We start from the raw sequence: 132,246 nt of genomic DNA on the forward strand, positions 1-132,246 counted from the left end.
GCAACACTTATTAATCGCACTTACAGGTTGTGAATTGGAGAGGCAAACGGGTCCAAACAAACTGGGCACTGACCCATCTTTCAAAGACAACCGTTTTACGAATCCCATGTTGAACTCACATAGATTGGAGATGCAGTCATCAGTGAAATGATGGGAACACAGCAAAAGTTTGGGATTATTATGCTGTGATATTGTAGTAAAGATGAATTTTAACCACTGATTCTTAACAGCCTCATCCTTTGGAATGGAAAATAAACCAAATGTTCTCTTACAGCGCAGACCACAGCATCTTCTCGACAGTTTGAGAACATTTTTATAGCGTTTGAGGGGGGTTCAAGTTTTCACGAGATGTTGACGCAGGATGTAGGTGGGCATTATGCTAATATGTTAACTTGTGACATGTAAACTTTGCGGAAATGGGATTCACATTACAAACGACTTGTTTCAGCAGTTCAGAGTCGACTCTTTCTTTTGAGAGACATTAACTTTATTTATGATGCACTTTCAGAGTTATAACTTTGTAGACTGTTTATATTCACCTACAGCTTCATTACACACTTCATGAAAAGTAATTTTCAAAAATCCATAATAGGGCCCTTTAAAAAATAATTATAATGGCAAATAGCATATTATTGTAACCCTAATAATGCCAATGATGCAGTTTCTCTGACTACAGAGGAAGAGACTAGAGGGGAAGAGAAGAAAATTGTGTGTTTCAACGTATTATAAAGGGTTAATGCTGATTAATCACAAGATTAAAATTGACTTACTTCTCTACTAAAACACAGCAACTACTAAAAACCTCCTGCACCAATATAACCTTCAAGCACTTAAGAAATAGTGCTGCATTTCCTTGTTTCTACCAAAGGCATTTAGGTGCCTGTTTACAAGGGGCCACTAGGGCCAGTCTGCAGGGCCTTGTTGGCCACTGTTAGCTTGTAGGCTGCCTGCACTAATGGCTGTCTATGTGAAGAATTACACCATGCCATGACATGGGAACTCCTTGAACATATGTCGGGAACCAGCCACATTAGCATTCTGGGAACGCATGAATGAGTGTGTTTGTTCTAGTCTGGGTGGTTTGCTGAAAGTCCCCATTAACAGCAGGTCTAGAAGGACTGCAGTGTGTCAGATCAGACTGAAAATGAACAGAGAGAGAGTGGGAGAACAGAAAGAAAACAAAGCAAGTAAGCAAGATAATTAGAAAAGGAGAAGCTGATGAAGGTGTAAAGTTAAATAATCACTTAAAATAGAGTCAAACTTACAAAGTAAAAAAAAAAAAATACAAAAACAAAACAAAAAAACAAACAAAAAACATTATACTTGCAAGGGAAGAAAAAGTTGTTATCTTGAAGTTATTTTACATGGAGTGGGTTCCCCAATAATGGGAGCTGCCATATTGAGATCACATGACCAATTGTGCTAAGAAATTGTCTGATAACTAATTCTTGTTTTTATAAAAATATGTTCAGATTGAATACAAAAATGTTTACAGGAATGTGTGTAATATGAGATGGAGAAAAACAAAGATGAAAAGGAACGAAACAGAAGACAAATAAACAGCTTCTACCAAAGAAGCTGTTTATTGAAGTTATATCTGTTAGTAAACAAACAGGAGATATTAGTACACACTTCAAAACCTCTAAGATGAAGAAAAGCATGGGAAATATATACAAAAACACATTGAATGGATGTCTAATTTCAGAAGTAAGTATTGAATATGTTTAGAAATAATAATATGGACCAAACATGAGATGTTTTGAGGGAACAGTGAAGAAATCCTCCTTATTAGCATGAGAATGAAGCTTAAAAGGTTCATTCACCCAAAAATGAAAATTAGCCCATAAATTACTCACCCCCAAGTAATCCTAGGTGTATATGACTTTCTTCTTTCAGACGAATCCAGTCGGAGTTAAATTAAAAATAGTCTTTGATCTTTCAAGCTGTTTAATGCCACTCAGTCCAAAAGAAGTGTAATAAAAAGTGCCCATCCATAATAAAAAGTAATTTTCATTTTTGGGTTAACTAACCCTTTAAACATTTGTTCACCTATAACTGGAATCTTCCTTTCATTTGATCACAGAAACTTGCCTTTGAATAGCACAGTTTAGTCGCAATTCTGCTCAGACAATAGAAGAAAATGTGTTGCACACTCCAACTCAAAAAGTATGTCTTTACGTTTGTCTCAAAATACAGTATAATCTGAACACACGTGTGTTTCGGCATGTATCTGCATGCGTTGTAAATGCAAAAGGTGTGTGTCTGCGTGCGTGATTGAGACACTTTGGGAGAAAATGAGAGTGGTGAGTAATCAGAAATCCCTGAGGCTTCACACAGTGTTATCATTTTTGCCACATGTAACAGCTTGTCGAGGAAAACACCCAGCCCAGCAACTCTATTCCCAAACAGCATCTACACTTCACCTACTTAATCTTTCAAGAGGCAAGGTCTGTGCAGAAACAAACCCACACTTAGTGTAATGTTGCTCTCATAAGTGCAGCAGTATGCTTTTATTCAAAAACAAATATACAGTGTTTATTAGGAAGGTTAAATTGAATGGAATAATTATAGAATTAAATGGAATGGAATTATTACAATACTAAATATTAAATTGTAAAATTATAAGAGTTTTTATTGGCTATATTAAGTTTTTGTTTTTGAAGGTGATATAAAGGTGTGGATATAAGATGTGTAATCTTTTAATGACTAGCTAAACTATAAAAAGGCCTAGTGTTGTGGCAGGTCCAGTCTTTCATCTAAATCTACCTTCAGGATACATTTATTTTAATCACTGAGAAAAGCTTTAGACAGGAAGGTTTTTAATTTTTTTTTTTTTTTTTTTTTTTTGTATAGAAAAAGATTTGCTGATCATTTAAAGTTGATTGAGTTTTATCTTCTAATACTAAATTAAGCATGTTATATTAATGAATTTTATGCATAAAAAAAAATAAAAAAATAAAAAATCAGCTTGGATGAGTTAAGTATGAAGTGAAATAGGCTACATTACCATTCAGAAGGGTTTGGGTTTCTTATGTTTTTGAAAGAAAGGCTTTTTATGCTGCATTTATTTGAAAATACAGTAAAATCAGTAATATTGTGAAATATTATTACCATTTAAAATAACCATTTTCTATTTGAATACATTTTAAAATGTAATTTGTGATGGCAAAACTGAATTTGAAAAAATAGTTTTGGTGCTTAGTATTTTTGTGGAAACTTAACATTTTAAGATTATTTGAGGCAAAAAAAATGTTTTGTGACATTATAATGCATCCTTGCTGAATAAAAGTATTCATTTCTATCTTAAAAAAAAATCTTGCCATATCTATGTTTGTTCTATTTTAATGTGACTTATTTATTTGCTTGTTTGTTTGTTTATTTGCATTGTGCCAAAGAACAGCACTTAACCATGGTAAAATCACTGTAAACATATAATCTCCTGCTTCATTTTAAATAGGAATATATATATATATATATATATATATATATATATATATATATATATATATATATATATATATATATATATATATATATATATATATATATATATGTGTGTGTGGAATTTTAAGCAATAGAAAATTAAAAAGTTTATTCACATATTTTTGTTGAATTATTTTTTAACAGTCAGGTGTCAATTTGCTCTTACTTTTTTCATTGCATAATGTGGTGTGTTATGTGACAGGAAAGTGAATACAGGTGTTAAGGGGCTGTGAGTGAAACACACTTCAGAAGGTGCTAGTAAGATTCAGTTGAGGAGTGGGACCCCAAGAGAGGGGCCTCATTAGCATTTGAATCTTATTCAGCTTGATAGAAAAAGAACAGATCTGGGGAACAGACCTGAAATTCTAAAAAGATTTACGAAAGGAAAAAAAAAAGTTAGTCAGAAATCTAAGCAACAGTTGGCTCCTTTCACACACTAAAACATCAATGCGATGTGAAGCTTTCTTGATCTAATATACTGTAAACCATGTCACGCCTAACATAACCTGCAGTGACCTGTAAAAATATGTCTTAGTAGCAGCCATGTCATTTACTTTCCTATTCTGTGATGACTGACATCTTTTGTTGCTCCCTTTGGGCAATATGTGAGATGACTAGCATGTGAATCCACAGTCTTTTATTTGAACCAGTGTGTGTCTATCAAATTATCATCTCTGTACCCTCAGTGGATTCGACTGAGTCATGAATCACTCCAAAAGAGCAAAAGAGGAGGATGTCTTTGGGACAAATGGAAAGTGGTATTATTTTGAGACTGTCATGTGTGGCCTCAGAGGGAAGTGTGAGTGAGAAAGGTTATTTTATATCGGGATACACAGTGAGAGCTTCTGTTAAGCTGTGTTAGAAAGACTGAATTGGACTGAAGTACACTAGAGGTGCCAGCAAACTATGTCCATACACACTTAGGAGGAATGTGAGTCATTGTGCCTGTCAATAGGGAGGACGTTTTCCAAGTGGGCTGCAAAGAGTGTACAGGACATTGGGAGTAGGTGTCTTTTGTATGTTTTCGTATTTTTATTTGTGTGTGTGTTTGGAGACAGAGCAGTCCAGATCTCGCTCAATGGGTGGCATCGTTATAGAATATTGTTTCCTCTCCTCAGAAGTGAAATGGAAAGCTGTTGAAACCATGTGAGATGGTAATTACATAAGCAATGGCTAGCAGGAGAAGTCACAACCCCATTTCCATCTACTCACTTTGATGACAGAAAACGTCTCAGGTTACGTATGTAACCATGGTTCCTCGAGGGAACGAGACGCTGCATGGGAGAATGCTTTGGGGAACGCCTTCAGCAAGACCGGCTCTGAATCATGTGTGTAATCAGACCAATGAAAGGGCAAGACGTCATAGGCGGGTGACGTCAGAGACCAGGAAGCTTAAAAGCATGTGCGGTGAAACCGGCATTTAGCCTGTAGGAATGAAGCAAGCGCCAGCAGGGATGCCAGAAGTATGGCCCCGAGACGCAGCATCTCGTTCCTTCGAGGAACCATGGTTACATACATAACCTGAGACGTTCCTCTTCAGGAACTCGAGCTGCGTCTGAGAACGCTTTGGGGAACGAGAATGCCCACGCCACCAGACTTTCAAATCTCTGCCTAGTGTGGAAGAGCACAGCTAAAGCAAGAGAAGGAGACAGGAGCCTGACAGCAATCGGGGACAACCTGTCCAATGGCCAAACTTCAGAGGAGTGAGTCCTGACCCCCAAGAGAGGGAAGATCAGAGGACTCGAGGCTTAGGATAGCAACCTGGTCACCGCTTAGCATAAGCTTCTTCTGGCTGGAGGCCTCAGCCTCAGCGCACCATGGAGGAAACATGCAACCAGAGGGTGTCTGCCCACTGAATGGCCACCGAGAGGGGTGCGGTAGGCCACAATGGCCGCCACGTAGACCTTCAGGGTGGAGTGGGTCAACCCTGCGGAGAGAAGGGCCTGCAGGAACTCCAGCACTGTACCAACCGGACAGTTAACTTGGCCGAGCTGGCAGTCTCCGCACCAAGAAGTAATATGCACTTGAGTATTGCTTTTCTCCCCTTCAATTTTTGTACAGCTCATCCTCAAATACTTATTTTGGTCACTTGTAGTCACTATGTGCTTTCAGATCTCTACTATCACTACTAACACTCGGAGAGCACGCTATGTACCTCGAAGGAAGGCCTGCCCGACAAATCTAAGACCTGTCCCTCTGACCTCTACTACTACTACGCTCTCTATTCCAGTTGGTCTCTGGAACTGCCAGTCTGCTGTTAACAAAGCAGACTTCATTTCTTCTATTGCTACTCATTCCGGTCCTCAACCTCATGGCACTGACTGAGACTTGGATCAAACCTGAAGACACTGCCACTCCAGCAGCCCTCTCCACTAATTTCACTTGTTCCCACACCCCTCGTATGACTGGGAGGGGTGGAGGTACTTCTCTCCTTATATCGAAAGATTGGAAATTTGATCTTCAACCACCACCTACAGGTAACGGTTCATTTGAATCACATGCTGTTACTGTAACCCAACCTGTTAATATCCACTTTGTGGTCATTTATTGTCCCCCAGGTCAATTGGGAAACTTCTTGGAGGAGTTGGACATGCTGCTATCAAACTATCCTGAAGATGGTACTCCTCTGGTACTGCTTGGTGACTTCAACATTAGATTAGATTAGATTCAACTTTATTGTCACTGCACATGTAAGGTACAAGGCAACGAAATGCAGTTAGCATCTAACCAGAAGTGCAATAAGCAGTAAGTACAGAATATACAAGGTCTACAATATGTACAATAACTATACAGATAAGTATTATGAACAAAAAATTTACAGATTTTAAATACTATCAGCATGATATACAGATAGGTGTACTATGAACATATTATACAGATGAAATATGTGAAGTGTATGTACACTATAGGCAGAACTATGAACATATGAACAATTTACACTATTGCAATGGAAAGTAAAGTGCATAGAAAATATTTCAGTGTGCAAATGGGTTATTCAGTGTTCCTGGATGAACAGACAGTAGTGCAAGTAATAGCAGGTTTGCTGTTTTTGCTTGTTGTAAATAAATAAATAAATAAATCAGTCAGATGTAGTGATGAAGTGGGGGAGGAGTCTGTGTGTATGGTGTGGGGGGTGTCAGAGGGCAGAGTTCAGCAAAGAGACAGCTGTAGGGAAAAAGCTGTTCCTGGATCTGCTGGTCCTTGTCCGGAGGCTCCTGAAGCGCCTCCCGGAAGGCAGGAGGTTAAACAGTCTATGGTCAGGGTGAGAGGAGTCCTTAAGAATGCTGCGAGCTCGACGTACACAACGTTTCCTCTGGATGTCCTCAATAGCAGGAAGTGGTGTCCCTGTGATGCGTTGGGCAGTTTTCACCACCCTCTGCAGTGCTTTGCGGTCAGCCACCGTGCAGTTTCCATACCAGACTGTGATGCAGCTGGTCAGGATGCTCTCGATCGCACACCGGTAAAAGTTCACCACTATGGCTGAAGACAGCTGGTTCTTCTTCAGTGTTCTGAGGAAGAAGAGGCGTTGGTGAGCCTTCTTGACCAGGCTGGAGGTGTTTTGTGGTCCAGGACAGGTCCTCCGTGATGGTGGTTCCCAGGAACTTGAAGCTGGAGACACGTTCAACAACCAACCCGTTAATGTGGATGGGGTCATGCGTGCTTCCTTTCTTCTTCCTGAAGTCCACAATGAGCTCCTTTGTTTTACTGGTGTTAAGAAGCAGGTTATTGTCAGCGCACCATGTGGCCAGGTGCTGAACCTCCTCCCTGTAGGCAGTCTCATCGTTGTCACTGATGAGGCCAATCACCGTGGTGTCATCTGCAAACTTAATGATGGAGTTTGATCCATGCACAGGCTTGCAGTCGTGGGTGTAGAGGGAGTAGAGGAATGGGCTCAGCACACAGCCCTGTGGTACGCCGGTGTTAAGTGTGATGGTGGTGGAGTGGGTGTGGCCTGACCGAACATGCTGAGGCCTGTTGGTCAGAAAGTCCATGATCCAGTTGCAGAGGGAGGTGTTAATGTCCAGGTCTCCAAGTTTTGTGGTCAGCTTGGAGGGAATGACGGTGTTAAAAGCACAACTAAAATCAACAAACAACATCCTTACATAAGAGTTAAAATTGTCCAGGTGTGTGAGTGCAGAGTGCAGCACTGTGCATACTGCATCCTCTGTGCTCCTGTTTCTGCGGTAGGCAAATTGATAAGATTCAAGAGTTGGTGGGAGGCAGTCTTTGAGGTGTGCTAGGACCAATCGCTCAAAGCACTTCATAATAATGGGTGTGAGTGCTACGGGGCGGTAGTCATTTAAGCACATCGGGGAGGAGTGTTTCGGTACTGGCACAATGGATGTGGACTTAAAACATGTTGGCACAGTTGCTTGGGTGAGGGACAGGTTGAAAATGTCTGTGAAGACCCCTGCAAGCTGCTCTGCACATGCTCTAAGCACACGTCCAGGAATGCCGTCCGGGCCGGCAGCCTTGTGTGCGTTGATCCGGCTTAATGCAGTGTGGACATCTGTGGAGGTGAGTTTGAGAGGTTGGTGATCTGCTGAATGTGTGGTTTATCATCCACCTAGATAAACCCCAGGCTGCTGACTTCAACACTCTGCTCGCCTCATTTGATCTCAAGCGAGTCTCTACTACAGCGACTCACAAATCGGGCAACCAACTGGACCTCATCTACACATGCTGCTGCTCAGTGGACAACACTTTAGTTACTCCACTGCACACCTCAGACCACTTTCTCATTACTGCTAACCTAGCACTTACTCCTGAAGCGGCACACGCTCCAACGCAGGTCACCTTTCGACGGAACCTACGCTCACTCTCTCCATCTTGCCTATCCTCTGTGGTTTCATCCTCACTTCCTTCACTCTCGCAGTTTTCAGCTCTGGACACGAACAGTGCTACGGACACTTTTTGCTCCACTCTAACCTCTTGCTTGGACAACTTTTGCCCACTGTCATCTAGACCGGCACGCACCACCCCATCTGCCCCCTGGCTGTCCGATGTTCTCCGTGAACATCGCTCTAAACTCAGGGCTGCAGAGAGGAAATGGCATAAATTAAGAAACTCTACCGACCTCAGTGTGTATCAGTCTCTCCTCTCTTCCTTCTCTGCAAACGTCTTCACTGCTAAAACATCATACTACCACGACAAAATTAACAACTGTTGTGACGCTCGGACACTCTTCACAACCTTCTCTTCTCTTCTTAATCTGCCTCCACCTCCTCCTCCATCGACTCTTACAGCTGACGACTTTGCAGTTTTCTTCACAAATAAGACAAAAACCATCAGTGACCAATTCTCCACACCGCAGACTGAGGATAACTTCACAACGACTAATGCACACTCTCTCTCTTCCTTCTCTCCACTCTCAGAGACAGATGTTTCCAAACTTATCCTGTCCAGTCATCCTACTACTTGCCCACTTGATCCGATCCCCACTCACCTCCTTCAAGCGATTTCTTCTTCAGTCATACCTTCACTTATTCACATGATCAACTCCTCTCTTCACTCTGGAACATTTCCCTCAGCATTTAAGCAGGCTCAGGTAAGCCCACTGCTGAAGAAACCATCTCTAAATCCAGCACTTCTAGAAAACTACAGACCGGTATCCCTTCTTCCATTCATTGCAAAGACACTCGAACGAGCTGTGTTCAACCAGCTCTCTATGTTTCTTGTACAGAACAACCTCCTGGACAGCAACCAATCTGGCTTCAAAAGCGGCCACTCAACTGAGACTGCCCTGCTCTCAGTTACTGAAGCCCTGCGACTGGCAAGAGCAGCTTCAAAATCCTCAGTACTCATTTTGCTGGACCTGTCTGCTGCTTTTGACACCGTTAATCACCAGATTCTCCTGTCCACCCTCAGAAAGATGGGCATCTCTGGAACCGCACTCCAGTGGCTTATTTCCTACCTTTCTGATAGATCCTTCATGGTGTCTTGGAGGGGCGAAATTTCTAAGTCACAACAACTTGCTACTGGGGTTCCTCAAGGCTCAGTACTTGGACCACTTCTCTTCTCCATCTACATGACGTCATTAGGATCTGTCATTCAGAAGCATGGCTTTTCCTATCACTGCTACGCTGATGACACTCAACTCTACTTCTCATTCCAATCAGATGACCCGATGGTAGTTGCTCGCATTTCAGCCTGTCTGAGTGACATTTCTAGCTGGATGAATGACCATCACCTTCAGCTCAACCTTACTAAGACTGAACTGCTGGTGGTTCCAGCTAACCCATCGTTTCATCACAACTTCTTTATTCAGCTGGGTTCGTCAACCATAACTCCTTCCAGGACAGCCAGAAACCTAGGAGTTGTGATCGATCATCAGTTGAGCTTCACAGACCATATTGCTACAATGACCCGGTCCTGCAGATTTGCCTTATACAACATTAGGATTAGATTAGACCCTTCCTGTCAGAGCAAGCCACCCAACTTCTTGTCCAAGCTCTTGTTCTCTCCAAACTGGACTACTGTAATGCTCTCCTGGCGGGCCTTCCTGCATGTACTATCAAGCCTCTACAACTGATCCAGAATGCAGCAGCGAGGGTTGTCTTCAATGAGCCAAAAACAGCTCATGTTACTCCTCTCCTCATCAGGTTACACTGGCTACCAGTAGCCGCTTGCATCAAATTCAAGGTACTGATGCTTGCCTACAAGACGACCACTGGCACGGCGCCCACATACCTAAACTCATTAGTTCAATCTTATGCGCCCTCCAGAAGTTTGCGCTCTGCAAGTGAACGATGCCTTGTGGTGCCATCCCAACGAGGTTCAAAATCACTCTCACTGACTTTTTCCTGGACTGCGCCCAGCTGGTGGAATGACCTCCCGATCTCAATTCGAACAGCTGAGTCTTTACTCATTTTCAAAAAACATCTAAAGACTCATCTTTTTCGCCTGCACTTAACCAACTAATACTAGTACTTACCTTTTTCTTGTCTATCATATTAAAAAAAAAAAAAAAAAAAAACCCTGGCTACATGTTCTGTACTAGACTAACTGAGACTTGTCATAGCACTTGAATACCGTTGTTGTTCTCTCGTTGATCTGATTGTTTCTACTGTTCTCATTTGTAAGTCGCTTTGGATAAAAGCATCTGCTAAATGATTAAATGTAAATGTAATGTAAATGTAATAAGTGAAAACCTTCCACTTCAAGGCATACAATTTCCTCATTGAGGGAGCTCTGGATTGGAGAACAGTCTCAACAACCTCGGTTGAGAGACAGGAAGCTAAGAGTTGTGCCTCCACAGAGACAACACCTCCAGCCTCTAAGCTCCATGCGGGGGCACACCCTCCGCCTGCGAGAGGAGATCTCTCCTAACGGGAACCTCCCATGGAGTGCAGTCAAAAAGAGAAATCAGGCCCAAGAACCATACCCGGCCCGGCCAGAACTGGGCTACTAACAGCAGCCGGACTCCGCCCCGGCGCACTCTCTCCAGAACCCCCGGGAGCAGAGCAATCGGGGGAAAAATGTACAGATGAAGCCTCGCCCACGTCTGTACCATGGCGTCCAGCCCCAGTGGAGCTGGATGAGTCAGAGGAAGCCAGAGGGGACAGTGCAATGTCTCTCAAGTTGCAAACAGATCCACCCGAGTCTTGCCAACCTCTCCAACTCTGCTTCATCACCTCAGTGTGAAGCCGCCATTCCCCGGGCCTCGGCCCCTGCCTCGACAGGATGTCTGTTCCCATATTAGATGCCCAGGAATGTGGACTGCTCTCAGCGAGAGGAGTTCGTCCTGGGACCACACAAGGATCTGGTACACTAGTTTGTACAAACGGCATGAGCGCAGACCTCCTGGGTGGTTGATGTAAGAGACCACCGCTGTGTTGTCGGTGCGCACCAACACATGGTGACCTCTTAGGTCCGGGAGAATATATTATAGTGCTCGAAGCACGACCAGCATCTCCAGGCAGTTTATATGCCATTTCAGATGGCGACCACTCCACAGACCGCGGGCAGGGTGGCCACTCATGACCACACCCCAGCCAGTGAGGGACACGTCGGTCGCTAGCATCACGCGGTGACAAGGAGCTCCCAGCACCGGGCCCTGAGACTAGAACCAAGGCTTTCTCCACATGTCCAAGGCACGTAGGAACCGCCATGTGACCTTTAGCATGTGAAGCGGGTTTCCCCTCGGGGAGAACCCCTTGGTCTTGAGCCACCACTGTAGGGATCTCATGTACAGCAGGCCAATAGTATTCACGTAGGAGCAGCTGTAGTCAGACCCATCAGACAACACACAAACTGCGTGTGTCCCTACCCCTTTTTTTTTTTTTGCGGGCTGCTCTCACCCAAGACTTCTCTTGATTGAAGCTTTGACAAATGGAGCTTATCAGTGGACAAACAACACTAAATAAGACTCAGATAGCGACTGACACACACACAAAGCGCTTGCTGAAGACAGAAGGCTAAATGCCGGTTTCACCACACATGCGTTTAAGCTTCCTGGTCTCTGACGTCACCCGCCTATGACGTCTTGCCCTTTTATTGGTCTGATTACAAACATGATTCAGAGCCGGTCTCGCTGAAGGCATTCCCCAAAGCGTTCTCTGACGCAGCTCGAGTTCCTGAAGAGGAATCAGTATAACACTGACTCCAAGGAGATTCAGTGCAAAAAATGCTGTTGGTATATTGTAAATGAAATGCCATTAGTTGTTGTAGGAATATATATGTAATGTTTCCATGTATATTGTTGTACCTTTGGATAGACGTTGAACACTATGATTAGGACATGATTGTTGATTAGTCATTGACTATTATAGGTTTTTTTTCTTACATACTGTATTTAAACAGTATTTTTGAGCGTCCTGTCAAGTTAAAATCATATATATTTGTCAATCCCATTGACAGGCCAATATTTGGCCACTTTGCAATTACTGACATTGACAAATAAACAATTAACAGAACTGTTTATCTCCCGACTTCCTGCCAAATTCAACTGACAATGGATAGTAAACAATGGATAGTTTCACAACGCTTTAACAGTGAAATATCCAGTGAATGACGTTAAAAGCACATTCAGTTTTAATCCAAAACAGATGAATATGAATCTTGCTTTTGCATCTTTATTATGTTGCAAGATTATTGTATATAATGCTGCAGTTTGGGAATTAAATGTCCTTTAAATGCCACTAAAAGGTTATTTAAGTTGAAAATGACATACTCTATACATAAAAGGTTATTTAAGGTGAAAAGGACATGTGACCTAAACTAAAACCTAACCAGAGGTGTTAACAAAAGCAAACATGAGATAAAAACATTTACTGAAGCAATCATGTCATTTTAGCTCTTTTTATTATGACTCATGTTTCACAGGACTCATGCCCGTGCACATCAAACTGCAAGTGCACTGCTGTACCAGGTGAGCTACTGAGCAAGTTAATCACTTTAGAAAAGCCATACAAATTTGTTAAGTGAAGCAAACAACAAAATGTAGCAATCTAAAAATCATGCACTATGGTAAAAGTGTTGCAATACTTACACAAACATTACTATCAATGCTTTTTTTAGTCTTTATTAATCGATAATTGGAGCAAATGGAAATGCAAAAATTATATTTGTTGTAATTTCCATTCACCTCTAGAGGTTTAGCCAACTATGATGACTTCTGCTTTTGAGGACCACAGACTGTCTTCTGTGGGGGCAGTCGTGGCTTGGTTAGAGAGTCAGACTTGTAACCCGAAAGTTGCGGGTTCGAGTCTCAGGTCCGGCAGGGATTGTAGGTGGGGAAAGTGAATGTACAGTGCTCTCTTCCACCCTCAGTACCATGACTGAGGTAATACCCTTGAGCAAGGCACCAAACCCCCAACTGCTCCCCGGGTGCCACAGCAATATGGCTGCCCACAGCGCCGGGTGTGTGTTCACAGTGTGTATGTTTGTGCACTTGGTGGGTTGAATGCAGAGCCCAAATTCTGAGTATGGGTCACCATACTTGGCCACATGTCGCTTCACTTCACTTCAGAAATGTAAAAAGGGTCCATGAGTCATTGTTGAGCATCAGATGACTGCTACTCAAGACTCCTGCTTTCTGTTACATTCCATTGTCTGCGTCTATAAGTTTTTGAATGCAAGAACAAATCTTATGTGTAGAAATATGGAGATTCCTGTAAATATTAAATAAATAGAAATAAAACTATACACCAATTTTGAAATAGTTTCACACAACCCGGCAAATAATTTGGCAGCATCTAATATGTCAACACTTTTACGTATGTACAATTTTGTGAATGTTTCTGTGATGAGTGGGGCTTGGCAGAGAGTCGTGGGAACAGAGCAAGGCTGGTGGAGTAAGTGATAATGCGTGAAACCTGCACCACTTACCAATCTCGAGTCCCACAGAGGAGCTCTGGAAGGATAAAAGGAGGAGTCACGACAGTGAAGGACAAGAGAGTACCAGGCCTGGATTTTATGTTGTTTTGTTTCTGTTTGTGTGCGGCAGTCGTCCGTGAGGTTTTGTGTTTATTTTATTATTCAAATTATGTATAAATGTTCACGCTGTCAGAGAGCCCTCGCTGCTGAGGGGGATCGCAGTGTTGAGGAGGGCAGCAGGAATAAGCAGAGACCGCCGGTGGGTGCCCGAGGCAGTGGTGCTGGAACGATGGAAGACGAGGTCGGACAGAGGCTCGCTGCCATGCTCCTTGGTCGAGGATGGGTGGCTGCCATCCGAGAAGGTACGGAGGAGCCATCGCCATCCGCCAGAAAGCAGAGGAGCATCGGGCCTTCCACCAAAGATGTCCAGTACCATCACATGGTACTGTGAGTGAGAGCCTCTCAGCTGGTGGAGGACCAAGCGGCACTGTGTCCGGCACTGTTTTCCTCTCTCCCCTCTCTCGTCTCTCTTTCTCCTCATCCTTCCGTCTCCTTTTCTCTCACCTCGTCTGTCCTTACCCCCAGGTATGGCACGGTTGCCGTGATCGGCTCCCCTGGGTGATAGCCTCAATAAACTCGAAAGGGCGTTTACCGAAAGACTCTAGAACCATGGCCAGGTCCCAGTGAGGGACACATGAGCATACTGGAGGCATCAGCCTCAGCACACCACAGAGGAAATGTGTAACCAGGGGGTGTCTGCCCACAGACTGACCACCAAGAGGTAAGCAGCTATGGCCACCATGTACACCTTCAGGGTGGAGTGGGTCAACCCAGCAGAGAACAGGGCCTGCAAGAACTCCTGTACTGAACCAAATGGGCAGTTAACTGGCTCGAGCTGGAGGTCGCCACACCATGAAGTGAAAAGTTTCCACTTCAGGGCATACAGTTTCCTTATAGAGGGAACTCTGGACTGGAGGATGGTCTCAACAACCTCAGTTGAGAGACCAGAAGCTATGAGTTGTACTCCCTCAGGGGCCACACCCACAGTTTCCACAACTCCAGGTGGGGGTGAAAGATGGAGCCCCCTGCCTGAGAGCGGAGGTCCCTCCTGACAGGACTCTCCATGGAGAGCAGTCGAGAAGGGACACCAGGTCCGAGAACCATACTCAGGCTGGCCAGAACAGGACCACTAACAGAAGATGGACCCCATCCCTGTGCACCCTCTCCAGAACTCCCGGGAGCAGACCGATCAGGGGAAAAGTGTACAGATGAAGCCTCAGCCACGTCTGCACCATCGCATCCAGTCCGAGGGGAGCTGGATGAGTCAGAGAGAACCTGAGAGGGGACATTGTGAGGTCTCCTGAGTCGCAAACAGATCCCTGCAGCTGCCCTGGAGTTGCAGAGGAGCCAGAGCAGCATCCACACACTTGGTGAAAGTGTGGGATGAGAAACTGTTTGACAAATTAGATCAAGATGGTGCCGATGATGGCGGCCTCCGTGGCGTGCTCTGCAGTTGTTCTCGTGTTTTTGTTAGTTTGTCCTGTCTTTATTTATATCCCTGCAATCAGTTTCACCAGAGACAAATTGCTAGACAATCGGCACTAGAGACCACCCAATATTTCACTGGTTTTCAACTATACTGATGTTTTGCTGGACATAGTAGCTGGCAGAGCAGTGGTGCTCATCAAGTGCTTCAGGATACGCAGACGGGGGAAGCGAGCCAGCACCCGCGGATTTTGAACGCCGTTGCTTAACATCCATCTGGAGAACATCTGCTCTCTAGCGCTCCCACGAAAGGTGGTGTACAGATGTAACTAGGGATGCACCGGTTGACCGGCCATAAATCGGAACCGGCCGGTTTTTGCTTAAAATACGCGATCGGCAATCGGCCGGTTTTTGGTCTTTTTTTCGTCCGATTTTTCCGGAAGTGCGCCCGCATGCATAGACTACATTGTAATCATTCGCTATCATGTCGTTTGTGTGTAAGTATTTCGAAATCTGTGCGCAGGACACGGGCAGCCGTTCAGCACTGGAAGTGCAGAGCTACATGTCTGAGGCACAGATAGCAGGAAGCGCAAAAGAAGCACAAAATAAGAGCCCCTTTCTCCTGCACTCACTGAAGTTGCACGAGCGTACTGTACCTGCACAAGCGTAGACAGTGAAGAGATGTTCAGCTCAACTTCTCGCGTGTTGGATGAGAAACGAAACAGACTAAACCGTGACAAAGCTGAAATGCCATGAATTTTTTTTTTTTTTTGTAAAGTAGAACTTGCATACACGTTTGAAAAGCCAGAAGTATACGTCAGTTCTGTATCTGATGATTATTTTTATTTTACCTTAAAATTACATCGACTTAATTTGATTTAAAAATCACCTGCTGTAGCACACTGAAAAAAAGTGTTTCATTCATCCAATTAAAAAAATTTAGGGTAATGATTCAAATCTATATTTTTTAACTTGAGACAATAGTTATTTATTTTTCATTGGCTCAAGTAAAAAAATATAGATGTGAATCATTACAATTTTTTTTTAATTAGATGAATGAAACACTTTCACAGCAACACATCCAGCACCATCACACTGAACACTGGGGCCCCCCAAGGATTCTTCACTCTGCTGACCCACGACTGCACACCGTCACACAACTCCAACCTCTTCATTAAGTTTGCGGATGACACGACTGTGGTGGGTCTCATTAGCAACAGAGATGAGACAAACTACAGGAGTGAGGTGAGCCGCCTGGCCGGGTGGTGCAGTGACAACAATCTCTCTCTGAACGTGGAGAAGACGAAGGAGATTGTTGTTGACTTCAGGAAAGCGCACACTCAGCATGTTCCGCTGACCATCAAAGGTGCGACTGTGGAGAGAGTGAGCAGCACCAAGTTCCTGGGTGTGTACATCACAGAGGACCTCTCCTGGACTGACAACACTGCAGCACTGGCCAAGAAATCACAGCAGCGTCTCTACTTCCTCCGCAAACTGAGGACAGCCAGAGCCCCACCCCCCATCATGTACACCTTCTACAGAGGCACCATCGAGAGCATTCTGACTAGCTGCATCACTGTGTGGTATGGAGCCTGCAACACGTCCTGCCGGAAGACTCTGCAACGCATAGTGAGAGCAGCTGAGAAGATCATTGGTGCCTCTCTCCCCTCCCTCCAGGACATTTATGGAACCCGTCTCACTCGCAAAGCCCTCTGCATTGCAGGTGATCCCACTCACCCGCCACACACAGCTTCTTCAGTCTGCTGCCATCAGGGAGGAGACTGCGGAGTCTCCAGGCCAGGACCAGCAGACTGAAGGACAGCTTCATCCATCAGGCTGTCAGGAAGCTGAACTCGCTCCCGAACTTGCCGCCCCCCCCCGTCCCTCTTCTGCCCCAGGCACCACTGAACATTGGTCTGCTCACTACCTCATTCACCATGGAACTGACGTCATTCTACCACCTCATCAGCCAGTTTAAATAAAATAACTGCTCTTGAGCCCTTTGTCACTTTAATCAGACTGAATAAGCTATTTTTTATGCACTAAAAATATTTTTATCTGCACTGTTTGTTCACTGGTTTGCACTCTATCTGCCATGTGCCTTGCGCTGCTTTTATTTAACCTTATTTTTATTTTATTTTTTTCTATTATGTCTTTTTTTACATTCCCTTATTGTATAGTTTTATCTTATATTTGATCTAGATTTATAGGCTCTACTGTTAGTGTTATCTGTATGCACCGGGGGTCTGAGAGTAACGCAATTTCGATTCTCTGTATGTATGTACTGTACATGTGGAAGAATTGACAATAAAGCAGACTTGACTTGACTTGCATCTTTGTTTTATTCGCAAAAGCAAAATAATTTATTTATACAGCAAATTTTTATTTAGTCTCACTGGTAAAGACCTTTTTTTTATTTGAAACCAAATTTAAAAACTAAAACAAATACTGAATGCTGATTAAGAAACATCTTCTTGAATGTGTGTTGATTGTGTTGTTTGGATTAAAGAACTATGCAGTTGTTGCCTTTAATTTCACATGGTTACAGTTAATCTTTTCATTTAAGGCCAGTTCTTTGTAGTTTCAACCCAATTCAAAAACAAAAGCTAAATGCTGATGTCTGTACCACCTATGTTTGTATTGAATGTAGGCTACTTACTGTGCAATTACTGACGTTAATTTCAGATGGTTACGGTTATTGCTTTCAATAGCCAAAAGCCAGTTTGGCCTATTAAATACCAAATAAACATCTTGTTTATGCATACTTTCCTTCTTTCTTGTTTGTTGCTTAAAGAAAATTAAAAAAAAAACGGAAATCGGTATCGGAATCGGCCAGTTTGCTTGTAAAAAATCGGTATCGGAATCGGCCATGAAAATCATGATCGGTGCATCCCTAGATGTAACAGTGTTAAAGAAGATGTGCTGTCCTGATCTAGAAGCACTTTTAAAAGTGAAAGTGACGTGACATACAGCCAAGTACGGTGACCCATACTCAGAATTCGGAATTAGGAGTCAAACTCTCTAACCACTAGGCCACGATTTCCCCACTTCCCCACAACTTTTCATTAACTGTAAGCTTTTCTATTTGCTGTGGGAGTTTCACTCGTTCATTCTCGTGAGTGTTTACATTCCTCCACAAGCGCACATGAGCCTGTTTTAATCATTCTTGGTGACTTTAATAAAGCAAATCTCTCCCATGAACTGCCAAAATACAGACAGCACATCACATGTCTCACCAGACAGTAATATATTTGGTCACTGTTACACTGCAATAAAAGATGCATATCACTCTCTTCCACGGGCAACTTTGGGGCTCTATGATCACTGTTTGGTTCACCTTATACCGAACTACAGGAAATCAGCTATACATGTTTTACGTACTTTAAAAAGATGGACTAATGATGCAAAGAAGAATTTAAAAGCTTGTTTCGACCTCACTGATTGGAGTGTTTTTGAAGCTGCTGCCACTGATCTGGATGAGCTCACAGAGATTGTAACTTCTTATATTAGTTTCTGTGAGGGTATGTGCATTCCTACCAGGACTCATCTAACTTACAACAATGACAAACCATGGTTCACTGTAAAACTCAGCTGTCAGGCCAAAGGAGATGCTTACAGGAAGGGGGACAATGTCTTGAATAAACAGGCCAAATAGAGATCACCAACTACAAGACACCATCCCCCAGCACTGTGGAGAATCAACAACTGGCAGACAATCTGAATGAGTTTTAATGCAGGTTTGAGAAAAAACACCCCACACCCGCCCTGAACACCTCTCCACACAACCATTTACACCTCCTGCAACCCCCCTATCCCCCACACCTGCACCTCAAATCAGTGAAGATGAGGTGTGCCAGGTCTTCCGGAAGCAGAAAATGAAAAAAGCACCAGGCCCAGATTGTGTTACACCAGGTCTGAAATCCTGTGCTGACCAGCTGGCCCCCATTTTCACACAGATCTTCAACAGATCAGTGGAACTGTGCAAAGTCCCTTGATGGCTACAAGCTCCACCATCATCCCCATCCCAAAGAAATCCAAAATTACAGGACTAAAGGCCTGTGGCTCTAACGTCTGTGGTCATGAAGTCATTTGAAAAACTGATGCTGGCCCACCTGAAGGACATTACTGGACCCTTGCTGGATCCTCTTCAGTTTGCCTACACAGCAGCAGTGACTGCAGTTGAGTCATTCAGGTTCCTGAGCACCACAATCTGTCAGGACCTAAAGTGGGACTCACATTGACTCCATTGTGAAAAAGGCCCAGCAGATTTTGTACTTCCTTAGCCAGCTGAGGTAGTTCAACTTGTCACAGGAGTTGCTGAAACAATTCTACTCCACTATCACTGAATCCATCCTCTGCACTTCTATAACTGTCTGGTTCAGCTCAGCTACCAAATCTGACCTCAGAAGACTACAGAAATAGTCCGGACTGCTGTGTGAATCACTGGTACAACCCTACCTTCTCTCCAAGAACTGTTCTCATCCAGAGTGAGCAAAAGGGCTAGCAAAATCACTCTGGACCCCTCACATCCAGCAAACTCCCTCTTTGAACTGTTGCCATCTGGTCGATGCTACAGAACTCTGAGCAACAGAATGGCCAGACACAGGAACAGGTTCTTCCCTCAGGCAATCCATCTCATGAACACTTGACAATAACTGTGGAACACACAACACTATTTATACACTCATACACTTATTTATCTAACACACATACACACATACATAACACACATACAGTCTACATTTCAAGTTTGCACATAATATACCTGTACATACAAAACTGTCTATTGTAATATACCTGCACATACAATTGTCAATTTGTATATTGTTATTCCTTATTTACTTGTTTTTTTTGCTTTGTTTTTTTATTCTTTTATTGTCTGTGTTTTTGTTCTGTTGCTGTCATTCTGTTGCACTGTGGAAGCTTCTGTCATGAAAACAAATTCCTAGTATGTGTAAACATACCTGCCAATAAAGCTCATTCTGATTCTGATTCTGATCATGCGAAGCGGATTTCCCCTTGGGGAAACCCCTTAGTCTTGAATCACCACTGAAGGGGTCTCATGTACAGCAGGCCAAAAGGTGTAACATTGGACGCAGCTGCCATCAGGCCCAACAGTCTCTGAAACTGTTTGACAGTGACTGACTGGCCTTCTCTCACTCTCGTGACTGCTGTGAGGATTGACTCAATCCGAGCAGAAGACAAACATGATTACATCGTGGTCGAATTCCACACCACGCTCACATAAGTGGTTCTCTGTCCTCTGTCCTCGATATTGATAAGCTTTGCCCCCGAAAGCAAACCTCAGGAACTTCCTGTGTTGGGGAAGGATGGATACATGGAAGTATGGCTGCCAGATCTATCGTCACAAACCAGTCCTCGGACCTGATCTGAGACACAACCTGTTTGAAAGTGAGCATCTTGAACTTCAGTCACATAACTGAGCGGTTCAGCTGGTGCAGATCTAAAATAGGACACAACCCCCATCCTTCTTTGGCATTATGAAGTACCGGCTGTAGAACCCAGACTTTCCGAAGCGAGGAGGCACCACCTTAATGGCCTCCTTCCTCAAGAGAGTGCCTACTTCCTGTTCCATTACCAGATCCTGCTTGGGGCCCACCAGAGTGGGAAGTACCCCATTGAATCGAGGCGGAGGAGAACCAAACTGGATTCTGTAACCTCTTTCTACAGTTTGCTGGACCCATTGAGACACATTTGGCATTTGCCATGCTGCCAGATAATCTACTTAGGGAATCAGCCTCTCGAGACAGCCAGACTGGTGCTCTGAAATGGAGGGTCAGCAGTTACATTTCCGGGCGGAAGCTGAGAAATGGAAAGGAACCAGAGGTGGAAGGGTTGACAGACCGATCTCCTGAGGGCACTGAGGAGAGACGGGTACCATGTGATGAGGTGTACACCACTCTTCCCCAGAGGGGTGTGCCCTCAGAAGCCCTGGGACAAAAATATCAGGGCTTCTTGGTCGAGGTCTTCTTTGCCAGAAGAATGGTCCTCAGATATGCCCTTGGCTTGGAAGACCCCGACTTAGAGTGCTGTGGGATTTTCATTCCTGCTGTGGGGGGCTTGAGAGGCAATGCTCTGTTTTTGCAGTTCCCAGTATGAGGAGCCAGTACATAGGTGGGGCTTCTCTCAGCCCCAAGAAAGTAGAGACCGGCGAGGAAGGAACTGCTTGAACACCTCCGCCTGCTTACGAGCCTCCTGAAACCTGTCAACGACTGAGTTGACAGCATCGCCAAACATGCCAGATGGTGCAAGCGGGGTGTCCAAGAGAAAGACCCTGTCCTTCTCTTCGATCTTAGACAGGGTCAACCAAAAGTGCCTCTCCACGGCCACCAAGGCTGCCATAGAACACGCTATTGCTTTGGTGGTCTCTTTAGTGGCACAGAGAGACAAATCAGCAGTTCACCGGAGTTCAGAAATGCTGTCAGCATTTAACTCCCCCCCACCCCCCCCATCTAACTCCTTTAGGAGTTTGGCTTGGTACGCTTCCAACACCGCCATGGTGTGCAAGCAAGCACCAGCCTGACCCCGCTGCTGTGTTGCAGCAGCTTGGAGGGCAATGCCGGGGCCTTCAGGGACGATGCCTTGCCGGAAGACAGATAACTCGTGAGCATCTGCTCAACCCGGGGCATCGCCCTGTAACAGTGCTCATTTAGTCCCACCACATTAGAATAATAACTAGAAAGTGGGACTGATGATACAGGCCAAGAATAATCTAGCACACAACCTTGACACCACAGTGTGGAGATCAGGGAAGAACGGATGGCCCAGGCGTGGAAGTAGCAGCCTACTGCACAAAAAGTTCAACCAGTTCGCTTTTTGGCAGTTTGGCCTGTCGCTCGATAGGCCACTCAATGTTTAGCTTGGCCACAGCATGACTGACTACCTCCATAAGCTCCTCATACTGCTGAGACTGGGGTGGCATATCCACAGCCTCCTTGTTGCCCACCACATCAACCTCCTTGGAGAAAGATATGCGGAGTGTCGAGCCCTCTCCCCAGGGGGAAGAAACAGTACAGGCTTCCGATCTCAGAGAGAGAGCACTGGATCTGGTGGGTGAGGATGAAGAAAGGGACTCGCCCATCTCCATTCCCTCCACCAAATCCATTTGTGATCCCCACAATCACAGCTGCCATTCTACCTCAGCAGAATCAGGACCCGAGCCACGAGGAACATGAGTGAGGGCGCCCTCCTCGAAGAGCGCACACCAGTAGAGGAGCGTCCCTCGAGAGCTGACTTAGCATGCTCTGCTTCTAAACAAACAACACATAAACTGTGTGTATCCCCACCCATAATGTAATGCGTGCAGGGAGGAACACACAGCCTATAGCAGGGGTTTCAACCTGATGGCGCCAGCACCTGTCAAGGGGGCGCTTGCATTCGCTGCTTCATTTAATATCATTATATAATATCATTTAATGGATATTTGTGTTTATGTTAATGTTAATAAAGTAATTCGGTGTAAATACAGTAATACCGGTGGTTGTTAGGTGTTGGGGGGGCGCAAGTGAAATTAGACAAACATATAGTGCTGCTTGCTCTCGCCCTCATATTTTGTCTTTTGCTGAGCTTTCGGAATGAAAAGACAGACAACAATAAATAGGACACACACACAAAGAGCGCTTACTGAATGACAGAAGCTGCCACCGTATCCACCAGACATGCTTTTATAATTCCTGGTCTCTACGTCAACCCGCCTGTGATGTCTCACCCATCCATTGGACTGATTACACATGTGATTCAGAGCGTGGTCATGCTGAAGGCGTTCCCAAAGCATTTCGACACAGCTCGAGTTCCTGAAGGGGAACTACTTTATGTTGGTCAGGCTTCCTGTTTATTTGCAGTTTATTTTGGACTTGCTGAAAAATGGGGATATCTCTAGGGACAAGACACCAAAAATCTAGACTATCACCAGAAAACGGGAATGTCTGGTCACCCTAGTATATGTATAGCCTTATCTAGAGACCAAGGGCTTCTATCATGATGGTAGCTAAGCAAACCTAGATTACAGGATTAATTTCGAGTTGACACATCCAAACCAATCCATTCAGACTTTGTTGGTACATTGACACTGGTCATGAACTAAAGTTGTTTCTACGTCAACTCAGGCTTTGATCTTGAGTTCATGAATAAGTGTGGAGCACATGCACTTGAAAGTGTGACATCGGTAATGACCAGCCAATCACATGCCTTGAAACATCTACGATTTACAAGAATTTAAACACATTAACACAGCAAGAAGAAAAGACTTGTCAGTGAAAGAGGACAAATCATTGTTGTCTTTAATTCAATTCAATTCAATTCAAGTTTATTTGTATAGCACTTTTTACGATACAAATCATTGCAAAGCAACTTTACAGAAAATTAAGTTTCTACAATATTTAGTAGTAGCTTATCAGTGGTGACTGTCAGTTTATGTGTATACGGCAGAAATGTTCAGATAAATAAAAGACGTAAACAAACAGACGATTAACACTATTAACAGCAATTATGCAATCAAACTTAGAGCAAAATGTGGTAGTTCTGTATGTTGTCTCTGGGTTAGCATCATCTGAGGTCCTCTGAGGGGTTGGCATCATCTCTTCTCAGGTGTTCTGGATCCAGACTGGAGCTTGTGTAAATCCTAGTTACCACGGGATGTAAATCCCGTGGCAAAACAGAGAAACAAATAGAGACATAATTAGCGTAGCTGCTGTTCCAGCCAAGTAAAATTAATTAGTTTAACCCAAGTTAAAGAATAATAATGCGCATTTGATCAGATATAACTGCAGTCCAAAATTATAAGATGCATTATTTGAATGCTTGGCCAAAAAGGTGTGTTTTTAATCTAGATTTAAACAGAGGAAGTGTGTCTGAACCCCGAACATTATCAGGAAGGCTATTCCAGAGTTTGGGAGCCAAATGCGAAAAAGCTCTACCTCCTTTAGTGGACTTTGCTATCCTAGGTACTATCAAAAGTCCAGCGTTTTGTGACCTTAAGGAGCGTGATGGACTGTAGCGTGGTAGAAGACTAGTTAGGTACGCAGGAGCTAAGCCATTAAGGGCCTTATAAGTAAGTAATAATATTTTGTAACTGATACGGAAATTAATAGGTAGCCAGTGCAGAGACTGTAAAATTGGGGTAATATGATCATATTTTCTTGACCTGGTAAGGACTCTAGCCGCTGCATTTTGGACTACCTGTAGCTTGTTTATTGAGGATGCAGGACAACCACCACCTAGAAGTGCATTACAATAGTCCAGTCTAGACGTCATGAATGCATGAACTAGCTTTTCTGCATCAGAAACAGGTAACATGTTTCGTAGCTTGGGAATGTTTCTAAGATGGAAGAATGCTGTTTTTGTAACATGGGAAATATGATTTTCAAAAGACAAGTTACTGTCTAATATAACACCCAGATTTTTGACCTGTAGAGGAAGTAACAGTACATTTGTCTAATTGCAAATTGTAATCGACGAGATTCTGTGTAATGTTTTCTGGTCCAATAAGTAATATCTCTGTCTTATCTGAATTTAATAGGAGAAAATTATTGGTCATCCAATCTTTTACATTTTAACACACTCTGTTAGCTTAGATAATTTTGAAGTTTCACCTGGTCTTGTTGAGATATATAGTTGAGTATCATTAGCATAACAGTGGAAACTAATCCCGTATTTTCTAATGATATTACCAAGGGGCAACATGTATATTGAAAATAGCAGAGGACATAGGACAGATCCTTGTGGCACTCCATATTTTACTGGTGATAAATGAGATGACTCCCCATTTAGATAAACAAAGTGGTAGCGATCGGACAGATAGGATCTAAACCATCTTAAAGCCTGCCCTTGGATACCTGTATAGTTTTGTAATCTATCTATGAGTATGTCGTGATCTATGGTGTCGAACGCAGCACTAAGGTCAAGTAAAACTAGCAATGAGATGCAGCCTTGGTCTGATGCAAGAAGCAAGTCATTTGTAATTTTAACAAGTGCAGTTTCTGTGCTATGATGGGGCCTGAAACCCGACTGAAATTCTTCATAGAGATCATTTTTTTGCAGGTAGGAGCACAATTGAGCAGACACAACTTTTTCTAAAATTTTAGACATAAAGGGAAGATTTGATATGGGTCTGTAATTTGCCAGTTCACTAGGATCTAGTTGTGGTTTCTTAATAAGAGGCTTAATAACCGCCAGCTTGAATGGTTTTGGTTGTTTTCTATGAGTTTGTGGATATACTCGGCCCTGGCAGTTTTTAGAGCCTGTCTATAGCTGGACATACTGTTTTTCCACGCAATTCTAAAAACTTCAAAGTTAGTTTTTCTCCATTTGCGCTCAAGACTACGAGTTTCTTTCTTGAGAGCGTGGGTATTACTGTTGTACCATGGCACAGTACGTTTTTCTCTAACCTTTTTCAATTTGATGGGGGCAACAGCTTCTAATGTATTAGAGAAGATATTGCCCATATGGCCAGTCATTTCGTCTAGTTCATGCGTATTTATGGGTATACAGAGCAGTTGAGATAAATCAGGCAGGTTATTTGCGAATCTGTCTTTGGTGGCTGGAACAATAGTTCTGCCCGGACGATAATGCGAAGCTATATAGTTATTGTCATCAATACGCAAAATGCACGATACAAGGAAATGGTCAGTAACATCATTACTTTGAGGTACGATATCTATGTCAGTAAGATCGATTCCATGCGATATAATTAAATCTAACGTATGATTAAAACAATGAGTGGGCCCGGTGACATTTTGCTTGACTCCAAAACAGTTTAATAAGTTAGTAAACGCAAATCCTAATGCATCATTTGTATTATCAATATGAATGTTAAAATCTCCGAAAATTAGCACTTTATCAGCGGTAACCAACAGGTCTGAGAGGAAATCTCCAAATTCTTTTAGGAATTCTGTATATGGCCCTGGTGGTCTATTCACAGTAGCCAGAGCAAGAGATACAATAGATTTCTTTTGCATATCTGACAGTGTAACATTAAGCATAAGTATTTCAAATTATTTAAACCTGTATCCTAAAATGCAGGGTGCACACAAACTAGACTGAGAGTTACCTGGCTAACCAGCTAAACTGGATTAATGGTATAGACCCAGAAGACTTAGTGGTGGGCTTTTTAATCAACCACCAAACAACCATTTACATCCTAGAAACCACTCTGAACCCCCTAATAATTTCATAATAGTGTGATAAAAACACCCACAACATCTTAGTAATGGCAAAGGCCTGTCAACCCAAAACATAATGGTGACAAAGCAAAAAACTGTCACAGAAAGTTCAGTACAAGATTTTTCCTGGTTTTGTTGCTACAGCTATATGAGTACAGAAGTGAACTGAAATTAAGCGGAATTACGAAGTCTGACATAGTCAGGCTAGGTTGTCAATGCTTTAGACAAAAAAAAACTGACTAAAAAAAAAGAGAGAAAAATACATATTTATCAACTTATTTAAAAACTGATAGGTCCATAATGAACAGCCTGTGCACTTGGACACTGGCTACATGTTAAATGGGCATTAAGTGGGCACTCAGCCCTAGTGCCTCATGGGATTAACTCTGTGTTTACTGAGAACAGCACAGTCTCCACTGCCCACTGGCTTTTAAAAAATCACTCCAAATCCATTCTTGTCACTGAAGGAATCACACAAAGAAGTTTATCCCAAAGACGGTGCAAGAATCCAAACACAGACATTACCTAGGAGAAAATCTGCTGGTGGCGGCAGACATAGAGAGATGTGTGGAGTTTAGATAGATGTTGATAAATTGGATTACAGGTTTATATGGTATTTATGTGCATCAGGCTCCAGTATAGAGCAGCTGAAAGGCTTTAGGACATAATGATAGAGATTTATCATGACTGAACCCAATGTAACTCTTTAAGGATTGTCAGGATTTTGATGGTGAGTAGCATTTTCACATTTTGGACATCCCAAGCTCATTTTCTTTGAGAACTGTTTCATGTATGCTATGTAAGTGAGTTTATTGCTGTCGTGTCTTTAGGGGATTATTCCCTCAAAGTGATTGTTGACACACAATGGAAATTCAGTCATCATTTTTTTTTTTTGCACATGCATTGTTCTAAACATCTCTTATTTTTATTTGTATTTTTTTTTATCTTTTGTGGTTCTTATATAACTTGAAATTAAACTTGGTTTAAAATTAATGTTACATAATGTTACATATATATTTAGGGGTGTTTCCTCAAAAAAATGCATGAGAAAAAAAAATTAAATACAAAAATAAAACACAACTATTACAAAATATGAGATGAGAAAATAAATTTTATAAAATACAAAATTTTCTACAGAAACATTGTTCAACAATAACACCAGCAGGTTAAGTTAAATCGAGAGTCTGCCTCTCTCTTGCCTCCCCTGAGCCCATTGAGTTTTAACAGACCCCCTAAAGCATGCGGTGAGTTTGGTGGGGGTAACTGAGAATGAATTGTACAAGGTCACATTCAGTGATGGTGAGGGGGGGGGGGTCACGATCAGGCCCCTGTTACTCAGTTCCACTATTGCCCCTGTCTAGCGCACATGGATATAAGCTTGGTGCTTTCAAATGGTGTTCAGCTTTCATTAAGGCTTTCCGGTTCTCACCTCCAAAGCGCACTCATAATGATACATAACAATTCTGTGTTTTTCTGTCAATATGGGGTGCTGTGTGTACATTAATGAGGAAAAAAATTAACTTCAATGATTTTAGCAAATGGCTGCAATATAACAAAGAGTGAAAAATTTAAGGGGGTCTGAATACTTTCTGTACCACTGTGTGTATGTGTTTATTTTTAGTAATCCAGGCATTTACAGCAAAATAATTTAATGTAGGACTAAGCAGGTGTTTTGCAGTTATGTAATTTCAAGTGCACTGGCATGTTTCTTTTTGATAAAGTAAACAAATAAACAAATGAGGTTTCTTGAAACATGACTTTACATGCCATCAGTTAACTCTAAATTAAACTCATGCCCATGTGTGATGGATGATTGAGCAGTTACATGCACTTTGAGATCAAGAATTGTGTAACAAATGAGCGATCCATTGCATTATTCATTCTCATATCTGTTAATTAAAAGCGCCCAACCTGATTTCAGTCTGCGTTAAGCTCCAGCAGGCTCCTGTCACAAAAGATGAATAGCATGACACCAACACGCGAGCCCACAAACTTTTTCACTCATTCCGTGACTGAGTGCATCACCCTCCCCTAGTCAAACGCCGTGCGTGTGGCCCCATCTACATGCACCGGCAGGAGCGCAAGGCCACTAAATAATGACCGTCGACCACTATAAAAACAGATGTTTGTCAGCTGTTTTAAAACTTTAACTACTGTACACTTTACACATTTTATATGTAAAGAGAGAGACAGAGACAGAGAGAGAGAGAAGATGATCATAAATACTTGCTGCCAACTTTTGGAGAGAGAATGTCCAAAGCTGGATGGATGGGTGGGTTTTTGATTGGGGATATGTGTCACTCCTGAAACTTTGCTGTGTGTACAGGGTATGTGGTATACTAACTAAAAAGCTGTCACTACACTCACTTCAATTTATCGCAATCTTACAATGTTCCGTTATAATCAAAGCTCTTATTTAGGCTACATCATGGCAACACTTTGTTACAATAATGAGAGGATTTGCGAGTGTGCAGAAAAAAAATCCAGCTTTTTGAGGTGAGTGAATTCTGACTAACTTCAACGTAATGGCCAGTCACAGGTGTTCAAGAAATTCTGGAAAGTTCTGTCATTCAATTCAGTTCAAGTTTATTTGTATAGCGCTTTTTACGATACAAATCATTGCAAAGCAACTTTACAGAAAATTACGTTTCATCATTTACTCACCCTTAAAAGTTTCTTTCTTCTGTTAAACACAAAAGAAAACATTCTAAAGAATGTGGGTAACTAAACAGTTGATGGTAGCCATTGACTTTCATAGTAGCCTATTTATTTATTTATTGCCCCATACTACAGAAGTCAGGTTAACCATCAACTGTTTGGTTCCCAACATTCTTCAAAATAGCTTATTTTATGTATACGTTGACTTGAATTTTTAGTTTTTAATTTTTAATGTTTATTTTTTTTTTGGGGGGGGGGGGGGTTAACTATTCTATTATGTATTACCTTGTTCAAAGTAAAATCAGTTTTAACTGTACATTATGTGATAATTTTACTTCCAAAACCCATAATTTCTATAGAACCTGACCATAAAACTACATTTTTGTTCATCTAAACCTACCATACTGTATGTTAACAGTTAAAAACAGTTAACATTTAATCACATTTTGCATTTTTTTTTTCTATTAACATTTATATCTTTACATTCTTTATATTGTTTCCTATTTTTACAGCACTTTGAGTCAACTTAACATGCTTTATAAATAATCTCAGCTAGGTTTGACTCGATATCCTCCAACACTGGCAATCTAAGAAGTGGATGCTAAACTGAAGTGAGTTCCACTCATTTCCGCCGGCTTCCAAACTCCTTATTACTGTAGCTGCAGCCAGTAAAGTCCCTCTGAGTGCTCACTTAAAGCTGTTTAAACCAAGTCTATTTAATCTGCAGGGTCCATGGGACACCAGCGAGTGCATGGCTGCAAAGTGCTTATCTCACTGGCTCAGAATTCAGAGGCCTTGATTTGTTTGTATGCCTATGTTAGGGATGTTATGCTCACTCTTACAGGCAGGTGCTGTTCACCGTTCACATTTTCAGACATTTTCCTCCACCTGAAAGAAGGTTATGGTCGAGAGCCCCCTAAGAGATGTGTAATTTACTTTGCTTACCCAGGCTGAACACAAAATAGCAGAGGTCAACACTATGAGTATTAGAGGGTTTCTGAGTGTCCGTCTGTATTATCTTCTCTAAATTACCTTTGTAAGTGAATATGATGTCCTTAGTGTGCCAGGAACCACTAATCAGGGTTAAAATGAACTCTACTATTCGTAACATGCTGTAATTGGTTTTTAATCTCAGTGCAGGAGGGCAGTTAATGTCCAGCCAGGCACGTAATTGGTCCTACTGCTTTCTCTTAGTTATTACATGCAGTGGCTGGACAGTCTTTTTGAATCCTATCACAAAATGTTATCATTATTCATAATGTGCAATTGCATACTTTAAAATATAATCTGCTTCAGTATAACCTTATTTATGTGCAAAGTGTTTTCTCAAATTTGGTGAGTACTGACTGAAGGCTGAAAGACATAGATCAGAAAAAAAAAAAGTTTTTACATGCTATGGTTCTGGTAAATAAATCTATAGCTGCTGATGTATTGTGCATGTTAAATTTATGTTTGTTTGTTTTTAAATACAAAGCATATGATAATGTTTATTTTTGTACCGTGATACAGTGCCGATATTTAAGTAAATTATTTGTTGGTCTCATATTTATTTCATTATATTAACATTAACCCTTTAATGAGAACATCAACATGAACATTCAAAAACCAATATATGGAACCCTTAAAATGGACAAAGTGATGGTAAAAAAAATGAAATGGGAGCAAAATGCATACGTTTTGTTAGAGAAAGCAAATGTTTTGTGAAGAGAAGAGAAGAGAAGAGAAGAGAAGAGAAGAGAAGAGAAGAGAAGAGAAGAGAAGAGAAGAGAAGAGAAGAGAAGAGAAGAGACATGATTGGGTTTGACAATTCACTCTTTTCCAAACATTTTTAGGGAGGAAATGTTCCATTCTTCCACCACCCACCAAAAAATCTACCCCTGTAATTATGGATAATGCAAATGTGTTTTTCTCCTCTGGGGTTTAGAGTCCCACTTTGTGGATTATGGTGTTTGGAAAGACAGTTTTGCATTAGAAGGATCAGAGTGCACACGAGGGATGTCCTAAAACCTCATTCCCTGCCTGGGCCACCATTGTCCTAAAAGATGCCTTTTTTGTTGTCATGGTGATGTTGACTCTGTGGAATGCACAAAGTCACTTAATGAGCTGTGCTGTTCTGCTCATTCCATTGTAAATAATGTCTGATGTGTGTATTTTAGGATGGCTGTCTGACAAATATATAGTAGTAATTAAGATACATCAATCACATCATTTGAAAGAAAAAAAAAAGGTCTCTTCTACATTTAACAAAACCTTTAATCTGTAGATATTTCTGCATGTGGAGTATCTTTCAGATGTTACACTGAGACTGGCAAGGGCTGTTTTGCATTTCTTTGAACTTTGACCTTCAGCACTATGATGCTTTTTAGTAAAGCACAAAGACCAAAAATATGCAGTAAAGTTTTAATAATAAACTGAATGAAAAAAAAAAAAAATATCAGTTTCATTTTATTTATTTAAATGAAAGATTTTGTAGGTTATTTTATAAACCAACCACAGGGCTGGAAAGGCTAGGGTTCCTTTTGAAAGTAAATTTCTGTATTATTAATATTTATTGTAATTGTAATTTATAAATATAGAACATTTATCACATGTTTTATAAATGTGCCCAAAAGTGTGACAACTTGCCTCAATCTGATATTTATAACCCAGCAAACACATTTTGATACTTAAAAAACTATGGCTTAAAAATATCATATATTTGTTTTATGAGTGACCAAATGTGTTTTCTTTTGTAAAATTTCTTTTGTACAAACCCAAAATGACAGCTCTCTACTGTTTAGAATTCACTGTAATTCAATATATGTTACATGATCCATGTTTACAATTTTACAAGTTGTCCAGTTGTATAGATTTTAATAAAATGTAAAGACTAACTCTTTAATTTTCTAATTAAGAATATATTTCAATATGGTGTTATTATAGAAATGTAGCAAATAGTTTTTAACAAACATGACAGATATACAGATATACTTGTAGTATTTGTAGTAAGATTAATTTCATAAGGGGTGCAAATTGGCCTGTAGGTACTTACAGTTTTGGTAGTGGTTGCGTCTGACTGAGACAAGAATTAATGTAATTTGAATGCAGTCATAATATATTTTGATCCAATACAATGAAAATAATGTGCAGTTTAGCCCACACAGACTGCTGTTGTTCTCACTGTGTAAAGAAAAAGTGACCAAAACGTTGAGAAATTGGTCTTAGAGATTGTAAAAAGTGTAAATGAATGCCTTGCCTCCAGTAATATAGTACTGCCCTCTAGTGTAAGTGTAATAAGCTAACCACACAAGCGGCATGGGAGCACTTGAGCATGTACAGCACATCTCAGACACAGCACTTAGATTCAGTATCAACAATCACACACGCCTCCAACATACTAGAAATGCTCAAGGCTTTAGTAAGAGCAGGCTGCTGTTAGAGATAACACAGTCAGGAGACTCACGATGCCTGCAGAGTCTCTGATGGCACTTGGCAAGTCTCACTCACTCATGTAGAGAACGACAGAAAGCTGAATGTGGGTTTAGACAAGGCTGTTGAAGCTTTTGAAACCTCTGGCACTGTGATGAGACAAAGCATTGGAAAACATTATAAACAAGGTTATATTAAAAGTGTACTCAAGTCATTTTCCTCATTAAAAAGTTAATTAACATAATAAATAGTAGGTCTTTCTGAAAAATATTTTCTGAAATAATGTGCACTCACATGAGTTTAAGAGTCTTAAAAGAAATTACATGAATAGATTATGTAGACAATAGATTAATCATGTTTGGCTGCATCGGTTGTTGCAAACTTTTGCGTGATGCTGCATACAACCTATTAATAGAAGCATAAGATGAAAGTCATAGCCTGAAAATATGACAAAATAAATATAAAAAAAAATTAAACTGTCAAGATTATATATAAATATTAACCCTCTGGAGTCGATTAACGCGTATACGCGTTTTGGGGTATTTTCTCCTGATAACCCCGAAAAGAACTTAAATTACACTTTCAGTTTTGATCGTACAGAGAAGAGCAATACATCAATCGAATCTGTAAACGGGTCTACTTTTTTTTGTATACAGACATAATAACAACAAAACTTTGTGCACTTATAAAATAAAGATAACAAACAAGGAGTGCTGTCTGCAGCCTTTGTCTGCGCTGATCTTCAGATACAAATGCGTCATTAAAATGAACTGTAACTCAGTGAATACTCAACGAAGAGACATGAGAGATATATCTATAGAAAGCCTGACATGTCTACTTTTAAACTAAATGAGTGCTGCTGAAAACAAATATTCTGTGATAAAGTAATCCATATGAAAACAACCCGATGTCCGTTTTTCACGTCTTTCCTTCATTATCTTCTAATGCGACCACGCCCCCGCGCTGAACGCGCTTTTGAGATTCAAATGTTTCACTGAAGCGCGCGGCTTTTTGAATACGCCCACACAACAGAAGACAACGCAGCGAGATTGTTCTTCAAGTATTTTTTATTTTACTGTTTTGCTTCGCGATGAGAGGAATAAGACATAATTCACCCCAAAAAGATGTGATGTGGTTGAGGATTTGAGATTTGGATTTCCTCAGAAAAAAAGAATGAAGCACTTTATTCAGCAGAGATCATAAACATGAGTAAGTCTCTTTTTATTTATTTATATACTTGTACTAGTTTTCACATAACGTGTAAACATTTTACTAGTTAGACTTTTTCCAAAGACTTTTTCCAAACTATAATTCCTGACTAAATGTATAATCAAGTGAAATATATGAAGTTTCAATAACAATATACACTACTATACCATTCAAAAGCTTGATGTACATAATATAAATGTAACAATAAATGTAACTGTAACAAATTTAACAATCATTGCTGTTCTTTCAATTTATCCCCCCTAAAAAAACCTAAAAAAAAAAATTCTCAGCTCTTTTCAACATTAATAATAATAATAATAATAATAATAATAATAATAATGATAATAATAACAATAAATGTTTTTTTAGTAGAAAATAAGATTGTTAAAAGGATTTCTGAAGGATTGTGTGACTGGAGTAATGATGCAAAAAATTCAGTATGAAAGTCAGCTTTGATTGTTCCTAATAAACTGTTTAAACTGCACTCACAAGTGAATATTAAATTATGTTGTGGGATAATTAAATATATTCTAAATAAACTACAAACATAAAATTATATACAGTTATTTTGTCCTCACATTCCTTTCTTGTAACTCATCCCTCTCAGTGACACAGCTGACTGAATGGCTCATTATGCAGGCCTTTGTCTTCTCAGGTGTGAATTCATGATAGTTGACGCCTACTCGCATATGACTTTTACCAACAAAAAGTGTCTTAGAAAATTTAAATCAATATATTGTTTTCTGTAAGTGAGTAAACAAGATGATTTTCACATCATTTAGAAAAAAAAAATTCTAGGCTACAAGCTCCCAGTTCTCCAAATTCCTGGGAACCAATTTTCTATATGTGTTTTATTGCCTTATTCAAGTGATTTAACATTTTTAGTTTTTCACTAACCACGCATAACATTTTTTTTTCTCAAAAACACAATCATGTACATACATGCTGCTCACATATTATTATAGCCCAGTTGTTCTGATTACAGTGAGATTAGACTTTAGCCATTTAGATATTTATAAGAAACTGAAAAAAAGCACAAATGTCAGGGACAATTCCAGCACCCTCCGTGTGCTCGTTGACCCTTAGACTCCAGAGGGTTAAATAAAAATACACTTTTATGTGTATTTCAAATGAAAATAAAGGTCAATGGTTTTTCACAGCGAGCGAAAATAAATATGGAAAATTATATTTTTGCAAATACTGGACCTTTTTTACTGAAAAAACAAACAAACAAACTAATAACTTATGAACTGAATTCAAGAAGCATAATATAATACTCTGACACTGCATTTCATGACCCTTGTAAGCAATCAAAGTAACCAAGATAGCTTTACTCAGAGCTGTCTTTAATTGTCATTTACCTCCATCTCTGACGCTCATGGATCTGTTTCTGTGATTTCTAAGCTGTCAATAACACAGAACTGGACACACAGGCAACATAAGCGGAGATACTGCACACTAGAGGGCACTCATTTGCTTTGAGTTGGTCTTTGACAGGCTCTTCCCTATAGATAAAAGATCAAATATACTGAAGCAAATCCAGAACTTAACATATATAAGAGAAAAGGTGACTAAGGTGAAGGTTTAATGAAGGAATACTGCATGACTCTTTATGAAACACTTGTCAAAGACAAAGAAAAAAAATCTATTTGTTGTCTTCTGAATCCATACTTGTATTTCTAGAGCATGCAAGTTTTCTAAGGAAAAAAGAGTTCTTGTTCTGTTAACCATCTCAGTTTTTTAAATAGTGCAGTACTGTACTTAATGACAATTAAAACTCATGTTTATATAAAATGTTCAAGCATGCATACAAATAAATAAATAAATAAATATTAGCCTATTCACCACTGAGCAGAACACAAGGCTGGTTTCACAGAAGGGGAATTAATGAGTTAATAATTAATGTACAATTAAAAAACAGCAAATGAACATTCAAGCTGGCCAGCATGCAGACCTCACCTAGCTCCTTCTGAAAGGCGCTGATGCATTTAAGATTGGCTACAGAGCATTCTTATTAGCGGCATGCTGATGAAACAAAAGCACTCCCGGAGAGTGATCTCTACTCTGCCTTTCCGCTATTGTGTTTTTGCTGAACAGGACCACCAACGCTGCTTTTTTTAAGAAGTGCTTAATTAATTTGTTCGATTGTTCTAATTTTAACCATTCGGAGGCCCGGAAATCATCAGTAATGATTGGCTGCACTCAACACTCCACATCCCCTCCGATCTTTACCTGATAATATAATATAATATTCTTAACCCTCTGAAACAGAAAAGAGTATGAAGAGAATGATTGTTTTACTGATGAAAATTGATTCTGTTAGTGCCACAAATTTCACTGGCACTAGTTCCATCATTGTGTATGTGCCATGAATTATTTGTAACCTTCAGATTTGTGGAAATAAAATGTTTGATCCAGGCCATCTGTTGCTTGATAGACTTACTATTCAGTATTTGTTTCATTTATTGCACTTAAGGGAAGAAACCATGGTAACAAGTGTTTAGGTGGCAATTATGATTATCTCTTCTGTACTGCATTATATACTATTCATTTCAGATCTTTCCTGTTTGCAAGCATACAATATATTAAAGGAATATTTCAACCAAAAATTTAAATTTGCTGAAAATTTACTCACCCATCCAAGATTTGGACGAGTTTGTTTCTTCATCATAATAGATTTGGAGAAATGTAATGTAAGAAACAAAGCAGGTTTATATTCAGTCACTATATTTTATTTTCATCTCTACATGTCTTTCATAAACTGATTTACATGAGGATATGAGAATTGGTGGTACGTGTTTCCAGACAAGAGTATTCCAGTGACTTAACATCCAGCACGAGAAAGCAAACAACTGCACTGAGGAGGCCATTCATGATCTTATGTGACCGTTCATTGCTGCTGTCAAAAAGCTTTTAGTGTCAGCCCTTTGGTCAATATGGTGAATGAAGCCACTCTGTACTGAACATGTGTAGGCTACAGGTGTGTTGCAGGATGATTGACAGCTCTCTGGCTGCCTTGTAACCTCAATTTGATGATCAGTGACTCCAGCATGTAGGAAATAGATCTTGTTTACCCCTTTTGATATTAGAGCCTTTTCAGAGGAAACCTCTTTCATGTAAGAGTGTTGGATGAGACTTTGATAAATATAGCTTGAACAAAAGAACTAAAGATATTTGCTACATAAAGTATAATATAGATAATTACCTAATTATGGGTTTGTACAAGGAAATTGTCAAAATTCTCTTAAACCTGTACCAAAAACAGTGGAATTTTATGTTTGACTTCCTGTGATTAAATCCTGTGTTTGTTTCTTTCCTTTCCTTTATCACATTCTAACCGAAAACAAACAGAACTAAAGATCATATCATCCTCTGCTTATATGAGTACATTTCATTTGACTCAAACATACATAAATTAAAACAAACAGAAAAAAACAAGACCAGAGAAATTCAAGAGCATAAAGGACAGCATACAACAACCGAATAAAATATATTTTTAAATCCTCATAAGAAAATGATGTGCAAAAGGTGCATAGTGATGCTACAGTAGGGTGTTCTGGGTGTTCTGGGTGAGTGTTTTCAAAGTGCAGACACATTAGCAAAATTGTGTTTTATTGTCTAATCTCAATAGTGTAGCGTTGTATGAAGATGAAGAAGTCAATTTCAAACCAAGCAGCTTTCTGTTGGTCAACATAACAAATTTTCTTGATGCAGAATCTGCACTGGCAGATCTTTTGCCCTTAAGTGAAATTCCCAATCACATGGACTGCCACAAATATATATTTTTTGCATTCTCATTTGCTCAAATAGCAAAAGAAAAACTCCACAATAGTGTTTTATGACTTTCAAAAAATAAAAATTATAAAAAATAGAGAGATTGATAATAGCAGTCAAAAGAGAGAATGATGTCAAATTTACGTCACTCCCATAGACACTGTATAAGAAACACCCTCTCGTTAGCGTTAACTAGTTTTTTGTAATTTGATGCAAAGGTAATATAATACAAAGTATGGTGTTATAAATGAATAAAATATAAAAAAAAACTTTGGAGGATTAAGATGAAACACAGTTGAAACGCATCTTGTGAAAAGGGTCCATTCAAGTGATTTCATCTGCAAACTTTTGCTAAGTAATGGCAAATGTGACCCAACCTCAAGTGGTTTTTAGTGTGCTGCTATGTGGTTACTAGGTTGTTACGAGTGTTTTTTTGTTGTTGTTTTGTTTTGTTTAGTGGATTTCCTTTTTGTTGCTATGGTGTTCAAAGCGCATTGCTTATGCGTTTGCTAGGGTGTTGCTTAATAGCAGTTGTGGTAGTTCCCATGGCATTGCTATGCAGATATGTAGGTGTTCTGATTTTTTTTTTTTTTTTTTTTTTTTTAGTGTGTTGATATATGGTTGCTACTGTGTTCTGAGTGTTTGTAATGTAATGCTATGCAGTTACTAAGGTGTTCTGAGTGGTTTTTTAGTGTTTTTATTAGGGTTCTGTGTGGTTTTAGTGCATTGCTATGTGGTTGCTAGGGTGTTCTGACGCATTTTAGTGCATTACTATGTGTTTGCTATTGGGTGTTTGGGTGATTCCCATTGCATTGCTATAGGGTCGCTATAGTGTTCTAAGTAGTTTTTAGTGAGTTGCTGTGCAGTTGCAAGTATGTTCTAATTATATTTTTATTTTATTTCTGTGGTTTAGCAGTTTCTATGGTGTTTTCTAAATCCAATGAGCCCACTATACAGCCCACTGACTATACAGATTATAAGATATTGTAGAGAAAATGTGTCTAAAAACATTCCAGTTAAAAGTATATATGATTAGATTTATTATATATATATATATATATATATATATATATATATATAAAATATTTATATGAAATGTATTTCCAGGATGTTTCACACAAAACAGGAGGAACTTACATTGTGACAACAGAGTTATTGTTTTTGGAAAGCTTTCCAGAGGAGTCCACTCACCATATACTGTACAAAAATGATAAATCTATATTAGCAAAACAGTTGCGATACAGTCTGTTCTTTTTTTACAAGCCTCGAGGTCCTCAAATCTTGCACCTGTATCACAACCTTGCTGCTCTCCCTGAGCCCTGGGGTCATTTATTATGGAGATTATTCTCATAATTAAGCTCGACTAGAATTGAATCTTGTGTGTATCGGGTTACTCAAAGTTGCATCACACTAAAATTGCGGGCGATAGACTTTTGCACCAGACAATATACAGTTTCCAGCTGTGAGTGCTTTTATGAAACAAAAACTCCAAAGCTAGATTCAGCTCCAGTGAATGCAGTCTGCGAGGCCTGTTATTGTTGCAGCACATTAGCATATTGATCCTGTGGTCTCCACACTTTGTGCTCCACCGCCTCATTGTTTCGCTGTTTAGAAATGCAACCATAAACATCCTGCCTCAGCACCGAAGCAGAGAAAAGAGCAGTCTGGTGAAAATAAGTGCTGAAATATTTATTCGGGATGCATATTCAGCTTTTTTCACCACAATTTGACTATGATCCATCTCCATGAGCAGGCAGATTAATAACTGAGCCCTAGTTAAATAACTGACAAATGAAATGGCCATGTGAACAAGGAAAGAAATTATGGAGGATCAGGTGAGAAAAGAGAAAGAGAAAAGCTGGTTTGAAAACATGAAGAGCAAAATGACTGTGAACATTGGTTGCATCCAAACCAAACCAGCATTTATGCTACAAAAATCTTTTTTTTTTTTTTTTTAATGTGACACGGAAGCACATGAAACAATGAATCAGCTAAATGATTTCTGTTGGTCTTATAACCCATATTGATTTATTTGCTATTCAGCCAGTGACTCAAATGAGAAGATCATGTTGAATGTTGAAATTTAATAAGTTGTGCTGGATAATATTTTTTATTTATCATTAAAATCTTTGTGTGTTATATATATATATATATATATATATATATGTGTGTGTGTGTGTGTGTGTGTGTGTGTGTGTGTGTGTGTGTGTGTGTGTGTGTGTGTGTGTGTGTGTGTAAATAAAATTTTATATAATTTTGCTATTATTATTTTACCAAAATAAGAAGGATCATACAAAATGATGCATGATATTTTTCATTTAGCACTGATTACATTAAAAAAGGTTTACATGCTGTATATTCCACAAGACAAGATCATTGCTGATGACCCTGTTCAAAAGTTTACATATATTCAGCTCCTGCAAATTCCTTGGTTTTACTTTGTAAAAAACCTGCAGCAAATAATGGTAGAAAACAGTTCTGGTCTCTGTCTTTTGTCACAAAACCATGACACCAGGTCTGACTTAAACAGTGTTTGGTGAAAAGATTTCAATTAAGAGCGGTTTGATTAAATCTCAATTTACTGAAGTCAGGAAGCTTTGCCTGACTCCCACTCATGTTGTGCTGTGAATCTCAAGGCCAGATTGGCATTTGGAAGTGTTTAGACCCGCCACCTGCTCCCGTCTCATTTTCCTCCCCACAATGGGAACGCAGACACAGACAGAACCACAGTCTATCTGGGATAAGTTATCGCTGTCATGTGCCCCCGAGGACCACGTGGTCCGATTGTCATCCCGCATCCCACCAACTCCACGGACCAGCCGAATAAGGATTTATGTCTAGGATGCTTTCCTCTCATTAAAGTCCACCATGGACTCTCTTGGAGAAGGTAAATTCAACCTGCTCAGGCGTAATAGACCGCTCCACCATTGCACGGCAGTGCGCTGTGAGAGGCAGAGAGGGCCATTAGTCTTATGCGGCCCGACTAGAAGCAGTCAGGATAATGAACTAAGGAGAGGGTTAGGGCACCCAGAGGAAATAAGGCTCACACTGCAGAGGTAAATTCACCATAAGTGACAAATACTATGAAGAGCATGGGCCTTAAACTTACAAGGAGGTATATATAATTTTTTTAGTGCTTATTGAGTGGATATATATTTTCACATATTTATTTATTTGTTAGCTTACTCCTTCATTTTCGAGAATTTCAGATGCTTTACCAGTGAAAAAGCCTCGTCTTGAGAGCATATTTTCATTTAAGGGTGTAGCCTCAAGGCAAGGCAAAGCAAAATGCTGTTACGGGAGTTTTAAATTGCAACACGTCTACAGTGTGTAAAGTGTCTTGCTCAGTTTGTTTATGAATGTGCATTATATCAGCACTTAAAGCCAAAAGTTGTACCTATGAGTTTTTTATGCATTTAATGTTATTAAATTGCTGTCATTTTTAAAAGGGTAGGATGTGATATGGGGGCGCTCATCCAGCTTCATCAGATTGAATGCATATTACGGCCAAAGAAAATGAGCTAAATCTTTTACTGTGAAAATAAAGAACGGTGATAAAGCAAGACACTGGAATTTAGGAATATATTCACACTGTACTAAATATGATGCATGATGCATTTCCATTAGACAAAACCGTCTGTGGAAGGAATATGACTACAGTCAATCAGCAATTCAAAACACAAATGACCATTTTCAGAATACACATCCGCCTTTGGCATGTACAAATAGATAGCTGTGAGTTCCACAAGTAATTGTCCTCTTATGGTCATCATCTCAGAGAAGAATAACAGAAATGAGATGTATGGTCAATGTTGCGCGGTGTTGGCCTTACGTGCATTTCCTTTAGTGATGCTGAGTAAGCTTTGCCTGGAGCGCGGAGGTTTCTCTCTATGCCTTCCAAACTGGATGAAGACCAAGTCCCTGTCTGCATTTGTTTTTGTCACCCTGTTCTCTACGCCAGATGGTTTGACAGTCTTGCCAGGAGCTGTTATTGCCTTCATAGATATGCTTCTCTTGACAGCACGTAAGTAAACTTAAGCTAAAGGCAAGAGAGGGTAATTACACATAGACTAAGCTGAGCTTCATTCCAGTTATTGTGGCACTTGGCACACACTGCTGCAAACTGGATTTGATTGGATTGAACTACAGAATGTTGCAGTTGTTGCTGCATTTTGTAGCAATGTCAATGGTTATGGTTGTGTTTGCAAAAAAAAAATCATTCATCTTTAAAGAATATTATAATAATCCCACTCCACTGTTACTGAAGTATCTTTTTGGTAACTTTGTAATCCGACTGAGTATTAGCAACTTTTACTTTCTACCTGACTACATTTTTGTATTGGTATTCTTTACTTATTCCTATTACATGACACCATAACTTTTTCTGCAGCAGTTTATTTCTGCTACAAAAGAAGTGATATTGTGAGTACATTAGCAGCTAGTTGCTGAATCAAGTATTTTATATATGAGATGAACATAATGAGGCCTAAATCAGAACATCAAGTGCAAGTATGCTTTGACTGTTTTACTTCATATTATTTTATTTATAAGTTATACTGAAGAGAGTTTTTTGTTATCACTTTATGGTACTGTATCTCTATGTTTACTTAAGTTAAAGCACCAACGACTTCTGCCAGACCTGAGACTTGAACCCACAACCTTTGGGTTACAAGTTTGACTCTCTAACCATTATGCCATGACTTAACCAACGATTACAGTGTGATATTTCTTGTAACAGTTAAATAAAATGAAAGTTTATACTGCGGTACTTATTTAGCCTGAAACACAATCGACAGTTGCTTTTTGCTCTGCCCAAGGAAACTGTTACAAATGAAATCAATGCAGACACAGAAGTAGTGTTTGGTTACTGATTCAACTGAGTGAATGATTCAGTGATTCACAGTTACTTGCAGTCACTTGATGCCGCCTACTGGACTAGAGAAATTATGTAACTTAGGCCTGGGACAGTGGCTAGACAATTTTCAAATCTTAAAAATCAAACATTTTTGATATTTACGATTTGAGTTTGTGGACGCTCCGCTTCGATAAGGGGGCCCTTAAATAATTGTAATGATGCCACACAATAGAGAACTTTTTGGTTTGCGACAAGCCTTGAATCGGGCCACACCCCCAATTATGCCATTCATAAATCCTCTCCCGTGGCCTCATGGGATAATAAAGTGTCTATGCACACTTTATCTTTGCACACACCGGGGGTAGTAGGTCATCTGGGTACTTTTTGCCTACTCTTTTATGACTGTGACTTCGGGCATACTTATTTTGTTACATATTGTTTTTCACCTACCATATAGTGAAATATGCTATTTTGGATGCAGCTAGAATCTCGTGGTTTTGACATGAAATTACATCAGTGAAAACATACAGCCAATAAGATAGTAAGATACAGGGCAAGGGAAAAGGGAAAATATCACTTAGTATCACTTCTTGAACATGTGTTTTGTAAATAAGACAAATTTATCAGTGTTGAAATCAAATATTGAGTGAAATATTGTGTAATGTGTGACCTTCAGTCGCTGATCTGTCATGGAATGTACAAACCACAGCAACTTCATGATACCCAAAATAGACGTGTAGTGTGAAAGGAACAGTGATCAGATGACATTAATGTAAATGTAAGCACAAAACTCAAATTGACTAAAATATGTGACAAAAATGACCTCTCAGTCACACAGATATATGCTCAAAATATTTCTGACACAATAACAAACTCAAACCTTTGTCAGTTGGTACGCACGTATCGGGGGCGTAATGGCTTCCCAGTTTAAACACACAAATAGCAGTCATGCCTCCCAGCTTCCTCATTAGCATAGTTAATCCTGCGTCTTGAAGAGGCTTGAGTAAAATATTCCTCACAGGCAGCTTCCCACAACAAGCACCACTGATACAGTACATGAATAAATTACGGAGATAATTAAAGGAAATGTCAACGCGGGACTGGATTGAGCGTTATTAATGATGGCTGGGCTGTGTTAAAGTATCCTGGGCTGAAGTAAGCATGATTAATGTGTGTTTAATGGCAGTGGGGAAGAACACGGCTTCGGCTTTAATATAGAAAGCTTATTTTACTGGGGTTTGTCTCTGGAATTGACCTGCTCTCAACACCCAGCGGAGCGCCGTTCGACCTTTCCAAAGATCATCTAATCTTCCGGTCTTGTTCAGAGATTTATTTCCAACAACAATTATAATGGCATGATATGGATGGATATGTCTGGGAAGTGCTAATAAAACAAACGTGGGTGTGTTTTACGCTCCAGTGCAGCCCTGTGGGGTCTGTGCTGATAGACAGTGATGTTTTTATTGAAGTTCTTGACTGACGCACAAACAAAAAGCAGAGATTCGCTCTCCTCCTTGAATTGTTTGCGCGCGTGCTGAGATGTAGGGGGTTGTTTTCTGCAGAGACCTGAATAACGTCTGCTAGTAAAGCTTGTTAACCCTTCTAGAATAGTGTAATGGTGAGGAGCTCAAACCAGTTGAAAAGTTCAATCGCAGAGACCTAATGACACGCTTGGCGCCAGGTCCAACTGCACTTGAGGAATGGCGGCCCCCATAGAGTCATGTCATTTGTTCCTGAATGGGATTGACAAGTCTTGCTTCAAGGTCAATTTGAGCACACTCGGATATGTAATCTTCCTCAAGGCATTGAGCACAACTGCAAGCCTGTCATGTTTCACATAACAAGTTCAGCGTGCTCTGTGCTGTAGGTGTCAGAGAAATGTCAGTCAGTTTTTTTTTTATGTTAAATGAAAGTTTCTTGACAAGATCAGCATATTCAGCGCAAGGCCCACGCTACAAACATTTTGGGAGGAATCCTAAAAATGGGATTCATGTGGAATCTAAACCGACTAATTATGCAACCAAAATAATAATAATAGTAAAATTATAAGATTATGCTTTTCCAGTATAAATATTTAAACATCCTTAATACAAAATACATTTACTTGAAAAGGAAAATGACATGCAATATTAGTCTTTTTTTTTTGTTTTTTTAAGAAATAATTATTTGCCAAAGGGTAAGAAAAAGTAAACATAATTCAAAGGGAAAACATGTTTATTTTTCTTTCCCCATTTGCAAAGCATAAATATCATTAAATATTATTTGATTTCACTGAAAACAAGACGTAATATTTTATTTTCATTTAAAATTAATTTTTAAAGGATACTTGGATATTTATGCTGGAAAACAAGACAAATATTGATTTAGAAAATGTGTGTGTGTGTGTGTGTGTGTGTGTGTGTGTGTGTGTGTGTGTGTGTGTACCTATTTAAACAAATTTTTGGGACAAATTTGTACCCAAAAGTGAGCAAAACCTTACACAATCGGCAAAAACCTCAATTTGGGGATGTCCTCATTTATAAAACTGGTATAAAAATAGTTTCTGTGAGGGGTAGGGGTGGGTTTAGGTTAAAAAGTGTATAACTATAAAAACAATATAAGTCTATGTAATGTCCCCATTTAGATTGCTAAGCATGAAGTTTCTTCTGCTCACTAAGGCTGCATTTATTTGATCAAAACTTGAGTAAAAACAGAAATATTATTACAATTTTAAATAACTGTTTTTTTGTTTAAATATTTATTAAAGTGTAATTTATTCCTCAGATGCAAAGCTGATATTTTTGTGAAAACCTTGATACACTACTATTCAAAAGTTAGGGTAAGTCATTTTATATTTATTTAATTATTTATTCATTCATTCATTCAGTTCTATTATTATTTAAATCACGTTCATTTTGGCAACAACTTCTGAAGGCAGTAAATGCATTTTTTTTATTCATTCATTCATTCGTGCAGAAGTAAAATAATAAAATAAAATAAAATAAAATAAAATAAAATAAAATAAAATAAAATAAAATAAAATAAAATCGTTAAAACGTAAAATTCCTCACGATTCTCGTCTGTAGTCATAAGGCCAGTTGTGCGCTTCAGTCAGAAGGTGGCGCTGTTGTTCATAAAGTCTCTCGCTCCAGTCTTTCGGTATCATTCTGCTGATTTGGTGGACCCAGCACTGGTTGGACACGCTGAATGTAAATCTGGCCGCAAACAACGTCTCTCTCTTTTTCTGTATGACTGTGAATCCAGCGAGGTGAGCTTGGCACAGAAGAGGGACTGTCTAGGTTTGCGCGCAGTTTGCAGACAGATTTGCGAGAGAGCCGTGCTGGAATATTTTCAGGGGTGAAGAACCGAAGGAGAAAGGGCGAAACCCTCCTACAGCCTGCGCTTTCTTCTGACTCTCTCTCTCTCTCTCTCTCTCTCTCTCTCTCTCTCTCTCTCTCTCTCTCTCTCTGTGTGTGTGTGTGTGTGTGTCTCTATCTCTGGACGCAAAGACTTGTGCAAAATGGTTTTTCCGAAATCTCAGTGACTGCGATGTCAGCACCTCTCATCTACTGCTTGTGGAGCACAGACTGAAGAAATACACGTACTGAGAAAAGAAGAAGAAGAAAAAAGAAAAACCTTAGTCGGGTAAAGTATAAAATTTATTATGAGAATTGAGTGTTCTGTTATTATAGTTATTCTGCCTGCTCATTGTTTCACCTTGCATGGCTTTCAGGTTCACCCGTATAATTTCGTGTAATTTATTGCTGCATTAGAATTCACAATGAATCAGTGCTGATTGAAGCAGCAGATGCTTTAATCTGCACGTCAAATATTAGCTCACCCATCAGCTCGTGTTGGTTTACTGTTAAACAGCGTGTGCTGAATGATGCTGATTGACAGGTTTGGGTCTGACAGACATAGATATAAGGAGCTCTGCAGCAGTGAAGTTCAGGTAGAGCTTCAGCTGCGCATCTCCTGCAGAAATGCACAGGTGCTCTGCTGGTGTGTCAGGAAAGCCCCTGGGGAGAGCCTGGCATTCAGAGCAAAAGTGCCTAATTCTTTACATTACAATGTCCTAGTTACACCAATCGAATTTTATATATGCCATAATAATGTTATTACATTATATATAAGAATATATAGGCCTATACACCTTATAAAGTGGTAATATGAATGCCTTAAAGAGCTATTTCTGCCTGATTTAACCTATAAAATTAGTTTTGCTGGTATAAATGTATTTAGGTTGATTCAGTGGTGTTTGACTTAAATAAAACCAGTTCATTTAGATATTACCATTTTCTTTTCACTGTATATGTATTAAGTAGCTGCTTGTAAATATACTTTTGTAAATTGTGTGTGTGTGTGTGTGTGTGTGTGTGTGTGTGTGTGTGTGTGTGTGTGTGTGTGTGTGTGTGTGTGTGTTTAAACATGCATTCATCCCTGCTATGTAATATAGGCGGATATACCTCAATTTATAACTAAAGGTATTTTGTTCATCAGTAAAACCACTTTAATATCTCCCAAGAAAGTAGGTAAACATGGTAGCTTCTTGTAAAGAAAGAAAGAAAGAAACTAGAAAGTTCTCAAGAATGCATTTTTACCAAAATATGTTTCTGAATCATGTACTGTTCGCAGTTGTCTCGTGTAGTGTAAAGTGTATTTACAAGCAGCACCGTAGTATGGTAGCTATATCCATAAAGTACATGTTGGCTTCTTCTTATAATCATGTAACATGAATACTGTAATGTAAAGAATAGCATAAATGTGTCCAAAATGCCTGTTTGTGTTTCCTGAAAGTGTGGTGATATTGTATCAGTGAGGTATTTTATGTTTTTTATACTTCTCATATGATGTAACATTTCACCATGCTCAGTGGTTGAACCAATATGATGCTGTCTTCGAGAGCAACCACTTCCTCTAGAAATGATACTTGTAATATGGCTTTGCATTTTTAATGTGAACTTTTGGTTTTTAATTTCACTTGAATTATTCATCTGAAGTGTGCATGCAATATGAGAATCACACGGAGTCAAGAGAAGTCAAGAAATGTCCCTCACTTTTCACACCACTTAGAAGTGCCAAGTGTCTTTTCATCTCGCAGCCACCGATTTAATATGAATCCGCAATCAAATTTAGCCATGGACTCTATTGCTCATGCACGTGAAACATGCATTCTGCATTGCATGTGAGGAGAGTCTGAAATTTAATGCAGCGTTTTGCTCATTTCATTCCACATGTGTGGTATAAAAAAAATAAAAAATCTGTGGACCTTTAGTAATACTGAAGCTGTGAAATGAAGTCATTCATCGCCACAGACAACTTGTGTAAAATTCACACCATGGAGAATCTTCAAATGACCTGCTTTATATATATGCGCTTCCCTCAATTTATTCACACCAAGAACTAAATTGCATTTCTAATAATCTCTTGCCGAGTCTATATGGCACAAAAACAAGTAATTCTGGCTATCTGTTAGCATAAGTGCCCTTTGTGGGCTGACATTTTAAAAAAACAGTGTTGTTCTTAAAACTCATTGTGCACAGGGAGCAGCCATGATGAGACTTATTAGTCGTCTAGTCATGTAGGAGTGGGAAGAATTCTGTGTCCTGAGACCTCTTTCCGAAGCTGCCATTCGTTATCCTAATGAGTGTCTCCGACTTTGGGCTTAAGGGAGCAAATAAATTAAGGACAAACGCGAGCCTACTCTAATTACAACAGATCAGCACTTAACAACACAATGTGATAGAAAAATACTGAAAGACACCTTTTTTTTCTTCTTTTTTAAATGGAAGGTTTTTAAAATAAAAACTCATGATTTTATCATTTACAAAATATGGGTTGTTATAAGTACCTTCATATTCAGCGAAAAGTATTTTGTTTGTCAGTCAAAAACACTTTAATAGCCAATTTAATTTCCAGAAATGAGGTTTAAATGGACTTGTAACTTCGTAAAGTTTTGTGAAAGAAACTAAATAAGGTCAGTATTTAGGAAAGAAAGAGAGGAAGTTAAAAATATAGCTAATATATATATATATATATATATATATATATATATATATATATATATACCTAACCCTGTTAAGTCTAATATGAAAGGTTTTTTTTAATTGTATTTTCACCTTTGTTATGACAGGACAGATCAGATCAGTTATAAATATGATGCATCAGTCTTTTATATAGTTTTATACAGTATATTGAGAATAGGACTCAAGGAGGAAAAACACCGCAGTTTTATTGAGGGGCCCAAACTGAGTATAAAGATGCATATATACTATTTGATACAGCTGCTAATACTTATATGGGCAAAAGTTAGACGAAATTGTGGTGGTCAAAACTTATAATGAAATGCAAAACAATGATGAATGAACAAATAAACTTTCCTTAAATGCCTGATGCATCTTATTTGATACTCACTTTTTAAAGGGGTCTTATGATGCTTTTTTAAAGATCATTATTTTGTGTAGTTGGTGTAACAGAATATGTTGACATGCTTTAATGTTCAAAAAACACATTATTTTTCAAAAACTGTACATTATTGTAGATCCTCTATATGCCCCGCCTCTTTCAAACGGGTCGTTTTCTGCACAGTCCCTCCTTCTGACAAGCGCAGTCTGCTCTGATTGGCCAACTGACCCAGTGCATTGTGATTGGCCGAACAATGCAGGCACTAGTCGGAAATGTAACGCCCCTTTCCATAATCGCGAGCTTCATCTTTTAAAATAAATGTAAAGACAGTTAATAATGTCCTTAGTCTTAACCATCAGTTCAAGCCAGAAAGGGGAACAGAGTCGTGTGACAGACACAGTGATGAAGCTCATATGTGTTTGCAGTACACAAGCCACGGACGGTTAAGACACCTGACTCCACTGTGTGACCCTGTCTATCTCTCTCTCACACACACACACACACGCATGCACACACATATGCACACACACACACACACACACACGATGCGCAAAACTCCGCATCTGAACAGTCAGTAGCAAAAACTTAAACTAATAACAAAACATACTTACAGTAGCTGATTCAGAAGCGCCAGATTGTCGTAGTGTAGCAAAGTCAGAATTACCTTCTCTCTAGGTTCACGAAACGGTCGTCCATAAAATGCGTTGCTGTTCTGTTGTAAGTAATCTTAAAGATTCCTAAATGCATCTACTTTCGGAAGGCCAAATAAAGTGCTTTTGCTTTCGCCTAGATACACACAGCATCTCCCTGACATGACTGCTTCAACACTAACTGCTGTTACTGAAACCACGCCTTCTTTCTTTGCGTGAACATTTGGGTGGCATTACGCAAATATTTCCACATAGTGATGTAAATATGTGGTGGTGTGTTTGAATGAGCCTTAACTTTGATAAAAAAATATCTCTTTGGTTTTGAGACTTTAGTCTTTGCAACTTCAGGAATCTTATCTATGCACCATCAGCTTGTAACACTCCAAAGAGAAAGGAGAACTTGAAATTGCATCATATGACCCCTTTTAACATATTTTTTCTAAAAATGATGTATAGTTAATCAAGTAAACCTATTGCTTCAGTTCAGTAAATGTTCATCTTGAAATATTACTAACAATATAAAAGTTATTCTTGTGGTTACTTGAATCATTGAAGATTTCATAGCAAAACCATAACCTGATGGGGAACGTTTTTCGAGTTATATTAAAAGGCCTTTTATCATACTATCAATAAGACGACACAAGGCATTCAATAGATTGTGCACAACAGGTTTTTCTGCAATGTTTTGATCATGTCGATAATTTAGAGGCCTTAGAAATTCACACGTCAAATCAGGTTTTTTTAATGTCGCACTGACTGAAGTCCACAGAAAATAAAATCTCTTGCATCTCTTGTTTTGTAATTTGTATACTTTTGTGTTTTCCCTAGAAACAGTTTGCATTCATCAGCCTTCTTTCATTTGCTAGATTGGTCATCTCACCTGTTGCTAAATACAACCCAGCTGTTCACCAAGCTGTTCATCAAACATTTATTCATAATTTAAAAAGGAAACAGTAATGCATTAATGTGCACATTTATCCCAAGTCTCTGATACACATGGCTGTTTCTCTGTCGGGAATGGTTTTGATAAGCTGTCTTCTATGCATTTGCTTAAACTAACATGTCACTATGAGATACAGTTGTCATTTGTTTTGATGTAAAGTGCCTACAGGCAAAGGGACAGAGTGAATGATGATTATCACAAATCTGGCGCCTCTGTGTATCGCTTTCCTTGCCGCTGCCACCAGCCTCATTTGCTATTTTGATGATGTGCTCCAGTACCCGTAGAGGCCACTCTTCTAGTTTGAGAGAAAGAGAAAGCAATTGATAGGCTGTTATTAATGGCTTTGCGTTTCAGAGTGAAAGCTTCACTCGTCACTACCTGAGATTAATATTGTGACGTCCACTACAACTCTGCCTCAACATCGGGCCTTGCTCATCGCTGTATCTCTCCATTTGTTGGGTTTCAGTTTGACAGTTGGTGTTAGTAGGTCAGTAGGGCTGACTGATATATTTTTATATCCTATATTCTCTGTGATATATATATATATATATATATATATATATATCTGTATATATATATAACAAGAAGATACATTATAAAAACATATATATGTGTGTGTGTGTGTGTGTGTGTGTGTGTGTGTGTGTGTGTGTGTGTGTGTGTGTGTACATTTAACTCTTTCACCCTAGCAATTTTGATAAATCAAAACTTAAACCTAAACCATTCCCTAGGTTGTCATTATATTTAGTAACATTAGGCAGTTTTGATTTACATGCTGTTTAATGTTAGATGATCGTGTTATTTTACATATGCTTATATATGCAGTGGCTTTCTGCAGCCTCTTTGCTGTGTTTTGATCCGGACATTTAGTATTCTTTCAGAGGATGTCTAATATCCCCCCCTTGGTCCCTACCATATAACAGTGAAAACACAGAAAGCCAGAAAATTCCCTCAATGATAGGAAAGTGTTTTCTCATAAATGATAGAAAATTATGCCAATGGTTGGGAAAGTACGGTGACCGGGAGGTGACATGTTCGGTTCACTTAGTTTTGTCATGGCCATGACGTATTAACTCATGGGAACGTGATATTACTGTATGTTGTGGCCTCAAGATCATTTTGTCGAGGTAATGACATCCTTATATTGTGGCCTCGAGATGCTATGTTGAGGGAGTGACATCCATTTATCATCCCCATGAGTTAATATGACGTTCCCACAAATTAATATCTCGTGGCCACAACATATTATCACGTTCGCACAAGTCATTATGTCGTGGCCAGTGTTGGGCTAGTTACTCTGAAAATGTAATCAAATTACTGATTACTGATTACTCCTTTTAAAAGTAATCACGTTACTGTTCTGATTACTTTGTTTCAAAAGTAATTAGTAGTTAGTTACATTACTAGTTACGTTACTTTTTTCTACATGAAATTTATGAAATCCCAGCATACACGCTCCCTATAAATATTTGTTATTTAAGCATCAACATTCACAGAACACTGTTATTTTTAACTAAAGCAAGTGCTTGCTGTGTGCATGGTCTGGCATGGCAGAATGCCAGCAAAGAGTGCTGCATTTATAATGTCTAAAAGACATTTCAGTTCATCGCAATCTCATAAATCTCTGTTATATTTCTATTTTGTGGGAGTCCCGTGAATCATTTTATTCTCCCACATCCTGCACACACACGACTCTATGCATTCGCCTATCAAGTCTTGGTCCACACCACTCTCTGTTGCGTCGGGTCTCGCGGGAGCAGGTCTCTAATCCACTGGCACTTAACTCGACAGTGCGCTACATCCTTTTTACAATCTCTAGATTATAAAACACTGCATTCTGTCAGCTATGTAACGCTGCAGTAATGTATAGAGACCTTGGCTTGTAAATATACTCTAATTACTATTTAGAAAATTATAATGCGTTAAATTACGCCATTACTAAAAAAAAAAAAATAATCAAATTACAGTAATGCGTTACTAAGTATTGCGTTATTGCCAAACACTGGTCTGGCCACGGCAAAACTAAGTGACCTGAACACTTCACCTCCCGGGCACCGTAGGAAAGCGTTAATAAGTTGTTGTTTTTTTTTTTGTTTTTTGTTTTTTCATTTCCCAGAGTGCATTATTTGTATTAAATATCTTTGAAATACAGTTCTTTAAATGTCTCATCCTGTTAATTCTATTTAAAATCCAAATCAGCATTCATGGCCAATTTAATTTAAATTAAACCCATTCTTTGTGGATTTCACCCAAACCTGTTTTTTAATAAAACATTTTAATATATAAAAAACTTAATTGTTGAATTAAAAAGTTGAATTGAATCTTTAAAAGTGGACAGTTAGAACTAATTCACAAAAATGGTATCAAAATCTGTTCAAAAAGGCTGTTTTTGGCACTTAAGTTTCAAGTTCCATTGAAAGATCTCGTAATCGCTTAATGTGTAATTACCAAATCAACAGTTCATTCAAATTGTTGCAATATACAGTGACGATATACTGCATGTGTGTTAACATGCACAACAGTAATAACATAAATATTAAAATCAACAAGCAAAAAAATCATGCACAACAGTATGCTGAAAACTATTAAAATCAGCTAGCAAGAAATTTTGTCCTGTTATTCTTTAGTTGTGACATCAAAACCATTAACAGAAATGTGCATAAGAGCAATAATCTATGCATACTGATTGCTTTAAACAGTATTGAGCAACAGAACTGTTGTATGCCTTAAATGCTATCAACCAGTGTAGGAATGTGCATGCCAACAAACTTGACTTGAACATTAATATTAGCCCATATAGATTGATTTATTATTTCATTCCATTTCTAAATAATGATATATTGCTGTTTGGTGTCATTTTGTAACTGATCTCAGCACTACAGGAGCTTGTAAAAATAAATTAATAAATTCATTTCACACCTGATGCCATTTATGTCTGTGTCCTTACGTAAGGGAAATAATAGATATTCATCTCTTGTTTCAGGCTCATTTCACGTGTCATTCACCCTGTAAAATAATGAAACGAATACAAATATCTTTCCCGCTAAACTGCACTCAACAGCTTCGTAATTGAGAAAATCAGTCAGGCCGGCCAGCGACACAATAATTCCTCTTATAGCCCGCAGAGGATCATCAAAACATAAACCAGCAAGATCTCACCCCCATATTATATGGAATAAAGTGTTGTGCCATGAAGACTTCAGCTAACTAACCTATAAATGCAACGTTACGGGACAGTAACAGATTTATTTGTCACAAATAGACTGTCTGTCTGAGTGTGTTGCTTTTTAGAATGCTTCTTTTAGTCTTTAATGTCTGATATTTCAGTTTTCTGAAACACTTCAGGGCATCATAATGCATTTTGTTGCACTTGCTATTGACAGAATATAGAGAAGAATACTAAAAGTCATTTATTGCTACACTTGAACATTTTTTCTTTACATTCTTTGTCTTAGCTACATCAACTGGGTTTGAATGTTGCATATGGTTAAAGATCTGGACTAGTGTTCATTTTGTTGGCTGTTTTTTTTTATTTTTATTTGGTCTTAGTTTTAGTCTTAGTCCAACGTCAAATGTCCTTTTTAGTTTTTTATCATACTTTGTCAACCTGTCCTGTTTCAGTCACATTTTAGTTGTATTTTAAGGTAGTTTTAGTCAATGAAAACTCAAGGCACATTTGAGTCATGCTGTATTGTTAAACTGATAATCACAATTATTTAGCTCAAAATTGTAATCGTGATTACTGATCATGATTGTTGTCATTTTAAAAATCTGAATTACTGTCACATGCAAACACAAATCAAGAGAATGTTGATGCATGGTTTATATGTTCACCTAGTTTCTTGATTTATAATATATAAGCACATTTTCTAACTTATGAAAACTGGTAAACAGTTAAATTCCTATATCACTTCAAATAAGTCCAAATGGTGTTAAAGTTTTTCTATTAAAACAACAATAAAAATTATTTTTTTGTTAATTTCGTACAAAGGTTGCGTAAGTATGGAAGCTTGTGTCTGGATAAAATATAATTAAAAATACAATTGTTTATGTCTTGCAAATTATGACTTTTTTTTCTCAGATTCTGAGTTTATACCTCAAGTCTGAGATTACCTTGCAATAAACTCAAAATTTAGATTTAGCAGATTGCAGATTTAGCAAATAGCAGGGCCCCTAGTTACACAGCACACACTTTCATTAATGGGAATGAACTAGACGGTTCAGTGTGATGAGAAGGTCTCATAGGCTCACTGCCATTGAGGATTTCACTTCAAGACTGCTTAGCAAGAAGGAAACATGACATGCAGTGTTCTTCACACAAAACCCAGAGTCTTTAAATCCCATTTTACACACTTACTCCTGCTAAAACCAGCCTAAAACTTGAAAGATGAGGGGAATCCTTCCTGAGGCTCCACACTCCAGCAGTTACAAGAGATGGCAATAATTATCATTCTTGGAGTGCCCTTATAAGTCTTCAGTGGCCTGGATATTACTCGGCTTTGTGCAAGTGTGTGTTTTGTGCATCAGTGAATTGTGTGAAGTGCTTCTCTGAAGTGTATTATGAGAAACTGACGTTGAGCGTCTTACAGCAGAGGTTCTTAACTGGTGGGCCACATCCCAAAAATGGGTCACAGGTCTATTCTGATCAAACTCTGCGGTATGTGGGTGCAAATTAATCTGCCGTTTGGTAGAAACTAGTCAGATTAGGCAGATGCCAACATGGACAGATTGTATGACAAGCTCTTATCCTTGAAAAGCATGCACAAAACTACACAAGGTTCAAAAAATATGACCCGGACAACATTAAATATGCAGTGCAGCTAGGATAAACATGACATGGTGCCATCCAGAAATGTTTTGCGCAGGAAATTATTTACTTCTGAGAAACATATCATCAGAAATGAGGAGATATTAGTAGCCAAATACTAACCATAGTATATTTTCCAGTTTAGAGTAAAAAAAAATTAGTACAGCACATGCTAAATGTAAAAATGTAAATGCATAATATGAACATTTAATATTTAATAATGAATTATATATAGTCAGTTTTTTTTTTTTTTTTGGAATGAAAAACCGCAAGGACACATTAAATTGATCAATTAATAAATAAATCACATTTTAGATGTTTATTAAAATAAAAAAGGTTATTTAAAATTGTTGTTATAATATTTCACAATATTAAATTTTTACTGTATTTTTATTTTTCAAAAAACATTTAAAAAAAATATATCAACTCTAATCCAAACTTCTTATTATAATAAGATAATATGTACTTTTTTTTGTTTGTTTGTTTCTATGTTGGATTGCAAATATGTAAAATCAAAAAGCAAAACCAGTTAAGATACAGTGTTTTGCAATCTCTGTTCTCACATCAACAGTAATAAATCCTTCCCTCTGTCCTTTTTCTCTGTCTTTGGCTTCATAAATGGATTTAAAACGTTACTTGGCAGATTGGCATTGTAGAAAATAATCGACTGAACGCCATCCAAACCCCAAAACTCACTGCTGTTGTGAATCGTGTGTCAATTAAAAAAAAAAAAAACCAAGCACACCCTGCTGACCATCACATTTGTAATTTGTACATCCTAACTGAAGGCATCAGCCAAAATATTTAAAATATTTAGTAAACTAAAGCCTGTTTAGCAATGAATAAAATTGCTAAACCTGTCACTGCATGTTTAACTTTATTTAGCTTCCCTAGCATTTTTTTTTTTTTTTTAAACAGTGGGTGAGTAGAATAAGTTGTTTCATAAAACCCTGTGTTAGCAGAAGATTGGTTTGGTTTCATGTTTGGTTTAAACATGTTTGGTCCTCAGATTTTTCTGCAGGCTACATTGTTATTCCAGTAGGTGGTGACAAGAGGTTGTCTTCAGGAGTTGTTGAATCATTAATCGAATCAATTGATGCAAAAATACTGATTCATTCAGAGGAAAAAAATAAATAAAAATACTGTTTGTAGAGCACTGATGTATATTAATGACTGAATACCAAAAGTGTTCGAGTGGCTGTATTACTGTTTTCAACTGACACAGGGCATTATTGGCTGACAGCCAAGTCTGACAGCAAAACTTACCTAAAACCACCCAATTTGCAACATCAGTCACACAGGATTAGTTTAAGGATGCGCGTATGTAAATTAATTGCTACTTAAGATGTTTTCTGCAATGACTATGGTCTTTTAACCATTTATCATTAAACTGGTGTGTATACTGCACCGTGACAACATCGGTAATTAAATATTTTTAACTATATATATATATATATATATATATATATATATATATATATATATATATATATATATATATTTTTTTCTTTTTTTTTTTTTTTTTTTACATAATTATGCTGGATATGCCAAACATAAATATATATATGGTATATGTATATGGAATCTGAGGAGAAAATGATTTAAATATAAAATAAATGGTAACACTTTACATTAAGGTGATGTTTGTTAACATTAGTTAATGTATTAATTAACATGAACTAACAATGTGACATTTGTTATAGAATTTATTCATCTTTGTTAATGTTAGTTAATGAAAATACAATTATTCATTGTTTGTTCATGCATTAACTAATGTTAACAAATACAACTTTTGATTTTAATAATGTACTAGTAAATGTTGAAATGAAGATTAACTAAGATCAATAAATGCTGTCGAAGTATTGTTCATGATTAGTTCGTGTTAGCTAATGCTAATGTTACCAGATAAATATTATAAAACATACCTCTGTTATTATATTGCACTGTAAAGCTTCATGTCTTTAAGTCCATACACAGTCTGAGTTATTATTCTCAATAAGTTGTAATGCATGTATTTTATGATGACTTTTTATTAAACAACATCCACTTCAGTCTCTTGGAGATCTTGGAAACAATGACAGTTAAAAAGCTACAAGACAGTGCAAATTTTGTGGCTTTTTACTAACATGACAGTTTGCATAGAAATTAAGTGTTATCTGTGTATATATTGTTGAATCAAATGTTAATTTAATCAGTGTTAAATTACAATAAAGCCATTATCATAACTGCTTCAAAATACATACTGTTAACAAAATCATTGTTTAATCATTTACAGTTGCTGTACAGGGGGACTTCAGATATAAAATGGTAACTCAGTAGGTAATGTTTTCTTATTAAAATCAGATGATTTCCCATTGATTTAATAGGTAAAATATGTGGGAATCAAAAAGTAACAGTGAGGTGTTACAATGTCACAAGCAATCCAGTTTTCAAATAAAAATAAAATAAAAATCTGTGGTGTAACCATAGTAACATCTACCACAGTTCCTGTGGCTCAGTGGTAGAGCATTGCGTTAGCAGTGCAAAAGGTTGTAGGTTCAAAACACACATACTTGTAAAAAAAAAAATGTATAGCCTGAATGCACTGTAAGTTGCTTTGGATAATAGCGTTTGCTAAATATGTAAATGTGCACACCTTTTATTAGCAAAATATTGGTTTGGTTAAAAAAAAAATCAATAAAAATGAATAAAACATTGCTTTGGCTTAAACTCTGGATTAAAATACCAGTATGGACTGGTCCTCATATTTGATTGGCTGAATAACTTTCCAAAAGTGTTTCCACTGTATCACATAGTTGGGATTTTTCTGACTGTTTCTGCAGTTTACATTGTTACAGTAGGTGGTGTAAAAAGGTTGTCTTTAAGAGTCATTGAATCATTAATTGAACCTATTCAGTCAGAAACAAACTGCTGCTACACCAGGGGTGTCAAACTCAATTCCTGGAGGGCCGGAGCCCTGCAGAGTTTAGATTCAACCCTAATTAAACACAGCTGATACAACTAATCAAATCCTTCAGGCTTATTTGAATACTACATGGTATGCATGTTGGAGCAGTGTTGGAACAAAACTCTGCAGGGTCCTCCAGGAATTGAGTTTGACACGCCTGTGCTACACAGATCATTTGAATCTCAGACTACAAAAACATGGGTGTAAAGTAGAGGCATGACAAGAGTTGAGGATCCAAATGCCGGCTTTATTTACAAACATAGTCAGACAGGCCGGGTCAAAAACCAGCAAAGAGTTAACATCCAAGGCAATTACAAAAGGGTAATCCGAAAACAGGCAAAGGTCAGGGCAGGCAGCAAAACAATGGTAAAAACTGTCCAGGATTCAAAAACCACAAAGGCAAGATGAGGCACAGGAAAACAAGGAAATAAAACATGTGCAGGAACACGGAAACTGGAAAACATTACAAGCTAACAATCCTCAGCAATGTGTGTGTGTGCGTGTGTGTGTGTGAGTGCAACCATTATAGTCCTTCTAATATGAGACAGCTGTGAACTGATGATGAGTGCTTATGAGTCCAGGCAAAGGATTATGGGATTTATACATATAAATTTTTATTTATATATATATATAAAGATTTATACACTTTGTGTTCATATTGTGGGTTCATCTGCTTGCCTATACATAGTGTCCTGGTTTTACAGACAGAACTTCAAGCTCAAGCCAGGACTAGGAGTTAGTTAAATTAGGAGATTTCAGCAGCTTTTATAAAAATGACAAAAAAAAAAAAAATACCTTACTGATGTGGAACTTGAGACAAAACAATGGCACTTACATATTTTAAGATATATCAGTGCAATTTATTTTCAGTTGAGATGGCTAAAACATGCATTTTAGTCTGGGGCCTTGTCTGTGAAACCGGACATTAATGTATGAAAACGCATTAAGCTAAAATGCTTTTTATGTGTTTGTTCATGTTGTTTACATGGGTGTTTACTCATTGTTTATATATGTGATTTTAAGTGTAAAGCATTCACATGCAGATTTTTGCAGCTGTTGATTAGGCTTTTTTATTGTGAAAACCTCCAACTGATCAATATCAATTTGCATTATGGGAAAGACTATTGTTCTGAATGCAAGTGATCTCACTTGTGATCTTTTAAGCCACATTAGCTTCATTAGCGCTGCGATAATTTTCCCCCATAATGCATATTGTGAGCACACAGAAGCCACCGCTCATTACCTTGTGGCTTTCTTTTGCATAAAAACTAATTTTTAAGAGTTAATTGAGAAAAATAGACTGTACTATCTATAACAAAGTATTTCTAATTTTTTCTTAATTTGGTCCTCCAGGTCAGGTGGATTTCTCGAGAGGGAGAGAGAGAGAGAGAGAAAGAGAGCAGCCGTTCATTCACGGCGCACTGGATTCAAGTAACACTCGCCCCTGGCAGCTGAAGATGATGTTACTATGGAAACAGTTTTTGCTGCTATCAATCATGGAATATCTTGCAGGTAAAATGAATTGGTAATTCCTTCCCTCTGTGGCTCTTTGTGGTGTATTCACAACTATGTCTCTATCAACTTTAACTTAATCTTTTCTTAGGTAGACTATAGCAATGTTCTGAAGCTCAGAGTAAAAAAAAAAAAAAGAGAAATCTGACTGTACATATTTGACAAGTGCTCCCCAAAAAAGCATCCCCTTGTTTAATGAAGCATTATGTACTGTATGTGGTCAACCTGTCTGGTCATTTATTGTTTTGGTGTGAATCCATGGCAGACAGGAACAAATGTGTTGTTGCAGCATTTGTGGCTATCAGTCCTTATCTTGATTATAAATGGAAGACAGTAATAGACTCTGACGCACAAAATCAGGCTTACAGGAACAGGATATGTTTTGGACGTGTTGGAGGGGCTTTCAATTAAGCTGTGCAGTCGTTTTGAAAATGAATTGTGTTGTGTCATAGAGGGTTTTGGAGGCTTCGATACAATGTGTCCTCCAAGGAAATTGAACTAGTATGTCACAGTTTATGGCTCCACTTCCTACAGATGTGGGAGGGGAAATTATTTCTCTCAATATGAATTCACTGGGAATAGTCTGGTTTATATATGTATACCAAATCACCCTCAGAGCTCCATCTCTTAAAGGGAAAGTTCACCTAAAAGTGATGCTTCTTGCATCGTATACTCACCCTCATGTCGATTCATGTCTATTACTTTCTTTCAAAAAAGCAAAAGATATTTTGAATATTTTTACTGATTGCTCTTTTCCATTAGTCCCCACTGAGGCTTTCAAGCTTCAAACAGGATGCAAAAGCACCATAAAGTGGTCTGTACAACATGTGTGCTGTATTTCAGGTCTTCTGAAGCCATACGATAGCTTTGAGTGAGGAACAGATTGAAATTTGAGTCATTCTTCACCTCCTGTGAGCTGTTAACGGCTGTGACGGGATCATTGAGTCTGTGAGCTGAACTCGAGGACCAGTTTGATTTGTGAATGAATCATTCAAACTGGTTTTGTGAACTGAATGAACCGATTCATTAAAAAAAAAAAAAAAAAAAAATCCAACTTAAAAAATTTATTAGGGGTGAAAATTGGATGTTTCATCATGATACGATCTAAAACAGATTCTCTGGGGAAAAGAACTTGCAAACAATACGATATTTGACCCAAAACATGCTGCAATCTGATTGTGATTTGATTAGATTTAGGGATCTGCAACTGATATATTGATATTACAAAATTATTTGAACTCACAAATACCAAAATTTTACATAAACATTTAATTGAACTCTCTGAAAATGTAAAATCCTTAACAATAAAAAAAACTTTATCGTTATTAATTAATAGAAAAAATTTTTTTTAAAAATAAATAATCACACGAGACTGTCAATCTGATAACAGCTCATAATTGACCTGTGCATAAGATAAGCAATGACAAAAGTCAAGAAAGTTTTTCAGTCTTCTGTATTTATGCAAAAAAAGGAAATTTTGAAAAATAAAGTTATTAAAAATTATCAAATATTTGATGACAGGTCAATGACAATTTGATCATTTTATGACAGTCAAACAAGTCTTCTGGAGTCTTTTATAGATGTGTGTGTAAATTTTTATCTGTTTTTTTTTTTTCTATTCATCATAGTCAACCTGTTCCTCACACAAATCTATTGGAGGGGTGTGTGATGATGACAAAAAATTATATCTTAATATTTTGTGGAATTTTGTTGAAAACGATAATTAGGCAATATGTAGCTGAATGTATTATTGTTCTGATACCTTGGCAGGTTTAGTACTGCTATTGACAGCTGACTCCCAAAGCTTTTAATATTCTTCATATTCTGTGTAGTGGTTCGTTTGCAGCAGTAACAGAAAATCACTTTTTCAATAAGTTTAAATAGATTTTTAACTTTCTTTTTTGCCTTTATAAGGTCAGTTTTTTCTAACCTAATTAAATGTATGCATCATCTTTTGTGCCAAATTTTTATATGTAATTAATAAATTCAATTCAGATAGTAAGACACTATAGGGTTGTTCAGTCAAATGAATCAGTACCAACAAAATGGCACAGAAGCTGCACCTGAAGTGGCATTTAGATGCATTGTTTAATGCAGCTCAGAGGGGACATGAATGCATTTAACCTGCAGTTACAAATGCATACATAATGTTTTGATAATTTAAAAACAAAATGTCGAATACTGATATTATATAAAATAATTTATGTATATGTATGTAATTTATGTATATATATCACATTTGCAATCACGCTCATATTTGGAGAAAAACTGAATTTTTCGCATGATATTGAAAAAGTATATTGGATTATATAAAAATAAAAGACAAAGTCATATGGGGCATTTTTGCCTCCATATCTTGAATTTTAGGGGAATTCTCTACGTATTTTAACAGACTAAATCACTATGAAAGTGAAAAGCATAAGAAAAAAAGAAAGATATAAATTGCACCCCCCCTATAAAGCACACAAGTTGTATTTTCTTTCTTTGCTTTTGTGCCCTTTTGAAGCTCCCAACCTTCAGTCCATGTTAGTTGCATAGACTAGCAACCAACACATTAATCAAAAAAATCTTCTTTTATCTTTTATGGAAAAAAAGAGTCATAGGACTTCTCATTTTGAGATGAAGTTATCATTTAAAAGCAACACTGAATGGAAACATTCCATTTATCTGAGAATTTCAGTCAAGTTGAGGAGAGGATAAGAAGTACTGTAGAAAGACACTGTATTGTAAAGTATACGCAATGTAAATGTCATATGAGAGCGCCTTAGTTCCCATTTTCTAAACAAATGTCACACTTAAATGTGAAGATTCCTGTGAATTTGCCGCTTTGATAACATCTTAAGCAGAAATTCAAATCATTTAGTCACCCTCATGTTGTTCCAAACATCTAAGATTTTCTTCTTCAGAAAGCAAAAGAAGATCATTTGAAGAAGGATGGTAAACAGTTTTGGTTGACTTCTGCTGTATGCACAGAAAGCGGCTCTGACATTTCTCAAAATATCTTCTTTTATGTTCCATAGTAAATGATGACAGAATTCTCATGTTCAAATTGAACTATGCCTTTAACACCATACCAAATAGAATTTTTTTGGTTAATGCAAAATAAGCTGAATTCAAAGCTGAAGTGTGTCATTTTTTTTTATTTTTATTTTTTTTACTAGTGTAAGCGTTACATAAAGGAATTGCAAAAATTATTAATTTTAAACAGGTTTTTTAAAGTCTGCATGAAACGGAAATTGCAATCATCTTTTCTTCTGTATTGTGATGTATATCCGATGAAACAGCTTTTTGAAGATAAAAATGGGGCTTGATTTTGTCCACTGGGAATTAATTGAATCGTTGTTGTCCTCTCAGTGGTGCACATGTCATCAGAGAATAGAGGAGGAGGTGAAGTTTTTGATTAAATGTTACAAAAAAAAGATGAATACAAAGATAAATCATTAATAATAAACCCTGTAATTTTCCTTAACAATAAAACGTGTCAATCTTAAATTCACGGTGACTTTAAACCCATCAGGCTTTGGTCAGGCAAATTATTCCTGTCACCAAACTCACGCCATTGCTTGAGTCAGTGTCACTCTCTCCATCTGCCTAGGATACTCAGACAAACAGATCAATGTTCTAATAGTGTCACAAAGCCATAGTGTTCACGGTTTATCTCTTGAAGGAATAGACCCACAGTATGGCTTACATATAATTGTCTCTTCTTATTAAAAGAACAGGTATGATGCTGTTCTTTATTAACTATTCCATTAAGTTATAAAAGTAAAAAAATAATGGATAAATGACATACTTCAGCTTAAACTGTGCATTAAGATATAAATATGTAACTGTATTTTGTTGTTTGCTCTCAGAGTGTGTGGATTATAAGTCTTTCAATGGGCCGAAATGGCGAATGGAGCCCAGTGATCTGACAGTAGGTTCACTGGAGGAGGAGGCTACATTGACTTGTGACGCCAAGGGCATTCCTCCCCCTCAGTACAGGTCTGTTTGCATTTTCTGCTTCTATTTTTCTCGCTTTTTAATATAGTGAGCTTCATAATGCCTTAAGAGGAACTTACAAATAGTGTTTGTTTGCTGTTTTCAATATTGCTAACAATTCCATGTTCTAATAAACATAAAAATACACAATATGTTCAAATATTTTGTAGAGTAACACATTTTATTAGTTTATTAGTTGTGTGCCAATACTTTCTGGTTTTTAATGACTAATATTTTTGTAATTGACTTTTTATAATCTTTATATAATATCTATGCCCTCCATGTGGACTTTTTTAATGGAGCTTAATAAATTACATAGATGCGGCTGTAGATTTTGGGCAAATGAAGGTATCTGGAAGAAAAAAAATAAAATAAATAAGAGCTGCCTATCATTTGAAATGGTCTTTGCATCTAAAGCGTGCTTGTAATGCCTTAAAGCTGCCCACTTAAGCAGCTCACTAAGTTTTGGGACATTTTTCTTCCTCTCAGTAATTTGAATGATTCTGCAACACCAGTCATGCATGAGGTTATGTTTATTCATGCAGTACTGTATGATATTATTAGAAATTGATGACAAAGATGTACAGAATTTACAACTTTCACTCCTTCGCAATGGTGAGAGTTGCCCGTGACAACAAAATTATCTTTCTTTTTGGTATTTCTCAACAGTCCATTAATTTTTTTGCTGTATGTTCCGGATAGATATATGCCGGGGCGCAGTGTGTCACATTTTGACATCTGCATTATCTGATGCCATTGGTTAGTCAGGAATGTTCCTGTAATTTAATGGATTATGGATTTCACATCTCGAGGCTGTATCTCATAGTGTCTTCCTGGACTCCATCTCAACAGAAGCACAATAAAACTGCAATATTTATTCCAGCTTCATGCTGGCAGGGCTCAATGAATGCATTGACACATGAATATCAATTAAACATGTGGCACATATTATGCACCATGCATCATTCAATATAAACCAAACTGGAATTCTTAAATGCAAAGTGTACATTTTTTATTTAAAAGTCTATGCTTACTGTTTGCAGTTTGTTTGCTTGATATAGCTGATCAGAAATGCTCTTTCACTTAGAGAATTTCATATGCCCTTCTCAACACTAACAGTGTTTTTGAGGTCACCAGGTCACTGTGCTGTTGGCCGCTAGTAGGCTCTTCGAAACCAGACATGATGCAATAAGATTCCAGCGAAAAGCAATTTTTTCTGTCCATACCAGACATGACACGGCTACAAGACGCAACAAAATTAATCACAGTCAGTCAGAAGAGCATGTGGGTGGGCTCTCTCTGCAAGTGCATTGCTGTCTCACACTCGCAACAAAATGGAAAATTACATAATTAAATTAATAAACACTTCAAAATACCTACACATTATGGCTATTAAAGTCATGCACAATGATATCCAAACTAAAATTAAATGATTTTAATATTATATAAAACGCAATCAGCTGTCAGCCATGATGGAGCAGAAATAGAAAGCAAATTTTTTTTTTTAATTTTGAATCAGTTACTTTTATAGCTTAAATGATTATTGAAAGCATTTATTTTTTTTCAATAAATTAGCATTTCTCCTTTATTGCGTAAAAGTACTAAAATAATTATTAATGAAACCATTAAGGAAATGGAATCGTTAAGAGGAATCAAAATAATTAAATTCTTTACGATTCACATTTTTAATCTCACACGAGACGGATCACATGATCTCCACTGTCTTTGCTCCAGTTGCTCACTACTCATTTGCATAAAGTGAAACATCTCAGTTTTGTTGAATTGCAGCCAAGTCTCAATCACTCATGTCACCAGAAAACAACAACTTTCATTGAAAATCATTGACATCATCTCTTTTTCTTGCTGCAATTTGCTGTGGACTTAGAAGACCCTGTTTACACCTGGCATTAAGTTGTGTTTTTGTCGATCACAAGGCGAAAGTGATAAATACAGCCATAAACAGGGTCTGAAACATTTTGAGCTTGTCCACTTTTTACCATATCTAAAGGTAGTCAAAAAAGCATTTGACTGTGCATTCATAGTGTATAACATTAATATGGTCAAATGCATTTGAACAGACACAAAAGAGTCTGTTGAAATAAACACTAGAGGCAGTAAAACGTCAACTTTTATTTATTTTTCACACAAATGATGATTTACAGGGCAAGAGTTTTGATTAAGGAAGCCTATTTTTCACACAATTCCTTGCACAATATTATGTTATGAAACAAAAAAAATTCAAACAACCAAACAAAAAAAAAAACACATACTAATTAATGTTAGTGTCACATATACAACTTCATATGTATGGGTTCTGTATTTCAGTACATTTGCTCGGTAGCTCACGCAATACGGCATTGCAGTTGTGAGGTGAATCGCTCAGGTGCGAATCCCATGAAACTACTGTTCGACCAAACAGCTCAAACCTGCATATGAGTTTAAAATAGCACAGCTGCATCAGTGAATGTGTTGTTTTATCACTTTTGCATTCGTTAACACTATCAGGTAGGTTTAGGGTTGGGTGTAGCAAGTATGTTATTTTCCAACACAATAATAACACGTAAGTAAAACACAGAAATGCATGCCTGTACCAACATAATATGTCATAGTCACATATTGCATGCACGTTTTAGCGCCTCTCACTGGACATTTCATTTTGAAATGTGTAGTAAGTTAATATCGGTGTTGCAGTATCTAGCACATATTTCCAATGAGCCTTGGTTGCACAATGTTCTCTTACCATTCCTGATTCTAACACAAACCCACGGCATTCGGCATGGTTTTGCAGCTATCAGAGCAGAAATGAAAGTTGCTGCAAGCTTATTTCACAATATTAGATTGAGAGATCAGAACAAGCCCATACATACACCCGCGCCTAAAAGGAATCAGGAAAGTGGACAAAAGAGACTGATGGAAACACCAGGGATAAACAGGAATGTGTCTCCCACACTACTTGTGATCCAATCGATCAAAACACATCTTGATACCAGGTGTTACCAGGGGATTAAGCACAGACATTCTAAAGACGCAACACTCTAATCACCATCCAGAATGGTTGCTGTGATCATCTCAGTTCAGGAACAGATTTCCTCACCCGATTGAAAGCACATGGGTGATGGCCTTACTGTAGTCTTTATAGGCCTGTGTGTTCCTCATTTTCTTCTAATCATCTTTTTGCTCTTTCTTTTGCTGTGCGGCACGTCACGCAGAGCAGTGCCTGAGCCTTAACCTGCACACCTCTCTTGATGTGCAAATAGGGCTGAAGCGCTTCTTCTCTGGCTTCTTCCTGCTATAGAGCAGGGAAGCTGAGTTGCCAGCTCTTTAGAATAAATTGCCCAGCTACAACTGTGAGGTTCATGAAAACTGAAGGTAGATGCACTTTTAAATTTGCTCCCCTAACTGTCAAAATATAATTTTTACCACCCAAGTTTCCTGACACCCTGGCGAAAAAAACTATTGACGTAGCAACTCCAAAGAATAAAGATTTGACAAACGTTATCAAATCCCAGTACTTACTGGCAGCATGGGATATCAACGATGAATTGCCAAAAGACTTGATTTAATCTGTATAAATATCAGTGAAGTGTGATTGCGGACAAAAATATCTTTTTGAAGTGAGTCAGTCTGCAGAGTTTAAATGAAGCATGTGCTAAAATGATTTGTGCAAAGGACAAGGTAATTGCTTGAAAGAATACATCAAACCCTGAATTCAAAATATCCAGTCTTTCAAAGTTATAAATCCCAAACTCCTGTCCTGCTGTGGCTTGCAAGAGAAATGAGTTTCCTTAATAGATGCATCCTTCCTCAGTGAACACAAATACAGAGCAAAATGATGCTTTTGACTTCAAGCATAAAGAACAAAAGTCCTTGTGTACCATTTTGGCAGAATTCTTATGTTTAGTGAATACTACGGCTTGATGATATAGCTTACTAAAAATGTATAGCATAGTTTGGACAGTCTTCTTGATATATTTTGATTAGAGGAGCCATAATTTCAGCCAAACAGCATAGGTGTCATTTCGAAACATTGGAATATTTTCCTGGGTGTTCTTTGTGGATCATTGGTGGTGAAAAATGACAACAATGATTTGCTTGTACACAAACATGCACCCTCTTTTATATTGCTTTTAAATGGACCATTGACACTCTATCTACAATCTCAATTAGGAGTGTCAATGGTCCATTTGAGAGATAGGTGGTGGTAATGAACTTATAGGTCTGTGATCCACCATAAAGCAAGAAAAAGGAGAAGACGCCTCAGGCGCCTGCTGCTGAGAACGGGCTCAGGAGGTCATGTTCAGGAGAGTTCTAACAGTTCGAACATTGCGTAAATTAGAGGTAAAAAAGAATATAAATACTGTACAGTTTCTTGCACAGATAGATCGTTTTGTGTCTTTACATATCAATTTATCATCATAAACCGCAAGGTTTAATTTGGTTTTGTTTGTGTATGTTTTTTTTTTGTTTGTTTTGTTTTATTGTATGTTTTAGCCGTAATTCCCATCCACTTACATTATAAGACTGATACACTGCAACGGTTTGAGTTAAAAATCTTGGTTTGTGTTCTACTGAAGAAACAAAGTCACCTACATCTTGGATGCCCTGGGGTTAAGCAGATAAACATCAAATTTTTAATTTTAGGTGAACTTTTCCTTTAAAGCTAGAACAGCCAACTCATAACAATTTATGTAATTCTTTATTATCTACTTTAGGTGTGCTAAGGCCTGTTCATAATTTATGATTCATAATCAAATTGAGAATAGGAAAGTCCACATCATAGTGATATCATGATAAAATCTTAAAAATATCTTTCAGAATTGATGAATGATAAAAACCATTGACATCTAATCAGAATCAACCTGACTTTGAAGATTTCAAGCATTTAATGCTGCAGAGGACATAACTGCAATATGCGTTTATAATAAATAGAACATTATCATCCATTGGTGTGGACGCTAATATAGATTTTATTAGGGCTTGGTGGATTGACAATATATATTGTGCCAATAATATGAAGGCCCAATCCCAATTCTATTTTATAACCCTTTACCTTCATTTATGGGTCGAAATATTCCCCTAAGAAATAGATGTAGATGGTGTCTGCTGAGATAATTTTCATACCCCTTCGTTTGAAGTGGGGTCCCGAAAAATCTTAGTTTGAAGGGTTATCTGGCCCTTCCCCTACCCCACCCCTCCAACCAAAAGTGATTTGAGACACCCCTACCCCTTCACGTGAACGCGGAAAACAGAGTGGAAGGGGAAAGGGAAGGGGTAAGGGGTAGAAATGGGATTGGGCCGAAGTCTTTATCTCTATCTAGACTCTAGCAAAGTGTTGACGTGCTTAAAGTGACAACAGCTTGACATATCTGCCACCGTCTGAACATTCATGTTAATCATTCCACAAAACACAGGCAAAAACACTTAATGCCATTGACTGAATCCCTTTTTTTAACTTTATTAAGAATCGTTATATTTAATTCATACACTGAAGACTATGCAGTGTTTTATTTTTACATTTGATTATTCAGTTTCTATATAATATTTGTTCTTACTATGTTAAATACACCTTCTGTGCCTGAAAAAAACTAAATTTAATTTGTATCATTGTTTGATTGTGTTTGTCCTATTATCTGTAATTTGCTTCTTTGTTCATATTTTTAAATAACAAAAATAAAATAACAAATAACAATTTTGTGATGTATCCTTATTGTGAAATAATTTTAGCATATCGTGAAATAAGATTTTGGTCATATCGGCCACCATAGTTATCATTGTTTTTTTTAGTCTGATTTTACCAAAACTGAACATTTTGAGCAGGCCTAAATTGAGCTGGCCTAAAAGAAAAGTGACATTTAATCAATTAATATATATATTTTAACAATACAATACACACAATATAAAAACTACATTGAAAATTTCTGAGTGATGGGTCAAAGAAATTGTTGAATCAGTGTTTTAAGTTTAAATCAGAAAGCAAATTAAAACATATGTCTTTACACTGTCCTACTCACAAGTCAAAAGACAAGGAATTCTGAAAAAATAACCAAGTTATATGGTCTGATATTCCTTATTTTAATATCATCATTAATGTATTGTGACTATTCAATGTACAGTATTACCCAGCCTAAGTGAATGCAGTTCATTTTTATGTGTTCTTGTTTTGTTTTTTCTTAGAAACCGGTTTGAAACATTGAAACAGTGTATGGTACACATTGTTGTCCCACGAGTGTGTGTGTGTGTGTGTGTGTGTGTGTGTGTGTGTGTGTGTGTGTGTGTGTGTGTGGAAGCAGAGATTGCTCCCCTGGAACACACACTGGCCCGCCACAGCCAGAGACTGGTCTCCAGGGCGGTCCACAGGTGTTGAAGGTCTGAGCACTATGAGGAGAGCAGAGAGATGAGCAGATGAGCCTGGTGCTTTGGATCCCACACCAGCAGTCAAATCAATGATGTCACACCCCCCCCCCCCATACAAAATTGATATGAACAGCACAGGGTCGACTCAAGTTCAGCCTTAGCCACAGCGGACACTCTGCACTTTCCAGACAAGCCCTGAGGCGAGCGTAACCCCACTTCACACCTCCCTTCACTTAATCTCCGTTTTCTCCAACCATCACTGCCTGTGCGGATGTGTCACCTATTTGGCGCTGTGTGTCAAGTGCCCTTGATCGGGCCTCACTTGCCTCACTACTATTTTTACCAAAATGAAAACCGCTTATTGACGTTGAACTTTTCTTATTTGCATTGCTCACGGAAGACCTCACATTAGAAGCAGCTGATGCAAAGCGAGAAAGCTATTACATTATGAGATGTCAAGAGCATTTTGTTCTTGGCCCTTACGCTGATCCCTGCTATGTTCATGACATATACAGCTGCTCTTAAAGATAAACATGCTGAAAAGAAAAGATAATACATATACATGGGTGAAAACAGTAAGAGGCTGTGACTGGAACCAATGCATTGAGTCGAGTGATATTCCATCATATTTTCTTATTTATGGATGTATGGTTAACCTGTTGTGCCACCGGCTAAAGCCACACTTGACAGCAAATGGGCATTCTTAAGAATAAATTCGTGAATTTCACAGCATGGGTGGTGAAAACCAAATCATTGCCTTCCTTGTCTGTCATTTTACCTCTAAACTGCGCATTTTCATGGTTCCCACGTGTCCTGAAAAAAACTGTAAAATCTGGAAAATTGATGACTAAATTTCCAGTCCTGGAAAACATATGGAAAATGAATGAAAATGTAAAATACCCTTGAAATAATCCTCTTGTTGTCTGCTCCCGCGTCGCATCCGCAGCAACCTCGAGCAAGCGGCGCTGTGGAGTTGGGCATAGGCAGGCTGCCCCGCCCATCCAGGCACCCGTCAAACCTGGCAGTGAGCAGAAGAGCAAGAGGCCCGGAACGAGCGTCCCAGAGAGGGAGGAAGCTACTCTTTGGGGGATGGTGAAGGCACCTCTCCCTCCCCCAGAGAATCTGGAAATCTCGACAAGAGAGCGGTTTTCTCTATCTCTGGGTCTCAGGAGGGCACGGAGAGTTGCGGACAGCCCAACACTGGACCTCACTCATCCTCCTCCTTCAACAGCCGGGAGCGGGCGGTTCCTATGAAGGCAGCCAATTGTCCTGTCTTGCGTGCAGAGATCGCAGTCCTACTGGCGAAGGATGCGATAGAGCCGGTCCCTACAATCAATATGAGGATGTGGTTTTACAGCCCTTACTTCACTGTACCCAAGAAAGTCAGTGGGTTACGGCCAATCTTGGACCTGTGAGTTTTGAACAGGGCCCTTCATCGGCGACCGTTCAAGATGTTGATACAGAAACGCATCTTTGGGTGTGTCCATCCCCGAGATTGGTTTGCAGCGATTGACCAGAAGGACGCGTACTTTCATGTGTCGATCCTTCCGCACCACAGACCATTTCTGCAGTTTGTGTTCGAGGGACAGGCATATCAGTATAAGGTCCTGCATTTTGGGCTGTCCCTCTAACTAGACGATTTGCTTATACTAGCACAGTCTCGGGATCAGTTGTGCCAGCACAGGGACCTGGTGCTCCGGTGCCTCAGCCTGTTGGGTCTTCGGGTCAACTGGGAAAAGAGCAAACTCTCCCCGACGCAGAGGATCTTTTTTCTCGGTATGGAGTTGGATTCGGTCAAACAGACAGCACATCTCACAGAGGAACATGCGCAGTCGGTGCAGACCTGCTTGAATTCATTCAAGGGCAGGGCGGCGGTCCCACTGAACTATTTCAGAGGCTCCTGGGGCATATGGCAGCTGCAGCGGCACTTACATCGCTATGGCTATTGCATATGAGACAGCTTCAGCACTGGCTTCATGGCCAAGTCCTGAGGTGGGCTCGGAAACACGGCACTCACCAGGTCCAAGTTACACCATCAGGTCGCCAAACCTTTACCCCGTGGTCAGATCTTACGTTTCTCCAGGCAGGAGTGCCCCTGGAACAGGTGTCCAGGCATGCCGTGGTTTACACGGATGCCTCCACCACCGGCTGGGGGGCCACTCAGCCGGGCTGCACTGGCACACAGCTGGCTGTGGGGCCTGCACAAGGATACATTTCCCCCAATGTGGATTCTCGCACATACACTGTGCAAGGTCAGGGAGGACGAGAAGTAGGTCTTGCTTGTGGCGACGTATTGGCCCACTCGGACCTGGCTCCCCGAACTATTGCTCCTCGTGACAGCCCCTCCCTGGTGGATTCCTCTGAGGAAGGATCTGCTGACTCAGAGATGGGGCAACCAGTGGCACCCGTATCCAGACTTCTGGGAAACTTCATGTCTGGTCCCAAGACGGGACGTGGAGGTTCTTGGTAACCTGTCCCAAGAGGTAGTGGACAAAATCACTTCGGGGAGCACCGTCTACGAGACACGCTTAAGCCTTAAAGTAGAACCTGTTCATCGAGTGGTGTTCATCTCATCAGGAAGACCCCCACAAATTCCATATCAGAATTCACCTCTAACCATTACCAAGCAAGGGCTGGAGCAAAGGCTGTCTCCCTCCACCCTTAAAGTCTATGTCTGAATTCACTGCTAACCATGACCACATGGAAGGGAAATCGGTAGGTAGGCAAGACCTGGTCATCATGTTCCTTAGAGGAGCCAGGAGGTTAAATCCTTCCCGGCCCCCCTCCATACCCTCTTGGGAACTGTCTCTAGTGCTTAAAACACTACAGCAGGGCCCATTTGAGCCTTTGCACTCAGTCAAGCTAAAGTTTCTTTCATTGAAATCTCTGCTCCTGCTTGCACTGGCCTCCATCAAGAGGGTAGAGGACCTGCAAGCATTTTTGGTCAACGATTTGTGCCTAGAGTTTGGGCCGGTTGACTCCCTGGTAATTCTGAGGCCCCGGCCCAGCTACGTGCCCAAGGTTCCCACTACTCCCTTCAGGGATCAGGTGGTACGCCTGCAAGAGCTGCCTCCAGAGGAGGCAGACCTAGCCCTAGCTTTGCTCTGTCCCGTCCGAGCCCTGAGATGCTAGGTAGACCAGAAACAAAGCTTTAGGACCTTAGACCAGCTCTTTGTCTGTTACAGAGGCCCATTCAAGTTGCAAGCTCACTCAACTAGGAGTGTTGCATCCTCCTGGGCGCTGGCTCGGGGCGCCTCACTGACAGATATTTGTAGATCTGCGGGCTGGGCGACCCCCAACACGTTCCCTAGATTCTATAGCCTTCATGTAGAGCCGGTATCCTCCTGTGTTCTCATCTCAAACAGGTAGCAGCACTGAGAAGCCCCAGTTAGTGTCGGCTTGCTAAAACTACTCCAGAGTGTCCGTACCGTAGACCCTGTCGAGCTCCTCCATCCCCTTGGCAGCCAGACAAGGGGGATTGTTCAGCGCCAGGCCTTCACTCAATGAATCCTTGAGAACCGTTAGAAGGCTGAGTTCCATATGTGAGACCTAAGTGGATCCCATATGTGTAAAATCTATGGTATAGCCTCAGAGCCCGTGTTTCCCCGGCAGACTTCTGCCATTCCCAAGAAGGTTACAATCACCTCCAATTTTCCATATGCACCTAAACGGATGTTCATATGTGTATTTGCTCCTAAGACCTCCTTCAGGAAGGGTGGGGCTTCTGCAGCGTCCCTGTTCCAAGTGTAATGGGTACATTTTCCCAGTGTTATCCAATCTTACTGAGTGGGTAGTGCTACAGCAATGGTGAATGGAACTTCTTGTTGCGAGCCCCGGCCTACACCAAAAAGCACAGCACACTGCAAGTACAAGCAACTATAACGCTCAGCAACCAAATCCCAATTAGTAGAAAGGGAAAATCATTGGTCATCCGACAAGACGTCGAGAGTGACCGACTGAAAGGGAATGTCTCGGTTACGTTTGGTAACCCTCGTTCCCTGAAGGAGGGAATGGAGATGTCACATCCTGTCGCCACGGCTGCTGTACCACCGCTGAGCGGCCGGATCACCGCTCGACTCCTCAGCAAAACTTGGTATGCATTGCACTTGCTGCCTTTTCATGCTCACGCTGTGATCAGCTGCAGCTGGATGCAGGAATTGTATGCCAATGTGCATTGGCTCATTTAGTTTACACTCAAAGTAGATTGGTCTTTTGAAGCGATATCCCAATTCGTCAGTCATCCGACGTGATGTCTTCATTCCCTCCTTCAGGGAACGAGGTTTACCACACTTTTACTGGAATAATTCTCTGTTTCTGTAGAGGAGCAATCTTTAATGGGAAACTATACAAATTAATCTCAATTCATTTTAAGGCCTGAAACACCAGTGAAATATATCTAATTATTTTTGGTACTTCAAATCTGTTTTTCAAAAAAAACTGCAGTGTCATCAGCAAACTGTATAATACATACAGAAATCCTATGTATTACACAGAGCAGAGGTTATGTTCAAATATAAATCAAAAACTTAAAGCATGAAAACACCAATAAGAATAATTTAAAGCTAAAGCATGTATGGATGCATGCAATGAATATTTAATATTACCTTTAAACTTTGACTATAGCCTAGACATGTTGCATATTAATTGTGCTATTTATGAACCTCAAAGCATATGTTTGTGTATTTTGTGTTACTCCATAATGATGTTCTATTTGGCATTTGTAGTGTAGGTACAGTATAGGGCCCAAACATAACCTCAAGCCCAAGGGCCCCCGCCCCCCAAGTCTTGCCCTGTATGGATGTATTTATATATTGCATTATCCCTTAATCAAGTTTATCTTAAAAGGATGTGATAATTTGATAACCAAGAAACGGCTAAAGACACATATCTTCCATCTACACTTGACCCAGTAACGCTAGAACTATCTCTCTATTTCTGTTCTATCTACTTGTTTTCATTTTATTACAAAAGACCATCTAACACTAGCTGTACTGTATCTATTTTCCCTTTTCTCTCTCAGAGTCTTGCTTTTTAGTGTGCTAGCATGAATAAATTTTTATTTTATTTTTTTAAATCCTCATGCTTAATCTTTATTCAGTAAATTGCAAGCTGGGAAAGTCATAGAGCATTTGAATGTTGTTGTGGACAATGGGGGGCCTTAACTCTATAAGTTTTTGTTTTTGTATTTACACCTCCATTCGCTTATTTGCATTCACTGCATGCTCATGCTAGTAAATTAGCACACAGCATCTGTTCCTGGGGTGTGCAGACACACAGATGAACTATGGGAGTTCAACCCAGCTGACGCCCTGTCAGAGTGAATGACTAGTGAGGCCTCAGGATCCTTAAATGATCTTGTGCCCTTTGAAAATCTGTCCACATTAGTGGGATGGCCTCTGAATTGCATGCTAGTGGTTAGGGCCTCAGGTGGGCTTGGGTCTTACTTCTTAACGATAGGTGTAGATGAGGCATGAGAAAGTGGAATTGATGATACTCTCCAGCGCTAATCATTGCACAATGAAAAGGACGGCAAAAGAGCTGCGAGAAATCTTTCAACAAAAAGTCAACATGAATTTCCATTTGCAAATGATTTTACCTGTACAATATGATGTATTTCCAAGTGAAACAGGACGTTCAATGAAATTTTTTTTAGCTTTTCTTCACAACATTTTCATAGGCCATCACACTGTTCAGGTTTTGAAATGTTTCTTTTCTTATTGAAATGAATCAGGAATGAAGTGTAATACCAATCTGAATATGCTTTGTAATGATTCATTGATATTCCACATGACATTTGTACATCCAAAACAAAATAAATTTCAAAGGTTATCAGGAAAAATCCCTCAAAATCAACATTGAGCTGTGTGCACTATCATCTGTCTGTTTGTGTGTCTGTAGGTGGTCTCTGAACGGTACATTGATTAATCTCAGTACCGATTCCCGTCGGCGGCTATCTGGAGGAAATTTGGTCATTAGGAGTCTAGACCGTGCCCAGGATGGAGGAATATACCAGTGCACTGCCTTCAACCCACAGGGAGCAATTCTTAGCAGAAGAGCGAGCCTCCAGTTTGCATGTGAGTCCTCGATTGTACGTTAGCCTGCTATAGTAGCACCTCATCTGCTTAATGCAGATTGACAGGTGTTAGAGTGGATACTGCCAATATTGGACTAGTTTAAAGAAGAGAGAAAATTAGTTATCAACACCTTAATGCAACTAATGCAAATATAGCTCCTACAATAATTCATTCATTCAGTTATTTTAAATTATAGTTGAACATAATGCAGCATTTTAGTATCAGCCCAAAGCCTTAAAGTTAGATTTTTTGCTTTTCATAGTAAAAAGTTTGGGCACCTCTGATATAGACACTGAAACATACATTGTTAAGATATTATATGCATACAGCATTAACAACTTTAGAAATTTACAAATATTTTTGGATTCAAAATATTGAGTTATTAATCGCTTGATTTAATTGCATTAAATTCCATAACATTTATTCAACACACACACACACACACACACACACACACACACATTATATATATATATATATATATATATATACAGTACAGGTCAAAAGTTTGGAAACATTACTATTTTTAATGTTTCTGAAAGAAGTCTCTTCTGCTCATCAAGCCTGCATTTATTCGATCAAAAATACAGAAAAAACAGTAATATTGTGAAATATTATTACAACTTAAAATAATATTTTTCTATTTAAATATACTTAAAAAATATATATATATATATATATATATATATATATTCCTGTGATGCAAAGCTGAATTTTCAGCATCATTACTCCAGCCTTCAGTGTCACATTCAGTCTATCACATGATCATTTAGAAATCATTCTAATATTCTGATTTATTATGAGTGTTGGAAACAGTTCTGCTGTCTAATATATTTGATGAATAAAAGGTTAAAAAGAACTACATTTATTCAAAAAAAAAAAATTCTAATAATATATATTCTAATAATATATTTTCTTTACTATCACTTTTTATCAATTTAACACATTTTTTTCTTGGTTAAACATTACTTACACTACCAGAATAAAAAATCTTTTTTGTATTTTTACAATAACAATGTAATTAACAGGCTATTCTTAAAACCACGTATGAATCTCATCAGTTTAGTGTTTTTTAAGCATTTTACATTTATTCCAGAATAATAACTCATGGCAGTAACAATTTAAACAATATATTTTAAACAATAATATATTTTATTTATAAACTGATGTTCGGCTTTTCTTTTTAATAATAAACTTATTTTTGGATCATCATTCATCAGAGCTCTGTAAACACTGGTGACAGACATGGAGATGTACATTTAATTTCAACGATTATTTCAACAACCATATGAAGTTTGAATTTTAACTGACAAATTGGTGATATATAACTGTGTAAGTTGTTTATTTACTTTTTATTTACTTTTTTTTTACTTTTTACTTATATTGTTCATTCACACTGATCCGCAAATGCGGAACGCACATGAACACAAGAGGCAGGATTTATTGCATGAACCAATCACAGTCGATTAAAACCAGTCATATCCAATCATATCGGCATTGCTTCCTCTCACGTGACTTTCCCCCATTCATTCTCAATTACCCCCCACCAAACTCACTGCATGCTTTAGGGGGTCTGTTAAAACTCAATGGGCTCAGGGGAGGCAAAAGAGAGGCAGACTCCCGCTGTAAATTTACCTGCTGGTGTCACTCTTGGACAGTTTTACTTTAGAGAAGTTAGTGATTTACACACTTTTTATGTCATATTTTGAAATATTTGCTTTGTTTTATTTTTGTACTTTGATTTAATTTTTTTCTCATCTATTTTTTTGAGGAGGCACTACCTCACTTGCCTCCTGGGAGGAAATGCCCCTGATGTAATATTATATTGAAACTAACATTATTGTCACTGTACATTTATCTGCCACTAAGGTTTTTATTTTTGTTTGTTTGTTTCTAAAGTGCATGTATAAATGATTTTACATTTTAGTACTTTTACTGTCCGAATATTCATATTGTATATGTCCATATATGTTTCAGCATATATCCAAAAATGTATGTTTAAATGTTATGAGTTTGTTTGGGATCAAACTGATTATACAGACTGTTAGAAATTTCCTGTGCATGCTATGAATGTTCTTCTGCATTATTTTAATGGTGTATCACTGTGTGCAAAAAGTGATTTCTGTGCTAATGACGTTACTGAATGCAGCCACAAAACTAATGATGTTTCCTGGCATCAGATAGCAAACCGCTAATAATCATTAATGAAAATATTCAACAATTACTTTTCAGTTCATTAATTAATCTGGTCTGTGTGCTGTTCATGGACAGCCTCTGCTAGTCACATCCTTTTACAGCAGTGAATAATGCATTTAAATGGATAAAACACATCTGAAAAATAGCAGAGGTCACAGTGTAAGCAGTGTGGGAAAATGCACAATACAAACCATCCAAAACATGAGGATGCGTCATGTTTAGTGTTACATTAAGTGCTTTAGACAAACTCTTTAAGCATATATTTTAATATGACTTGCTCTGCCAAGTGCTTTGACAGATGCGAGGGCTGTTTAATGTATTTTCAGACCAGTAAATAGCTTACATGTAATCTCCCATGTACCTATACAGTATCCTGCTATAGTTTACTTCAGTTTTCTAAACCTGGAAGTATAAAAAGGGTGTAAAAATAAAGTAGTTGTTTCTAAAAAAAAAAAAAAAAAATGTTTTGTATATTTGAACATAATAGAAGAAGCACATTTGCATAGTTTAACCTTTTAAATACTGAGCCACCTTTTACTTCACTTCTCTGCGGATGGCACCATTACGACAAGATGCTCCACACTTGCGTTTAGTTGATGTAATCAGCTAGAAAATGTTACTGATGATGGTGAGCAGGGGAGGTTCAAGAAGAATCTGTGCTATTATTGGGAGTCATCACAACTACAGACAACTCTATGCAAACTACAGACAGAGACAGAGACAGTCTTTATCTCACCCTCAAGTTGTTCAAAACCTGTATGAATTTCTTTCTTCACAAAAGAAGAATGTGGATGACCAGTTTTCAAATTATAAGACAGCGGAACACTTACTTAAAATTTAAACAACAACAACATATATATATTTTTTTTTTACATTGATGTAAGTCATTGGGGACTAGCAACTGTTTGGTTACACACATTCTTGAAAATATTATGTTCAACAGGAGAAGGAAAGTCCTACATGTTTGGAAAACCTTGAGGGTGACTAAATGAACAAATTTTCATTTTTGAGTGAACTAACCCTATAATTTGGTTGAGGTCTACTCTGTACTAAATAAGATAAATAAATATATATATATATATATATATATATATATATATATATATATATATATATATACATACATACATTCCTATACATACTCAATAATAGCTTATTTAGGCCCTGTTTACACTAGTGCGTTTTCTTTTTAAAACGGCTTTTAAAAATGAAACCGATCCTCGGCCACAAATTTTGTTTTCACTGCATTTCAGAAACGTTCTCCGTCCACACTACACAATCGAAAACGCATGTCACATGACCATTCATGCAGGTACAATAATAAGCATGATTCAAGATTCAAGATTCAAGATTTTTATTTGTCACATACACAATTATATAGAGCATATATAACCAGCAGTGAAATGTGAGTCAGGTCCGCTCCATGGACAGTGCAATTATTAAAGAATACAACACAGATGAAAATATACATAAATATAGCTATGAAAGAATGAAATAAAAGTAAACAATAAAAAACATAAGAATAAAATATAAAAAAAGATGTATAGTGTAGAATTAAATATATAGTGGAAAATAATGTGCATGAAAGTAAACTGCAGTCTTAAATATTAAGATACACAGGGATGTATAAGAGGCAATGTGCATATGTGCATTATACTGTAGTCTTAAATATTAAGATACATGGGAATGTACAAGAGGCAAATGTGCAAACAGGTTGACACTTTCAGTATGTCAATGTGAGGTAGTGAATGATGAATATCTTACTGATAAAGTGAATATTAAGTGGAGACATGAAGATGTTAAGAGGCTGGTTTAGAGTTTAGGAGCCTGATGGCCTGGGGGAAGAAACTCCCCATAAGTCTCTCGGTTTTTGCCATCAGGTTTTTGCCATCAGGCAGCCACGCCATCGTTTTCAAATGTCTCAGTTTTGGTCCGTTTACACTGAAACACAACTCCGGAGTTTTCAAACTAAAATGTGGTCTGCAGCGTTTTCGAAAGTCTTTGTTTCCGAGGGTCGAAAATGCTGGGGAAGTTTAAAGGACAGGCGTAACCGTAGCAAAAGTTTTGCATTTTAAAATGAAAACACATTATTATAAACGTAGCCTAAATGACACATTGAGTTGTAGTACAATCTTAGAACATTTACCTGCAACTGCAACTCTAAAGAATTTTTTTTTTTTTTTTTTTTTTTAAGGATGATTAATGTGTTATTCTGATGTATTGCCTCCTATAAAAAAAAAAAAAAAAAAAAAAAAAAAAAAAACTGTATGACATCAAAATAGCCAGAATTTTGCACGTAAGCTATAAATAGAACAGAGGTATGAGACTCATAACTGCAATAGTTAAGACAGGATAGCAGTATTCACTGACTCCTATTGAAATAACCACTTTTGGCTATTTCAGCTGCTCATTTGATTAGTGTCCAGTTAAAAATGCATTATGGTGACCCTTTTCATGGGGCCTTCTGCACGTGACTTTTTTGGTCGCTGCCACAACCAAATTTTGTGTCGCTTTGGTGACTTTGTGGATGTGAATGAATATGTGATTAATGTAGAGTTTGTTAGTGAGCATGGCCGGTTGACAAGACAAATACACTTTCTACATCTCTATATCCGTGACCTAAATGGTTTTGACACAGATACATATGTAATGTTGTGTCAGGAATATCTCAATTCTGTTTTGAATATCTCAAGTGGGGTCACCCCTTGGAGCTTGCATTTTATCCTTTGTATACTGATAATAACCCACCAGCCACATGTAGGAGACACCTACGAATGGGCCAGGCAGGGGAGTGACAAAATCTAGGAAAATCCAATGGCTCTGTTATGTTATGGGAGCCCTTGTGCTGTCATGGTTTGGGTTCAGTTTGGATCTTTAGAGGGACGCGTCACTGCAAGTCAAAAAAGCTGTTCAGGGTTGTTCACCTTTATCCAATCATGAACAATTTCTGTCTTGATGGGAACGACCTCTTCCAAGTTGACAGCGACCACAACAATAGGACATGAGAGGTCATTGAATTGTTGGATGAGTATGGTCACCATATCTCAACCCATTTTAACACCTATTTTGAACCGGTGGACCAAAATGGATTTTGGACCAATGTGATAGACAGCACTCTCCACCACCATCGCCAAAAAATCTGTATGTTAGAAGTCTAACACTGGTAATAAAGAAATGGCAAGAACATGTTACTTTGATTAGAGGAGTGAGTTCTTTTGACTTAATTATAATTGGCATAATTTTTTGTTTTACAGTATAAAAATGTATAGTATAGACTACATACAAATCACTACATTTGTTTTCTTGTGTGGAATTTGTTTATTTATTGCAATAAAATACAGAAATCTTTACATGTTAAGCTGGGATAAAATAAATAATCTCTAAGGTATTTTCATTTCATTCTCATGTCTAGCACTGCTGTATCTTCTGACTGTGTGTGTGTGTGTGTGTGTGTGTGTGTGTGTGTGCTTCAAAAACTTAAATCCATATAAAATTAAATATATCATTTCTTAAATAAGTTTCCTTTACAGACTTAAATTTAAAAACTCAAACGAGAAGTGCTGTCTCTGTGCGAGAAGGCCAGGGGGTAGTTTTACTTTGTGGCACACCATCATATGCAGGAGGTAAGGCTTTTATAGTGTTACTTTTTTTGGTTTATAGTCTACTTTGACATAAATACTTGTGTGAAATACAGATCTCTGACTTATCAGTGTGCACCATGGTATTTAATATCTGTTTTGAGCTTGCATGCTTTGTTTAAAGCAAAATCACTTTAAGAGACCATAGGATTCAAACACTTCTACACAATAAGGTGTTTTTTGCACCTTGTGGCCTCTAAAAATGTGTACAAATTTGAAGGACTTAATAGCTTTCAAGTGTGTGAGTTCATTTCATTTGATATTTGAGTCTACTCACCTATTGTTTGGCTTGACATTTTTCGTGGTGTTTTATAAAGATGTTTTTATCACAGCTTAGGCTTCTAATTTCCCTAAGATAATTTTGGATATACCTGGGTCAGATTTCAGTAGTGCTATTGGGAAAGAAATGTGTTATTGGTGCCCAAATGATTATACCAAAAAGAACAAAGAATTTCTCATTTAAGTTCCCAAGAATGTTTGGCTAGCCTAGTTCATTTATTTTGAATTATATATGTTCTGTGCCCCATCTCCTTTCCAGATCTCTCATTTGCATGGGTCTTTAACGAGTACCCTTACTTTGTTCAGCAAGACAATCGTCGCTTTGTCTCTCAGGAGACCGGTAACCTTTACATCGCCAAAGTCGAGCCCTCAGATGTGGGTAACTACACGTGCGTGGTGGTAAACCGCATCACTAAAGGCAAAGTCCTCAGCTCCCCGACCCCTCTGGTGCTACGAACCGATGGTAAATATCAAAAACTTTTCCAGTGGGCAATTTAGTAGACACAAGCTGAATCATAACACCAGCACTAAAGGCTTTGATTGGTCTGTTGATGCAGTTAAGCATCAGGTTTGTTTGAACTGTGTCAGAGCCCTTGTTGTAGGAGGTCCCACCAGCTCCATCTTCCACACCGTACATACAAAATTAAAAAAGTGCTTTAATCTATAGTGTATCAAGTAAAAGAATAAAATTAAAACTACATTAATACACAACTTTGCCCAAGTAATATTAGACATTAAAAACTTCAAGAGCTTAAAGTTAATTGTTAACATGTTCTTTCTGCAACATTAGAAAAATGCCATGTCTAGTTGGACTAACAGCAAAGTATATATGAATATTTTTTGGACCTGGGTTCAATTACCAAGACGGAATAAACAAAAAAATGCTGCTGTTCTTTTTGTTGTTGTTGTTTTGTTGTTGTTGTTGTTGTTTTGTTTTTGTTTTTTTAATAAATGAAATAGCAGGATCATTTGCAGTAGCAGGATTTTACATTTGTTCCATATTAGATTTAGATTAGATTGATTTGATTAACTTGACCTCTCACAACCCTCTGAGTACACCTTTACAATATCACCAACACACACAAACAAACACAAACACACACAATTCAAACATTGAATAAGCTGTATACATAAAGCCAGAAATTAACATTTACATTAAAGAACATTATGACTGACTTCAGTCTAATGCAAGTTTAAGCACTCTCAAAAAAAAAACAAAAAAAAACCTGACGTTATAATCAATGAAAAATAATTTGCGCAATACAACAATCCAGTCAGCGATTTGTTGTTTATTATATATGAAAGAATTTGCGCAAGTGCAGACAAAATACAATCCAATATGAGTAGATATACATGTAATGCTGCAATAGACACTTTTTATTTCATTTTCACTTTAATTCTGAAATAAACACATATAAATTCAATTCCACAATATACACTTTACATCCGAAATTTTCAACAAATCTTCGACATCCGAATAGGGTTCTATCTGCCATGACCTGGAATACATGTAATGCCGGGTTTTTATATCTGCCATTTTTGTGCAAAAATTTAGTTATTGTATATTTTGGGACTGATGTATGAAAGAGACTTGATCCCCAAAAACAATATCAAGTGATTTTTTTAAGTTGTGTATATTTTGGGACTGGTGTATGAAAGAGACTTGATCCCCATAACCCATATCACTATATGGAATGCAAAAACTTTGAAGTTTAATAACTTAAAACTGCTCAGAATACAGATAGAACCTTATAATTCCAAGGTGACTAATTTAATTTAATTGTGCAGGGGCATTTTTGCCCAATTTGTCCCCGTTAATTTCAAACCCGTGGCCAGGGGAAGTAGTCCAAACAAATGCAAATAGACTGTTTCGCAATCAAGTTCGGCCAGTTCACCCGAAATAAAATCATGAATGACTGGCATCACTGATTCATTCAACAGAAACACGGGACACAAATAATAACCGCTGAAATATTCAGGGAATGTTTCTCAGGTAATACAAATCGATAATCTAATGCACATTGCACCCAGCTGTAAACCTGCAGGCGCCACTGCATTCACATCTGATATGGTTTGTAAAGGATAACAACTAAACATTAAACAAAATATCAGTCAGTCAAGCATTTATGGGCTGGTAGTATTGTTTGATATGCTATTGGTGTTGGCACCTGGTTCTGATGAAATGTTTATGAAATGTATTGAATAATACAGATGTATAGTTGATATATCTCTGTCTTTGTAGAAATCAAATATAACACTAATTTATTTTGCTTAGAGATTGAAAGCAACAACGAAAACACTTTCTCTGGTGTTGACTTGACAGCATGTTAACCATGCAAACACTTCTTTTAACATAGTGTAAATTAGTTTTAGACAGTGTTTTTTAGAAGTCAGAGCTTCATAGACAACCCTGCTTACAATCCAAGAGATGCTTTCACAGTCCTAAATATACTTTGCCTTATATAAAGTAAACATAAACAATGGCTGGATAAAATATTTACCAACACTGTAAAACTGCAGCAAACACCACACCTCTACACGTTGTGTCAGACTCCAGATGATGGTATAAATTATTTTTTGCCTTTGTGTTAGCTGCCTGTTCTCAGGAATAAAAAAAAAGCTGTTCACCTACTAACACTCTTTCATATGTATTGTATAATGTATTTTCTACTATTATAGATCAGTGAATGAATTATGAATGGAAAAATAACACTTTTTCTTTCTTTATAGGCGTAATGGGTGAATATGAGCCGAAAATAGAGGTTCATTTCTCTGACATGGTTCCAGCCGCCAAGGGATCAGTTGTGACACTAGAGTGTTTTGCTTTGGGGAAGTAAGTGTCATTCCTCACCCTCTTGTAGTTACTGATGCCGATTCCTTCCTTAACGGCTATCCTGACTTTTAATAGTACTCTGTCACTGAGCATAATGTGTTTTTCAACTTGGCCCTTTTCCACCTCTTCTCGCCACCTTTTAAACATGCTTGTCAAAATCTGTTTGGGAAAAACCGTATAACAGTCTCTTTTTTTTCCCTTAAGGCAATTTTTCTGTCTCAATTGATTCCATTAGTGAATGAGCCATATACGTATTCCTTGCAAAAAGAAATGAGATGGTGTCTTATGAGGAAATGTAACTCATTTTGTATGTTAGAGCTGAGATATGAGGAGGAACGACAGTAATCTACAGTATAATGATACTATACAAAATTTTCATTCTTCATCTTTATCTTTTCTGTTTCTCTCTCTCTTTCACTCTGTTCTTTCCTTCTTTTTTCTCTTTATGTAGCTTTTCATTTTTCTGTTTTGATTTTGCAAGATTACTCACTGTAGTTTTTCATACATTCAGCCCAGTTCCAGAGATAACGTGGAGGAGAGCGAATGGAGTGCCGTTTCCCAGCAAGGTGAAGATGAAGAACTCAAACGTAGTTCTGGAGATTCCCAGTTTCCAGCAGGAGGACGCCGGAGGCTATGAATGTGTAGCAGAGAACAAGATGGGAAAGAACACGGTACAAGGACGACTGTCTTTCCATGGTATGATTATCTCATTCATAGTAATTTTATGTTGAGTATTTAGTGCACATGGCATGATTCATTTTTGCCATAAAAAATGACTAGGATTTTTCACAATTTCACAGCAATTTCTTGCAATGAAATACAATACCACTCCATTGTACTATAATCACGTAAATGGGTTCATCTTCCTTTGATATTGTACAAATATTACTGTAAAAATTGCTGTGAAAGTATGGCAATGAGTGGTCAGGAACATACTGTAAATAAACTGGAATAATTATGTCCACTGTGTTATTGTACTACAATAGATACACATGGCATGATTGTTTTATCCATTATACGATTTTATTTTGTGCACACATTGGCTGGCTATTAGTAGGATTTGCAGAAGCCCGTCGTCTTTGCCATATCGTTTTCTCTGTCATTGAAATTAATGCTTGCTAATAATTTAAAACGCACTCAATGGATATTATTGTTGTCATAACCATTCAAATTCTTGCCAGTGTTTTCCAAGAGGAACCCTGCCAGTTCGGTCATTTCACGATCGCAGTGAATAGCTTTCTGATTACTTTCTGCCCTGTCTGACTTTTTTTTTATAGTTTCTATAACCACATAGTGAAGACCGATATAAACGGAGTTCATATTATAGATTTGGCAGCGTGATCCTGCCGCATGCCAAGACTCAGCAGTGCTAAATGCTAATTTGAGACACTTTCGTTCATCCAGCAAGGTGTCAAATGCCAAAAAGTTACAGTTTTATAGAGCCAAATGATAGATAGATAGATAGATAGATAGATAGATAGATAGATAGATAGATAGATAGATAGATAGATAGATAGATAGATAGATAGATAGATAGATAGATAGATAGATAGATAGATAGATAGATAGATAGATAGATAGATGCTTTATAATGGATGCATTGATAGATGGATAACATTTATTTGCTTTAGGATAGATATTCAGGTACATTTATGTATCAGAGTTCTAACATTTTCTTTACTTTAAATACACATGCAAAAAGAACTCATTATTTCACCTCGGGTGTATTATTCATTATCATTATATTTTAGTTAATAACGCTACCCATTATTAACAATTCAGATGCTGTAATTAGGTCAGCTCTTATTATCTTGGCCATTATACTCTCCAGTTTTATTCATTATTTTACCTTAGTTTTATAAGATAAAGCTTCTGTTCCAAATCTTACACCAAAGTCTTGCCCAAAGCGATATTGGTTAAATATGGACAAATTGCAGGTCTATCTGGAATTTAAGCACTTGTGAGCCCATTTTTGGAGGCGAGACATGACTCAAAGGATTATTTGGCACTAGAAGCCAGCATGTGAGAATCATTACCTCCTTGGGTCTGTCGTTTTCCATTGACACAATAACAAGAAGAACATGCCTCAACCTAATGATGTGGAGATCACCAGCTACACACTGAATTACTGGCCATAGTGTGCTGAAAAATGACTGAATATCAAGATAAAAATACCAAATGTTTCCTAAGATAATTGATAGCAGAACAGCTACTCAATATCTCGTAGGTATGGCAACCTTTCACATGTGGTGTTATTGATTCAAATAAATGGATAAATATACAAAAAAGAAAAATACTTGCAAGGACCCCATTAGTGAAATACAATATAAACAAAACTGTAGTGCAAATCAGCACAGCGCAATTTCAAAGGTTTTCTTTCCACTCACATCTGTGTACACACCACTTCTAAGTTCCCAGATGAAATGCTGTTATTGTGAATGCGAGTTCGCTTGTTCTCAAGGTTACTGAGGAAGTTGGAGGTGCAGGTGCTACTCTGACCTTCTTCTGAAAAGACCCGGCCTCCTCAAACGATGCAAAAACATGAAAGCTTTTCTTCCCAGTGCTGTCAGAGAGCAAGCGTCCTTGTATAATACAGCATGCCGAACTCTTTGAAAAAGGCCAAAGCATGGAAAAGAAGAATTGATAACAGTTGCAAAGTTGGTCAGCTTATGTGTTTAATAGATGTTTGGGTTTAATTAATTCTTGGGAAACCAGAGCTGATCAGTTTTCTTGATGAGTCAATCAGTACGTGACTCCGATCGATCAGTTTAGTGCTTAGTTGCCACAAAACCTGCAAACGCCTTTAGCGGGAATGCTGATTGATGATTCATCTATAGGCATGCTTACACGGATCTTGTGTGATTTGTGGGAATCAACAACGCAGAACATGAGGAGAGTGTCACATTATAGAACCGACATTATAGAACCGTGTTTGACGGTTCAGTCATTAATCTAGACAGAATCAGTGATATTAATGGAAATCTGCGCCTTTTCAATCAGCAGGAAGACGGATAGATCAAGTACTTATTGACATTTTGTGCTTCCAGTGAATTGGATAAAAGAGTGTCCATGTTTCTGAACAATCATGTGTCACTGAAGACTGGAGCAGTGATGCTGAAAATTCATTCATTAAAATTACAGTTTAAATATATTCAAATAGAACACACGTATTTTAACCACTTATCATTCCTGTAAAATTTGCCTAAAACACGCAGTGTACCACAGGCATTACAGTAGTTTAATTGTAATAATATTTCACAATATTACTGTATTTATGGTCAATTAAATGCAGCCTTGGGAAGCATAAAACATGAAAAATACTGAGATGAGAAACTGTGGCTGAGGAAAAAATCTTTGAGACCATAGAAAGATCTCGACAAAGACCAGAGAAATGTCTTTGTCATTCAAAAACAAAAATAATGTATCAAAAATGACTGATAAATTCATTAATAAAAACAATTGGCTTTTTTTCTCTTCAGCAAAGCCTCAGTGGGTTCAGACGATGCGAGACAGCGCTTTGTCAGTTGAAGAGAGATTGTTTTGGGAGTGTAAGACCAGTGGAAAACCCAAGCCTTCATACAGCTGGCTGAAGAATGGAGAGCTACTGGCAGCTGAGGTAAAATTCAAGCAGCGCACGGAGTAATGGTGTACTGGTAAAAAGATCTGGATTGGCAGTGCAAAGATCACCTCAGCAGGGGAGCTATGTTAAATGTAGAAAACAAAGTTGTATTGATTATATAACGCCTAAATCTTAGTCGATGTAGTTTGAGTTGAATGCACAGCTATTTTTAAATTCTTTTCATTGCTGTTCATCTGTTTCACAGGACAGGATCCAGATAGAGAATGGAGCTCTGACAATCGGCTCCGTAAACCTTTCAGATGCTGGCATGTATCAGTGTGTTGCTGAGAACAAACACGGAATCATTTATTTCAGTGCCGAATTGGTGGTTTTAGGTAAGAGAATCTCTTTTACCTTTCTCATTTCCAATCATCTTGTGCCTTTGTTCACTAAGAAGTACCATCCCAGCAAACACAAAACATTTCTACAACATTTCATTACATTGCTTTTTGGTTGCAGTTTTGCATTTGCAACATTTAAAATCTTTCTAGAAACTAAAACCACAAATGAATGTATATATATATATATATATATATATATATATATATATATATATATATATATATATATATATATATATATATATATATATATATAAAAAAACAAATGTATTTCATTATATTAATTCCCTCAGGAGAAATTTGTCAATCAATCAATCAAGAGAGTAGATCAAACATACAACATTCATCGCTCATTACACAACAATAAATATTACACATTACCCTTAACCTTACCCTCACACAATTCATCACTTATTGTTCAATAATTTAATTGATAATGGAATCAGCGAAAATTTGTACCTATTTAACTTACAAGTTGGTTCCCTATATCTCCTGCCCGAGCGCAACAACTGCTACTCCTTATGGAGAATATGGTTTGGGTCACCAATAATTTTAAGGCTCTGCTTCTTTACAGACCTCTTAAAAATCTCCTGAAGAGAAGATTATAAATGTGATTTATTTTATTTTTTTCATACTGTTGTTTCAAAAATAAAAGAGTAAATGATTTAAATTATTGTATAAGCATTACATTACATTTATTATACATTATAAATTATAAAAATGTAAATAACGTCATGATAACACTTCGGTGTTGGTTACCTAATTAAAACTTGAGTAGATCGAGTAAATTAAGACTGGCAGATGTAATGCTATATGAATAGTGTTATTTTATTGTAGGTAAAGCAGTTGGAGAAATATTAAAAAAAAAATATTAAAATTTGGAAAAATATTGAATTAACAAAATATGTTTTTATTTTATTTTGTTACTGTATTTTATTTTATTTTACAATTCCCTAAAATAATTTATATATATATATATATATATATATATATATATATTATATATATATATATATATATATATATAGTTGTTTATCGTACTATATTGTACTATTGTTATTGAGACTGCTTGAATAGCATATATATATATATATATATAATATTGTTGTTTATCATACTATATTGTACTATTGTTATTGAGACTGCTTGAATAGCTGTATGAAAGCCACTCTTTTTTCTTTTTTTGCAGGAAAAATAAATGTAAACACTTTGCAAGCTTTTAACAAATAACATTGAGAACTGTGATAATAGAATTTAGGTGTCAGTTACCTATTTTAGACTAGAGTAGATAGAGTAAACTAAGACTAGAGCACCTTTTTACTAAAAAAAAAACTTTTTCAGTGTGCTAGAGATTTTTTTGTTGTTGTTGTTGTTTGTTTGTTTTTTTGTTTGTTTGTTGTTTTCAAGGTTTAGTTTAAACTGCAGTATGACTGATTATGAATATCAGAACACAGCTCACATGGGCTCACACACCAAGGAGCTGCCCTCTTTCCAACATTTCCCATCAGAACATTTAAAGTGGGGTGGAATGGCACTGTGACTTTCAGTAATATTAATCCACTATTGATTGGCTGGTGGGAGATGAGGAACTGTGGTCGCTCTGTTGACAACATGACAAAGCCACAACTGAGGGGTTCACTAGTGGAAAAACCTTCGAGTAGACAGTGACAAAGACCAGAGAAAGATCTTTGTCATCAGCTCATACAGAGATGGAGAGAGCGAGAGAGAGATGGTGGAAAGTGGGTAGAGGACATTAAGGACACCTCTGCTTTCTGACTACAGCCAATTCTTTCAGTGGTCTTCTGTAATGATGTTTGTGTAGGAGCCAGAAACTCTCCACGGGCTAATTAGGTAGCAGAGATGCTATTTAACAATGCTTTAGGCCACAGTGTGTTTGCTATGACAGTGCATAAGCAGCTTTCCGATTCGCAGCATTGATAAACGCTGCTTCTCGGCAGAGGAGATACATTAGACCCAATTAGTGCTAGTCTTTTAGCGTTGCATCATCGCTATCGGAAAATGTCTTTCATATAAGGGCTACTTTAAAAACTAGACAACGGACTGTGTAAAATCAGCGTGGATTGATGTTACACCTTATTATAACCCTGTGATTAACAGGTTTGGGGTTTTATACCATAATTTTTAAAGGGATAGGTCACTCAAAAAAAATAAGTTCTGGTTTTATTTTTTAGTGTTCAGGTTACTGTACATTTGTATGTTGTTTATTTGATTTCAGAAGTTTAGTGTCAGTAAGAATTTTTCATGTTTTTGAAAGAAGTCCCTTATACTTACCTAGGCTGCATATTTTTGATCAAACCAGTGTTATTTTAGTGTCACTGAGATACTATTATATTTTTTTGTTAACATTTTGAATTTGATTGTATTTTTATATTTTCTGCATTCATGTTAATTTTAGTTAAAGGTTTTGTAATTTTGTTGTTTTTGTCATTTTTATTAGTTTTAGTTGTTTTAAAATATGTCTATATAGATTATTATATTATTATATATGATTTTATTTGAGTTTTTATTTTTATTTTAGAACATTAAGGTAAATTAAATGAAATCGAGAAATGTTGCCTTGGAAACTAGCTGAAATATTTAAATTAATTTTATTTCAGTTAACATTTAGATAACTGGATGGATGGATGGATGGATAGATGGATGGAGAATTCCACTTCATAAAGACACATTAATGCAAATTAGGTTTAAGATTTTTTGTTTTGTTTCTTTTTTTTCCGGATGGTCCTAATAAAGACTTGGTAAGATTGTGGTAGTAGACTACATCCTGCACAATCACACGGCACAAAACCACCCACACAATGGGGAACTGCACCGTGCAAATTGTATTCATCACTAATTTTCTTACCTGATTTGCATTATTCCTTTAGTGAAGCGCTAAAACAACAGAGAGCATGCAAGTGAAGTCCCTCCAGAATTTGCCTTGAACTGTTCCTTTAAAAGAAAATGCTAAAGTGGTCCTACATCAGCAGTGCACACAAACACACACACACACACAATGCTGCTTTTGGCCCTGCTGTCCATTTACAGTAATGCACGCAAGGCATCCAAGACTGAGGCAGCAGTTTGACTCTCTTGGCCATGTGTTTTTCCATAGCCTCGCCCCCAGACTTTTCCAGAAGCCCTCTCAGAGCTCTGCTAAAAGCCAAGACGGGCAGCACAGTCACCATGGAGTGCAGGCCGCAGGCCTTTCCCACAGCCATCAGCATGTGGAGGAAAGGCAACGAACCGGTGCAGAGCACAGACAGGTACAGATACAATCTTTTTTTCTCTCTTTTCTTTGTAGTCTTGTCCTTAATTCCACTTATTCCTTCATTCTGACCATCTATTCGTTCAAGGCTTCACCCCAGCAGCCCTGCTATGTTCACACTATCTGTGCACAGCCTGCAACTGAACAGTTATCAAAAGGAAGCTGCATTGCCAATTGTGGTAGCTCACTGACCATAACACTCATGAATTATGAAGCAGGCCATTAGGCCGGGCCAGCAGGAGCTCGCTCTGCATTTTGGGTTGAGTCTGTCAAGTATGAAATGATTCCTGGTAGGAGGCCACTTGAGGAAGCACAGCAGATCGCAAGCTTGGCTCTTTTTATAATGAAGTTGGATTAAATAGTATGGGAAGAATCCTGTCAAGGGTGCAGATCTACTGTGGGAAAACAATAGATTTGCATTAAGCCACAGTTGTTTGTTTTGAGAGCATTCGGTGAGACGGCCCAAGTCCAATTTAACTGTAAGCGCATTGCCGGGGAATTGTGCATTACAACATTAACATTCCAGTACTGGGTTACCAGCATTTGCTGTCTGCTACTCTGGATAATACAGTATATTGTGAATAGCTGGTGATATATAAGGAGGCTCGGGGGCAAATTATATATTTTTTTTCCATAAATCAAACACTGCTGTACATCTATATGCCATCACAAATATTACCATTACATTTTTACAATGAGAAAGCCTTGAGAATAATTTTGAATTTAATACAGGATACAAGAATTTACCATTACAGGGATGGTTGTTACACTATAAAGATGCTAGAAAACTAGAGAAACATATTATCAAAATATTTTATACAAATAATATAATTGCCTTAGAATATTAACGTTACTAAGTAGTTTTGGATGTATATAATTCTATTTCCTTCAGATCTCAAGAAAAATATACACTACTGTTCAAAATTTAGGGGTCAGTAAGATTTTTTATAAAGAAATTAATTTTCTTGAGCAAGGATGCAATAAATTGATGAAAAGTGGCAGTAAAGTCTTTTACATTGTTAGATAAGACATTCTACTTCAAATAATTGCTGTTCTTTTGAACTTTCTTTTAAAAAAAAATCAGTTTCGACAAAAAACATGAAGTAGCACAACTGTTTTCAGCATTGTTAATAATAAAAATAGTTTCTTGAGGATTAAATCACATTAAAATGATTTCTGAAGGAACATGTGACACTGAAGCGTGGTTTAATGATGCTGAAAAGTTGGCTTTGCGTCACATGATTAAATTACATTTTGAAATATATTCCAATAGAAAACACTTATTTTAAATTGTAGTAAGCTTTTACGGGTTTGGAACAACGTCTCGGTTACGTATGGTAACCCTCGTTCCCTGAAGGAGGGAACGGAGATGTCACGTCGGTAACAGACTAATTGGGATATCTCTTCAATAGACCAATCTACTTCGAGTGTAAACTAAACGAGCCAATGCACATTGGCATGCAATTACTGCATCCAGCTGCTGCTGATCACAGCGTGAGTATAATAAGGCAGCAGGTTAAATGCATAATGCATACCAGGTTTTCGTTGAGGAGCCGAGCCGGAGACCCGGCGGCTCAGCGGTGGTACAGCAACTGTGGCGACGGGACGTGACATCTCCGTTCCTTCCTACAGGGAATGAGGGTTACCATACGTAACCAAGACGTTCCCTTTCAGTCGGTCACTCTCGACGTCACGTCGGTGACCAAATAATTGGGATCCCTACCAAAGCACCATGGGTGCCTGCGCCCCTATTAGGTGTAGGCCGGGGCTCGGAACAAGTAGTTCCACTTACCATTGTTAAAGCACTACCTCACTGGGTGAGATTGGATAACACTGGGAAAACGTACCCGTTGCACTGCGGAAGCCCCATCTTTCCCGAAGGAGTTTTCGGAAGCAATTACACATATGGCATCCGTTTAGGTGTATATGGAGAAACTTGAGGTGATTAAAACCCTTTTGGGAAGGCAGAAGTCTGCCGGGGAAACACAGACTCTAAAGCTATACCATGGACTATACGCATACGAGTATCGCTTAGGTCTCAATATGGAACCCAGCCTTCCATGGTTCTCACTGAGTGAGAGGCCTGGTGCTGGACGTTCTGCCGCATCCAGCTGCCTAGGGTGATGGAGGAACTCAACAGGGTCTACAGTATGGACACTCTGGAGCAGTTTTAGCAAGCCGACACTAACTGGGGCCTCTCGGTGCCACTACCCGTTTGAGGTGAGAACACAGGAGGATACCGGCTTTACACGAAGGCTATAGAACCTAGCGAACGTGTTAGTAGTCACCCAGCCCGCAGCTCTAGAAATATCTGTCAGCAAGGCACCACGAGCCAGCGCCCAGGAGGGTGCAACACTTCTACTTGAGTGAGCTCGCAACCTGAACGGGCAGGGCACACCCTGTGCCTGATAAGACAGGGTTATGGCATCCACGATCCAGCTGGCCATCTTCTGCTTAGAGACGGCATTCCCCTTCTGCTGGCCTCCGTAACAGACAAAGAGCTGGTCTGAGGTCCTAAAGCTTTGTGTCCGGTCTACGTAGCATCTCAATGCTCGGACGGGACAGAGCAAAGCCAGGGCTGGGTCTGCCTCCTCCAGGGGCAGTGTTTCCAGGTTTACAACTTTGTCTTTGAAGGGTGTAGTAGGAACCTTGGGCACGTAGCCGGGCCTGGGCCTCAGGATTACCTGGGAGTCAGCCGGCCCAAACTCTAGGCACGAATCGTCGACAGAAAGGCTAGCACCGACCACGCACGTTCCTCTGTGAAACCCCGCTGTAAAACCCCATCCTCATATCTGCTGGAGGGTCCAGCTCTATCGCGTCCTTCGCCAGTAGGACTGCGATCTCTAACCACAGAACAGGGGCATCGGACGCTTTCACTGTAGTGAAGCGGACACCTCTGAACTTGGGGGGATGCCAGGCGAACTGAATCACATAGCCAAGGCTGATGGTCCGCAGAAGCCAGCGAGACGGGCTGAGTAGCGCTGACCAGGCGCTCAGAAACCGTACAACTGGGACCAGCGGAACCACAGCAATACCCGCAGGGGGGCAGCAAGGTGGAACACAGAGACCCAACTCGGCTAGTGAGCAGACCGGAGAGGGGTGTGGGGTGCAAGGCTCACCTGGTTCCACAGGTTGGCAGAGGGTGCGTGAAACAGCATCCTTATAAGGACGATCCGTCCTCTTTACAAAGACGTACCCGTGAAGCTCTTTTACAGAAATTTGCTCTTTAGGAAATGCTCTTTTAGTGCTGAGGCGCACAGGGGAATTGGCCGCTTGCAACATGACAGGGGGTAGTGCAGCATGAAGTGCGCAACCCACTCGACTCGGGAATGACCACCGCTGAAGCGGCGTCTCACCAACACACAAAGCTTCTGAGAGCGTGCTGAACTTGTAGTTCACAGCAGACACAGTTGAGCAGAAAGCTCGGCTCTGAAGAGAAAAGCTGGTATGCATTGCACCTGCTGCCTTATTATACTCACGCTGTGATCAGCGGCAGCTGAATGCAATAATTGCATGCCAATGTGCATTGACTCATTTAGTTTACACTCGAAGTAGATTGGTCTATCGAAGAGATATCCCGATTAGTCAGTCACCGATGTGACATCGAGAGTGACCGACTGAAAGGGAACATGGGGGTAAGTGATTAATGACAAAATTTTCATCTTGGGGTGGAGTATCCCTTTAAGAGCATGTATATTAAGAGTATGTTAAAATTGTCATGAAGTCATATCATGAAGGTTTGGAAGGAAGTCTAATTCAAATGATGCGGTGGTAGATTGAGCAATGCAGCCCACTGTTATAGCTTGCCGACTTTACATTTGAATGACTGTTTCGTGTGAACGCACACTCTTCAGCTTCATTGTCTGTCAGGTAGCTGTATACACTGAACCATGGATAGTGTCCAATGTACAGAGATTTATGTGCCATTCTAAAGAAACACATTATGTTCTTCTTACTACATTTACTGTTCCCAAAAGATAAAACACATTTGTACTCGGAATCTAGCTCCATTATGAGTTAACCAAGTTTAAATTTGATTTGAGAGGATTGTGCTTCTCTCCTTTAGGATAACTTTACTCCCTGATGGAACACTTAGAATTACAAATGTGACCAAGATGGACGGGGGAAACTACGCTTGCTTGGCTAGAAACCAGTTTGGTGTGGCCAGCACTACAGGAAGACTACTGGTCACAGGTATGGATTACTGTAACAGTATTACGGTCTGGGCTTCCTCTTTGCTTTTTCTGCAGACAGAAGTTATTTTAGATTGTCGTTTAGCTGCGGAAATTTATGTGGGAAGTGGTGATTTCTTTCCAAACTCTGGGGCTTTACAGTTTCAGGCAATTGGGTTCTTGATACAGCTGCAATATTAATCAAAATCATGACAGTTTCTTAAAAAGATAGTTAATCAAAAAATAAAAACGTCATTTACTCTCCCTCGTGGCATTGCAAACATTTCTTTCTTTTGTATAACACAAAGAAAGATATTTTGATGAATGTCTCAACCAATTTTGTTCATACAGTGGAAGTCAGTGGGGTCCAACAGTTTCAAGCTTCAAAAAGGACATAAAGGTAGCATATACGATGAACAGAGCAAAGTGAAAAAATTGTAATTTACCACCAAACACAAAACAAAATAAAAATTTAAATACATGAATAAAATCAAAACATCAAACATCACTGCTTTTTGTGTCATGACATTTCTGTTATGACATGTTCAGTCACATTACATGCAAGAACCAACAAGGTTTTATGTTATAAATGTGACATAGGTTTAATATTGGTATCCAAAAGCAAAAAAACAAACTTAAGTTCCTTGAAATAAAATAAAAGAAATAAACTTAAAACGTATGTCCTTCAGATAGTTTCTTAATCAACATTTCTCATTTGCTTTTACTTTAACTTGATGTACTATATATATATATATATTATAATTATTGTATATATATATATATATATATATATATATATATATATATATATAATAACTAATAATAATGACAAATAATGGTAAAAAACAATGAAATACTAAAACATAAACTACAATTAAAACAAAACAAGAAAAAAACAAAATAAAAACGAATTCAAAATATGTTACAAAAATAGCTATATATAGTGTCTCAGTGATACTAAAAATACTCTGATGTGACGTATTTGACATATTTGATTTAGACTCTGTATACATGAATTGATCTTTAATTTATTTGATCACTTCAGAAAACTTCCATTAAACCACTTGTGTTGTATGGATTACTTTTATGCTATATGTGCTTTTTGGAACTTAAAACTATTGGAGCCCATTGACTTTTATTTGTGTAAACAAAAACAACCAAAACATTCTTCAAATATCTTTGTGTTTGACAAAATAAAGGAAATAATACAAGTTTGGGATAACACAAGGTTAAGTAAATGAGAATAACTTTTTTTTATTTTTCTTTTTTGAGTGGAATATCCTATCCTATCCTGACCTGCCAGTTACCCCAGAACAACATTTACATTTATGCATTTAGCAGGTGCATTTATCCAAATCAATTTACAATAGAGGGGAAAAAAGCAGCAAAAGCAACAAATAGATTATTCCAGAAGAGTATATACAAAGGTGTTCTGCCAATTACTGGATTTCTGTTTCATGAAGTTAATATTGTTTTAATAATGCATTCTGAAAGGAAAGTTGTTTGATTGCTTTCTGGGGCTTACATGCTCCTCTAGTGTAATGCAATGGTTTGAGCGGTTCAGCTCTCCAACTGGCAGGGTTTTTTTTTTTTTTTTTTTTTTTTTGTCTCAGTTCAACTCAACAGGGAAGGGATACAGAGGCTTTTTGTGTGTTGTTGTAATTACCCATTTTCATGCTCCGCTTATGGCATTGCAATTACCCTGGATTACACTAATGGAGTGTGTGAGGATGTAGGTTATAGGTTGAGCGTGCACAATTTAGAGAGAAAAATATAGAATGCTGCATTTGCACTCTGGGTTTTGCTGAGAATACAATCTTTTACAGCAAATTCCATGCCAACAGATTTGAATATGAATCTAAATGGAAGTAACATCTGCAATAAGCTACTGGGCACTTGTAAAAACATTGATGTCATTAAAGGGGTTATATCAATTTGTCAGAATTTTCCTTGATCATCTGAAATTCATTATTCTATTTTTTTTTTCTGTTATTTAATTTTCAGAACTGAAAAAAAAAATCATTTATTGTAACTAATTATTAAAAAACTAAAACTAAAACTAAATAAAAAACTGAAATTGAACCCAAATTGACCATATTTATTTCCTTGTGTGTGTGTATGTGTGTGTCTAATGTTTATATAGATATTAGGGATGTAACAGTACACAAACATGACTGTTTTGATGTCACCGTTTCGGTACAGTTTTGGTACAGCAGGGGGAAAAGTTTTTTTTTTTTTCATTAAACAGTGGTTTAGTGAACAAATTTCTCTTTCTTTAAATAAATAACATTTTCTTAGGGATAAAAATCTACCTTGGATTATGCTCTAACTATAGTGATTCCTTTTACATAAGGCCTACTATAAGGTTACAGTTAACAACAGAGCCCAAACTTACATTTAATTACTACTGTATCATTTTTTTAAATATAACAAGCACCACTCACCTTAAAAAAATAAATAAATGTATGCAAGCATGTAAATTGCACATGTAGATTTTAAATTAACTTCTAAATTATAAAAATTATATTTGTTGGTGAAATATATTCATTTACATAGTGCCTCTCATAGTGATTTTCATAACGGATTTATTTAAACATTAAATAGTTAAGACATCACTAACAGTCTAGTATAGTCTAATATTTCGTGAAATGGTCTTGTCTAGACTTCATTTATAGTGCACTAACGAGCTGTGTACACTGATGACTGCCTGAGTTAAATGAAATGCTACATGACGTTTTGTTTACAAGCTGTTTTATTGCGGTCTTTCTGCGGTTGAAACTCTTGATTGAGCGATTACATGAGGCGTGAGATGTTCATTCATGTTTATTTTGTGTTAAAACTAGTAATAAATATATTGACCAAGATTGACCAAGGCTCAGCATCTCTCCAGTTTTTGCAATTTTGGAGTATTTTTCCTGCTCATCTCGGGTCTGTTTATACGGAACAGCTTTGCCTTAACATCTTACACCCGACAGGAGCTTTTGGATATTGGTTTGCACTTTTCCAACAGTTTTGTCACCAATCCTCGACTCATCCCTGAGATCTCCAGAACACCCAAGGCTACGCGTTCTACCTGGCCGGGCGGAAGTGCTCGCAGTCGGCGTCGAGATCATAAATAAAGGCGGGGGAAGCGTGGAGGTCTAGGAGCTAATCTAAAGCTAACACCACTCCAGCTCTCTTTACTCAACATTTTCCTAGCTAATGTGCGGTCATTGGTGAACAAACTGGATGAGTTACGATTTCGCATCACCCATAGTAAGAGACTTTTGGATTGCAATGTCATGGTTTTCACAGAAACATGGCTACACAGCAACATACCCAATAATGCTATTGCTCAGCTAACCTAGAGTTTCTCATGGTTAAGTGTAGACCTTTTTATCTGCCGCGGGAGTTAACTTCCACCATTATAGCTGCAGCCTATATTCCACAGGATGCTAATTCCAAGCTTGATATGAATGAACTGCATGCGGCCATTAGTAAACAACAGACTGCTCACCTGGAGGCTGCTTTTATGGTCGCGGTTGATTTTAATCACTCCAACTTAAAGACAGTGCTCCCCAAATCTCTCTCACGGACATTGATATTTTTACCTCCACTGTACTGGATTACATCAACACCACCATTGACAGTGTTACAACAGAGAAACAGAGATCACAGTGGATGAACAGGAGGTGCGAATGAAAGCCCGCAAGCCTTAAGATCTACGGAAGTGCGGCCACATTTAATTTTTTTTCTTTTTGGAGTTATAACGACTTAATTTTCTCTCGTTATCGACATCCTGCTGAAAGCCCGCAAACACTTCCGTACAGATCAGATGATGCTCAAGCCTACAGCAAATACAGGGGTAACCTGAGGAGGGGCATCAAAAAGCCATGTACTGCTACAATCTAAAAGTAGAGGAACACTTTTCAAACTCTGACCCCCGACGCATGTGGCAGGGCATCAGTGACTACAAGCCAAGCAACTCCTCTTCATCCCTCACAAACAACCCATTAATTAACTAGATAGCTTAGACAGCAAGAATTACTTCCAATCATTCCACAAAAGTCACACCAACCCCGACGGCATTTCTGGACGTGTGCTTAGCTGTCAAAGCTGGCAACCCGTCGTTACGAGCATTTCAGGACGTTTAAGTGCTTAGGGCATGTGCAGGGCAGCTTGCCTGTAGCAGGATGAGCTCAAGCCACAGCCAAATACAGGGGAACCTGGTCTTCACAGACATTTTCAATCTGTCCCCCGACGCATCACCCAAGCAAACTCTCTGCGGTCACAGACCAACGAGCTGCTTAAAGTCCACATCCATTGTGTCAGCACGCAAGGCTGCTGGCCAAAAGGGCATGTGCACTCCTCCCCACTCACCCAAGAATAGGACGTGCCGGAATGACTACCGCCCCGTACCACTAACAACTATTGTTATGAAGTTCTTTGAGTGATTGGTCCTAGCACACCTCAAGGACTGCCTCCCACCCACACTGGACCCACACCAATTTGCCTACCATAGCAATAGGAGCACAGATGATGCAGCACGCACAGTGCTGCACTCGGTACTCTCACACTTGGACAATAACAACATCAATATGCACGGATGTTGTTTGTTGACTTCAGCTCAGCATTTAACACTGTCATTCCCTCCAAGGGACTGCCTACAGAGAGGAGGTTCAGCACCTGGCCACATGGTGCACTGACAACAACCTGCTCCTTAACACCAATAAGACAAAGGAAGCACGCATGACCCCATCCACATTAACGGGATGGTTGTTGAACGTGTCTCCAGCTTCAAGTTCCTGGGAACTACCATCTTGGAGGACCAGTCCTGGACCACAAACACTTTCAGCCTGGTCAAGAAGGCTCACCAGCACCTCTTCTTCCTCAGGACACTGAAGAAGAACCAGTTGTCTTCAGCCATCCTGATGAACTTCTACCGGTGTGCGATTGAGAACATCCTGACCAGTTGTATTACAGTCTGGTATGGGAACTGCTCAGTTTCTGACCGAAAGGCACTGCAGAGGGTGGTGAAAACCACCCAACGCATCACAGGGACACCACTTCCTGCTATTGAGGACATCCAGAGAAAACGCTGTCTATGTCAAGCTCGCAGCATTCTTAAGGACTCCTCTCACCCTGACCATGGCCACTACACACACCACTACACACTCATCACCCCCCATCATCACTTTATCTGGTTTACAACAACAACAAAAACCAGTTACACTTGTTATTACTTGCACTACTGTCTGTTCATTCATACAGAATACTGAATAATCAATTTGCACACTGGAATATTTTTCTATGCACTTTGTTACTGTATGTTGCACTAGTGTAAATGATGTTCATATGTTCATAGTTTCTGCTTATAGTGTACATACTCTTATTACACAATCCATCTATATAGTATATTCATAGTACACTTATCTGTATATCATGCTGAAAGTATTTAAAAATCTGTAAATTATGTCCATAGTACTGCCTTATCTGTATATTTATTATACATTTGTAACATATTGTAGACACTGTATATCCTGTACTTACTGCTTATTGCACTTCTGGTTAGATGCTAACTGCATTTTGTTGCCTTGTACCTTACATGTGCAATGACAATAAAGTTGAATCTAATCTAATCTAATCTAAAAAGAGGAAGAGATGATTGCGCTGCCATTTGAACTGAGGCGTTTATATGGTGATCTGTCGCGCCACATTTTCTGAAAAAAAGGACATAATTTGAAAGAAGAAACTTTGTTTCTTATTAAAAGTAACAATATATAAAACTGGAAATTTTCAGTAAAGTTCTACTTGTGCAGTGGTTAAACAATGCTGAATTTGTTCTGTACACAGGCGTAACGAATGGAAAATTTTCGGTATGAATACGTGTACCGTTATACCCCTAATAGATACATTTCTTTATATAAATTTGTTTCCCTATCAGTCAGTCACATTCAATGTTATGTCGACACTGATGTTAGAGCTCTTACTTGGGAGCCCCAATCACCTCTAAGCATTACAAGAAACGGCCAATGACAATTGGTAAGGGGAATTTGCATGCCAAGCCACTCCCTGTACATATGATTATATAAGAAGCTCCAGGGGCTTGCATCCACTCATTCAGATTTTTGCTTCAGAGCAGATTGCTTTGTGAGAATTTTCTCTCTCGTCTAAGAGAAATCTTCAAGAAACAACAAATCCTTCACTGCAGGAGATTATCAGCTGTGTCAGAAAACAGTGCATTCAGTGGTGTGTTCACCTCTTCTTAGCATGGATAAATGCTGTGATCCACCCCTGGATGCTTCAGCCTAAAATTTCCTACAGCTTGCATGGCTGAGAGTGTCTTTCTAGATGTTTTTCTGACCATGTGCTTCTGGGTGCTGTATTTTCCTTACCTTGGATGGACGTAATCGCTGTCTCACGTGTCTGGGCCGCAAGCATGCTGAGATGGCTTTCCCTGAACGCCATGGACATCTTGGCCAAGGCCCTTAAAAAAACTGCATGAGGGTAGTTCTGAACCAGTGGTCAAGCTTCCCCCAGGAAGAGAGCATAGCCCACTTCTCAGGGTGCCGTTAAATCTTCCCAGAAGACCTCGTAGTGTCCTTGAGATGGGCGACCTGGAGATGGAAGGGGTTGCCTTCTGTCTGTCTGTGTCTCCCCGCGTCTTTACAAAAGTCACAGATGGTGCCCTGTCCCCACTTTGGGAGAAGGACATCTGAGTCCTCAACTCAATCTTGACGACTGGCTTATATTAGCTCACTCGTGAGATCTGTTGTGCGAGCACAGGGATATGGTGCTTCAGCATCTCAGCCACCTGGGGTCAACTGGAAAAGAGAGCAAGCTGTCCCCTGTGCAGAGCATCTCTTTTCTCGTTATGGAGCTGGACTCAGTCAACATGACAGCATATCTCACGAACAAATGTGCTCAGTTGGTGCTGAACTGTCTGAATTCATTCTGGGGTACAACGACGGTTCCTCTAAAACAATTTCAGAGACTCCTTGGGCATATGCCATCTGCAGCCACAGTTGCACCACTTGGGTTGTTACATATGAGACCACTTCAGCACTGGCTGCATAGACAAGTCATGAGATGGGCATGGTGCTGTGGCACTCACCAGGTCAGCGTTACCTCGGTTTGTCACCGACTTTTCAGCTCATGGTCATACCTTGGTTTTTTATGGGCTGGCGTGCCCCTGGAGCAAGTATCGAGGCATGTTGTTGTCACAACAGATGCCTCCAGGAGGGGCTGGGGCACTGTATGCAATGTGCATGCAACTTTAGTCTCCTGGATGGGACCTCGACTGCAGTGGCACATCAATTGCCTCGAGTTGCTGGCAGTACTGCTTGCTCTTCGCTGGTTTTGTCCTTTGCTGCAAGACAAGCTTGTGCTCATCCACACGGACAACACTTCAACGGTTGCATACATCAACCATCAGGGTGGGGTATGCTCCTGTCACATGTCACAACTTGCCCGTCATCTCCTCCTCTGGAGTCAGACCTGGCTCAAATTACTGTGTGCCGTTCATGTTTCGGGGAGCTCAATTGTGCAGCTGATGCGCTCTCACTGCAGTTTACCCTTCCAGAAGAATGGAAACTCCATGCCCTACTGGTCCAGGTGATTTGGAGTTGATTTAGGCAAGCCCAGGTGGACCTGTTCACTTCTCAGGTATCCTCCCACTGCCAGCTGTTCTCCCTCACAGAGGCACCCCTTGGCATGGATGCTCTGGCACACAGATGGCCCCGGGGTTTACACAAGTACGGCTTTCTCCCAGTGAGCCTCCTTGCATTGACCTTGTACAAGATCAGGGAAGACGAGAAGCAGGTCCGGTTGGTTGTGCCATATTGGCCCACCCGGTCCTGGTTTTTCAATCTCACAGAAGTCTGGCTTGCAGCACCATTCCACTGGTTAAGATATGTGCGCTTATCTTCTTGCAGTAAGTTCCCCATCTGGTTATTCCTGGTTAATTCCTCCAACACCCTGTGGCATTTAGACTCAGCAGAGAAGTCTGTTTCCACATCCAGTATTTGGGTTGCATGTCATTAGTCACCCCCTTTTACTGGATTTGGTTCCATACTTTGGTAATCCTGTATGTTTTTACAATGGTACAGTTTCCCTTGGTAAACCTGTGTATTCCCTAGTCTTATTCCTAGGCTTATTGGGCGTTGGGTAGGTTACGGATCAAGGTGCATCTGTCCTTATCAGCACCTGCACCTTCAATTTTCTTAACACAATTCTGGTTGTGGCGCTTTCCATAGGGATCCCTAATGTCAGTGTCGAAGTAACATCGAACGTGACTGACTGATAGGGAACGTCTCAGTTACATATGTAACCACATTCCCTATTATGTCTCTCAAGCCACAATCATGAACTGTGTTGAATTTGGGGATGCTTCTTGGCTTTGCTTACGAGTCTGTGGAAATACATTGGGATGCTTCATCATGGGATTAGTAGTTCATTCACTGATAAGGACACAGTCTACAACATTTGTCTGCTTCCGATTTTCTAATATTTTAGTTTTGCTGTAAATCTTAGAGTCGGTTTGTTTGGTTTCAGTCTCAGATTTTTAGTAACTGGAGCATTGATTTCAGGTTTTGCACAAATGTCACGTTTTTCTTACGAGATCTGGTTGAAAACATGGCCCTTGAATTCTGTGATTTAGAATTTTTATATACTGTATGTAAATATTTACATTTATTATACATTTATTCATTTAAATGAATCAACTTTATGTGTGATTTTGAGCAGATCCCACACAAATCACCCAGGGTCCAGTGGACATGGAGATCATTGTTGGTGAGAGCATCGTACTGCCCTGCCAGATCTCCTGTGACCCTGCTCTGGATGTTTCATTCTCCTGGGCCTTCAATGGGCAGCTCCTCAATAAACTGGACCAACATTATGAACATGTGGGTGGGGTAAGTCATATTTTTTAGATATTCTTTCTGTCTGTATTCTGCTTTATACTGTTTAAAGTGTCATAGAAGACTGTTAAGATGTTCAACAAAAAATCTAGCATTTCAACTTCACCAAACAGTGTATTCACACTTGTGCTGTGCTGATTATCCTTTACCTAATTTGTGTTCCCAGTCAAAAATTACCAGGCCTTTTGAAAATTGCTATATTAACAACAAATCCTGTATTCAGTCTTTTTGTCAGTTTGTTTTCTTTCAGTTAGCACTTTTTGTAGTCCTTTTTGTAACTTATTGATTGTAGGCCTCACTGATCTGTGTTTATGCAAAAATAATTTTGGCAATGTTCAGCGAAAAACTGAGGTTTATAAGTTCAAATCGATTAGGTCTGCAATTGGGCAGTTTTTTAAAAAAATGAAAAAAATATATATATTTTTTGGGGGGGCAGAGGATGGGAGTTATTTCATGTGTGAGAAAAGTTAGTAAATTTTACTCCAATGTGAAATTAATTAGCATTTTTGGTGAAAAGAAAATCCTCTCTGGGTCAAAATGACTAGAACACAACATTAGGGTTAAAGGTGAACTCAGTTATTTTTTGTTTACGTTGCAAATTGCAAATATGACAGTTGTCGTGGACTAATTGAATTTAATTAAAATTAAAACTTTTATTTGGCTGATCATATGACTGCAGTCTGCATCATACTGTATGTGAATGAAAATTATTTTAAACAAATTTATAAATAGTACTGTTCATTTCTATGTGTAAAACCTTTCTAATGAAGAAAAATACTGAGTGTTCCTTAAATGTCTCTGTACTATACAGCTCTAACAATGAAATGAATTTATTATACTCATTATACTCAACAAATGTCAGATTCTGAGGGAGTTAATCCAGTAGTTTACTGTTTAATGCAATTATACTCTGAGCCAGACCTACTGTTAAAATGTGGAAGACTTGGCTGAGATCAATTCATCACTCTCTTTTTGAGGTTTTTAGCTGTTCCTTCCACTGCTTAGCAGCCCACTATGTTCACTTTGAGCCTTTTTCCCTCCTCTTCACAGAATAAAAATCAATCCATTAAAGTTTTGCCTTCAATGATCTCAAGTGTAATATCCTCATATGGCTTTTGAATGGTCAGATCTCACATCTCAGACTGCTTTTCTCTGGGATGTAATGACGCCTTTCTAGAAATAGTAATGATTTTAAAGACTGAGAGAATGCCCTAATGAGGACTGACTGGTCAATATTGGATGTGCATGACTCAACTGAGAAATCCTTAAACAGATTCATTAATCACCACCCCCAAAGCCATCAAAAAGATGAATTCTTTTTCAAATAAGGTTGCATATTTCAGAGAATTAAATTAGTTATTTTTCTGTGGAAAGCAACAGTAAAATACAATTATTTTTGACTTTTATATAATTCTGGTAATTTTGTGATAAATCTGAGCATTTGGGACACATACATAGGAAACGCTCTCATCTTCATTTAAGCCAGTGATTCTTATCAGTAATCATATTCCAGTTCTTCTTATGAATTCTTAGATGCCACCCGTCTTGTAGGATTATCAACATGAAGTTCACGGCTTGGATGAATTCATTTCCATAATGAAACTAAATTTGTAGCCTAATGCCCTTACTGCTGAAATTGCAGATTTACCTCTTGTTTGCCAACCACAATCTCCCCCTTAGATAAGAGCATACATCTTATCTCATGTAATTTAATTTATTTGAAATCTAAGCGCTTTTTATTAAATTAGTGAAGTTGTCTGTGCCAAAGACTTCAGTGCTGCATAGACAGTATCAACATCCAAGCAAATAAGTGTCTATAAACAATAGCAATAACAAATCCATTTGACTAAACTGAAGATTTTTGACAGATGGGTGAATAGAGTAAGAATTAAATGCACCCACTGATAGCACTATTTATTTGCATCTGCTGTCTGCATGGTTTTAGCAGCTTATCCACTAAGAGAATCAGGTAACAATATAAAATCACCCACAAAAGTGATGCTGGTTGTGAACACTTTTTATAGAAACCTTGATGCATTTTTTCAGTATTCTTTAAGGAACAGAAAGTTCCATAGAACACCACTTATTTGAAATAGAAATATTTTGTAACAATGTAAATGTCTTTATTGTCACTGCTAATCAATTGAATGTATCCTTGTAAAATTAAAAGTATTCCTTTATTTATTTATTTAAAATCTTACTGTCCTCAAACATTAGAACAGTAGTGCAAGTCATGCAAATATAGATTTTTTTATTAGGGATTTATAGAATGTTAATTTAATGCATGCATAAATGCTTAGGTTAAAAAATCATCTAAATGGAGAGCAGTGGAGTGAAACAAAATGCTGGAGTCTTTAGTTTTTCAAAGTTGTCTGCTCTTTTAAAATGGTCTATTCAGTGCTTTCAGTCTTTGAATTAAATTGTATTCTATTCTCTGCATATATTGATGCATGCAGTTAATCAGCATATCAATTAATATGATTCAAATGTTATTAAGAATAAAAGTTAGTTTATCAGAAAGTACTTTACAATAAATAAGGTCCTCATTACGATTATAACTTTATAATATATGAGGATTCTGATGCTCTCTTTACTTGTTTATTACATGTATAATCAAGAATATAATAGGAAATATCTTTATTACTTTACCTGTTTTCACAATACTTCATCTATTCCCTTGACAGAGCGCTTTTAGAGTTCACCTCCACTCTCATGAACAACTTTCTTCATCTTTATTAGATTAACAAAGGCATTTAATTGTCGTGTGTGGATTTAGTATTCATCACTTGTACGGTTTCATATCACAGGGTTTTTCAGCACACTGAATCCAATCACACTACCTCTTAAATGTGATTAAGCTCTAATTAGCCAATTAGCAAGTGAGTTTGGTAGCTGGATTCTGTGCAGTGCCGAAGAAGCCTAAGGCTTGGCCAGAGGAAATGTTTATCTATGACGGACGTTTCAAACGTAGCAGCGAACAGCCTTTGCCAAAAGTCATCCATTAGCTGTGGAGTTGGGCCACATTTTCATTCCCAAACCCAGCAGGGTGTCTACACTTACTGAATCACTTGCCGGCAAATATAGCAAACAACTCACACATCTTCCTGTTGCTTTAAAGCCCCAGTTGATAGTGGATAGTAATGCGTATGTGTGTGTTTATATCTCTAGAGTATATCTGGAGATTTGATGATACGGAATATACAGCTGAAGCACGCCGGAAAGTATGTCTGTGTGGTCGACACGGACGTCGAGAGTTTATCAGCTGTGGCTATTTTAATCGTGAAAGGTAAGAGAGCGATGGCCAGGCAACTGGGGGAGCTTCAAATGCAGGGTTTGGATTTGAAAGGAAATCCTGATTGAAAGATACAAATGCTTTCTTTGCTTTGCCAAGGAAATGTTCTAAGCAAGCACATAACGCAGGTAAAAACTGGCAGTAGCAAGCGAATAAAAATGGTTGGCCTTATATAAGGATCTTTAAATCTGTCTCAAACAGGGGGCCGGGGTCCACTAGAGGGCCTCAGCAAACTTTCAGGGGGGGCTCAAGATGACTTAAAATGATTTAGTCAATGATATTTTTTCTATAGGTTTTTAAAATAGGGTTTTTCAATTTATGAGTAAAACAATGTCTGTGTTAAACATAAATTGACGATACTTGGACGTTTCAATCTACAATGTGAATTACACACACACATACTGACAATGCAAATTTTGAAGCATAACTTTAAAGCAAAGGGTTTTTTTTTTTTATTAAGTATGTTTAAAATGTGTAAGTGGTTGCAGTTTACATTGTACAGCAAAACAAGTATTGTCAAGTTATATTTACCACTGACCTTATTTTACTGATGAACTGAAAAACACCATTATAAAAACCCATAGGAAAATCTCAAGGGAACCCATGGTGAATTTGTCTTCTGGTTTTGACGTCACAGCTACTGCGCTCTATAGATGGGGAGTCAAATTATAAATGTCTGATTTCTCTAACCTAGAAATGTACAGTGGGTATAGAAAAGAATCACCCCCTTTTAAAATAATAACATTTTGTTGCTTTGCAGCCTGAAATGAAGACGGAACAGTTTTTGTTTTATTCAGCTGTATTTATTTAGTGCAACTTATAACATCCAAGTGAAAGATATAACATACACAACATGTCAGAAAAAAATAAATAAAAACAGAATCACTGAGTTGGAGAAAGGATCACCCCCTTGTGTCAGTATTCTGTTGAACCACCGTTTGCTTTCATTACAGCCTTTAGTCTGTTGAGATATGTCTCTGTCTCTACTAACTTTCCACATCTAGACTTTACAATATTTGCTCACTCTTCTTTGCAGAACTGCTCAAGTTCAGTTCAATTTAATGGTGACCATTTGTGGACTGCAGTCTTCAAGTCATTCCACAGATTTTCAGTGGGGTTTAAGTCTGGGTCTGACGAGGCCATGCAAGGACATTAACCTTTTTCTCCTTCAACCACTGTGTGCTCAGTTTTGTTGTGTGCTTTGGGTCACTGTCATGTTGGAAGGTACATTTTTCCTTCTATCCTGACAAGTGCTCCAGTCTCTGCTGCAGAGAAACACCCTCATAATAGGACATTACCACCTCCATGCTTTACTGGAGGAATGCTGTTATTTGGATGCTGAGCTGTGTTGGATTTCTGCCAGACATATCATTTGGTGTTGAGGCCAAATAATTCAATTTTAGTCTCTTTTTTTTTTTTTTTTTTTGCAACCATCCCATATAAGCCACATTTGTGGAGAATTTGTGATATTGTTGTCACATGCACACAATGACCACTCTTTATCATAAATTCCTGCAAGTGCTTCAGAGTTGCCTCTCGCCTCTCTGACCAGTTTCCTCCTGGCTCTTTCTTCCAGTTTGGAGTGACGTCCTGATCAGGGAGGGTCTGTGTTGTACTCTCCCTGTTGTACAAAAGCTCTTTTCATGCTGAACTAATCAAAATGAGCAAAAAGCTGATCACAGTTAAAAGTCAAATGGCTTTGTGTGCCATTGAGAAGGTGATTAACTACACCCGAATGAGTTTACAAGTCATTTTAAGAAGGGGGGTTGATCCTTTTTCCACCTCAGGGATTCTGTTTTTTTTTTTTTTTTTTTCTGACATGTTGGTGTTATATCTTTCACTTGGATGTTAAAAGTTGCACTGAGTAAATACTGCTGGATAAAACAAAAACTTTGTCCGTCTTCCTTTCAGGCTGCGAAGCAACAAAATGTTATTATTTGAAAGGGGTGTGATTCTTTTCTACACCCACTGTACATTTAAATTAATACAGTCACAAAACTCAATAGGCATTTATATATATATATATATATATATATATATGTGGTGTGTGTGTGTGTGTGTGTGTGTGTGTGTGTGTGTGTGTGTGTGTGTATGTATGTATATATGTGTGTGTGTGTGTGTGTGTGTGTGTGTGTGTGTGTGTGTGTGTGTGTGTGTGTGTGTGTGTGTGTGTGTGTGTGTGTGTGTGTGTGTGTGTGTGTGTGTGTGTGTGTGTGTGTGTGTGTGTGTTTCTAGTTCTTCCAAGCTCTAAAATGTTGTATCAGGTAGAAATTGTAAGTAAAAAGTATTCATAAAATTCATTATTAAAATTATTAAGATTAAGGAACTGGAACAGACATGTAAAAAGAGAGGGAACCCTGAAGGACATTTAGCTCCTAAAACCTCTGGCAGTTTAATTCACAGAAGTGTCTGGCCTTTGAATTTTATGCACAATGGGGGGCCTTGGTTTAAAATGAATTATGTAAATGTTAGTCAGATCAAAGATGCATGCAAACTCCTCATACCAAAACCAAATATGAAGAAATTTTTTTTACAACTTCACAATTTGTCTTGATGATTTGTCTTTGAGTGTCTTTTAGGTGAGAAGCAAACACTGTCTGGTCTTATTTTTGATGCTACAAGTGACCTGAGCTGACAAAACCACCAAACATTATGCTCCATTTCGTTATATTATCCCCCAAAGGAGTGTGAATTTGACAAAGAAAGACAACTCTCTGCAAATTTTTAATTGGAAATTTGCAGCTACTTGCAGCTTTTCAAAGGAGACGTGCTGTAGCTTTTAAGAAAACAGCTCAAGCCTCTGAAAAGCTTTCCTGTGATTCTCAGAGACCTAGTGTTCCAACAAAAGCAACAGCTTAAAATGTTATAACGCCTATTAGAGGCTGGCATTATATCACAATTTAGTGGGGCGATAAGCGGAGAGCTTCCTGGCAGGGGGTGAGCAAGGTTAGATGACAGTGAAGGTAACTTCATTTCTAATTGCTAATTCACTGCTAATTGTCCGATTGAATCAGGTCCCCCAGGAGCTCCAGATGGCGTAACAGTGGAGGAGATCACAGACAGCACGGCTCAGCTTTCTTGGAGACCCGGCCAGGATAACGGCAGCCCCATCACAAGCTATATCATCCAGGCCAAGACAGCTTTCACAGTGGGCTGGCAAGCAGTGAACACGGGTAACAATACAGGATTAGCTAAAGCTAGTCAAGCAGAGCATCAATTCAGTGAGAGACTGAAATTACCATAGCACATCTCATGTGCTTTTAAAAAAGAAGCTTATGCTCGCTTTGAGTACATATAAGGACCTCTAAGTACTAACGCAAAACAACTTAATCTGGTCTCTTGCCTTGCCGCTTGAATCCAAATTAATTCGAAAACATCCCACCCAGACAGAGATGTGGAATATAACTTTTTTTTTATGTTTTATGACACTTCTGACTTATTGTAAACATAGGCTCAAAATTGGGCTCTTGTTGTTGACTTTTATGGTGCCACCTTGTAATCCAGGTATTTTCAGTTAAACCGTGGCTTTTCTGTTTGCTCTCAGTCCCGGAGGTGATTGATGGGAACACCTTGACGGCAACGGTGGTGGATCTGAATGCATGGGTGGAGTATGAGTTCAGAGTGCTGGCCAGAAACAGCGTCGGCGTGGGGGAACCGAGTCCCGCTTCTCTTAAAACAAGAACTGAAGATGCAGGTGAGTCACCAGCGCTGTTAATTTATACACACATTTTTAGCTGAAAGTCAAATCAGAAAATATCTCATTTAAATTGTGTTTTTGAGTTTCATTCCTTTTAGGCAATTTTATTTTGATCTAATTTTAGTCTATGAAAATACAATTTTAGTTAATGAGAGCACATAACAATAGCAAATATTCTAACATTTTATATATTCATTTAAACATACCAACATTTAACCAATGCATGTGAAATGCATTACCCTACTGAAATAACATAATGAGTACACTATAGTTATATACAGTATAGTAGGCCAGTGTGGTCCAATCCAACAGACAAGCTATTTGCTGTTTTGGCAGCAAAAGCGGGACTAACACAATATTAGGAAGGTGGTCATAATATTATGCCTGATCGCTGTATCTTGCACTGTTATTTTTTTCTCATCATATTTTCATTTCAATTGTTTACTTTTTGTGATGATGTACATTATCAAAACAGATAATCAAAACACCTTCTGTGAACTGACATTTTTGTTAGCAATTTTCTTTGACCCGATTAACAAAGAAGTGGTCAGAAGCAAAATTACTCCAAGATCAAGAATTTCTTCTCTCACTGTATTAAGTACAGACTAGTTCACAGACAGAACAACTTTTGATCTGATTTAATACAACATTTCAAACCTGATCAAATCCAGAGATAATTTAATCTTCAAAAGGTACCTTGTGAACACAAATTGCCCATCAAATTAGTCAGCCAATCAGAACAGAGCTTGGCAGATTGAGACAGCGCAATCTAGTTTTGTGTGCAGTATGTATCAGATGGATAGTAAGCGACTGTAGGCGGCCTGTGGGTGTGCTGTCTGAGGTTGAATCCACTAATGCTCAAGTGTCCATATTTTTCAAACGTCCCTTGATGAAGCGATACAATTTCGGTGCATTCAGTGCTCAAGTGCCTCTTTGTATATTATAGAAGGAATTCTTCTAGCATTATTGTTGAGAGACTCTTGGCAAATGGTGAAATTCACTAGAAACAAAGCCAGTTAACTCAGACGCTGCCCACAGAATTTTTTTTAATCAGTTGCTAAGGGACCGGAGCTTTGTTACATTAGATACTTGATTAAGTAAGGCTTAAAAGCAAAAGAAAAAGAATAGAAACAATGATGAAGGCAGGGGCTGCATCTATCCGCTGTACTGAAAACAAAGCTGCTTTTTCTTTGTTTTTCTGTACGCAGTTCCTGACACGACCCCCACCGATGTCGGAGGTGGGGGTGGCTCCAAGTCAGAGCTAGTAATAACATGGGAGGTAAGTCATCTGTCTATATTATCACTCCCTCTGTGCGAGGTAATAGTTTTGGCTAATTAAATGGAATTGAATGGGGGTGTTTATTACCTCAGTCAAAGCCAAGCCTGTTTTCCATCTGGGCCCTTTACTCCCGTAATAGCATTCAATTCAAATTTGGTTGTATATTAGAAAGCGGTTCATTTGGGCTCTCAAGAGGTTGCATCACTTTGCAAAAACTGTGCGGGATTTGGAAAAGCGCTAGGTGTGAACCTGAGGCTGGATCTGGTCTGTATGTTTTAATATCACTATAGTTTTTTGTTTCCCTCCCAGCCTGTGCCTGAAGACCTGCAAAACGGAGAAGGTTTCGGCTACATCATCGCTTTCCGGCCGCTGGGGGAGGTCAACTGGACACACGCCGTCACCTCCATACCATCACAGTCCCGTTACGTGTACCGGAACGAGAGCATCCCGCCCTTTTCTCCATTTAGCGTCAAAGTGGGTGCCTACAACACCAAAGGCCAGGGTCCGTTCAGCCCCGTTGCCATTGTGTTCTCGGCCGAGAATGGTGAGACTGTCGATCGCGTTATGAGCAGCGCACAAAAGCTTACCTTTTCAGTCATTTACAGTGTTTTCAATGGATTTTTCTTTTCGCCATGTATTTATTCATCCATTGTAAGGTGCATAAAACATTGAAAGAACAGGCTGGAATTGATTCCTTTACCACCAGCACTTTATTTTGTGCAGTACTGAAAGAACGTGGCTCATTTTATAACAAATGGTCAAGGAAAAGCAAGGAAAAGGCTATAGATTTAGATTATATAATGTTATATCATTTTATGGGTTTCTCCAACACTGTTGCTGGCAGTTTTCTGTTCTTTGAGCAGTAATTTACCCTTTCTTAACTGGAAATGTATTTGATCTTTTGCTAAATGTCCAAGAATCCATAATGCAATTTTCTTTTTATAGTAAGTACAAAGTAAAGCATGTACTGTAATGGCTGTGCATAATGTTGTGTTGGAAATGTCAGGTGGTTTTAGTTCTGAAATCTCATGCTCAGCCTTTGAAGCAGCAGTGTGGGAATCTTTCAGCTAGTTAGGATCAGTTTGTGATGAGCTATTACAGCGTGGAGTGATGAGGAGACCGTGGTGTGTCAGGAAGCTACCGCATTAATTGAATTCCTGTACAGATAATGTTCCTTGTGTCACTCATCTATCCTGTTAAAATAAAGGCTAGTAATTTACTATTAAAGAGACAAAAGGTTTTGCATCAGTCATTTATAAATTATTTTTCACCAGCCTCTGATTTGTGCCCTTCCCCTGATCTCATCTTTTCTCCTCTTGTCCTTTTTTATTTCATCGTTTACATTTCTCTTTATTCCATTCTCTTTTCTTCTGTCTTATTTCAAATTCTCCATTTTGCATCCTAGTTCTTCTCTTTTCGTCTTCTCTAATCTCTTCTTTTCTTAGTTTTGTCTTTTTATCTCATCTCACCTCTTGTTTGTCTTGTTTCCATCTCTCTTCGTTGCATCCTTGTTTTTCTTATCTCTTCTTGTCCTCATCTCATCTCTTCTCTTTCTGTCTTCTTGTTTTCTCCTTTTGTCTCATCTCATCTCATCTAGTCTTCTCTGGTCTCATTGTTTCCTCTTCTCTTTTTTTAGTCTCATTTCAGTTTCTTCCCTTGTTCCATCCTAGTTGTGTCTTATTCGTCTTATTTTTGCTCTTCTTTTCTCATATTTACTTGTCTCTTTTCTTCTTGTCCTTATGCATTCATCTTTTTCTCTCTTTCTCTTTCCTCTTAGAGCCCAGTGGCGTTCCAGACGGTGTGTGGGCCAGAAGCATTTCTGCCACTGAAATTGAAGTGAGCTGGCACATTCTCAGCGCTTCCCCAGAAAGAGTGTTGGGCTACGAGGTGCGTCCCTTCTTCTAAATGGAAATGACTCTCTGTCCGGTTTTGAAATGCACCGTGGGTTCTGTCAGAACCTATCATCTCCCACGCTGCACCTCAAAGTTCCCTCTGTACCCATGGAAACGCTCCATTTGAAAATAAGAATAGGGTACCCTGTTCTTACTGTGTGCATAGGAGGCCCTCTCTGGAGCACGGGCGAAATGGCTTTTCTTCATCTTTTTTGAGGACACAGAGAACACATTATACATTCCTCTGTGAATCTCTTCATCCATGTCACCCCAAACCCACTGTGTGGAAAAAAGTGGAAAAACTCATGTATAATAATTCTCCTGCACTGAACATAATGGCATGGTTGCATTATATCCGTGAGGTTTTCGATCCCACAGGCTGTGCTTTCTCTCCAATGCTCTTGAAATCAGGTGGTGTACTGGGAGGACGATACAAAACCAGAGACCATGGGCAAAGTCAGAGTGTCTGCCAATCAGAACAAGGTTAACATCAGTGGACTGAGAGAATACACTCAGTATTTCCTGACAGTGAGCGCTTTCAACACGGCGGGAACTGGCCCTCTGTCTCCCACCATCAATGTGACCACCAAGAAGTCCCGTAAGTATACGCTTCTTAAAATTTAGTTTTATCAGTTTATTTAGGCATTGCATGTGCAGTTAAATAATAGATTATATTTTATTATTTTGTTATGTCATGTCATGTCATGTCATGTCATCTTATGTTATGTTAATTTCAATATTTGCACCTTGTAAAAAAAAAAAAAAAAGCCATTTTTATTGTTTAAACAGGATAAAGACACCTGTCATTTGATATACAGTACTGTACTATAATTATTGTTAAGTTTTTTTTTATATCAAGTGTTCATTTATTTGATAAAAAATAAAAAAATAAAAAAATAATATATAATAAAAAAATAATAAAAATATAATACATAATGACATTGACAGGAGAGGTGCCTGGCCTGGCTGTCTGTTTGTTCATAAAATCATAATGTATGATGTCCTCACATGTATAGTAACTAATGGCGGTGTTTCCTCTCAGCACCCGGGCAGCCACCTTTGAACGTGGAGTGGAATCTGATTGGCTCTAAGCTCACTGTTCATTGGGAGCCTGTCATTTCTCTGGAGATGGAGTCAGATGTTACTGGTTATCAGGTAAGTGCTTCCCAGCAATGTAAACCTCAAAGCCAAACAAAAAGTAATTAATTACATTCATATAATCATATTAGCTTGTTCTATTCCAGTGAGCATTTAGGAAACAAGTGCATTAAAGTGCTGTATTAAAGTGTATATATTTCTTTTATTGGACGATTACCCACCTTAGTGGTAACGGAAATTAAAAATAAAACTAATTTATACCGCAGATCTTCAAAATATATGCTGTACAGTATAGCGAAAACACCAGGTGTGCTAATAAACACTGCAGTTCCCTACAGTGTATGATAATTTGATTTTACTTCCTTTATCGACTAAAATAGCTTGTGCTGAATAAATCTAAGTGGTTGTTAGCACCTCTCTCATTTGTTCTCTCCAGGTGTCTTACAGAAGGAACCGACATGAAGAAATTAACACAATAACAACAAATCTGACCTCAGTGGAGCTCACGCTACCTGCAGATGATGATTACATCATTCAGATACGAGCGCTGAGTGACGGAGGAGAAGGGATGCCAACCGAACCCATCAACATACATAAACTTAGTAAGAACTATTTTTTTAATTTGATGAATTTGAGTGTGTTGGTCTTCTGATAATTTTTTTTTTTTTTTAGTCCAGTATACAATATTGTTCAAAAGTTTGGGGTCAATAATAATAATGTATACTTTAATTTAGCAAGGAATAAAATTTGTAAAAATCTATTTAAAAAAAAAACTGTTCATCAAAATACATTATTCATCAAAAAATCCTTAAAAAAAAAGTATCAGAATTTCCACAAAATAATTAAGCAGCACAACTGTTTTCAACATTGATAATAATAAGAAATGTTTCTTGAGCAGCAAATCAGCATACTAAAATGATTTCTGAAGGATCATATGACACTGAAGACTGGAGTAATGATGCTGAAAATTCAGCTTTACATCACAGGAATAAATGACATTTTATAATATATTAAAATAGGAAATGGTTATTTTAAATTGTCATTACATTTCACAATATTACTATTTTTACTATACCAAATAAATGCAATCTTTTTGATCATAAGAGACTTATTTTGTATAAAAAAAACTTACTGACCCCAGACTTTTGAAAGATAGTGGAAATTCATTCTTCATTATAATTACAGATGCACCAAAATGAAAATGATTGCTGATTCTAAAAATGCTAAAAGTGAATTTAGGCAAAACAACATTAAAATGTACAGTTTGAAAAAATGGCTGTTCATTTTGAGATTGGCTAAAGATTACATTTATCAAATAAATGATTTTTCTGACATTTAACGCTTACATAAATGTAATTGTAAAAATATGGGAAATGTTATAATGTGCTCCAACAACTTTCCTTTTCTGCTGACGTCACTCAGGCTGTGTGGCTATTCATAAATGTTAACCAGCAGCAAAATATTTGGAATGTAAAATCTTCTTTTCACCATCCAATCAGTTCCTGTTGAATCAAATTAAGTCCTGCCAAACATTTTTCTAATCAAATATCCTGTTTCACTCAGAAAATGTAATGAAACTAAAAACTCACCTCACCTGACAGATCTTTCCGAATCAGAGTGGTGATAAAACTAAGTGGCTGAATAGTTTGCTCAATGTTTATTCCATCCATCACTTCTTGTGGACTGGTTGTAAATAATGACTCTGACAGGGTTATGAGCCAATCACACTGCTGTGAAGTCACTGCTCATATTTGCTGATTACCCTTTAGGACCTTTATGAAAATGCAACAAGCTCAAGGGAGGCCAAAAAATAAATAAAAAATGCTACCATCCCGGTGTCCCTGTTGGATAGTGTTACTTTAGAAAAATGAGCGATTTATAAATTCGATTTTATCAGTTGTTTATATTCGGCTGATTTATTTTATGTCTGCATGCTTACACAATATTACATTTCCGTATGTGAGTTAAACCTGCAGGCGTGTGCAAAGCACATCCACTGCCCTCCTCTTTCAATGCCCATGATGTAAAAGATAAATATTCAATGCCAAAGGGATATTAAACACACAGGCCCTTATAAAATAAACAATGCACAGTTGACCTCATAATGTTCTACTCCTGTTCCTTCGAGTGAAGAGCGCAGATGCCGTTTGCAGCGTAGACGCTCTCTTACTGCAGCCCACAGAGTTTAATGTGCCTCTCTAAATGAGTTCTCACTGATTTCATGTGTCCTCCTTGTACACCTTTTATTCTCCACTGGGCTAAGCAGTCTGATCTTTATTAACTAGCCCAAGCTCTCACCATCTATCTCTGCCCGTTGGTCTCCGCTCCCCCATGCATACAACGTCACAGGCTGATGCAACTGCAAGGGACAACTGTTCTCTGTGGCTTATTGTTCACATTTTTCATCTAATAGCCTGCAATGTCTGGTTTTCAAGAAAAAGCCCTGACTCAGTTGATGTTTGAAATTATTAGCTGTGCCAATAGCAAGGTTTTCCAACCTGCTTTAGTATTAATTAGTTAGTCATTTAAACTGGGAAAGTCTGCTCAGTGAGCATCTGCTGGACTTTAGTGAAAATGCAACTGTTTTTAATCTAATTTCAAAGAATAAAATTAAAGATTTTTACAGACCCCAAGCTTTTGAACAGCTGTGTACATTCATGTTTCAGTTCCATTCAGTTCCATTTATTTTCTGGGTTAAAAGAACAGTTCACCCCAAAATGAAAATTTGCTGAAATTTTACCCACACTCAGGACATCCAAGATGTAGATGAGTTTGTTTCTTTATTGCAACAGATTTGGAGAAAATTTTGCATTACATCACTTGTTCACTAATGGATCCTTTGCAATGAATGGGAACTTGTGGATTATTGTGATGTTTTTATCAGTTGTTTCAAATCTCATTCTGACGGCACCCATTCACTGAAGAGGATCCACAGGTAAGCAAGAGATGTCACGCTAAATTTCAAGATTTAAAATTTCAGATGAAAAAACAAACTCATCTACATCTTGTATGGTTTGATGGTGAGTAAATGTTCAGCAATTTTTAATTTTTGGATTAAACTAACAGCAGGGAAAATATTATATGCAAATTTTTTCAGTTGTTAATGTTGGAAATGATTAGCTGTGCCAATAGCAAGGTTTTCTAACCTGCTTTATTTTAGTTAGTAATTTAAACTGGAAAAACTGGTGGAAGTCAATGCAAATCCGCTCAGAGCACAAGACTGTCCAGATGTAGAGCTAAATACTGCTAAAGCTATAATTTCATCCTTCAATTCCCAAAGAAGCCATGTTTTATTGCTCTTATAGATAAATTCTCAGGACGATACATGGGGCAACTTTTTGAGCAATGTAGCCGGGCAACTTTGGGCAGTGTTGCTGTCAACAGTCAACCATGTGAGACACAGACAACCGATCTAAAGTATCCAGATAGAAATTTGTTACTCATCCTCAATGGGAAAACTAAAAAACAACATATCTCAAAAAAGTTGCCCTTACTATCATCAACCTCAAATTACATGTTTTCCATGTTCCAGGTATGAGTGTACGACTTTTAAGTCCTGTTTTCCATGTTCCAGGTATGAGTGTACGAGGGTCCGGAGCCTGGCGACCCAACCCTATCCCCATCTCCTTGCTTTCTATCATTGCGTTATCAACACTGCGACTGGCTTTGTGTTAACAGTCTGAAGGATCGAATGTCCTCTGACCAGTTTGATTGTCCACACTCTTCCTCGCTGTGGAATTGCTGGAGAGGTGCACCGAAACACTTTTGGGGAGAGATTATCGATCTTTCTCTCCATAGTTATCTGAGGCAATGCCCGGAGAGCCGTTCAAGGAGCATGACGGGAAAACGTCAGCGTCACAATGGTCAGATTTTGTGTCCATGTGTTATGTACTGTGTATCATTATGTCCTTGCAAGTGATCCAAGACCCTAACAAGGTTTCAACCGAGGGTTTTTGAAGCATACCAGTGTATGAAGAGGGATGAGTCATGTTACTGCACTAAGATTTCATCTTCTCATTCATCCCTCAGAACAAATGCCTTACTTCCATGTACATGCCAAAGTAGTTAACATCCTTTTACTTCTTACTAAGCTACTGTTTGTTAAACTTGTGATTGTTTTGTAATTAACACATCATTAATTGAAGGATTAGTTCACCCAGAAATCATTTACACACCCTCATGTTGTTGTCATGTAACTTTAATTTTTCTATTGGACGAAAAGCAGCGATTTTAAAGAATGTTCCCGTGCAATTACAATGAATGGAGACAGAGGCCTTTTAAAGTAATAGTTCACTCAAAAATAAAAATTTACTGAAAATGTACTTACCCTCAGGTCATCAAAGATATAGATGAGTTTGTTTCTTAATCAAAACAGATCTGGAGAAATGTAGCATTACATCACTTTCTCACCAGTGGATGCTCTGCAGTGAATGGGTGCCGTCAGAATGAGAGTCCAAACAGCTGATAAAAGCATCACAATAATCTACAAGTAACCCACAACACTCCAGTCCATCTTGTAAAGTGAAAAACCACTTGTTTGTAAGAAAAAAATCCATCATTAAGGCATTTTAACTTTTTCATCATGGCTTCTGGCCAAAATATGAGTCTATAATCTATAAAACTGTTTCATACAGTGAAAAAGTCCATCCCCTGTTCCCCCATTGATCCTCTCACATCAATCTCCACCAAAATATTATTTAGAACTGATTCAGTTTTTGCTTTTAAATGGTGCTTGATCTGTGCGTATTTCTTTCCTGATTCAGATGAGAATACATTTTCACTGGAGAAAGCAATATTAGAGAACCCAAAAGCAACAAAGTTAAAAACATCTTACAGATGGATTTGTTTGTGACAAATACTCATATTTTTCTCTTCACATGGCATTGATGGACTGGAGTGGTGTGGATTACTTGTGGATTATTGTGATGTTTTTAATCAGCTTTTTGGACTCTCATTCTGACTGCAGTCATTCACTGCAGTAGATCCACTGGTGTGCAAGTGATGTAATGCTACATTTCTCCAAATCTGTTCCCATGAAGAAACAAACTCATCTAAATCTTGGATGGCCTGAAAATACATTTTTGGATGAACTATTCCTTTAAGCTTCATTGAGGCCATGAAAGCACCATAAGAATATCATAAAAGCATTCCACAACAACATTAAGATAAGAAAAAAAAAACAGAAAATTGTAAAATAATGCCAGAAAGCTTGTTTTTTTTGTGTGTGAACGATCCCTTTAAGCTATGGTTTGTTATACTTGTGATTGTTTTGCAATCACATCATTAACTGACATTTAGCCTTTGCTTATTAGTTCAATTATTTGTTCAAGAGTTGTCTCTGTGCCTTATCTATGTTTTAGCACACGCAAGGCTTGTATTTGTTTGCTCCAGGCACCATTTTGCAGCTACAAGCATCTAGTATTCATGATTGTCAAAGTGCTACATTCACGGGTTTTGTGACAATGAGACGTACACTATTTGAACTGCGTTCAACACTAGGTGAGGTTATGGGTAAATTTGTCTACAGTTACAATGATAAAGTAATGATATCATAATAGTAACATGAGGGAACTCAGACTTTTATGGAAATGCTAGAGTTGTTCTTAGTTCAAAATTTGATTAAGCATTTAGACACATAAGACTTTAATGCAGTCATAATGATTTGGTTTAATAGAAGTATAATTTTTGATGATCAAAAATAGTAATAGGTGGGTGAAAATGTAATTTTGAGATGAGCAACCAATTATTACAGTATTACAATGTGAGAGATGTTAGATTTTCTTTCCTCACTAACAAAAATTCTGGAGTGCTAAAGCCACATTTTTAATTACCCTTTTTTTATAAATATCACTTTATTATCCCTTGTGAAAAAGAAGTGTGCTTAATTGTATTAAATGTGCACTTATAGTGTATTTACTTGTAGTGTATTTATTTGTAGTGTAGTGCACTTAAAAGTGTATTTTAAAAAGTACTTGCAGATAATATATTAATAAAAAAGGCCACTTTAGTGTATTTCATGACTGTTTCTTAAGACTTCACCATCTGTAATAATGTCTAATTATATGTTTAACTATAAAGTACATTTTGAATCATTGTTTTAATATTCTGTCATGCTTTAAAGAAGTACACTCATCTTGAAGTGTTGACATATTAAAGCACATGTAAAGTACTTGATTATAATTTTAACTGTAGTGTGTTGAGATTACATTTAAAGTTAATAGATTTATAGTGAATTGCAACATTGCAAATGTGTTTTACAAATATTTTTCATTAAACGACAAACAAGTTTCAGTAGAACTGACATTAAAGCATTTTTAAGTTTACCGTAAATACTTATCAGTACATTCAGCAGTACACTTCAACCATATTTCACAAGACAATACAATTGATTATGAAATTTACATTAAAGTATATTATTTCCATGGCAAGTAGCCTTTTTTAAAAGCATACTTAAGTGTCCTTCTTTTACACAAGGGATAACTCCAGTATTTATACTTTTTTGTCTGAGATTTCAGTTTTGGAAAACGAGTTTAAAAAATGAGTACTGATACTTATTTTTAGCCTCCTGTATGTGATATCAGTGTTTTTAATAGTGTTACCATTTTCAGGTACAGCAAAGTGAGGCTGATAGGACAGGTTTAATGTATTAATAATATGTTAAGCACTACAGCATAAACTCAGAATACATTCTTGACCTGATTTAAGTTGTTTTTATATATAACAACAAATTAGATGTCAACTTGTGCTATTTTCTTTGCCCTCGGTTTATCTGCACACTGTTATATCTTATAGCATATTCCGTCTGCTGCCGGTGTTTCTTCACACAGCAGAGTACGCAAACAGCCATTGCTTTTAGTACAGATAGTACAGATATCAGCTCATCTGTAGTTATTATTCATTTTAAAAGGATGGCAGTGCTGGATACTGCACACATCTGTTCCATCTTAAACCAGAAATGCTGAATGGTTGCTAAAAGCAACTTTTTTTTTTTCTGGCCGTATACATAGCGACTTGTTCTTTTGTGACTCTTTAAAAGTTCTGATACTTTATGTATTCAAAGCTTGTTTAGCAGACCTCAGATAAATAGTTTGTGTTTTATTTGTCAATTTCTCGCTTTGCTGGACTGCGGCTCAGATTCTAGGCCACTCACCAGATGCTCCTCAGGGCCTTTATCAGCTGAATCAGATGTGTTTAGGAAAGTTTGGGGGGGGGGGGTGCTGCTTACCCAGTAGGGCTCAAATTGCTTTAGACTCTTTCAGTCCTGGTAATTAAAGAAATAGTTAATCCAAAATAAAAAATAGCTGTTTGTAAAATTTACTCACCCTCAGGCCATCCAAGATGTAGATGAGTTTGTTTCTTCATCAGAACAAATTCAGAGAAAAGAGCACTACATCACTTGTTCATCAATTGATCCTCTACAGTGAATGGGTGCCGTCACAATAATCCAAAGGTAATCCACAGTCCATCAGTTACTGTCTTGTGAAGTGAAAAGCTGCGTGCAAGAAACGAATCCATCATTAAGGCATTTTAACTTGGCCAAAATACTAATCCATAATTCATATTACTTGTAGATTATTATGATTATTTGGACTCTCATTCTGACGGCACCCATTCTGCTAAATTTGATGAAGAAACCAGCTCATCTACTTCATGGATGACCTGAGGGTGAGTACATTTTCAGCAAATATATACATTTTTGGGTGGACTATTCCTTTAATTATCATGCTTGTGTATCACAATACTAAAACACATATGGCCTAAAATGTTGCTGCTGAAAGACATAAACACAAGAACGATGAACAATTTGCGAGTAATGATCTGAAAGCACATGATTTGACTGATCCTTACCGTGATGTAGAAGCCATTAAACCACGCTAATAAATTACAGTGCGCTCTGCAGGGGCTTTTGACCAAATCTGCAAGGGAATAACGATAATTAGGAGAGCCGAAGACAAGATGGATGTGAGATGAACAGCATGGCGAGCTTTATCAGGACTGTCCAGACAGGAGCAGCTATACTTTTCGTTCTTTTGTTTCTCCTCACGAAAGGGACATGTCATTGTAGGATGACTGCACTCAAAGGGCCTTTGTACGACTCTCACTTATGCACATTTGAGGAGACTCCAGGGTGTTGTTCAAGGCCGCCCGCACACTCAGCCTTCGTTTCGTAAGGTCAAATAGGAAGCAGTCTGAAGTGAGAGTAAATGAAAATGCTCTCTGAGTGAGAAAAGTCCCATTGTCCCTACAGACTTGCCGTACGATATAGATGTCACATCAAACTCTGTTGAAGCTCTTGGATGTTTTTGTGTCCGGGATGAAGGCTGCTGCATGATTTTGATTTAACCTTTGATAATGGCTGCTGACATTTGGGTGCCTGTTGGGACTTGTGTATTTTGTTTCTGGATTGTCAGCCCATTTTGTGAATATTATTCATATTTACTCTGGAGTTGCTTCAGAGTACTTCATCTGAGATCCTTAAGTGCTTATTATAAATGTGAAAAACAAAAACAAACAAAAAAAAATCATTGGTTTATGTGATTGCTTCTGAAAAGGGTAAAAAAAAAAGTGTTTCGTATTTTGTAAGTATTGTTTTGTTGTTTCAGTTTTATGACATCAAACTTGTAATGGCTTTTTTATTAAAGGTCAAGTGTTGTCCTTTAAAAGTAAAGTAATTTGATTATGGCTGTCACAGACTGATTTGTGGAAAGATTATGTAGTGAAATGCAAGATTTTGTTCCTCTTTGGTTGAAATGACGACGCAATCAAGATTAACGTGTTTTCGTGTGTTAGATTCAAATAGATCCACCTTCTATATGAATATGTGTAACAACACGACCTAATGTTTTGATATTTCTATATTAATACATTGTTTATTGAAAACATCTCTGTGAGATGACATACTCGCGATGAATACTGTTTTCATATTGAAAAGAACTGAACTGTGTATAGTAAAGCAATGCATGTTGATTGTTTAATGTGTGTACATTTTGTAAAGCAAATTTAATAAAAACACTTATTGGAGATTTACCTCCATAATGTCTTAGTGCAGAGTCAGTTTGGTCTGGTATATATAATATACATGTGTGTATGTGTTTGTGTGTGTATATGTATATACTATTTTCACCAGCAGCATTTCAGGATGTAAGCAATAGGATGTAATTTAATGTACTGTATTCCAATCAACTGCATAATTAAAAATATATATATATTTGCAACACATTCATAATATGTTTTGCTATAGTATATTATTTTTCTTTTTTATACTTATTTTTTTTTATATCACTGCACCCTGGGGAACCACTACAAGTATGATTGCTCCACATAAAGCTTTACCAAGTTTGCCCAGTGCCTAATGTGATCATACTCCCTTCTGTAACATCAAAATCAAATCATAACCTTAGTCCAAAAGCCCCACATAAAAGCTACAGAAAAACTATGACATCATTAGCTCATCTATAGTGTCCCATTTGCAGGGTTTCGCCCTTATTACATTGCGAATGTCAAAATAGTGCATATGCTTTCAATAATTAGTCCTTTTTGTGGGGAAAATCATTTTAAACAAGCTATTTAACTGTGCTTAATATTGAAATACCTGTCACAAATGCTGAATTATGATAACTCGGGCCTTGCACCACAGCTGCCTTTCTGCAAATTTGTCCTTTGTCCTATTGTTACACTGTTAAACCAGTTAGAAATAATGCATGGGCTCTTTAGGCCTGTTACATGACTAATAGATTACAGTGGAACTGCACTATTCATCTTAGCAGTTCACCGACAGCCTCTAACCCAAGGGTGTCACACTCATTTTAGATCAATAGCAGGACTGGATTAAACCCTTTTTTTTTTCTTTTTTAAACCTGGTCTGCCCATGCTGTACTCAGTCTCAGTGGAGGCTTGTAAACAATTAAGAAATTAGCTTAATAGCATTTTTCTTGTACATGTCTGTGTTGTCATGATTACAAATTTAGTAAAATGAGCCAGGCTGCCATGGGATATAAGTGTTACCCACTGATCCAGTTTCAGATAAACAGCATGATATAACGCCACTGCTCTGACCTGAATTAACAGCTGATTTTGATTATAGGGCATGTGAGAGGATAACTAAACCCTGAAATAAAATACACACACAGGTCATTTCTGATGAGTTTCATGCATTCTTGTGGTTTTGTATGAGGGGGTGGAGGGATAGCTGTTACATAGTTTGTATTTTGCCTATTTATTGAGAAAATGTTTAACTTACAGTTTTGAAATCTTGGCTCAAATATCCTTGACATATAAGGAATTAACAGTGTCAAATAAATTAATAACTTGATTGGGTCTGATGCAGTTAGACTAAGTACATGAAGGTCAATGACATTCATTACACCCATGCTGTATAATTTTAATGGCGGTATGCGATAAATATAACACTAAACGGAGGAGGCTAATTTGAAGTGACATTTTATGTGTAAGCTACACATTAATGTCAGTAGTTCTACAAACCATTTCCTTCAACATATATATGTTATTAAGTACAGGCTTTAATAGTGACATCAGACTATGTAAACAAACAGCAAACAAGATATGGAAAATACACAATGAACGCTATTAGGGGCCACTCACATAGAGCATGTTTTTCAAAAAACACGTTGTGTGTGAATGGCCATTATTAATGTTCATTATATACACTGAAAAAAAAAAGTGTAGAAACAATTTTCACTCAGAAATTGCTAGTAAATTTCACAATTACAAAGAAATGGTAAGTAACTTATTGGATTAAACATGACATTTAAAAGAAAATAAATTTTAAATGAAAATTCAATCCAGTAATCTTTATTTTATTTAACTTCAAAAGCTTTTTTTTTTTTTTTACAATGTATGTATAATAAACATTATTGGATGTTTATTATTTAATCATATATATATATATATATATATATAATATATATATATATATATATATATATATATATATATATATATATATATATATATATATATATATTTATTTATTTATTATTATTTATTTTTTTTTTAAGTTAACTTATTTTAAATTGAATGCGTGTTTTTAGAATTGCATGTCATGGGCGAGACACAACGGTCAGATGTCCATCTAGCTAGTGCATGTTTACATGGATAAGCAATGTCTGATATTTACCATCATCATGGAAATGCTGCATATTTACATTTACATTTAGTCATTTAGCAGACGCTTTTATCCAAAGCGACTTACAAATGAGGACAATGGAAGCAATCAAAAACAACAAAAGAGCAATGATATATAAGTGCTATAACAAGTCTCAGTTAGCCTAAACACAGTATACGTAGCAAGGACTTTTAAATAATATAATAAATAAAAAGAAAACAGATAGAATAGAAAAAGAATAGAGCAAGCTAGTGTTAGAGGTCTTTTTATAATTGTATAATAAATGAAAAGAAAATAGATAGAATACAAAAAGATTAAAGAGGTAGTTTATTTTAGCATATTAGTTATTTATTTAGTGAGTAGCCTTTTAATAAGAGTTAGAGGTGAACTCTGAAGGGCTTTGTTTTGCTATAATGACAGGCTGGCTGTACATTATCCTACTTAAACCCCAGAGATACATTTTTAAAAAATAACAACACCAACAGTGAAATAAAACAGTTGTTTAAAATCAACCCCTCATCTACATTTTAATATGATGCTACAGTTATGTCAGATGTTTGTTTGATGGTGTATTTGTTTATTCAGCATTTGCTGGACTCATTTCCACTGACCTAGAGGCAGCCATTACATTCATACAAACACAGATTTTTTTTTGTAATTGCAACCAAACTGGACATAAAAAACAAATATATATTTCTTCTTTTGAAGTGAGGGCAGTTATTAAAAATTATCAGTATTGACCTGTATCAGCCAATACTGAAATGGTCCATTATTTTGAAGAAGGGCTGAATTCAATTAATTAACAAAACTGATATAATTTGCATTAAATTTATAGATAGAATTTCTTTACTTTTGAAAAAAATTGAATACCATTTCCATAAAATCTAATGAGCCTAAAAAGTCATGTGTTGTAACAATTAAGAAAATAAAATAATTATACAACCTAGTCATTATTTTTTTAAAAATCAAGAATTATTAATGCATAAATAGCATAACATTTTAGGGGAATCACAACACATTTTATAACCCAATCTAATCTTAACTTGTCACATAAAGGTCAAATTATGACATATTTTAGGAGTCTATTAATACTCACACACAGTCATGAAGGCCTATTTATTGCTTTCAATTTTTGAAGGAGAGATAATTATTTGCAATTATTTACAATATGACATAATTATGGCCCAAAAAAATACTAAAATAAAAAAAAAAAATGAATTTAGAAGGAAGACGATTTAATGTCCATTATTATGTGCTTGCATGTAGCCGGATATGGCCACTGTGAGCGGATGTGCATTCTGTGTTATTACTAAAATTTATTGAGCATTGCAATCATCCCTGCTCGCCCCTCTGTGCTGTTCTTGAAGAGAATCTATTGGTGTCTAAAGCCGTGATGTGCAGAAGAATTTACTGCAGTCCATTCCACATGACTTTTTATGTATCTTGGGGTGAACTGTATTTTTTTAAGTGTTTTTTTCTTCTTCTTCTTCTTTTCTGTGCCATTTCTTTGGCAGTAAATTCATGCTGTGCCTTGCAAACCGGTAGCCCCTGCAATTGCTCTCCTGGCTATGTCCTGGCTCCCTCTGTGATGAATGCTGTATGCTTTGTGCTCTGTCTATGATAAACTGTCCATAGTGCCCACATAAATTGCTGTGTGGTCGAGTCCGAAACAGCTGTCATGGGGGAAAACAAACAAACAAACTCCACCGTCAACCACAGTGAAATGCTTTGCGTGTCAGCCAAAAACATGCCTCTCATTTCAGCCAGTCTGTTTGCTTTTAATTTGCTTTACTCTGAAATGAACACATTTATGAGCACTGGGAAATACTGAACGACGCAGACCTATTTTACGCTAAATGTTATTACAAAATAAAATTTTTAAAAATGGCCTCAATTAATTCATAGAAAAGGCCTATATGAGGAAAAAGCATTGAGGGTTTAATGCAGAGTCTCTCTAAATTTAACAATGACAGAGGCCTCTAGAACCGCCTGGCATTTAAGTAAATCTTTTGGATCAATATCTCTAGCGAGAATTTTACAACCTCTTGGCTCAGGTAGAGGTGATTTAAAGGAAGAAAGCCAGCGGAGCACAGAACCTTATTAGATAAAATTTGTCAATTAAAAGTGTCTCTTGAGTCTTGATCTAAACGACCCGTGCCTTTAATACAGCCGTTGCCATGCATATTTTCCTTACGCTGTCCGCTTCACTTGATAACTTCAACATTATCTCTTTTATATGTGAAACACACAGTTTTCATGTGTCTGCTGTGTAGTGTAACACTGTGTGTTTAAGTGTGTGTGTGTGTGTGTGTGTGTGTGTGTGTGTGTGTGTGTGTGTGTGTGTGTGTGTGTGTGTGTGTGTGTGTGTGTGTGTGTGTGTGTGTGTGTGTGTGCTAGTGTTCATAAGTGCTAATGCGTAATTACCTGAGCAGAAGAAGAGAAAGACAGAGATAGATAGATAGATAGATAGATAGATAGATAGATAGATAGATAGATAGATAGATAGATAGATAGATAGATAGATAGATAGATAGATAGATAGATAGATAGATAGATAGATAGATAGATAGATTTGTTTCTTCTGGAACTAAACTAATTGTGGTTCATTAATTTGATATATCAATACTTCCAGTTTATGTTAATAGAAAGCACTTTAGCACATTTGTCATAAATACAGACAAAATACTGAAAATAGCCTGTTGTGTTATTTGGGTCAATGACAAACACGAATGTCCACAATAAAAAAGAAGAAAAATTCAGATTTTCCAAAAACAAAAATGTCTAAAATGTCATGCGGTGTAACAATCAAGTAGGTTTTTCAGTAAAATATTTTTAAGAAGATCAAAAATTATTAATTCATTGATATAATTACATTTTTGGAGAGTCACAACACGACGTTTTAAAACCTGAACTGATTTTGTCTTGTCAAGCAAAGGTCGAATTATCACATATTTTAATATTCGATTAATATTCACGCACTGAGAATAAGGGCCTTCTATGATATCATGATATAATTTTGTGTTTTCTGTTTGTTTCTCAAAATAATGTTTAATTCTGAAATTTCAACATGATCATTATAGAAGTGATGTATTTATTTTATGTGTAATTGTATATTTCATGTATGAGTTACATCTTTTATGTATTTTTGAAGGAAATGTTAGATCCAGAAAATTATGAAAGATCACAAAGTCTTTTTTCACTGATGATTAATACACAGAAAGTCCAGCAACGTGTATTAAATAGGGTCCGTTTTTATTTCACATTGACTTTAAAGCTGATTAAGATAGCAAAGCAGCCCTGGAGTATATTTGGACAAGAATCCAGCAAGACTCATGGGACACTTTTTCATTCCTGAAGAAACAGGACAAAAATACAGTTCCTCCCTCAGGAGAATGTAGTATTAGAATAAAGCCATCCCATGAGAGCAGTATTAGACACGACTTTTAAAGTTAACATGCGGGATCTGCCAGAAAATAAATTACTGATAAGAAAAAGGTTGCTTTATTGTTATATTATCACATTATACATGTGTTGTGTGGGTTTCCCAAATGTGTGTTAGCACCAGATCCTTAAAAGTAATCTGCCTTTGGGGAATTTAAATATCATTGCCATGACAACACATCCACATAAGCACAATCCCAGAAAGTTTGGAACAAAAGCTACTAGTTCCTCAAACTCTTCTCTCTTGCATTCAAATGTGAAAGTTTGGCTGTTCGGTGTGTGGGTTGATGGGGGGAGGTGGGGGGGGGTCTAAAAAACACTGCTTTTGACAAAAAAGTACAGAAAAATATCAGATAGAGATATTCCAGTGCAATACAAGAGCCAATTTACTGCCCACTGCCTCACAGTACAGCACAGTATTATATTGACAAGAATTGCAGGGTCACATACAGATTAAACTATATTTCTTCTTCCCTGAAAGTGCATCAGATTGGTTCTGAAGTACTTTTAGAGATGGTGTTTTGCTATTACTGAATTGTACTAATTCAAAGAACATGGGGAATGAAAAGTATTAGCTTCTATATCAGTTCATTTCCCTAGTTTTTAGCCAAAGCATGAATGATTAGTACAAAGATGAGAAGAAACATTGATACATATTGCTTCATTTGTTCTCTTAACACACTATCAAAATAGAATGAGAATATTCTATGGTCTTGAGACAGCCAACAAGTTTCTGGTCATGTAAAGAAGATCTTTTTCCTTCCTCAAAGAGCTGTTCCTCTGTGCTTCATCCACTGCCCTTCTTAATGAGTGTTTTCTGTGTATTTTACTCTCCACACCACTATTTGAGGAGCATTAAACTTTAATTCCAGTGGAGCAAAAGGAAGAAAAGCATCAGCTGACTCTGAGATGGAGGAGGTCTTTGTGTTGTTCAGTTGAGGTGTTTGGTTGTTGGTGACTTTTAGCAAGGAGAGGCCCTGTAATTTCATTTGCCTGAGCTGTGATTCTTTAATATTGGCGTGTTGTCTAACATCCATGTCCCCAGCCGCTCTGAAAGAGGATGCTGCTTATTGCTTTTTGGAGAAGAATTCAATAAAGTGAGATTTGGATCTGAGGGAATAGTGACACCGAAGACCTTGCAGGTCATGGACTAAT

General features: G+C 38.0%; 1 protein-coding gene across 1 annotated transcript; it reads left to right on the forward strand.

The window, feature by feature from the left end:
- The first annotated feature begins 45,502 nt into the window (after positions 1–45,502).
- Positions 45,503–120,895, forward strand: cntn3a.2 (contactin 3a, tandem duplicate 2). Its single transcript, XM_042712849.1, has 23 exons — positions 45,503–45,993; positions 59,454–59,612; positions 63,467–63,596; positions 75,846–76,021; positions 81,748–81,840; positions 82,394–82,597; positions 84,865–84,967; positions 85,479–85,663; positions 88,447–88,583; positions 88,792–88,921; positions 92,043–92,193; positions 96,262–96,389; positions 105,092–105,261; positions 108,436–108,553; positions 111,574–111,732; positions 112,104–112,253; positions 113,465–113,535; positions 113,845–114,079; positions 115,313–115,422; positions 115,839–116,025; positions 116,470–116,582; positions 116,962–117,127; positions 120,100–120,895. Exons 2-23 carry the CDS (start codon positions 59,558–59,560, stop codon positions 120,198–120,200), a joined length of 3,072 nt encoding a protein of 1,023 aa, XP_042568783.1. The 5' UTR covers positions 45,503–45,993; positions 59,454–59,557; the 3' UTR covers positions 120,201–120,895.
- The last annotated feature ends 11,351 nt before the right edge of the window (positions 120,896–132,246 follow it).

This window comes from Cyprinus carpio, chromosome A23 (genome assembly GCF_018340385.1).
Source record: "Cyprinus carpio isolate SPL01 chromosome A23, ASM1834038v1, whole genome shotgun sequence".
NCBI lineage: Eukaryota > Metazoa > Chordata > Actinopteri > Cypriniformes > Cyprinidae > Cyprinus > Cyprinus carpio.

What these genes read in the sequence shown, in the direction of transcription:
- cntn3a.2 (XM_042712849.1), top strand. Translation starts at nt 59,558, where the DNA reads ATGATGTTACTATGGAAACAGTTTTTGCTGCTATCAATCATGGAATAT. An exon ending in ATTATGAACATGTGGGTGGG is followed by an intron (nt 105,262 to 108,435) that starts GTAAGTCATATT and finishes TTATATCTCTAG; the next exon opens with AGTATATCTGGAGATTTGAT. An exon ending in TGTGACCACCAAGAAGTCCC is followed by an intron (nt 116,026 to 116,469) that starts GTAAGTATACGC and finishes GTTTCCTCTCAG; the next exon opens with CACCCGGGCAGCCACCTTTG.